Raw genomic sequence first — 108,407 nt, forward strand, 5'->3', positions numbered from 1 at the left:
GCAATCTTCGTTGGCCAACGAAGATATTTTACCACTTAAGCAATCGAGATTACCACGAGACCCAACAAACCCCCCTACAAACCACGATACCCTGCAAACACGCACCAACCAACATCACCAACGATACTGCGCATCGCACACTCCATCCTGTCTATCAACAGCTGACCTCCAATCTCCTACAGCCATTGACGCGTCCGCAGTTGTCCTCGATACCAACGACAGCTCCCAAAACCGACCCTTTCACGCACGGCGAGCGAATAGCATGGTTTGCTAACGAGCGGTAGCATAGCGGGTTGAACTTGATGTCTCCCACGCACTGGATACGCCGAAAGATGCGTCCGACACAGTAAAAGAGATAAAAGAGGAGGGTGGCATAAGAGAATGCGCCGTCCGGGAATCGAACCCGGGGCATCTCGTTGGCAACGAGATATTTTACCACTAAACAAACGGCGCTTACACGGACCAACAAACACCCCACAAACCACACAACCCTGCAACACGCACCACCAACATCACCAACGATACTGCGCATCGCACACTCCATCCTGTCTATCAACAGCTGACCTCCAATCTCTACAGCCATTGACGCGTCCGCAGTTGTCCTCGATACCAACGACAGCTTCCAAAACCGACCTTCCAAGCACGGCGAGCGAATTGCATGGTTTGCTAACGAGCGGTAGCATAGCGGGTTGAACTTGATGTCTACCACGCACTGGATACGCCGAAAGATGCGTCCGACACAGTAAAAGAGATAAAAGAGGAGGGTGGCATAAGAGAATGCGCCGTCCGGGAATCGAACCCGGGCATCTCGTTGGCAACGAGATATTTTACCACTAAACCAACGGCGCTTGCACGGACCAACAAACACCCCACCCACCACACCACCCCTGCCTGCAACACGCACCACCAACAATCGCCAAACGCACACTGCACATCACACACTCCCATCTCTGTTCTCATCCATACGACTCGAAACTCCGCATCTCTCAACGACCATCGTCAAGCCGCTCCGCCAGATTTGTTCCTCGCATATAGCACAGCACAGACTCCCCAAAAACGCAACTCTCCCACGCCAGCACACGCAGCACCAATTGCATGGTTTTAGACTCAAACACGACGCGTAGACCATATGACGCGTTGAAACTCGATGTCTCACTCACGCCACTCGATACGCCCGGAGATGCGTCCGACACAGTAAAAGAGATAAAAGAGGAGGGTGGCATAAGAGAATGCGCCGTCCGGGAATCGAACCCGGGGCATCTCGTTGGCAACGAGATATTTTACCACTAAACCAACGGCGCTTACACGGACCAACAAACACCCCACAAACCACACAACCCTGCAACACGCACCACCAACATCACCAACGACACTGCGTATCGCACACTCCATCCTGTCTATCAACAGCTGACCTCCGATCCCTACAGCCATTGACGCGTCCGCAGTTGTCCTCGATACCAACGACAGCTCTCAAAACCGACCTTTCACGCACGACGAGCAATTTGCATGGTTAGCTAACGAGCGGTAGCATAGCGCGTTGAACTTGATGTCTACCACGCACTGGATACGCCGAAAGATGCGTCCGACACAGTAAAAGAGATAAAAGAGGAGGGTGGCATAAGAGAATGCGCCGTCCGGGAATCAAACCCGGGGCATCTCGTTGGCAACGAGATATATTACCACTAAACCAACGGCGCTTGCACGGACCAACAAACACCCCACAAACCACACAACCCTGCAACACGCACCACCAACATCACCAACGATACTGCGCATCGCACACTCCATCCTGTCTATCAACAGCTGACCTCCAATCTCTACAGCCATTGACGCGTCCGCAGTTGTCCTCGATACCAACGACAGCTTCCAAAACCGACCTTTCACGCACGGCGAGCGAATTGCATGGTTTGCTAACGAGCGGTAGCATAGCGGGTTGAACTTGATGTCTACCACGCACTGGATACGCCGAAAGATGCGTCCGACACAGTAAAAGAGATAAAAGAGGAGGGTGGCATAAGAGAATGCGCCGTCCGGGAATCGAACCCGGGGCATCTCGTTGGCAACGAGATATTTTACCACTAAACCAACGGCGCTTACACGGACCAACAAACACCCCACAAACCACACAACCCTGCAACACGCACCACCAACATCACCAACGATACTGCGCATCGCACACTCCATCCTGTCTATCAACAGCTGACCTCCAATCTCTACAGCCATTGACGCGTCCGCAGTTGTCCTCGATACCAACGACAGCTTCCAAAACCGACCTTTCACGCACGACGAGCGAATAGCATGGTTTGCTAACGAGCGGTAGCATAGCGGGTTGAACTTGATGTCTACCACGCACTGGATACGCCGAAAGATGCGTCCGACACAGTAAAAGAGATAAAAAGAGGAGGGTGGCATAAGAGAATGCGCCGTCCGGGAATCGAACCCGGGGCATCTCGTTGGGCAACGAGATATTTTACCACTAAACCAAACGGCGCTTACACGGGACCAACAAACACCCCACAAACAACACAATCTCTTGCAACAGACACCACCAACATCACCAACGATACTGCGCATCGCACACTCCATCCTGTCTATCAACAGCTGACCTCCAATCTCTACAGCCATTGACGCGTCCGCAGTTGTCCTCGATACCAACGACAGCTCCCAAAACCGACCTTTCACGCACGGCGAGCGAATTGCATGGTTTGCTAACGAGCGGTAGCATAGCGGGTTGAACTTGATGTCTACCACGCACTGGATACGCCGAAAGATGCGTCCGACACAGTAAAAGAGATAAAAGAGGAGGGTGGCATAAGAGAATGCGCCGTCCGGGAATCGAACCCGGGCATCTCGTTGGCAACGAGATATTTTACCACTAAACCAACGGCGCTTGCACGGACCAACAAACACCCCACAAACCACACAACCCTGCAACACGCACCACCAACATCACCAACGATACTGCGCATCGCACACTCCATCCTGTCTATCAACAGCTGACCTCCAATCTCTACAGCCATTGACGCGTCCGCAGTTGTCCTCGATACCAACGACAGCTTCCAAAACCGACCTTCCAAGCACGGCGAGCGAATTGCATGGTTTGCTAACGAGCGGTAGCATAGCGGGTTGAACTTGATGTCTACCACGCACTGGATACGCCGAAAGATGCGTCCGACACAGTAAAAGAGATAAAAGAGGAGGGTGGCATAAGAGAATGCGCCGTCCGGGAATCGAACCCGGGGCATCTCGTTGGCAACGAGATATTTTACCACTAAACCAACGGCGCTTACACGGACCAACAAACACCCCACAAACCACACAACCCTGCAACACGCACCACCAACATCACCAACGACACTGCGCATCGCACACTCCATCCTGTCTATCAACAGCTGACCTCCGATCCCTACAGCCATTGACGCGTCCGCAGTTGTCCTCGATACCAACGACAGCTTCCAAAACCGACCTTCCAAGCACGGCGAGCGAATTGCATGGTTTGCTAACGAGCGGTAGCATAGCGGGTTGAGCTTGATGTCTACCACGCACTGGATACGCCGAAAGATGCGTCCGACACAGTAAAAGAGATAAAAGAGGAGGGTGGCATAAGAGAATGCGCCGTCCGGGAATCGAACCCGGGGCATCTCGTTGGCAACGAGATATTTTACCACTAAACCAACGGCGCTTGCACGGACCAACAAACACCCCACAAACCACACAACCCTGCAGCACGCACCACCAACATCACCAACGACACTGCGCATCGCACACTCCATCCTGTCTATCAACAGCTGACCTCCGATCCCTACAGCCATCGACGCGTCCCCAGCTGTCCTCGATACCAACGACAGCTTCCAAAACCGACCTTCCACGCACGACGAGCAATTTGCATGGTTAGCTAACGAGCGGTAGCATAGCGCGTTGAACTTGATGTCTACCACGCACTGGATACGCCGAAAGATGCGTCCGACACAGTAAAAGAGATAAAAGAGGAGGGTGGTATAAGAGAATGCGCCGTCCGGGAATCGAACCCGGGGCATCTCGTTGGCAACGAGATATTTTACCACTAAACCTCCTTCTCCTCGCGGCGTGGAGACTTAGAGGCTGTACGCTTCTTTGAGGGCTTGTCGGGCTTTCGGCTTTAGAGGCCTTAGCACGCGCAAGACCCTCGGCCAAGCGAGAGACGTTTGCGAGGGATTCGCTCTTCCTCATCGCCACCGGCTTTGGGAGTGCCCTTAGCCTTGACGGCCGGACTCTCAGAGCGCACATACGTTCTGGGACTGTTATCACCTTGATCACTAGCGAGCGACTGCACGCTGTCATCCTTGTGCTCACTGGGCACTGGGCTGTGCCCTCCCACAGAGCCCACAGGAGCATCGTGCGTGCTCTCGGACTCGGCATCGTCCTCACTGCCAGAGTTGAGCTCACGTTCCACGAACCGAGGGTTCGGACGATTGTCTGAGGCCGAGGGCGACGGACTGCGGCGCTTGCTTGCTCGCTTGCCCACAGCCGCGTCACCCGAGGAACCGATCGCCTCGGAGGCCACCTGAGTAGCCTCCTTGAGTGCCGAGCCTTTGCCGTGAGGCTTAGTGCTCTTGGCTTGCGCCTTACCGGCAGCAGCCTTGGAGCCTGTCTTAGCACCGCTCTTTGCAGTGCCACGAGGCATGGTAACGGTTGAATTGGAGACCTAGACGAAGAGCGCACAGGTTGCTGCTCGAAAACCATCGACTTGGCCGCGCTCGCGCGGCCAAGTCGATAATTTTCGACTTTGAGAATGAGAGTTTGTGACGAGCACCTCTTCATTCTGATTGGTCGGTAAACCGAACCTAAGTGGGGGAGGATGTAACGGGGTACGTAGCCCTAAGTGTACCCTGGTTACATGAAGTGTGACACTTCACACTTCAGGTGTATGACACGTCATACTCCGGGATATTTGGTACAAGGTACCAAGGTCGTTCAAAGTCAACCATTGGTCAAACGACATTGCATTTCTATAGGTAACTTTTCGTTTGTATAAAACCCAAACTTAATCTACCTATAAATATACTCAATTTACAATCTACCTTATTTAGGTCACTTCGCTCTCTTTAAATAACGAGGGGACCTGTGAACTGCCGTTCACTGAGAGTTTGTAAACTCTCGGAAGATAACTTCCTCTAGCGCAAGGTGCTGTGTGACCCCGTCACAGTCAGGAAAGAGGCTACTATTCGAGTGTTTTATAATTTCTTCCCGTCATGTATTACTGTATTATCTTTCCTTTACCGGTATTGATACCAAAGAACCAACCTAAACCGCGGAATACCGCCTTTATCTGGCCAACATTATTCAGGCTCGCGAATACAGTAGGGCCGTGTTTTCTGAAAGTGAAGACAAAAACTGCGTGCGTTTTGTAGACACATATATTACCTTCTAATGCTGCTGCTGGAGAATGAAGTCTCTGTTGATCGTGTTGTCGACTGTGGATGAAGCCACTGCACTGGGTCATTTACTGGTTGTGAGACTGATAAGATTTAAACTTGCGAATTAATGTTCTGATGTCAGCTTCTTGCGCTTAACGTCGCGCGGCTGTCAGGTTGTATGTACCATCTCGAAGTTGTGCAAACAAAGTACATACTGCGGCTGCGAGCTTCGCAGTGCGAAGCAGGCTTGCGAGAGCTGCAATTCACAACGTTATTTACAATGGAAAGTAATTTTAAGCTGCAAGGGGTAATAAACTGAAAGCACATAACGTTTGTACAAAATCGATACCAGTACCGGGACTGCAATTTATGATCTAAGACCTGGAAAATCTGAACCGGTAATACGGTAAGCTACCGTACCATCGGTAACACTTTGCGGGATGGTATGACCATCTGTTTCTCAAAAGTGGGTTGGAATTTGATTTCGTTGGGTAACGCGATCAAGTGCTTACATTTCGTGTTTGTATGGTGTACCCATTTTGGTGGCGATCCAGTGGGATTTTCACCGTGAATTGTCAAGGGCTGCGGTTGGCTTGTCGTCAACAAACGTCAGCAGCTCTCTCCCCTTTGCCTGCGCCAGCGTTGACCGCGACCTCACTTCCGCATTTCCTCAAGCGCCCACAGACCATCACTCTGTTCTCTTCCTACACCTAGTAACATGCGCGCCGCCCTGCAGCTATCCCGTCGTCTGCGCTCCCCCGCCACACGTACCATGCGCGCACACTCCACAGCCGCTGCGCCGGTGTCACTCGCCGCTTCCTGGGACCGTCCGTTCCCTTCCATCTTGGTGCGTTTTCGCATTACTTTCCTAGCAACTACTGTACAACATACTAACATGAGTGATGGTCCTTTATAGGTGTCCGCTGATGGCGTCTCGGCCCAAGGCTCATTCGCCGAGGCGCAGGCCAACTACCTCCAACCTGACATGGAGGTGGTGAAGGAACTGGATGCTCTGCTACACGAGAAGAAGATGGGTATCGTTGCGCATTTCTACATGGACCCGGAGCTACAGGGCATTCTGTCGTCGCTGTCGTGGCCTCACACGTTCATCGCCGACTCTCTGGCTATGGGCGAAGCTGCGGCTAAGATGGCCAAGAAGGGAATCCAGTCGGTGGCCGTGTTGGGAGTCGACTTCATGTCGGAGAGTGTGCGCGCAAATTTGGACTCGAACGACTTCGAGCACATCCCAGTGTATCGCCTGGCCGAGCAGAAGATTGGCTGCAGTCTGGCCGAGTCGGCTGAGAAGCAGGCATACCTCGCGTACCTGCAGAAGGCTGCCAAGACGCCAAACAGTCTGCACATTGTGTACATTAACACGTCACTGCGTAGCAAGGCCTTCGCTCACGATCTTGTGCCCACGATCACCTGCACGTCCTCGAACGTAGTGCAGACTGTGCTACAGGCTTTCGCACAAGTGCCGGATATCAACGTCTGGTACGGACCGGACACGTACATGGGCGAGAACCTGCAGCAGATGTTTGAGCACATTGCGCAGCTCCCGGACGAGAAGATTCGTCAAATCCACCCTCAGCACAACCGCAAGACAATTGCTGAGCTGCTCACGCGCTTCGACTACTTCAAGGAGGGGAACTGCGTTGTGCACCACATGTTTGGTGACAAGGTGACGCAGCGCGTCCGTGACGAGTACAGCCATGCTTACCACACGGCACACTTTGAAGTGCCTGGCGAGATGTTTACACTCGCGATGGAGGCCCAGAACGAGGGCCGCGGTGTTGTTGGCTCGACATCCAATATCCTGAACTTTATTAAAGCGAAGACGGCCGAGGCTGTTAAGAACCAGACGGGAGAGAAATTGAGCTTCGTGCTGGGCACGGAGGCGGGCATGATTACGGCTATCGTGCGTGGCGTGCAGGAGACACTAAACACACAGCAAGGAGGTGTCAAGCCCGCGGTGGAGATTATCTTCCCTGTGTCGGCGGATGCTATTGCTACAGAAGGGGACGAGTTGGTGCCTGGCGTTGCTGGCGGTGAGGGATGCTCGACTGCTGGTGGCTGCGCTACGTGTCCATTTATGAAGATGAACGACATCGACGCTCTGTTCCGTGTGGTTGAGGGCGTGTCAGCGAACGCCAATGGCTCCGATCCGCTGGCGAACTTCTACCCGCAAAAGTACAGTGAGCTTATCCAGGGCAAGACTGTCACAGATGTCGGCGTGAAACCCATTCTGCACATGAAAGCGTTGATGGAAGGACAAAAGTTGTCGGATGCATTGGTGCAGGATATTCAGACTCGGACACCGGGTGCCGGCTGCCCCGATTCCAAGTAACCGCGTAATCCAGCATTCTAAGGTGTCTCAATGAAATTTGTTTAGCTTTCAACGAAGTACTAAACTTTCGTGGTCCATTAGTATGATTACTGAACTTGCTGTACTGGAAGCTCGAGTGGCATCGAGGTACTTGTACCGGACACTACTGCTACTTAGTCAGCAGGTGTGATGCTGACTCGTCGGATCTATTTTTACACTCCGAAGGCAAGTCAATATGAAGGGGAAATTGTCAAACCTGGGTGCTATCCAAATAGCGTTTGCCAGATTGTGATCACCCTTGCCAGATCCTGGTACTCTGGTGAATTAGATTTTCGATCAAGCCATCTCTGACGATGGGGCGCGGAGATAGTTGGATGCGACTAGCCACTCAATATGACACAACCATAACGGAGTCGTGCTTGTCACTGTTAACTGTGTGGGGGAGCAGTAAACGCAGTAAACGCGTACAGTACTGCACACCCAAGTGCTCATTTGAAAAGCACTTTGCCCAGCGACTACTTCGTCGGCTCATCCGAACGGCTGAAAAGCCCGCGCTGCAACGACTCAAATGTACAGTACTGTAGTAAAGTAAACGCGAAGGTGCTCATTGAACATGTTCTTAGGGTTGGTAAGTGTGCAAGTAAAACAACCGAGGAGAAGTTGCTGGCGGCTCTACCTCTTAATTGCTCTTCTGTGTGTGTGTGTGGGGGGGGGGGGGGGTGCCGCCTCACTGATTATAACCCTCGTACGTGCGAGCACATGTAGCAACGACAGCGTGCGTACGTGAACATGAGCTGAATACAATTACTCCATTCTCAGCACAGTCAATATCATCAGTACTTTTACTATTGTGACGGGTGTCAAACACTGGGATTGATAGAAGAGTGTTTTTTTTGCCAGACTACTTTACAGTACCGGTATGTAAATGAGACCAGTATTACCGCTCCACTAAACTAACGGATGCGCCCGAATAAAAGCCCCCTACCGAATAGTGTCCTGTGGGGTGCTACATGCCTGCACTATTAAATACTGAATAGAGACCTTATAAAAACTACCAAATCTGCTATTACAAACTTGCTGACCATCCATTCTACAGAGAGAAACACTTTCCCGTCATTTCCAATAATGCCTCATCAAAGGCAGTCAGTTAGTAAGCAAGAGGTGATCAAGTGGATTAAAGATGCCGTTTCAAGGACCTACTGTACACGGAAATTAACGCTTGGAAAGAGTCAGACCGAGTCGAATACACTCGCTTTGGTAACCCACGTATGCCAAGTGCTGACACCGTTTGCGATTGGGGCCTCCGCGCGTGGCGAGACACGGATGAGGCAATAATCATGCGGAGCGTTGAAATAGCAGGCTTCTCGAGAGACCCCTCGTCGTGGTTTATATCCAAGCACGATGTGTAAGGCGCAAAATTTCGTGAAAAGTGGTCGAAGGAACCGCATATGAACGAAGACGTCGATCTGTTAAATCTTTCAGAGTTAGATGATGCGTTAGACGATATTAACCTGGTACACGAATCATTTCAGCAAGGAATAAAGTCCTTACCCGTTTAAAGGCCTCTCTGTCACTTTCGGGCGGCACTATTAAATATAGTCCGGACTCTAATAGGGCGCGTCCGCTAATACTCGAGTAATATTAGCGAGACGAGGATAAGCACTATTATTGTAGTAGTACTATACTACTGGACTATTGATGCTGTCGACCACCTAAAAATTTAGACGACGACTATCTAAATACTCCGGGCCAAGGAAGAAAAGGAATCAAAATGCAGACAATCTCTAAATGCTTGCCTACGACGTCTCGGATTCCAAATAAAAGACAAAATGACCCCTCGTTAGGGCAGCCGAAACGACTGGTGGTTGCAGTACAAGCCTCTAAAGCGGTCTTGTGAGACAAACCGTTCCAGCGTGTGACCAATTTCACGGGCGAACTTCAGTGTTATCGTCGAAAACTCTCACGACAAAGAAAAGTTAGATGGCGAAGATTATGCTGTCCAATCCTCAAATGCGCTGTCCAAAGGCAGCTAGTAATTAGATAGGAATAAGCTATTAGAGACTTTTCGCAATAGTCTTTGTCGCTACTTTGCCCGCACAAAACACTGGGCAAAGATAATGTGCAGCATCCACATTACGAGCTTTCGCAGATTTCAATATCTTAGACCAAAACCCTCCCAAATCTGTTCAAGATCTCCACTACCAATCACTTTTCATCCAGCATGGAGCTGCTCCTCCTGCTCCACGAACTCCTCGGCGGCGCAGTTACGGCTACGGAGGCAGCTCTGTTACTCAGCTTCGAACAGCCTGAGCGTCCGATCATCCCAGAAGTCAGGTTTTGCGTCACAACTCTATCGGGCGAGGACTGTAGGCAGCAGTTTCGTTTTGATGTCGCCGGCGTCATCCGCCTAACGGAGCTCTTCGCTCTTCCGGAGTTCGTGACACGGGCTCGCGCGATAAGGCGGACGCCACTGAGGCAGTGTGCATCTTGCTCCATCGCTTGACCTACCCCAAGCGCCATTACGACATGATTCACAGATTTGGGCGCTCCACAAGCGCCCTGTGCCGTATTTCCATGCACGTCGGTACGTGATGAGCAAGGACGCATGGGCAGTGAAATTGGTTGACTAACTCTTTTACAGTAATGTACTTGTATGATAGATACGAGGATACTATCTACTGCCATGAAGCAGTCGTGGCCGAGCGCATCCGTGCATTTGCAGATGCTGTGCACCGCACCGGGTCGCCTATGAAGAACGTTTTTGCGTTCATAGACGGCACCAAGAACCGCATTTGCCGGCCCTCGTCTCGCCGTGGGCGCGGAGCAAACCTTCAGAAGCAGGTGTACTCGGGCCACAAGCGCACTCATTGCCTCAACTACCAAGCAGTGGTCGCCCCCGATGGACTAACCCTGCATTTCTGGGGGCCGATCGAGGGTCGGCGGCATGACAGCACGCTGCTGCGTGAGAGCAAATTTATCGAGTATATGGAGGAGCGAGCCACCATATTAGATGGGTACGCTCTCTACGGGAATCCGGCTTATAAAATACGCAAGTTTCTAGTGTCAGATTTTCGAGAAACGGCGCCGACGGATGCCGAGCAGCTCTTCAACAAGCTCATGAGCTCTGTCCGAGAAGCTGTTGAATGGAAGTTTGGTAGCATGAAATCATTGTGGGCATTCATCGACTTTAACAAGTCTCTCCGTCTGCGACTGAGTCCCACTGGTAAGTATGTGCTTGTGAGCATGTTGCTCACAAACTGTCACTGCTGCTATAATGGAGGCAATCAAATTAGCGCCTTCTTCGGCTTGGCTCCACCCTCGCTAGATGCATACCTAGCTAAGTGAACGTCAAACCTCGCTAAATAAACGTCATTTGTGTATCCCTTTCAATCACCTTTATTTGCTTTAACAACTGCAAGCACAGCATCACCTTTCACGCTGACAAGGCGGAACATTTGCTCGTTTGCCTCTCGGCGGGATCAAGCTGCTTCATCGCGGTCTTCTTCTCGTTCTCGTCGGCGGCGTTCAGCTTCCAGCTCCCGCACCTCTTGTCTCTCCGCCAGCTCCTTCTCCTTGAGCGTGATCAGGAGATCCTTCAACTCCGTCTCCTTGCGCTTCTTGACGGGCGTGCTGTCGTCTCCGCTCTCTTTAAGCGACTCCATGGCAAGTCGACGCGCGACAAGCGACGTCTCCTCCTCGCGCTCGCGCTTTCGGAGCTCGGTCTCCTTCGCGGCGGCCGTCTTGGCTGCATGGTCGTCGAGCTTTGCCACCAGGTCGTCCAGCAGGATGACCTTTTCCGACTCGTCCTCGTCCACGCCCGACGCCTTCGCCGACTCCTCCGCTGCAGCACGGTGGGCCTCGACTAGCTTGTCGAAGCGCCCGCTGGCCGTCTTGCCACTCAGCTTGTTGCGTAAAAAATTCTCGTGCAACAAGCTTAGTGGAAAGGGCCTCCCACGCTGCCATGATGCCACCTCGCTGCCGGAGGAATGGGCGGCCCGCGTGGATTTGGCGCAGCAGAGCCATGTCTTCATCGTCTGTGAAGTTCTTGCGGCGCGGCGCTCCAGCCATGGTCCTTAACGAAGATCTGAAAGTGCTGCACTCGTGGCCACGAGTGGAATTGGTTGTGTGAACCACACGTGTTTGATGGAGAAAGCTGTCTCCACAATCGCGATTTTTGTGGACTCCAATCCTCACTACTGGCCCCACCGGACCGTCTCTCGACTGTTTTTGGCTTTGTGGGGATAATGTGCGGGTGGAGTGACTTGCAAAAAGTCTCTATTACTAGCCGCTCAGGAGCTAATGTAATAGCTACTGTAGTATTATTAGTTGTCATCGCTCGCACAGCTACTAACAGCTATAGTAGTTCAGTTTTAATCAGTATTTATTAGTACTACGATAATACCATTCGTCGAAACTACTGTCAATTCCTGCGTACGATCCAATCACTGATTGGCAACCAGATCGCTAAGTAGATCCACTTGTTGGAGCGGACTTGAAGTGTCGAGACCGTGCCGTTTACCCCAGTGAAATTTGCTCTAATGTAGGAGGTAGGACAAAAATCAGTGATTATGTGGCATACATAACGTCTTTTGTCCTAGCACGCCCGCGGTAGGATAAAAATGACTTTATTTTTTATGGGAGAATTCTCGAGGCCGAAATTGCTGTATGACTAGCCGTATGCCGCCGCTTTGCGGCGGGGGCGCATGTATGCTAATTACTGTGTTGCGCCTCCGATCCGCTTGCCACAGGCTCGCTGCACCACTTGCATGGTTAGCTGGTAAGTTGGGGATGAAGCGGGCCCTTCAGGCCAGCAAGGTTGCACCAGGTGCCGTCTTGGGCCGCCTCGCTGCGCTCGGCAGCAGATATATTTTTTGGCCAATGAAAGCCCGAAAAATCTGAGCGTTTTGCGTGACGGACGGACAACGTTACTGTAGTTGATGCTTAAAACTATCCGCTAGCCGCCGCTACGCGGCGGGGTGGAATTGTTTGTTGGATATGAGGTGACCGCAGCTTCAAGTACTTTGTGGTGTCGTGTGCTTTCAAGCTGACCTTGTACCTCGAGGCTTCGGTCACCCCCGAACGACGTTGTTTCCTGTATTTAAAAGACGATGTTTTTCGTAGTACCATGCGGCGATGTACGATATCGTGGATTCGTACGCTTCGGTTATCCCGTACCACTGATTGGCCTCCATGTTCTTCTTGGCTTCGTGGCACTCTCCTCACCCGTGGTTCATGCTGCTTAGTAGTTATTGTGCGCTCTCTCTTTTCGTTTCATGCTTATTCGTAGTACGGCTCTCTTTAGCGGCCGCTAACTATTCTGTGTTCTCAAACGTTTACGTGGGTTGCACAGGGTTTGGTGGTCCATAATCTTACGTGGCAATATCGTGAACGCATTGTGTACATATGTCACCCGTGTCATCGTTCTCTACCGTGGTATCGTGCTCCGCGGTGTGGATTGCGCTCTCTCGAAGTATTTTTTTCGTGGTTTCCTTTTTGATGCATCGCCCGTTCTATCACGCCCTACTGTAGTATTATCCTCAGTGGCCCGGTGTTTTTAGGCGATAGCTCCCGTTGCTGCGTGTTCTCCCAGTTTAGTGGTTGGACCACCGTCCATGCTATCGTGCTATCTTGTAGTATCGTTTTGGTCTGTCGTCCGTGCTATCGTGAGCTACCGTAATATCGTGCTCCATGGCTCGGCTCTACCCTAGTATCGTGCTTTAATGATCGGTGATCTACGGATTATGGTCTCCCGCGGCTTCATGTTTGGTCTGTCGACCGTGCTCCGTTGCTCTACCGTGGTGTTACGGAAGAATTTGTTTTCGTGTGCTCTACGTGCTCTACCGTGGCGTCGAACGTGCGTGCTCTTCCGTGGCCCATGCTTTTCGGCATGTGTAGTGTCATCAATTAGGCTCTCATCCGCTTCTGTAATTTCGTGTCCTTCCGTGGTTTTCATTACTGCGTTGTCTTCCGTGGTTTGTGCTTCGCATGAAGTTTCGTGGTCAACATTGGTTCATTCCTCTCTCATCGTCCGTGGTCTTCCGTATTTCATTTTGATACTTCTATCCCGTCGTGTACATAGTCTGGCTCAGTGTTCTTCCGCGTTTCGTGCTCTTGCTTAATCACGTGCCTTCGCGTTAATTCAATCACAAACCCTGTTTCAGTGCGTTTAATGCACGCTATGTATCGTGTTAGAAAGGGCACATGCTCTTAGGGTCGCACACTACGCGTGCATATACAAATGAAGGCGATAATTTTTACACGCTATGTATCGTGTTAGAAAGGGCACATGCTCTTAGGGTCGCACACTACGCGTGCATATACAAATGAAGGCGATAATTTTTACACGGCAGAGTGGGTGTATGGTTGTGTGGGGTGGGGTGGTGGGAAGTCACTATAGTCACATTTGATTTTTTCCAAATAATATTAGTAATAAATTGTGCATTTTTATCTAACGCAGATACAACACTGTCGTACTTATTAGTACTACTGCAAAAGATTGCAAATAAAATTTAAAAAAAGCTGTAAATAGAACTAAGCAAAATAATGCTAAGCAAACTATTATAAAAGTACTATGAAGTTTAAATACACCATATATTTGGCAATAAGTACTAAAAAGGACAAATTAAGACGAAATATGAGTCATCAGGGACCACAATTGTTTTCAGCAGTTGCTAAGACCAAATAGTACGTGAGTGCACATCAGCGCCGCCTGCTAATTATAACTAGCGCGCACACAGGCAGCCCTTTGCGTGTTGTGGTCCTCCGCTGCTATTTTATTTAACGGTGCATTTAAGTGCGGTAGTAGACCACATACAATGTGTACGTCACATAATGTCGATTTTAATCAATGGCGGGACCGTCTTCGATGTGCCCGGCAGCAAAAACCTTTTCGCCAATGAAAAGTCCCGATTTGATTTAGCGACTGACTGACGGACGGACAGACGCCGTTGTCGTGGTGAGGGGGGGGGGGTAAATACAGCAGCAACAGCTTGCATTTTCGGTAGTGAGCTCAAAATAAGCCCGGATTTTGTCATGTGAGCTAGGACAAAAATGAAATGATGCTATGATATTAAAAACACTTTGAAGCTACCACTACGTTCTTGGGGACGTAGTAGAGCACCAGGTTGGACATCCTTAGAATAGATGAAAGACACACCTTTGCCTTCAAGACCACAAAAGCTTGCTCGTCCCAGCAGTGTTGTCACGAGAGTGCATCAAACTTTTGATTCTTTATTTTGTCCTACGACAGACCTCACTGGGGCTAAGAATCAATTTCAGAGTTAAATTTACATCAAGCTTCCTACTCCTAGTGTATGCTAGTACCGGGTTGCTCTTAGCTCGCTACACCTGGTAGCACTTGGCAATCTGTCCAACGTCCAAGATTAAGATGAACGTCACATCAATGAGCGACGCGTCCAAGGTCCCCAGCACGCACCTGAAGCACGCCAGTCTCCCGTACCTGTCTGCGATCGAGTGGGAGGCGCTGCACCGCCTTGCGGCCGCGATTCAGACCTTGCTGACGGCCGCCACGGAAGAGCAACAACGCCTGGCCACCCAGGCGCTCATGGCACGTGAGCTCGCGGACCTTCGTCTGCGAGTGTCGACTCCTTCGCCGCCCAATAACAGAGCCGATATCGTCAAGCTCGATCTCTCCACTTACAGCGGTGAAGGAGACGATCGCCTTCACCTGAACAGGTGGTTCTTCGAAGTGGACATCGCCATCGAAGCTCGGCAGCTATCCACCAAGCTCGTGCGCACGCGCTTCCTGCTGTCCAAGTTGGCGGGTAAGGTGAAGGAACGGGCGCTTGGCAAGATCGTTACCGACGCTAGCTGCTTTCCAACCACGGCGTCCATGAAAGCCGACTTGCGACTCATGCTCGTGCCACCCCAAGACGAGCACGTCCAGCGGTCGGCTTTCCTCACGCTAACGCAGGGACACATGTCCATGATCGAGTACATCCAGCGCGCACGGCATCTCATCTCGTGCATCACAGCGTATCCTGTGAACATGGAAATGCAAGCCCAGGTCTTCATCTCGGGCATGAGCGCTGGATATCAGCGCTTCTACTTGACAAGGAAGACTCCGTCTACCTTGGAGGAGGTCTTCGCTGTCGCTCGGCGCGAAGCCTACAGTGTGACAACATCGCATGCATTCGCCTTCTCTCAGACCCCAGCGCCAGAACCGGAGCCGGAACTGATGGAGAGTGATGCCAGCCGACAGTATGACGACCGCCGTGGGGCAACATCACTCACTCCACGGTCACGGTCATCGACGCGCAGTTCGCGCCCAATGAAGTGTTTCTGCTGGAAAAATCTTGGTCATTGCAGGGCTGTGTGCCGCGCTCCAGCGCCCGTAGTGGCAAAACATCACGGTTTAGAACGACGTCGCCGCTGCTGGTCAAGCAAAACAACAGCGACGACCAGTAGGTGCGGGGTGCCCTACTGGCACTGAATGGAGCGATCGTTTTCTGGTGGCAAAACCTCCTCCTATCCCACCAGGGCTTCGTGCACAGCTTTTTGCCACCACCTCAGGCGGCGACTCGAGACTGATCGTGCTCAGTCTTTACGTTGATGGGGCGTTGCCCGAAAAAGACTTCGTTCGCGCCGAGTGTTTGTCGGAGTTACCGGCGGACGCGCGCGTACTTGAAGACCCGGGACACAATGATTGTGAAGTATGCAGACGGCAAACCGCGGCGGCTACAGCGGCTCTCAGTCGCCTTCTCGTACGAGTTCAACGGGCTCCAGGGCTCGGACGACTTTCTGGTGATCGAGCTGAGCAGTCCTTCGACTGCGTCTTCGGCATCCCATGGCTTGCTCGTCACCACCCCCACATCAACTGGTTCACCGTCCGCGCGACATTGACGTGAACGCTGTGTTGGCGTTCCTGAGTGGAATGCCCAGCCATTGGCCACATGTTGCAGTTATGGACCCGATTCCATAACCACTGCTGATTCCGGAGAGACGATGGCCTTTCGTGTGCAGCGTGTGAGCACGCTACTTGTGCCGGTCCTGAGCTGGAGCCTCGAGACAACTTGGACGTGGTCGAGCATGAGTTCCTACTACCTGATGAGCAGTGGCCGTCAAGAAACGACGTGGTTGAGTGTGGTCTCCCACCGGCGACTAAGCATGAGCTCCCGAAGATGAACATCCGTGGTTGAGGGCGGCTGCTCATTAGCGTTCGAGCGTGAATTCCCACGTGGGATAGAGCAAGAGCTCCTTGAAGAGGTTGATGCGGTTGAGTTGAAGAATCCGCATCCGAACGACACGATAGAGCGTGGGCGGTCATCGTCTGCCGCGGAGAGCGCTTTGCGACCGGTTTGCCGTCGTCGTCAACGCAAGCCGCGACGGCCTCGCACACCGTCCGAGTGTCCATCGGCGCCTGAGCCTGAAGTGATCCCAGTCTTAATAGGGGGCGGCGACGACAATGTCGCATGTGTGCGAGAAGTCGAGGTTACACTTCCTTCTCGAAACACCGCGTCAATTACGCAGCTTCCTGGGCTTTCGTGGAAATACTCCCTTCGTGACGTATAACGCGGAGGGTTTGAGGAAGTATGCATGATCGTCCCCGAATCCACTGACGCAGTGGGGACGATCGAGGCGGACGCGGAAGCTTCAGCGTCGGACGCTCAAACAAGCCCGAAGCCAGAGCGAAACGAAGCTCGGTATGCAGTTCAATCGTTGCCGGCGCTTTAGGCATTCGCCAGCCCCATCGCTCCACTCTTCCGCGAGTTCATCGAGTCTTCCCGGAGGCGATTCCCGCTGTAGTTTTTTTTTCCTGACCGTGGTGTTCGGCATGAGATCGACCTCGCGCCCGGTGCCAAGTATTGCGTGACACGGCAATGGCCGCTTCCACGAGACCAAACAGAAGCCATCGATGCTTTCTTTTAAGGCCGCCATCGAGCTGGACACGTCCGTGTTAGTTTGTCCCCACAACCCCGTCCGACATTCTACAGCGCGATTGACTTGATGGACGGCTTCTATCAAATCTTGATGCGCGAAGGTGACGTGTCGCTGACCGCAACGTTCTTCAAGTCATGGAGCTCGTTCTTGCCAATTGTCGAATTTGCGCTCAACAACGCCGAGCCCGCGTCTATGGGCCTCACCCCTTCTTCGTGATCTATGATCGACATCCCCGGTTTCAGCGTTTCTTAGTGTCGAGCACTCCATGGCTTCTACCAGCACCGGCGACTACATTGACGGCAGTAATAAGATCGCGGTTCCCGCCGCGGCTCGAGCCATGCCATCCAGCGTGAGCAATTCCGATAATGACGGACGTGACGCTATCTGTCATAAGCGTGCTCACGACGCTTCTTTGACGTTGTTTATTGGAGTAGCAGCTCATACAGCTGCGAAGGCTGCAGTGCACGGGATGTGCACGCATGATGCCACAAGGATAGCGTCTCCACCGACACCCGGCTTCTAAGCTCCAATTGTCCCCACGAGGGCGACACCAGCGCATACCACGATTTCCACACGAGAGAGACACACCGCTTCGAGTGCGGTCCCACGTACGATCACGGCCTGAACGACTAGGACGCTGATTCTGGGAGCCAGCGTCAACCTAGCTCTGGTAGTGTGCGGCAGGACGCGGTCGATCCCACCGCGTCTACGCCCGCCAGTTTTGAGCCGAACCAGGAGCCACAGTAGCGCAACGCTGTGGCTGCTCACGACTTTGCTTGGAGACGCGAGTGGCAGCTTGATATGTTCAAGATGCGATCGCGTCTGCTGTCGATCACCTTCCTTAGTGTCGAATTGGGGCACGAGCACGCTCGCGCCGCGACACATTGGACCATTTTAAAGTATCGAAGGTATTAGGCGATGCTTACACGCTACAACTCCCTACGGCTCTTCGACTACACCATATGTTCTACGTGGGACGATTGTGTCGATATTCCTCTGCCGCTATTCCCAGCGACGCTGGCTCCACGCGCCAGCGTCCCAACGATCCACACGGTGGCGTAGTCCGCATTCTCCTGGTCCGACTGGTCCACGCGTCGAAGATGGCGACTCAGAGACGGCGCGTTTGCGGCCTCTTCCCCTCGTAGACGTTCCACGCTTCCAGTGCGACGGTCCCGCTCGTCTTGTCGATCGTGCGGGTGACGAGCGCCATATCGTGGAGGCGATCCTCCAGTACGACGATGTTTGCGCTCTTCCACCCAGGGATCTCGCCGCTCATCACCGTGACGGATACGTCCCTCCCCATCGTCAATACCTCGTTTCTTGACTCGGCCTAATACCGGATAGTTGGGAGCCACGCGAGGTTCTTCTAGCCGACGTTCCGGACCTCGTGGAGGCGTATGAGACAAGCCTCGTGCCGGCGGTGACTGACGCTGATGGCGCGGCCATTCGCCGCTCCTAGCTTAAAACGGCCAATCACGTACTGGCGATCCAAGCCATACGAAAGCCGGCGTATATGAGCTGCCAGCTCGCTGAAAGACAGTCGTTCGTGAGCTGCCTCACGATCTATAATGATCCGGTAGAGCGCAGCCCCGCCTTCCTTGTCCAGCGCAGCCCATGCCCTGTCCAGGGACCTGATCGTCACAGTGCGGGTCACCGTGGCGAGCTTGCCCCGAGTCGCGCGGAGCCGCTCGAACAAGCAGCACATCTCGTCCGGCCTGCGCGCGTCCTCGATGGCTCTGCAGTCGTACGGCACCCACGTCTCCAGTGTATCTCCAAAAGTTGTGACGGCTTCGTCCCGCGCGCTCTCTCGCCTTGCCGCTCCAACATCGAATGCTTTGTGTCTCTCATCTACAGTGATGGGGGGGCCCTCGTCTCACACTGGCCGCCGTGACACCACGATGGCCAATCAGATCGTTGAGTAGATCTACTTGTTGGCGCCGTAATATTCAATCTCAGAGTTCAATTCACATCAAGCTAGTATGCTAGTAAGGGGTTGTTCTTAGCCCGTTACAGCTCTTGCTTCTATACTGTTCTGCGCTCTCGTGCATTGATCTCACATGTGTCTTAACGTAGTGTATTGAAGCTGTCATTTTGTATTAATAGAGTACCAGCTTGCAAATCCAGTTAACCAGAAAATCCGGATCTGGCAAGGGCTGGCAAATGCTATTTGGATAGTAGGGTTTGACAATTTCCCCAAGATGAAGACTCATTGGGAGCTGAGCGCGCATCAACACAACGCATCATAGAATTATAGATCAGTCGATGATACTGTTACAACTATAGGCTCGACTACCGGTAAGTGATTTTTACTTGATCACCGCGTATACCTGGTATCATTCAGGAGATCTGAAAAATACAAACAGTGCTGGTAGTACCAACTTGATACACGTTTCTTAACTCTTTCAGCTAACTCCATAATTGTTTTTACCGATACGTTTCTATTAATAATCATACCTAAAGTGTCGTAAGCTGTGAGCGTTTCATTATAACACCTGTGCTTTTCGGGGTTGACTACATACTGGTAGTATACCGGCGCAATGCATGCTACATCGAGGTGGTTACAGAAATTGAACAGCAAATCTAGATATGAACTTTGAGGGGTGTATATTACTTTAGAATTCATCCATTAGCAAACTTCATCTTAAAACGTTGTTTAACCTACTCACGCCTTCATCATGAAGCTCAAGCTGCCCTAACTCCTTGACTCCAATGTAGCTCCAACAAACTCTAAATCATCCAACATTCTCATTACACACTTCTCGGATATCCATGCACGACCGGTAAGATCTAAAAAAACTTTCGACATATTTATAATGATGCACTCAAACGTACTTAAGTACATGTATTGGAATAAGACTGTACTTGCTGTTATTACAACACAGGTGTTTGTATTGCCTTTACATTACTAGTATTAATATAAGTACATGTGTGTTCATAACAAGTAAAGATTCAATTTTTAGCATTTCCTTTTTTAGCCAAAGAATGAGGCCAACAACACTAAAGCACACGCCGGTCTTTCAAAGGCTGACTAACTGTAGATGCTAAATAAAGCTTGATTTTTATGAATACTTGCTCAGCAAACCTAGGTCAAAATTTTGCTTCAGTGACATCCATCCGCATTTTACTGGCGTTGCGTTTGGGGTCTTTCACTGCGGAAACCTCGCCGTTCGGGCGCTCGGTTGAGCACGTTTAGAGGACGACGGAGCTGCACTAAATAGTAGATATATCACGCTATATCAGGCCTCGGAAAAATAATTGCGGAAGTGCAATTATTGCTAAATGTATAATATAGTAAATATTATTGACCACCCTACAAACAAGTACACCGCTCACGCTAATTAGTCATACCCCGACTAATTGCAGTGTACAAATCGAAGCCTAAAATAATGAGATTTCAGATGCCCATTTTATTAAAACTAACGGTCTAAATTTTAAACCGAGCATACTGGAATATAGTGCTCGGTGAGATCTACTCAAAACTGGTAATTTTCTCTAGCTTTGATTGGATTTGCCGAATATTCCAATTTTGTGACATCACTAAAGTGCGAATGCGTAACAAATTGCGAACTACGACTATTTAGCGTGAACGGTGTATAATAATACACTTATTGCAATATAATAACTGCAGCCAGTCCCGGTTCACTTTTGCGCGACCGATTCAGCCAAAAACAATCGGTCCTTCCTGGCGGTTCCGCCGTCTCTATCAGTGTTTAACTCAAGTAAATGGCTAAACGAGCTCAACGCGTACTTTGCCGCCAATACTAGGAGCTACAGGTCACATATCATTTTCTAAACTACGACATTGGCGACAAACAAGGACTTCTGTGCATTTTTCTTCGATCTCCAAGACAAAGGAATCCATCGCTGCAAGATTTGCAGCGCTAGCTGCAAGCAGCTGCCCAGCACGGGCTTTTCCGGCCTCATGTCCCACCTGTCGAGCCGCCACGAGGACCTTCGTGCGCAACCCGCTGCGCAAATCCACGATACCGAGCACCCCCTTCAAGATTTTGGGTTCGTAGCTGAGGAAAACTATCATCGCTACCAGTGTCTCCGTGGGTGGTCGTGCGAGTCATGCCGCTTAGCAAGGTGGACAACGAGCTTACAAGGGTCATGTCCAAGTGACGGTCAACCAACTCAAAAGCTGTCAGGGCAGATATGATTACGGTAGCTACAAAGTTGGGTGTCGTGATCTTCGAAGCGATGGGCATCCTGTTCGGCACTAAGTACGACGACTGAACCCACGACGCCATGCATTTTGTTGATGTCATAGGGCTCTACGTGGTCGGCGGACGGCTCCAACGAACCCTTCTTGCCGCGTCCCCGATGAATGAAGGGAGCTAAGATGCCGATGCTCATATCATCCTCTTTTGAAACGTGTTTGTGGCTTATAACAATCCTGTCCACATGATTCTGTTTGTGTTGCCAGCAATCGTAGCACCAATCATAGCATTGCCAACAAACTCGGCATCCCATTGGCCAACCAGGTGGAACCAGGGCGCGTTACGTGGAGCAAGGGGCGTTCATGCCGTTGGTGGCACTGCCACATACTGTGAACGTCTCTTCTCGGTGTGCAAGATGGCCATCACGGAAAGGGATTCCCCGCAAGCCCAACCGCCGTGGTCCGCTTTCTATGCTACCAGAAGATGCAGAAGAAAGCCTCCGAGACTGGGAGCTTGGGAGACAGCAGGTCGAGCACCCTGTAAGCCGCCACGACCTTCTTGAGAAGGCGCAGCATGTGGCTCAGCTGGTGTGCGGTTTGTCGGTAGAGGAAGGCTGGCTGCGCCGCTATCTGGAGCGTCACTCGTCCCTCACATTAAGGACGTCACAGCCCCTCTCTAAGTGCCGTAACGAGGTGGTAGAGCGCATTCTTGCAGTGTTGTTCTCGTCCCTAGCTAAGGTCATGATAGAGCACACAATTGGGGCAGTGTGATTTTTATTGCTCCCTGTTGTATTGCCGTTTTTATTATGGAAGCCACGTGAAGGCAACACCGTATCTTACGAGACCTGCGCTACATATATGGCAATCTATTATCTTATTCGAGTAGCTGCCGAAAAGATGCAAACGCAAGAAGCCATTGTCCGCACTTAAATGTTTGCAAAACGCGGATTGTGCATTTAACCCTTTTAAGCTTAGCCCCAACATTTGTTGTCGTAGTAAAAAGACCAAAATTCATTTAGCAATGACGGCCTAGAAGCGAACAAAAATGGCTTAGGGCTTGTAAGGAGGGTGCAGTTTAAGTGTGAAATGTCTACCGTCAAATAGGAGATTTCGTTTGGCAGTATTGAACTCAAGCTAAATTGTGATTTTTGTCCTTTATTCCAGACAAAACACAGAAATGATATGCTACATTTGAGCATCCATACTCGTCCTGTTGGACAACGGTAGACATCATGATAAGCATACCCCGAATTGAAGTCGTAAAGGGCTTTATGTCCATGGAAGGAAGACCGTGTAGCTGATGGTATTGCTACCAAGCCAAGGCGCTAGCTTTTGGTCCTTTTTTTGTCCTTTTATTGTCATGTTGTTGGGATAAAAAGCGTAGCGAAAAACGGTACAGTGTCGATCTATTCTACTGTACCACGGTACCGGTACGTGTTTTTGAGCTACTTCAAAATGCTTCTCTGGCCTTGACTGAACTGCGACAAAAAAACTAACGGTTCTCAGCGCGGAGCATTTAAGCGCGGCGTGTTCACGCGCATCTAGCGCTCAAACAAAGAAAAAACTATGCCCGTGTGCGCTAAGCCCGGGTCTTTATTATGGTGTGCTTTGTGTCCGCCGCGGAGCTTGGACATTTATTTCTTTGGTAACATACTTAAGTACCGCCTAAATTAAAAAAAATCTAACGCCTGTTTAGTGTACAGTACATCGATAAGGCCAGCAATCATTTTCTCTATCCCTTTGTCACGCTGAGCATCTCATGATCTTCGGAAAAGGAAGTCGTTGCCTCAACTTCATCTGCTCAGCAGATTCTGCTGTATTGTGGTGCGCTTCAATCTGTACAGTACACCAACACTGAGTGTTGTTGCTGAACAACAACGCGTAGGTGTTGATGAGGTTGAACTCACCAACACCAACACGTTACTAAAGAAATTGAGAATCAACTGCAAGGTGTAAGCACGGAATGTAAAACGTTATCCAACCGCGTACCTGCAGCAACCATGGACCGTTATACCACTGCGGATAACGGTCCACCAAACGCTAAAAGCATACATAGGAGACCACCTAGTACGAGCTAGGAACGAGTCAATATATATCACTTTTACATTTCCATCGGTAGCGACACTACAAAGAATTCTTTAGCTGGATAGCAGCCAAGTTGGAAGACCCTGACGACGCGATGGTGCCAGTCCCCACCGGCGGGATGCCCATTGCCGTCTACCCGCCACTGCCACCGCTCACGGAGCACGACCTGCGACTGACACAGGAAACGACAACACGAACGGCAGTAATTCAAGGGAGTGAGACGAGGCGTCAAGTAGAAGCCCTGGCCCAGCACAGTGCTGCAGCTCACCAATGGAATGCTGAGCAGATTGGCCAGGTTCAACAACAGCAAGATCGACTTGCTGCACAAACTTCAGAGTATCTACAGGCGCAAAGTGATCAGCAGATGGCTTTGGCTGAGCAACAGGTAGAAATGCGCCGTCAAATGGACGAACATCGTAAATATCTGGAGGAACAGTTTAAGATTTTGAAGGCTGCGGAAGAGGCGGTTGGCCTACAAGGACAAAGACTTGAGACGTTAGCAGAGGCTGTTCAACCTCACTTGCAGACGAGATGGGGTGCATTCGCTCAAGGAGCAGTACCACCGGGTGACATACGACCTTCAGAGGAGCCCGCTGTCACTGTAGCAGCAGGATCGAACCTGCCTGTACCTCCTATATACAGAGGTAGCTCTAAAAAAGAAAAGAGAGACTTTATGGATAGTTACGCGATCTACACAAGACGAATTAGGGCGCTGAATCAAGGGACTCAAGCCAAATTCTTCGTGATGCCGCTGAGCGCGTGCATCGAGCAAAACACAATGGTGCGGATTTGTGGATTCGAACTCTTCAAGGATGAAAAGAATGTTACAGAAGCAGAATGGAGAGATTATTTTTTATCTGCTCGCATTCCAGACAATACTGCGTATAAAACGCTGGACAAAGAAGTGAAGTTTTTCTGCATGGACACAGAGTTGCAGGACGCAGAATCCCGATTATCTCGACTCATGGCAGAGTTTTATGACATTATTGATCGACTCAATATGGAAGATGTGGTGCAGACAGAACCAAAGAAGGTTGTGGGGTATCTAGTGGAGGCATTACGTCCACCGCCTTTTAAGTCTGCTGTAAAGGATCAGTTAAGTAGACAGTGCCACAAACCAACTAAAGCAAACCTCGCCATGTTCTTAACCTGGCTCCGACCGGAATTAGAGAGCTATATGAAGTTTGAGGCTCATATTTCGGCCCAGGCGCAGGTGAAAGGAGGTGCCAAGCCAGTCCAGCTGCAGAACCAGCCTAAGCGAGGATATGGAGTCTCCATTGGAGACCCTAAAGGAGGAAGTAGAGCCGGCGGTGGTTCTGATCGGCTGCAGAGCAAGGTTGCCAATAAACCGAAGAAGAAACTATCTGGTGATCGACCACCGAAAAAGTGCTTTAAGTGTGGGGACCCGACCCACGGCGTGTTCCAGTGCCGTGATGTAGCAAGTCCAGCAGAAGCAAAGGAGATTTACGAAACCAATACCGCGAAAGAAGGTGTTCAAGCCTGTGTTAGCTGTGGCTCAGCCTTCTACCAGTATCTCAAAGCTGACGGCTGCTATTCCATGTTGGGTTTAGGACGCAATAGAAATGAAATACCCAGATAGTGCAGCGGAGGTCTCTATGGTGACTACACGCTGTTGAAGCAACTAGCAGCACAGGGTTCGTGGATTGAACAGCAAGATGTGACGGGTGAAGTTGCAGTGACTGGAGTTAGCGAAAACCAGTGCCTGTTAAGAGCAAAGTGCAACTTGATCTAAAGTTTTCGACCCTAAAGAATCGTTAGTACTGCGTAATGTGATCTGTTGGGTAACAGAAAACAAATTACCACCAGGAGTTGGTAATCTACTATTGTCTCGATGGATTATGGAGCGATTAGGATATAGTCCGGAAAAACTACTCGCTGCAGCGCAACGAGTAAGCACTGAGTGGGATATGAGCGATGTAGATGACAGACCAACTAGTGGAATAGCTAGTGCTCTTGCATACTCAGAAAACAGTCAGACCGCTACTGTTACTGAAGAAGAACGTGCAATGGAGGATGATGAAGATCGAGCTTGTTTTCCTGAATTCACGAGTGATATTGATGCAGAACGACAAGAAATTCGGGCTCTTCTCTTTGAAAAAGTCGAGGAAGCTCGACAACAAGGTGCGACAGCTGAATTCTGCGACGAGCTGCAAGCTATACTCATGGAGTTCATCGATGTTTTTCGAATTATCATTGGTCGTGACCCTCCGGTGGATATGCCGCCAATGGAGGTAACTTTAAAACCTGGATCGATTCCAGTGAGGTGTAAAGCGAGGCGTTACTCGCCATTACACCGTGAATTTCTGAAGAAGCACATTAATGCCTTAGTCAGCGCCGGTTTGTGCTATCGGAACCCCCGCAGCAGGTGGTGTTCACCTCCCCACGTTGTTAGCAAACCCGAAGCTGGAAGCTATCGCATGACCGTAGATGTTCGTGGCCCAAATAGCTGTTTGGAGTCAGTTGTGTGGCCCATGCAGATACTGGAGGCAGCTTTCGAGCCGTTACGTGGCTCATCGCGATATTTCTCGCTTGATTTCTTCAAAGGATTTTGGCAGTTTGCGATGGCGTTGACGTGCCAAGAGATTTACTCTATCTTAACGGAAGAAGGGGTAATAACTCCAACCAGAGTGCTAATGGGAGGGACTAACAGCGTAGCCTACGTGCAGTCTACAGTTCAGCAAATGTTTGACGAAGTCTTTAACGATGGTTTAATAATTTGGATTGACGACTTGTTGGGATATGACGACAGTGATGAGGGATTGCTTGCATTACTAAAGAAAGTGCTGAGTATTTGTGCTACTAAAGGACTCAAGTTAAACCCCAAGAAATGCAAATTTTACCTGCGCGAAGCACTGTGGTGCGGTCGGGTTGTTTCGGGCGAGGGCGTTCGCCACGACCCAGCGCGAATCGCCGCCCTGGCCAACATTTCGCCACCAACAACGGGACAAGAGCTCCAGCAATTCATTTGTGCGCTAAATTGGATGCGGGCTTCGCTTCCAGCATTTAATAAGCTGATTGATCCATTAGTGAAGATGATGGAGAAAGTATACGAGAGGGCTGGTGGCCGCAAGAAGAACCAAGTAAGACATGTGTTGCTTCGTGCTGTTGGCTGGGGTGAGAGTGAAGATGCATGCTTAGACCGTTGCAAGGCGGCACTGCAAAATGCACTTCAATTAGCACATCCTGACCCTGAAAAGCGACTCACGGTGTACACAGATGCTAGTGAGGAACACTGGGGTGCGGCAATTACACAAATTCCTCGAGATCAGACAACTCGACCATTAAGTGAGCAGGAACATCAGCCACTAATGATGTTGAGTGGATCATTTTCTGGAGCAGCCAAGCGTTGGGCTATCGTCGAAAAGGAAGCTTATGCCATCGTTGAAACGTGTCGACGAGCCGACTATCTTCTCCACCGACATGATGGCTTTGCGCTGTTCACTGATCATAGAAATTTGCGCTTCATATTTGACCCGCATAGTGTTTCGAACTCTGTTCCCAAGTACACCGCTGACAAGTTGCATCGGTGGTCACTGTTGTTAATGAGCTACAAGTACGAGATCCACGATATTGCGGGTGAGGATAACGCATGGGCAGACTTACTTTCAAGATGGGGATCGACATTTAAGACTGTGTGTGCTATACGGCAAGTCCCGTTGCCTATCCCTCCGCAACTCGATGCCCAATTCGTGTGGCCTACCATTGGGGACATCGTGGTAGTGCAGCAAGCTGCGTCACCACCGGAAGAATTCACACAGTCGACTGATGACTTGTTGTGGCGAGATGAACACAGTCGAATCTGGATTCCCGATGAAGCTACAGATATGCAAATGCGTGTATGTGTGGTTGGACATTTCGGTATCGCAGGACACCGAGGCACCAAGGTGACATTGAAACAAATCAGTGACAAGTTTGTGTGGACAAATTTGGCGAAAGATATCGAGTTTTTTGTTGGACGCTGTTTGCACTGTGCAAGTACGCTCGGCCGCCCACCACAGCCTCGAGAGCTGGGTGAAGCAATGCACGCCGAGAAGCCGAACGAGTTAATCCATTGGGATTATTTGTTCATGGGAAAAAGTGACAGTGAACTGGAATACGTGTTGGTGATTAAAGATGATGCGTCGAAGTTTGTGTGGCTCATGCCCAGCAAGGCGGCTGACGCGGACACTACGTTTGCAGCTCTACTGGACTGGTTTGCGTCATTTGGAGTGTGTCGTACCTGGGTCAGTGACCAGGGCACACACTTTAAAAACACAGTCATCGAAGCATTTCAACATGCCCTTGGGGCACACCACCACTTCACTACTGCCAGGTGCCCTTGGGCTAACGGTACAGTTGAGGTGGTGATGCGGGAGACGCTACGGTGCTGCCGCGCATTGTTGTCAGAGTGGCGACTACAGCCCCGTGAATGGCCACGAGTGATTAAGATTGTTCAGTTAGTGCTGAACAACACGCCATCACCGGCACTGGGAGGTGTAGCCCCGGTGACCGCAATGACTGGGCTCCGCGAAATGGGTCCAAGTGACCATATTGCTGTACCAGGATCAGTTGAAATGGCTACACTGCAGGAGGTACAAGACGCCCAGCGTGAACATGTCGTACGACTGCAACACGCATTAGAACAGATGCACAAACGCAGCGCGAAGGTGAACGCAGCCGTTCGTGCTGCTGGACGTAAGGGTCGCGACAAAAAGCAAGGTACTGCTATGGCCCAGTTTGACGTGGGAGACTACGTTTTGTACGCCGATGTGTGGCAACACACGCGCAGTAAGTTGAGCGTGAACTGGTGTGGACCGGCACAGGTGGTTTCCACCGTGTCCAATTGGATTTTTGAAATTCAAAACCTTGTTACAGGCCAGCGCAAGGAGGCACACGCTAGCCGCCTAAAGTTTTACGCTGATGACTCGCTCAACGTCAGCGAGGACCTACTGCTACACATAGCACATAACAGTGAAGGGCACGTCGTAGACAAGTTACTTGAGGCGCGTTACAACCGCCAGGACAAACGTCACGAGCTTAAAGTTCACTGGCGTGGACTTGATACGATCGAAGATTCGTGGGAGCCAGCTGCCACACTGATGCAGGATGTGCCTGCAGCGGTTAAAGCTTTCGTTCAATCTCACGGAATGCTTCCAGCGGTTAAGGAGCTCAGAAAGGTGCTACGGATCAACTAGGCCGCACTTGCTACGATCCAGCAAAGCTGGCGCCTACAGCATCTTTACATTTGAAGCTTTTGGAGGGGGAAGTGTTGTTGCTGAACAACAACGCGTAGGTGTTGATGAGGTTGAACTCACCAACACCAACACGTTACTAAAGAAATTGAGAATCAACTGCAAGGTGTAAGCACGGAATGTGGAACGTTATCCAACCGCGTACCTGCAGCAACCATGGACCGTTATACCACTGCGGATAACGGTCCACCAAACTCCAAAAGCATACATAGGAGACCACCTAGTACGAGCTAGGAACGAGTCAATATATATCACTTTTACATTTCCATCGGTAGCGACACTACACTGAGTAACAAATTTTCTAGAGGACGTCAAACGAAATACACGTTTCTAAACGAAGTACAGTACTTCTCTGGCCCATTCCAAATACATATTTTGACTAATAGCTCTGGAACCAGAGAACCGGTGTGCGGCACGGATGTAACCGTCACGATTCGTTAACTTCGTGAATCATGAAATTTTCTGCATGCAAACTTCTACATGTACTTAAAACTTCTCTTCAACCAAGAATCGAACGAAAGAGTGTATCATTTGGCAAAATACCAGGAGGTGCTAGCTCAACGTCTACTGGTGGTGGCCAATACCTAGCTTTCGATCAAAGCTGAATATGAAGGTGAATATGACTCGGAGAATGTGCAACGAGACCGAATACCCAGAGCTAAATCTATCGAAGTTGAAGGCAAAGAAGCAAGGCGCCGTGCGTCACCGTGCCAAATTCGTATCGAAGAATAGCTATGCTATTCGCGGCTTTTGTTTTACCTACTTAAACAAAGTCTACTCGGTGAAATCGTACGCTGAAGCGAGTATGGGTGTGGCGGTGCAGTTGCCACTGGATCAAGATGTCAAGCGAGATAAAGAGACAGCCCCACCACTTTTTGTCTCAAAACGAGGACGCCCGCGGAAAAAGCGAATCAGTGCTGAGTCGACGTATCGGTGTTATTGCTGTTAGCGGGTTGTTCACAACTGATGAGCATGTTAATAAGAGCCGCATAATTGGTACTTATTAATAGCTTGAAATGCGGCGTAACTGTTTTTTTAATGTATTGCAACTTTTCATGATGACTCGATCGGTGTACCAGATTTTGCTGAAACACATGATGATCTGAGGCCGCATTTCCACCGTTTTGATCATTTTCCCCAAAAGGGTATCCTTATTCACACTTGAGCAAGTTGCCAATCGTCGGCCCCATCACAGGATACGTGTACCCCGTAAAGTGGATGAGACTTCCATTCGTTTCTTCTGACCAAAAAGAGAGTTGAAAACAGCGTTTGTACATGTAGAAGTCCCTATCCATACGTGTACAATACATGTACATGTACACTGTATTTCCTTGCTTACCTGTAGCTAAAGTATTTAGGAATAGTTGCGCATGGCAACTTGCCATGTCTAGAACTATCAATGTTAATATAATACATGAACAGTTCTAAAGTAACGCAAGCGCGTTGCTTCGTTTGTCCAGCTGTAGCGAAACAACAGCGATCTTGCTGATTTTGCTGAGACTGTGCACTTCAGCCAAGGCAAACTTCTCCATCATCAAGTGTTATCCGGCATGGCAACGCTTCAAATGCCATCGTACATGTACCGGTACGTGACAACAGCCAGGTTTGTTACATATTTATTAATACCGGTACCGGTACTACCGGCGGTAGAGGAGACTACAATAAAGCTTTTTGCTGTTAGCATATCTTCAAGATCCATGTATTATCTTGTGCGCACCAATTGGCCAGCTGGAGCCGTGGCAGACCTGGTCTGGTCTCAACAATTGAAGTTTCTATTGAATCTCGTAATCCAGCTGGAAGCATTCTGCCCAAACAGCAACAATAGATTAAACCGACAGGCTCATCCTTTACATCGCTGCTCTCTGATCGCTCCGGTTGTCCCAAAACATGAAGCCACGCGCTTCAGGGATAGATTGTTCACAATTCAATTTGCCTTCGCCGAAGCACGTCAACCGCCACCCGCTTCTCCGATCAAGATGCATACTCCTAGTGCTCTTCGTCTTGTGGTCCTCGCCGCGATGGCAGCCATGACCGCCCACGCTCAGCAGGCTGGCTCCAACAAGGCCGAGACCCACCCGCCGTTTACGACGCAGACCTGCACTAAGAGTGGCTGCACTGATGAGGACACGTCCATTGTGCTGGACGCCAACTGGCGCTGGTTGTACAAGGAGGGCACGTCGACGAACTGCTACACCGGAAACAAGTGGGACACGAGCATCTGTTCGGACCCCAAGACGTGCACGTCGAGCTGTGTCCTTGACGGTGCCGACTACACCGGCACGTACGGCGTCAACGTCGAGGGCGACAGCGTCAGCCTCAAGTTGGTCACCAAGGGTCCGTACAGTACCAATGTGGGATCGCGCTTGTACGTCCTGGAGTCCGACGAAAAGTACAAGGTCTACAAGCTACTGAACCAGGAGTTCACGTTCGACGTGGACATTTCGAAAGTTGACTGTGGTCTGAACAGTGCGCTGTACTTCGTTGACATGGAGGCCGACGGTGGCATGAAGCGTTTCCCCACCAACAAGGCTGGTGCCAAGTACGGCACGGGCTACTGCGATGCTCAGTGTCCTCAGGACCTTAAGTTTATCAGCGGTGAGGCCAACATCCTTAACTGGACCCCAAGCAAGACGGACCCCAACGCCGGTACGGGTAAGTACGGCTCGTGCTGTGCCGAGATGGACATTTGGGAGTCCAACAGTATCAGTAACGCGTACACGACGCACCCGTGCACGACAAAGATTGGCGGCTCTCACCGTTGCTCTACGGCCAAGGAGTGCGGTGTTGCTAAGAACCGCTACAACGGTGTTTGCGACAAGGACGGCTGCGACTTCAACCCGTACCGTATGGGCAACAAGACGTTCTTCGGACCCGGTTCGGACTTCGCCGTTGACACGACCAAGAAGATGACGGTGGTGACTCGTTTCATCACGGATGATAACACGGCCACCGGCACTTTGGTTGACGTCCAGCGTTTCTACGTCCAGGACGGTGTGACCCTCGAGATGCCTCGCTCCACTTTTCCGGCTGTCAAGACCATGAAGTCTCTGACGGACAATCAGTGCTCTGCTGCCAAGAAGCTTTTCGGTGACAAGGATGATCACAAGGCTAAGGGTGGACTCGCGCAGATGGGTGAGGCCATGAAGAGCGGTATGGTGCTGACCATGAGTCTGTGGACCGACCACGCTGCTCAGGTCTTGTGGCTTGACTCGGACTACCCCGTGACTGCCGATCCTAAGAAGCCTGGTGTCTCGCGCGGTACGTGTGCCAAGACGACGGGTGTCCCCAAGGAGGTCATTGCCGAGCAGGCCGATGCTACCGTTGCCTTCAGCAACATCCGTGTCGGTGACATTGGCTCGACGGTGAAGGGCGTGGGTGTCTCGAAGAATACTACTACCAAGAAGGCCGCCACCACCCCGGCTACTGAGACGGCCAATGAGGCTGACCCGGAGGAGGTTGGTGCCGACGCGGACCCGGAAGAGGTTGGCGCTGACGCGGACACTGAGGATGCTCCAAGCACGTCGACCAGCTCGTGCAAACGCCGACACTAGATGCCCATAGTTGATCAGTGAAAACAGTTTTTGTGCGTACTGTGTTTACCTAAGAGTTCAAGCAGCCTGCCTTCGGGAAGGTTGCGATATAACCCTTTAAATGGAAATGTTGTGTGAAAGTTCCTTTTTACAAAATACGGGTGTCAAGAGATCATTGGAAACCTACTGTACGAAATGTCATATTTGTATTTGAAGTATTTTTATTACACCATTGCAATATGGTTTATGCTGTCACTAGGGATGGGTTGCGAAAATAAAATCCGATCGATCGATTCGATCAAATCCGATCATGATCGATTGTGATCCGATTGGCTGATCTATCGATCACTTTCGTTCCGATCGGATTCAATCGGATCGGATCGACAAGTTCACAGCCTTGCGTAAAAAAGTTTTTAGGCCAATATATTTTTATTATACAAAATCTATCATCTTTGCTATAGACTCCTAGTTTTTGATACTCCTGCTGCAGGAGTCCTGCAGCAGGTGTATCAATAACAGGAGTCCTGCATCAATAACCGAAACCACAACTGTTAAGCAGGGACGAAGCAGCTGATCCCGTCGAGGCGTTGGAGTCCGCGTCGAATATCAGCATCGGTCCCGGCAGCGCCGATAGTATCGCTAGTTTAGGACGCAGGAGCAACCCGCGACGTGTTGTCTATGAGGGCAGCGAGATCGACAGCAGTGACGCACATAGAAACCGTGAGAGGCTTTGAAGCGCAGGAATTTGCCAAGACCACTGGAATGAACTGCTTATGAGACGAGGTGACGCTAGCGGGTTTTAATCGACAGCCGCAACCGCGCTGTCCATGTCATCGGGTGTTTGGCACAAAAGCACGTTGTCGCTGTCGGCCGAAACCATGTCCTTAGGTATGGACTTGCTGCCTGTAGAGCTTGCAGCTCCGCTCGTGTGTGTCATTCAGAGTCATGTGCCAAGACCACTCCTGTTCTTCTGATTAACATACCACTTGCCTTTCGGATGGCTTCTCAAGACGACGCTAACGCTGCTGGACATCTTTGAGCTGTGCTGGAATCTCCGGTGCAGCAATTGGCAAGCGTCACAAAGAGCACGAAGACCATCCTTGGCGCCTTTGGTGAACTGTTATCAGTATTGTCGACGCTCAACAGCCTCGCGCAGGCGACGCTGCCAATTATTCTGATGTGGATGGCCGACACCATTGGAGAACGTGCTATCGATTACATGACCAGGAACTAATGTTTCACTGGCAACCAAAGTGATAGAAGACAAACACAAAACAACATTTTTCAACCATATCTCCGCGAGAGATTAATGCGCGTTGCCTGGGCGATAGATTTTGATGGGATCAATGGTTCACTGTACTGAACTAGTCAGTGAACTAAAGATGAGCATGAACATCGCCTGATGTCTTGTTGAAATCCAGAAACGCTTGTAGCTCCGATATCGCTGTCACAGCATCATCTCCAAGCCTGGCACGACGAGAACTAATAGTTGCACCCGACGCAGAGAATGCCTCTTCACTTGGGACTGATGTTGCCATAATTGCCAAATAATCGCGCGCCATCATCTGAATCCGCGGAAATGAAGCGGCTTCATTCTTCATCCAGTTGCAAACAGCTCGACTTCCTGTCTTCAGGTTCATGGATCTGTCCTTGTGTTCCAACCACCGCTGTAGCTCCGACACGAACGACTCATTTGTGTTGCTGACCGGTTCGTGTAAATCCAAATGCTCATCAATGAGACCATATAATGCTTCTTCGTCATCGTCTTCTTCTTTCTCCTCCTGCGTTCTATCAGCCTCAGCGATGCCCACAGTTCGTTCGTATTTACTGCGATACACAGATTCATATTCGTTCTCAACAAGGCGCTTGGCCTGCTCGATATCACCGTCGATCATCACAATGTGTTCCTTAGCTCGAGGATCAAGAACGGCAGCAATCCTTGCCTCGCGAGTCTTCGCAACGGGAGGTACTCATCCAACTTTGTTTTAAAGGCACGTGCAAAGTCCCTAGTGTACCACGACTCGGCATTCTGCATTATCTTTGACGCATGCTTCGAGATCAAATGGAAGACAACAAGTGTTAGGGGTAATTTTTTCCAGACATCATAGTAGTTGCTGCTTTGATCGGCTTCAAGAACGCCGTAAACTCGGTCAAGTAACTCCACGTAGTTTCCGAAATGGGGGAGGCAAGACGATGTGTATGACCAATTGACAAGTCTCTGTATCCTTCATGGCGCTCGCGGATTCTACGCAGCAGTTCTTCGATCGCCTTTTGTAATGCACGAGCTGAAGTCAGCATAATCAAAGTGCTGTTCCATCTTGTGACGCAATCGAGTTCTGGAGAAACATACTTGATACTAACAGCGGCACACACTCCTCGCAAAGCTTCTAGCAAAGACGGTGAGTCCGATATCTTCTTCAAAATGTCGCGAATACTTCCAACGCTATCATCCATTAAGGGGCACGCTTTCATTCCTTCTCTCACAGCAAGTTGAAGCACATGAGCGAGACAACGAACTTGTATCACCTTCGGCTGAGAACTTCTGCCTTCCTCACCAGCTATATGTACCCCCGTCGTGGTAGAAGCCGCGGTTGTTTGTTCGTTGGTAAACACCTCGTCAGCAAGTGGCTCGTTAATTTTTCCTACCATGGTCCCATTGTTAGTCGCATTATCTGCAGTAATTGCCCACAGCTTCGAGATAAGAGATTCATCCATTGCCCTCAGTGTATCCATTAAATGATCGGCAAGCCGGACGCCACTATGAGGATACTCCACCCGTGTGAATCCAACCACTACGGACTTGATAGCCCATTCGTCATTGATCCAGTGTAACGTCACGACCATATACCCTTTTTGAGCCGCCGACGTCCACATGTCGGTTGTGGCAGACACACGACACGACGCAATTTCTTGGAGCATTGTGTGCCGCGCCAGTTCCTTTTCACATGTCCAGCGTTGTATGACCTTCTTGCGCACCGTTTTACGAGTTGGAGGCGTGTAATCGGCTTCAAGAATCTTACAAAATGATCGAAACTCTTTCTTTTCCACCAAATTAAACGGAAGTGAGTTCATCACGATCAAGTCCACAAGCTGATCATCGGCCGCAGCTTTGTCAAAAGTGCGCTGCTTTACAAAACGTTCAAAACCAAACGCAAGTAACTTCGTTTGCTTGGAATCCATTGCAGCCTCTGAAGCCTCGTCGTCTCCTCCGGAATATTCGTCACGATGGTACCGTTTAAGATGGCGGCGAAAAGTGGTGTGTGCAATTGATGACCATCGACAAGCTGAGTCTGTAGGGCACAGCAAGCAGGTATAGGAACCTTCATCGTTCTCACGAATGACAGACCAAATGTCGGAACGCTTGTGACTGTGAGATTGCCGATATCCACTCGATGAAGTGTTTGCGTTCGACGAAATGTTTGTGCTCGACTCGTCATGAGCGTCCATTGATTCTACTTATGTGGTATCTTGCCTACGTAGTAAAGCCAAAGTAGAGAAGTGAAGTCAGCTCATTACCGTTCGGCGTGCAACCTTAGTCTGTCCCACGGAGGTAGCTTCTCGACAGGAATTTGGTGCAGGTGCAACTACCGATTCGATCCAATCGGATCCGATCGGATCGAATCAACCCATACAAATTCCAAGTATAAAAACTTCAATCACACACAGATCATGGCGCAAAATTCCAACCTAAACGAAGGGAAGTTCGGTCCCAGAAGTGGCGAGCCAATGCCGTGATGTGCTGGTAGACACTGCCAGGGAGAGGTATCACACTTGGGCTTGAGCTTCGAGGAGCGGATAGTTCGGGCGGTGAAGTGGTAAGCGGTGGGGCGTACCACGACGGACAGCGCGGCAATGATCTTGAATCAAGTACATGTACAAGTCACCAATCAAGACTCTTGATGAGCGACTTGTACATGTTCGGCTCGCCATGGACAGCTTCACAACGGGACGTGGAAGTTCCCGGGCACTTCGATGAGCTGGGTGGTGCTCAACAACAAGCAGGCAGAAGTGCTGGTACGACGTGGCTACAGTGTTGCAGGCGTGTCGCCGACGCTGTTGGATATATGCTCATTAATTTTCCGCCGGAGTCTGCAGTGGGCTAGCCGCAGACGTAATCGGTGGCGTAGTTTTCGGATGTGTTCCGGGAGTCTCTTTTGCTGGTATTCCGCGATAAACGAGATGCTGCACTGAATATACGGAAGGTGCGTCTGCTGACGATTTCATGACGGCGTCCCGACGGGTAGCGTAGAGCCACACACAATAAAATTCGTCACTTTCCTCTGCCTTAGGCTCCTACGAAAAACACTTCCTAACAGAAAACTTCTTGCTAGGACTCCTGCTGCAGGAAAACTCATCCTGGAGACGAACAACACGTACGGTACGACAATATGACCTCAAATATTTAATGCAGAACGTCTTAATCGTTTCATAGAATCGTAAAGGTTTTAAATGTCATTGGGTAGACTCTTTACCTACAAGAACGTATTTCTTGTGAATTTCAACACAAGGGACTATATCATTTTTTGTGTTTCTGCTAGAATCTTATACATTTTTGATTGGATCCGATCGATCGATCAATCGGATTCAATCGAATAAGATCGAAACGAATTCAACCTCGATCGGATTAGTCAGACGAGACATATCGATTGATCCGATTCAATCCATTTCCCAAGCCTAGCTGTCACCATTTTGAGGAAATTGCTGTCAACCAGATCTTGGTACTGGTAGAAAAGTAACGGCGTTACCGCAACACAACGGCGACAAGACGACAGCTCTTACGGCAACACATCTGCCCCTTATGACACAGGAACAACATAAAAAATGTGTCAAAGCAACACAGCTCGGTAAATTGTTATCCGGGGTCTGATAGATTACCGTTATTGTCAAAGTTACCACTCCGCTGATTTACAAAATTTACATTGTAAGTGCTCATTCATCATTTATAAAAAAACTCGCAGTGACCAAGCCAACTTGGGCTCCATGAACGATTCAGCTAGCACCGACCGGACGCATTCAACTGGCGACGAGGTCCCCCGACGCAGTCCCCGCCACAAGGAGCGGATGTGCCAGGAGCTGCTACGGTCTCGACTACAGCAAATCGAGCTACTGGGGGAAAAGCTCGAGTGACTTTCCGAGTTTTCGCTAAAGCTGATGGATCTCCATGAGGAGATTGCTGCTATACTCGCACGCGAAAAGCAAGATACAATGCGTCTAGCAGCTGCAACCGGGGCTTCTGCTCACGACGTCGGATACGTTGTATCGTATGCTATGGCGTTTGAGGAGTGCTGCAGTATTTTGCTGGATCAGGCTTTGTAAACGAATTACAAAAGCGATAAAGGAGGCATAAGGAGATTTACGTAGCAAAGTTAAGACGACAAACGAATGCATATTATATTTTAAACGCTGAAAACAGTTCCTGACCAGTCGCTTCTACCGCTTTCGCTCGCTTATTTGATTTCGTAGTCACCTCTGGTTGCATCAAAATTATCCACATGATACGCAGTCGCATGATGGCGACATCGTCTTGTGTGACGGTTGCGTTAGCAAAAGCGGTGCCATCCTTGAGTACTGCATATGTTAGGGCGATACACAACACCCCGCATGAAGATCCATCTGGCTGTGTTGGCGCATTAAGCCACACGCCATTTTCGACGACAGGAAAATCAGTAGCTTGCATGGTCTCATGATGCCAGTTCCGTAAAAATTTAGCCATTGTGTCCTGGAAAATGGCTTCCATTGTTGCTAGAAATTCCGTCCCACACAAGGGTTCGTAATAGTACGGTGTGATGATGGGCGTTTCCTGCTGATAGGCCAGTCTAACAATGATGACGCCCCAGTGATTTCCATTTAGGTGAACTGGCAACACCACATAATGGAATGACGATATTCGTGTCTTCGGAGGGCTTGGGCATCCCATCGTCGGAGCGAACGAACTCAGTGCGTAGCAGTCACCAAGCGCACCGCAGATGCAGCGAATAGTAAAGTCAATCACGAGGTCGTTTAACATTCGAGTCCGGGCCAGGCTTCCCACTATATTGTCCACCCTGATAGAGCACGCAGCACTCGTAAGCCTAAACTCTGAGTTAAGGCAAGATCCGCGCAGAATATTTGCCGCTTCGTTCGCCAAATCTTTGTGTTTCACGCCCGCTTCGGAAGGGAATAATACTTCCGAATCAGTCTCTTTGTCAAACAACAGTGGCGTATCGAGCATCGTTTCCCACTTAGTTGATAGAAGCCATTCCACATCTGCGTACCATGCAGTGCATTTTGTACAAATGTTGTAGAACTCTTTCATTCGGTACACAGCCCCGCTAGACATACAATCCAAAGGGTGCAACACAAGAAATAACACAAAACGTGAGCAACACAAGAAATAACACAAAACGTGAGCAACACAAGAAACAACACAACCTGATGAGCAGCATTGCGAAGTACGAACCTGGTGAACTTCGGAGTTCCGCCCGAGAAGAAAGCTACGATCTCCTTAGTCGTTCCTTCCGAGTGCTCCGAGTCGGAATTATTGGCGAAATATTTGGGTTTGGATCGCTTGTTCTTCTCTTCTTGTATAACTGCACTCAGCTTTGTCACCAGGTGCTTGGGCACAACGAAGTTGTAGTCGAACTGTTCTGTTCGCACGTAGGTTTGTTGACTGCGCGCAGCCCGTGCGCCGATGAAGTCGTCCGTCATGGCAGTAGGGTAAGTTGCCAGAATTGATCGGACGTACTCGACGTCATTTGTATTGTTTGCCCACTCGAGTACTCGTGAAAGTACTGATGTGCTTTTGTCTGGAAGTGTAATAGCTGCTAGTCGTTGCGGCTTCGCCACCGCTTTTATTCGCGCCTGTTTCACCTTCTTTCGTTGATTGTGCCGGGGCTTAGCTTTGGGTAGCTGAAGTACTTCAATCTTGTCGTTTTTTCGCGCAGGTGGTTTTGAAACAGCCTTTGCCTTTGTTTGTACAATTTCCTTTGTCAGTAGCATTTTTTGCTTAGGCGGCGTAGACCCCGACTCAGACGAATCCAGTTTTGTCTCCCATGTTTGCGTCAAAGTTAGGAGCTTGGTGTTGCAGCTTGTGCTGGTTGATTGACGGCTTGTGGTGCTTGTTTTGGAATCCGACTTCACGAAATGTTGTCGCTCGTGGTCATGGGGGGGGCTGTAAATTGCCTCCCGCAACTAGTAGACCGTGTTCAGCTTGCTCCATGTCACGAATCATTGCCATTGTGTCGATGAGATCAGCTGGATCAATGTCAGATCCTGTATCACTCTCGTTAGCATCATTAAGAGCCGCAGTATCGTCCGTGCTATCGTCGGGCATCGCTGTCGCATCTGACGTGTATGTTGGTAGCTTTTGCATGCCATTGCGAACTATCTCTTTCCACGATTGCAGTGCTGGGTAGAATGCTGGACTGGTTAATCCGGCAAGGTACTCAATTACTGGCTCGAACGCAGCTTTTGCATAGCAGTACTTCTCTTCCGATGATAACACCACCACATTTGCCTGTTCACGTCGCCTCAGCTTAACATATACAACCCGCGGCTTTTTAGTCCGAGATCGCACTCCACTCCGCTCAACCCCACGCGGCGGTGGTACTTCCGATTTTCACACCTTGTGTTGCCGAAACATCGTCTTGTGTTGCTTTCTATACTTCTTGTGTTGTTTCGGTTTCTAGCTCTGTTTCGTAAACTTCACTGACGTCGGATGGCTGCGTAGCGCCGTCGTGGGAGATGCACTGACCCGCATCTTTCATCGCTGCCTGCACTGTCTGGAGCATACATACACCATCTGCAAATTCTCGATCCATATTCGCCATCGCCAGCATATCCCAGCGCTTAGGTATAGTTGATACTGGCAGACTCTCAAATTGATGAACATTGGCAGCGATGTACATCAAATGTTGACATGGTAGATTGTAGCTGCAGATGAACAGACACGAACATGACCACTGAAAGTCGTTGCATTGATGTGTATGCTCCCCCGTCCGCACTTCCCACTCACCAACATCAGAACCACGCTTAATGCATGTTGTCGCAGCACTGAATACCATAAAGTAGTCCCATTGCGTGCGTACGCTAGCCAGCATTGTGTCGCTCAGGTGCTTTGACACTAGAGAGAGAAATCCGGGAACGCCATCGGGCTGTCGCGACCTTGACGTATGCTTGTGCATAGCGGTAATGAGAGGGCTTGTTATGGTAGCCTGGTGAGATAGTAGTCCACTCACTGTTGAGTCAAGTCGGGGGCGCTTCCCCAGCAGAAGTTTTAGCTGGTTCCAGTTTGACTCGATCCTGTTCGTCGTCGTGTTACCGGCCGTGAATTAATTGCCCCTGACGTGGTCTGCCCACATTCCAACACAAGATTCCCAATTCGCCTCGAAATCTTTCTGCAGCGCTGGGCATTCTAGCTTACAAATTTGTCTGAACGTGGATACTTCTGAGTCAAATGTCGGTTGGTTTTACTGTTTTCAGCAACACAACCGGCAACATATTGTTAACAACACAACAAACAACACAAGCTAGCAACACAACAAACAACACAAGCTAGCAACACAACAAACAACACAGCACAAGCACGCACCAGTATATGAATTTCGCGAATGCCGACTCCAACCTTTCCCTCTCTGTCACCAAATTATACTCTTTCCGCTTACAAACCTTGCGCCAGTACGTTAGCGCATGAAACTGACAAAGTAAAACATCAGCGCCAGGAAATGCCTCCTTCAGCACTCGCCACTCAACGAAGTCCTTGTCGATGACGACGGTCTGGATTGATTGCCAGGACGGATTCTTGCGTTTGAAAAACTCAACAATGAGCTCCATCGTGACAGCTTTTTGGTCGAGGGCTAGAAAATCAATTACAGGCATTCCTCTGCCTGTAGCGGTTGTAACTACAAGACTCCCTGTAGCATATACACGAGTATGATATCAGACCTCACTTCAAGGATAATATAATTATCGACGTTACCCAGATGATATCCCAAATTATTGGTCCCATGTGTCCAGTCCATGACTAGCGTGTCACCCCACTGTGCAAAACACTTTTTCTGAATGCACGTTTGCATCGCAATCACACAAGTGATATCCATTTGGTCCTGAACTAATAGGACGTCATTACCGGCATTCCCGTCAGCAAAATAATCGAGAATAGTTTTAGTGCGCTCGAGGGTTGTCGTGCCCAATACTTGACGGAGCAGATTTCTCGTTTGTTGTGGTGTTAAAACCATATCTGGATATCATCAACAACAAAAAAAGGAGAGTGATTATAAATTAAGTTAGCAAAACTGAATAAAAAAATAGATACTGCTACAGCCAAATTCACCAGCGACACCCACCAAGCTGATTCGAAAGATATCGGTTGATATCAGAAGTGCTCGTTTTTATTTCTGTCAGAAGCCCAAGCTCCCTGCGCACCTGGGGTGGGACCGACAACGACCTGGCCCCGCGATAGGAATCGTAGATATTCTTGCTTGTCTTGGGATTGTGGGTGGAGATCTAAGCAAATAATAGTTGTTAAGAAACGTTAAAGAAAATGCATCATAATAGCCATACCTCCGAGTCCGGATCCACAGTCACCTTCCATTTAGCAACTCCTTTTTCGACAACGTTGACAGTTCTCGCCAAGAAACTTGCCATGCATCCCGTGTATCGCAAGTCACAATCACGCCGTCCATCACCACGAGCCGACTGTGTTGCGCCATGAGTGCACCACATTCGTTTAAAACTGTGAGAAAACCGCTCGGGAATGATAGTTGCCCTAGGGCGACTTGATTAAGCAACACAACAAGCAACACACACAAATAACATAGCAAACAACATAACAAAAATCAACAATGTTAGCAACAGCGCATGCTGTACATGTGCTAACAAAATACGGACCTGTTGCACTTGGCACGGGTTTCAGAGCTTCGAACGCGATAGTGCAGATAGTTTTCAGCCTCGTAACAGCGAAGGGTCTCTTGAAAAGTCTCCTAACTGTCAAACGTCCTCACTGGAAGTGGTGGCTTGACGTTTTCAACTGCCTGATGTGCCTTCATCATTTTTTCACGACTGTCGTACGTTTTTGTCCGGCGTCGCACAATTTTGCTCTTCGCCGACGCCGTGAAATGAGCCCCAGCTGATCCCAGGCTATATGTGCCAGGTTTTGATCGCTTTGGTGAGAAATCTTCGCTTTCGTTTATCTCAAAGGCACCATGGCAGGATTTGCGGCTGTACGGCACGGACAGCTGCTTCCGTTTGCGACTTTTTTCGATGGCATTGGTACGGGCGGCATCAACAAATGCCCGTGCATAGTCTTTAGTTTTGTAACCATTGAAAGCAACATTCAAAGCAACATAGTAAGCAACACAAGTAATGTATCAGCAACAAAAGAAATCGACCGGGATATACACCTGTATCGGCCAACGCGTTGTTATCACCCGGCTCCGCGGCGGTGGCTTTGGCGTCTGCAGCCACGGCCTTTTCGCGCGCAGCGTCATCCTTCACACTCGCCGCAACACTGGTGGCGTCGTCGTTCTCACCGGCAGCCACATCCTTCTCGCCCGCCGCAAAACTGGCGGCGTCGTCGTTCTCACCGGCAGCCACATCCTTCTCGCGCGCCGCAAAACTGGCGGCGTCGTCGTTCTCACCGGCAGCCACATCCTTCTCGCCCGTAGCGACGTCCTTCTCGCCCGCCGCAACGCTCTTCTCCCCGGAAGCGCTGTCGCTCTCGCCCGCCACAGCGCCCGTATCCTTCCCACCCGGTAACGTATCGACCTTGCGCGCATCATCGCAGGCTTCGTTCTCCAGGCCCTCCATGTCTGCATCCTCATTTGCGATATCCTCAACCGTAACCAGAGGGTCATCAACGTAGTCTTCGTCGCTACTGGAATCGTGTATAAATCCGCGTCCAGCAAGTAGGTAGTCGACATGCGGTCTTGCTCGTAGACAGCGCCCTATACATGATAGAACACAACGTTGTAGATTAGGACAACGTGCTGCAGGTTGCCTGTCACTATGTCCCTTGTGTTTTACCTGTGCTCTGCGCTTCTCGGCGCGCTTGCTGCTTCGGCATCTTGCTTTTCCCCCCTTCTTGGAAATGAAAGGTCTGTACAACTCGTACTTATTGAATCTCGTACTTAATAGACACTGTAAAAATTACATTTCCGCATTTGAAATTTTTAGCGTAATATAACTTGCAATAACTTACCCAGCAACACAAAACGCCATTGTGTTGTTCTAAAAGAGAAAGTCGGTACTCCGGTAGAAAAGTTGCCGAAGTTATGAGCGCTCGATCGCGCAAGTCCCCGTCTCAATCTCGAGCGAGGACGTTGTCCTACCAGCAGCGGCGAAGATCACCAACGCAACAGCCTCCACCGCTTAGCGCTAGGTCGCGAGATGCTTCGTCAAGCATACCGCGTGTTCCTGATGTTGTTCAGTCTTCATCTACTCCGCGCGCGTCAAGTATCAATACCTCCTACGCCATCTTTGGCTACAGAGTCCTCGCGACAGCCTTCGCGATTATTCCAGTTGACTGTCCAGCCAATTGTTTAGTCTACGGTCGCGCAAAGAGATAATTCTGGTGAGAAGCTCGACGACTTTGTTGCGAACGGAAACAAATTTCAGGACATCATTCGCCAACTGTGGGAGAAGTTTAATGACTGGATCAAGGCAGAAGCCGTCAAGAGAAATGGCAGATGGACCGCCGTATCTCCTTCTATAGCGGAATATGCATCGACGCCTTCATTCGAGACCTGCCTCCAGTACGCGAGAGTGTGGACAACATTGAGCGTGAAGCCTAGGCAAAACAAAATCGACTTTAATAATTATTTTCTCTGGATCATGAGTATCATCTAACAAGAATTTTCAAGCTTCAAGTTTTCATTAAAGAGTCAAGCTCAACTCTGTATACACGCAGTGGATACCGGTACACGCAACATTAACTCAGACCAGCTCCGCATATCTGTTGTGGCGGCGGGTAGAGGTGCTGGGAGCCGACGTTATCGTGGCCAGTGCGAGTCCTGCGCTTAACGTAGCCGACACGGACAGTCTGACGCTCAAGCTCATCGCACCAACATCGATTCTCGTGTATATATCGTGGACCGGATTTGCCTTCGCGATCGACACAGCCAAGTCGTTTACAGTGGCAACTCGTTTCATCACGTTGTGATAACCTCCATCACCAGAACTCTGTCTTGGCTGAAGAACACTGCGGCTCCGTGAGCGACTTCATGTCTTCGATACCCGACCACGTAGCGTGTATTTCGTAGGTGACACCATCTTGCACATAGATTAGCTCAAAGTTCCCGTCGCGGAGCCATCGTCGTGAGCAAATGTATGTGTCCCATTGTTTCCCGTGCCAGTTGTTTAGCGTGCCCTCCTTGTTTCCAATTGGCGTCCACTGGACGTCGTCCAGCACAAGGGACGTATCCTTGTTGCATCCACTACAATACTGCTCGTTCCGGCTGTATGTACGGTACAGCTCTGGGTCGTGAGCGACGGGGTGTGTCTCGGCCGTGTTGGAGCCAGCCAACGAAATAGTCGTAGAGATTGCCACCAGATAAAGATACCTTAAATTTTTTATTCTCGTGACTGGAGATATGGTCCATGAGGTTGGAAGAGGGCAAATTGGATTGTTAACCACGAGGAGGACTGGTCAACTTCAGTACATGAAAAAAGCACTCTGAAACTTTCCTCCAGTTCACTCTCTGATTGGTCAAATAAATTGCGAGCAAGCTGCCATATTTTTCTTACCAAGTCGAGACGATGGACGCGCCGATCGATGAGAACACCAAGCGCACAGTGCAGAAAATCCCGTTGCTGACGACGCGTGCCGGCCCGCGCGATGGCGAGTCCTGGACCAAGCGTCTCAAAGAGGAGTATCTCGCGTTGATTCAGTACGTCAAGATGAACAAGGAGGCGGACAATGACTGGTTCACCATCGAGAGTAACAAGTCTGGAACGCGCTGGACGGGCAAATGTTGGTCTTTCCACAACGGACTGCGCTACGAGTTCGACCTCGAATTCGAAATCCCAGCCACGTACCCGGTGGCCAATCTAGAGCTCTGTATCCCTGAACTCGAAGGCAAAACGTCCAAAATGTACCGAGGTGGCAAAATCTGCCTCACTATCCACTTCGCGCCGCTGTGGCAGAAAAATGTGCCCCGTTTCGGTGTCGCCCACGCCCTCGCTCTCGGCGTACGTATTATAAATGGGCTTGTTACTGATACTAAAGAGTACTGATTATAGCTGGATTGTTGTATTGTAGCTGGCTCCGTGGCTCGCTGCCGAGGTGCCGGACCTAGTCGAACGTGGCGTCATCACCCCCGTGTAAAGCCTAAGAAGTAGTTGCAGTGGGGCTACAGTATACATCTTCCGTTGGATTGTTACTCTTTATATGTTTTGCTGCTGTAGTCGTGCGGTGGCACGTAAATAATGCATTCTACACGGACGGCAGCTATCCGTCGACCCGCTGCAAAGCTCGCTTCTTTTAGCGAGCCAGCGCCTTTTTAGACTACTCGTCGATCTGTCTCGACGTAGTTGGTAGTCTCTTGGGGATATGATTATCTGGGATGTAGAGCGCCATTTATGGCAGCAACGAGAAGAGGCGGTGTGGAGACAGCAAGGTCGGGGACGGGACGGGAGCTGGAAGCATACACGCAGAAGACGACGTGATAATTGCTGGAATGTTGGGATGAGACCGTTGAGAGTCTCCATCGGGTGAGGCGCCATTATAGCTCATCTTGGTGTGGGCACAGCAGTATCCAGAGCGCTGTGCCCACTTGGGGCATCCAAAGTAGTCGCATCGTTTGCCACCACCGTGTGAGCGACACAGTCGGTTCTGGTGCGCGTTCTTGGTGCATCCACTGACGTTGCACTGGCGGCCACCGCCGTGTGACTTGCACAGTCCGCGGGTCTGGGCAAACTTGGAGCAACCTTCTTTCTTGCAGCGAGAGCCACCACCGTGCTCGGGACACTTTCCCCGGCTCAGTGCAGACTTGTTACAGCCCGAAATACTGCACACTTTGCCACTGTGGCGATTGCAGAAACCTGCAGAACGACGCAGGTTCGGACAGTCCGGATACTTGCAGCGCAATTGCTTCCTGTCGTTGCTTGACGACGTGGTGGTGGCCGAGAGTTTCTTCTTCTTGAGCGGAGGCATTGACAGCATGGGCAGAGGTGCAGGAGGGAGACAAGACGTCAGGAATGACACGGTGGATTTCTCAGGTCTGTTGCTACGCATGTCGATGTCCATGGACATATTGTCGTGAAAGAACGGGTGGGGAAGACGAGCGAACTCTTGCACGAATACACGCGGTGGCGACACAATTGCGTTGACAACGGATGCTGGAAGTGGAGACTGGTTAGGCAACGAGAAGCTGGTGCAACTTCGATTGGACAATGGCTGCAAGCGCGTGAAGTGGGGCGAGTTGTCGAAGCAGATTTGAGGGAACGAGACGTCGACTTGTTGATTGCTTCGCTTCGAGAAACCGGGCGTGGTAGCGGGATTGCTGTTGAAGAAGTTGTCTCCGAACGTCTTGGCTGGCGTTGGAGGCAGCTGTCGTGGTGACATGAACTCACCGTCGAGCAAGAGTTCACGTAGGATATCGCTCTCATCCGGGCATACAGTCGACGCACGTCGGTCTGTTTCAACGAAGCCATTTGCGAAGAACATCTTGGGGATACTGGTGGGTGAAAGGGGATTTGAGTTGAGTGGCCAGCTACGTGTTGAAGTTTGTCGACAAGATCACTTCAACAAACGTTTTAGGTGGAGTACAGCAAGCTGACGAGGCGTGACTGTGGGAAATGCTTCGCCGTAGGGACGGGAAGTCGAAAAGTGATTTCGAATCCGCAATCGTCGGGGTGGCCAAGGTCGGAGCGTAGAAATGTCAGTCGGTCACCTGCCAGTCACGGCAGCTGCTAGCACACGCGCAAAATGTAAAACGACCCAAAACGACCATTGGCCATAGCGTTGAGCCTTGATCAGACTGTTCCGAGAAGATCAGGAGCTGCCTGAGCCATGAACACTCGAGCGTCGAGCGCTGTCGTTTGCAGTTGGCAAGTTGCCGTTGACCGACTATTTATACCGTTGTCTTGTAGCGGATTCGTCCGTTATCACGTTTAATGTTGAGCAGTTAGCCGTTGAATATTTTGGAAAACGGATCCAAGGCGCCTTCATTCCAGCACATTCGATGCAAAACACGCAAACCGCAGCGAACTGATAAACCACGCACCTCCGGAGCGGTTTTCTGCATTGAAGCGGCCCCCACGGATCATCTGAGCGCCAAGCTGGAATCCAAAACCACCACGAACGGATCAGATCGGATCGACAATTCTGAACCGCCCACTCATTCAACACTCAAAAGATACTGGAGTGACGAGACGTTGACTTCTCACTTGAGTGCATTGCCTTTCAAAACTCGTCAACTCGTGCCATGGCGGCCTCACGAATCTTTCGCTGCTCGAATCAAACTTAGCTGTTCTAGCTTGATTGGGATCTTGCACACTGGACAGGAGGTGAAGCCATCCTTCTCCATCTACATGAACGTTTAATCACAAACATAATCAGTACACTCCCAGCTTCCACATCGCATTGATCGTCACTTACCTTTTTCCAGCAAGGATGACAGCAAATATGTCCGCACTGTGACGCATAGGCCTTGCGCGTTATATCGTAGCACACAAAGCACTGTGGGTCCTTTACGACAGCCGCAGTGGGAACGTGATCACGGTAAGTCTTTCTCTTCTTTTGTTGAAGTCGTTCGAAGAACGTCGACATATCTGTCGGCTGCGCTCGAGCCGAAGAACCTTGAGCTGAACTTCCTACCGACACCTCCAACCCGTGGTCTCGAGCTGCCTCAATAAAGCGGTCGCACATTACGCCGTTCAACACTTTCGGCATCAAGTCCAGAAGCTCTTTGCACGCCGGATCGCGCAGGAGATTGCATATTCCACTCAGAGCTGCTTCCACGTCTTCCCCCGCACGAAGCTGTCGAATGAAGCCATACAATTTCGGCACGTCAGGAGGCTGAAGTACGTTTCTTGCCACAGCAGGAAACTCGGCTGCAGACGTCTTGTCGTTGTCGTCATTTCCGCTCTCGTGTTTAGCTGCAAACTGCTGCTTCGCACTTTGCCACGATCGCGCATCGCCGTTACTAACAACAATAGCGCCATCAGCAGAGCCGACGCTATTCATCATCTTGGGTGCCGTAAACGGCCGTGCAATCGAAGACGTCACGTCCACCATAGCTGACTTCGATGTGGACATCAATAAAGACCCTAGTGAACGTTTTAGAGGCGCAGCTGGCCTTGGCATTGAAGCAGCTGGCAGAACGCGCTGCTCAATTTCTAATTTTGAGACAAGAAAAGTCAAAGCAGAATAATATCAGTCGCCATCCAACGTTCACACGCTAGAAAAATCAAAGCAGATATACCAGTGATGTCAGTCGAGTCGGGTGGATGCCGAAGAAGCAGGGGGTTTACATAGGTCTGGCCATCTCCGATCGCTGTTTGCGAGCTTTGTCTTGAGAGCTGCGACGAACTTAGCTGCTGGCTGATTTGCTCACTTTCGTTGTCCGACGATATCTTGGATGATTTTGACATTGCTCTTTTGGATAAGCCAATGGGTTTCGGCTGCTGCAGAATCTTCTTCGATGATTCTGGTACCGCTCTCGTCTTGTTGGTTTTGAAGAAGCGGGTCAAGCCGATATGCGCTTCACCTACAAAACATTTTAAGCTTCGTCAGCTCCTCATAACTGAAGAGAGTGTTACAGACACTCACCATATCCACGGCACGTGTGGCAGTAAGGCTGCAACCACTTTGATAAGCACTCCTGTTGCTGTTTCAAGGCAAATCTCTCGTCTAGCAGAATGATTGCTCCGTAGTCGTGACGGTGTCGAATGACTCGACCGATAGCTTGGTTCACTGCTCTGGATGCTTGTTGAATGTACCACGCGTTTCCTGTCAATTTCTTATGACAACACAGGGACAAATGCATTAGTGATAGCCCTAAATCTCCATATCCATGCCACCTTACCAGTTCACCCGGAGACACGACGGCTTCGTCCAAAATGCTCTTTTTCAGCATAATCTTCGGGTCTTTCGTCGGCGGAAAAGGCAAACCGGTGATGATCACCGCACGGCCTTTATCATTGGAAAAGTCAATGCCTTCACTCACCTAAGTTCATCGAACAACATCAGTGTTGTAAGATCGACAGACCGAAATTCACGCTTCATTTGGCGTTGGTACCTTTCCTCGACACACTGCAAAGAAAACTGCGCCCTTGGGATTGTCTGCGATAGCTTGGTGATATTCGTCAACCACCGCTTTAAAATCCGCTCGTCCTCTAGGCTCCACAAACGTTTGCTTTTGCTGAACAATACGGTCCCAAATGGATAAAGCTGACTGGCCCGTTGCAGGCCGTTGCCACTTGTCGATACTCTCTTCCAAAATGGAGTAAGAAGGGAAAAAGACCAGCAGGCCGTGCGGGACCAGGCGGGTAAAATTCACAATGGTGTTGCCCAGCTCCAGCAGGTACGTTTCTGTCGAGCGGAAATTGTAGCTGGAATTCAGTTTCTTGCCTGTGACGCCCGTGCCCACCACACCAACCCACACTTGGTCAGCATCGACCACGTGGTTGTTCTCTAACCGGACCGGGAAGTCAATGCCAAGTTCTTTGACAGTCGTATCCAGCGGAGAAAGTGTTCCACTATAATAAGGATACAACACGCAGTCAGCGCAATGGTCAGCTGACAGCACGAGCATAACGGCAATACTAACCTGGTTAAAATGACATTGTGGACATTGTTTGTGCAGATTTCACGAAAAGCCACTCCAGGGTGGAAGCACCAGTAGTTGAATACGCGGGTTGTTGTCGTCTTGTTTTTTCGTCCAGAATTGAACAGCCGCCCAGAATTTGAAGGTCTACGCAAAACTTCGAGGTTAGTAGGCTCTCCTCATTTATTTTTTTCCCAATTAGGCTCGCTGCATACCTTTCTCGAATCTCTTGAATGTGAACTCTATAGTTCTTCGCTGCCTACAACAGAGCAAGACTTGTAAGCCGCAAATAAACTTTTGCTGAAAAAAAAATCAAGCAGGAAACATACCTGTAGGTGCTGCTCCTTACTCCGGAAGATGGTACCCAAGAACGAAAGCATTGTATCGAGCTTCGATGCAGCTCGTTGTGAATCGTCTCCACCGTGCGCCACTTCAATAATTTCTTCAATCATGCTCAGGACGAGTGGGCACGTCTCAAAGTTCACGTTGAACTGCTCGAAGAACTCGAAAATATACTGTCCAGGCTAGAATAAAAAAAAGTGTAAGCAACCTGTGAATCCACACTTGGTCATTTGTTGCAATCCACATACCTTGGTAAAACCTCCATTCGTAGACAACGGGAAACTGCTGAGTCCTTTCTCAATTTCCATGAACAGAGCTCGCAACGTTTGGGATGACTAGATAAGCTCAATGTCAGCAATTATATGCTGGATATGCAACCCCACACAGTATGCGTACCTCCAAAGTCAAATTACTTCCCGCGTTCAGCTGAATGCTGTTAGTAGATAATCCTCTAATGAACGTGTCAACTTCTGAAATGCAGCCAGAGATGTCGTTCGATGAAAGAGCGTACGACGCAGCCTCGCTGGCGATCGATTCCTACAGATTCCGCATACGAGCGACTTGAACTACAATGTGCCAATAACACAAGAGCTGCCATCACTTTCGTACCACATTGTGCGCCTCATCAAATATTAAAATCGAGTTCTCGATGGAGATGCCGATTGACCGTCGTGCCATGGGGTCGATGAGGTAGTTGTATGGCACAAATACGATTTCTGCTTCAGGTAGCATGTTCCTAGTCAAGAAGAAAGGACAAATCTGCACCACACATCGTCGAATCCAGCTGTCAGCTAAGCTCTAAACTGATGAACATCTCAATACCCACAAAACACCTACAATCTTTTCCTTCATCGTCGTCACGAGCTCTTCAATATCCATGATCGGCTGTGCCTGTTTTTTCGACCGCTTTGCGTACGAATCAAAGCCCAACTTGTGCATGCACCTACAATAAATGCAGCACATTAGCATCCATCCCTTCCACAGTGCACCAAAGACAGCCATCTACCTCCTGTCTTTGCATGTAGATCGACACGCGAGGTTCTGCCTCGTGCCTCGGAGCTTGGACACCTTTTCGTTCACACAAAGATGTTCTCGAGATCCGAGCACTGCGACGTTGGGGCGGTAGGACGTGTTTTTGAGTTCCTGAACTACCTGTTTCAGCTGCGAGTGGGTCCTGGACGAGTAAATAATCCTTGGCAACTGCGGCGCATCGCTCTCTCCATCGCTGCCGTAGCCCTCGTAGGCTAGCGATGGGCCTGGACGCTTCGCCGGTGCCAATGTGTTAGTTCCTAACTTTTTCTGTAGCTCGCGACGCCAGGCCAGTGTTGCACACAGTAGACATAGCGTCTGCAGAAAATATAATGCAATAAAATAATTGTTAATAGGTGATATTCCGTTCTTGAGCTACTGGTGGTGGAGGACCTTGCCGGTGCCAGTCGGGCTCTCAAGGATGGCATTCTGCTTGGAGGTGAGTGCCAGCAGCACTTTCTCCATGTAAATCAGCTGCGAGTCATAGGGCGGAAACGGGAACTCCACGGGGATGCCGCAGATCTCAAGCTTCACCATGGCGACAACCAACACTCTTCGAATTCCGCGCTCAAAATGTTGCAGTTAAGTGCACCACGTCACTTTAAGCAAATCACAAAATGCGTTAGAGCTGGACTATTATTAAAATTTGACTAAATTTGATTGATCACTTCCACTTCAAGCAGCGTATCAAATGCCATCCTCGAAGCTTGTTGTGGCGCTGTACCGCTCGCTCCTGCGTAGCGCCAAGGTGCTCGATTGTCACGAGGCTTTCAAGGCTGTGCTGCCACGCGAGGTGGAATGGCGCAAAGGGGCTAAATGGCGTGATTTCTTTACCTCCAGCTCCTCCTGCGTCGAGGCCCTACGCATCGAGTTCCGAGAGGCTCGACCTAAGCACGAGCTGAGTGATGCGCTGGACGAGGCGCTGCAGCTCCATAAGACGATCTCACAGCGTGTACATCTACTATATCGTGACGAGGAGGGCCAACAGCTGCTTAAATTTGCCGAAGTGCCGCATCCCACGACGTTCGACGAGAAGTACGACTGGGAGAAGCGGCAGCTTTCGGAGGAGGACGCCAAGGCGCTCAATGGGGCGCTGGAGCTCATCCATAGCGCGTCACAACTTCTCACGAGCGAGGATCTTGACATGACGGACAAGACGAGGCTTGCGAAGGCCTACTACGTGGAGTCTATTAAGCTTTTCGAGACGGCAGACGCGCACGCGTATCTGGGCTGGCATTTGTACTTGGAAGGTGACGTAGAGCGAGCCGTGAGTGAGTGCCAACGTGCTATTCAAGTGGATTCATCATTTGGTAACCCGTTCAATGATCTGGGACTAATTCGAGTCGAGGAAGGCAAGAAAGATGAGGCGCTGGAGTTGTTTCAGAAAGCGAAGACAGCACCTCGCAATGACGTGAGGCACTATGCGTGTCAGAATCTTGCTGCGTTGCATTTGGAGGAGAATCGCGTCAAGTCGGCACTGCACGAATACATTGAAACGTTGTATTGGATGCGGCCGGATGAAGCCAAGAGGGGCATGATACGGAACACAGTCACCGACATAGGGGACGTACTGGTTGCGTTGCAGTCGAGTAAGACAACTGTAGAGTAACTTGCAGAATTGCAGAGCTGAGCTACGTTAAATCCAGCGAGTGTGGTACCAATTGTGCTGTTCTCAAGCACAGGTCTCGCCATGTAAATACAGAGCTCTTTCATCTGCAGTATCATAGTTCTTGCTGCCCCTGCTGCTGTCGTTGGAGCTTTCTGCGCCATTGCCGACCTGTGCGAACGGTGGCAGCTTGTAGCATATCGACCATTGCCCAAAATGAAGCACGATCTCCTTCTTCAAAAACTATCAAGACCTCGAAGCCCTCACTGTCATCCGATACGAAGATTTCCACTCGGCCCGCACAGCGCACTTCACTTGAGTCGGATATTGTACTAATTGATTTGTGCTGCTCCAGTCGACACATCAGCCAGTCCTGTCCTTCGTCCGTTTCGTCTTCATCTTCTTTCTGATCCTCCTGCTGCTTCATGGTATCCATCGATAGCTGAAGCTCCTCCTTGGTTCCGATAAATTCTCGAATTCTTTGAAGAACGTCGTGTATAGAAGCACAACCATTTGCTGCCCCGCAAAGTATAGATTATAACAAAATATTACGGAATCGATAACATACAAAACTAACCTTCTTCACGATTCATTGGCACCTGGAACCTGAGTTCCTGTCTTCGGTGCGCTTCTTTCCGCTTGCCCAGTACTTTTGCCTGTAAGTCGAAGCAATTCATCAGCAAAGTACGACATCTTGCAACACAACGACAACGTACAGAGGGGTCATCGATCACATCACTCGAAAATGTCCACGCGATTCCCCATCGCTTTGTTCGTCCCTGCAAAAATTCTGTCGTTCGAGTACTTTTCACCTGCGTCCCACGGAGCAAGGCAAGAAGCTTGCGCAGACTCGACTTCTTACCAACCATCGAGGTAAACCACACTATACGGTCCCGCAGCAGCTCACTTTCTGTGATCATACTTCCTATAAACGCAACTTCTCCACCGGGGAACACCATCTCGTTAGTGCTGCCCATACAGCTCGAATCTGGATTTGTGTCCGCTTCGTTCATATTGTCGAAGAAGGGAGGATTACACATGACAAAGTCAAACTTCCGCTCCGGTAGCTCGTCCTTCAATGGTTCCAGTAGCAACTTGTTTGTGTGCGTCCGCTTGACAGAGATCAGCGGCTCCAGTTGATTCCGAGCCACATTTTTTTTCGCGCATTGGTAGGAATCAGAGTCTATCTCGGTTGCGATAAACTTCCACTTGTTCATCGTTGCACCCAGCAACGCGTAAATGCAGTTGGCACCCGTCCCGACGTCAATACCAGATACAACCGTTTCGGTTAGGTTTTGATCAGTTTGCTGTAGTCCTTTACGGGTCAGTTGAATGAGTAGATCTTCGATCCAGTGGAGATAATTCAAGCGGTTTGGCAGCTAACAAAAGGAAATGTGAGCTGAGGCCTCGGTATTTGATACTGACAAAGCTACGTGTACACGTACTGGAGGACAGAGACGATTAATGGGGATATCCCAATGCAGCCCAAAGTCGTGCAGCAACAACGTCTTTGTCAGCTCCCTGGTCAACACGTAGTAGTGCAGTGATTTAACGCATGCTGCCAAATAAATGCGTCCTTTTAAGTACCTGGCGGCAAAAGGATCGTCCCATGCTAGACATGCTCGGCATTTGTCATCGTCTACGTTGCGCAGACTGTAGACAGCACAGTCACTCTCAGCTGAATACCTCGAATGTATCTGCTGGATTACTTACTACTGCTTGAACTCTGGATATTGCTGCCCCAGCGCATAGAAATCTGGGGGGTTGTCTTTGTATCGGTTCCTATCGTGAATAAACGCGCCTAGATGCGGAGTCGGTCGCCGGTGCTCGCCTCTCATTCGACTCAACTTGAGGTACCACACAATTGTTACGTAAAAACGTGCTTCGAGAAAAAAGTGTAGAACTCACACAGCGTACATTTTTTTATTTTTGGACGTACGATAAGTGGCCTTTCATGCCTCTACAGTTCGCCCCGTCTACTCTGTTACGCACCGAAGCGCCGAGCATCTGCTTTCTGCTGTCTTGATTGACTGCTACGAACTGAAGCTCGAGGAGCACCTGGACGTTTGGAGTTACCTTTCCTATCACTATCATGTCTGCGTCCAAACAGTAGCGTCGGCGTCGATGATGTCGGTGCAGCCGTTGACGGCGAAGAAGTAGCTTCATTCAGGGCCTGCTGTACGTGCTTGATAGCCACACTCGTGGCTTCCAAGTTATCGCGCATGGACGCCATGGCAGCTTCGCGAAGAACGGCGCTCACGTCTCCAGCAGACAAACCACTGGTGTGTTTGGCCATATGCCTGGCAAGAACGTCACGAGAACTGAGAATTGGGTCGGTAGAGTAATCTACAGGGACCTTCTCCAACGCTTGAGCGATAATTGCACACCTCGCATCTTCGTTCGGGAAGTCGACGTGAATGTGGACATCAAAACGTCTGCCAGCACCGCACAACTTAGTTAGGCACTCTTGGAACTGACAAACAAACAAAACCTCTTACCCGGGTCGAAGGATGGCTGGATCCAAGAGCTCCTTGTTCGTAGTAGAGGCCAAAATCACCACATGCTCTTTGAGAAAAGCCATGCGCGCTTCGTCGCTTGCCAGACTTCGCTGTAGTCTAGTCCGACTCGTGCTGAAGCCATCCATTTCAACAAGCAGCATGCTTAGCATTCGATCAAAAGTCTGCTCCGTACTCGTGTCAAAGCCTCGCAGCGGTGCAATACTCTCAATTTGATCAAAGTACAACACACATGGAGCTGCGTTTCTAGCGGTAGCGAAGAGTTCACGAAGCGCTTTCTCAGTGTCACCGACGACCTTCGTCAACAAATCACTGCACTGCACCGACACGAACGACGCGAGTCCACGACGGCGAACTTCTTCAGCAATTGCATTGGCAAGATGCGTTTTACCAGATCCTGGAGGACCCGTCAATAGCACACCTTTCGGCGGAGTTGTTCCAAATTGTAAGAATCGGCTACAGTCTTCAAGCGGCTCTATCAAGGAGACGCGAAGAGTTTGGATAGCGTCATCCATGCCAAATACACCCGAGAAAGCTGTCCCGCTGTGCTTTTGAATGGATGTGAACGTCGGTTGTTGCTGCTTTTGCGAGACGTGATGTGTCTGGAGAACGGACGGGTAGGTCACAGCAAGCGCCTGCTCAAAGTGTCGTGGACAGACCACTGCGTTTCCTTCCATCTCTGTTGCTGACGACTCATTCAGACAAACTTGAAGAGTCTTCTGGCAAAGACTCAAAAGGTCTGCTCCCACAAATCCACCCGTACTTTCACTTAATTGGCTCAGGAATTCATTGTCAGGTTCGTCGAGTTGCCATGTTTTCGTCATGATCCGGAGAATTTCAAGGCGTCCTGCTTGTGTTGGAGGCTCAATGTTTACAACTTGGTCCAGTCTTCCGTTCGAGAGTACTGCGGCATCCACATCTCCGGGACGGTTTGTGGTACTCAGCACGAATACCTGGTGCGACGATGCTTTAAGCTTCTCTAGAGATGACAGCAACGCGCCTAGTACACCGATCTCAAGTGCACTTTGTGAATCAGCAAGGGCACGTCGATTGCCAGCGATTGCTTCTATCCCGTCGATCAGCAAAATACTAGGCGCTTGCAGCGCCGCACTTTCAAAGATTTTGACGAGCTGCTTCTCCGACTGACCCACGTACGTCTGGAAAATATCCGCTGCATTCAGAAAAATCGTTTTTACCCCAAGACTTTTACAAATTGCATTCGCTAGCGCTGTCTTGCCGATACCAGGGAGTCCACTAACCAGAGCCCCCACACTCGGCTTCACCGTCCCATTCTCTCTTTGCTCAATATCAAGACGCAGTAACATCAGTTGCAATAACCTCCTCGCGTACTTCCCCACGCCTCCAAGCTCGCCTGTGATCTGCTTCACGTACAAATCCACCGGTCTAAATGCTGCAGTGTCAGGTCTTTCATCACCATTGAAACTCAGCTCCACTCTCGACGCACTAGAAACTGTTCCAAGCTGCTTGCAACATCCAGACCCCAAAGTTTCGATCTCTATATCTACAAACTTAACACCTTCTCTGCGGTTCAACCAGCTCACAGACGACCGCTTCTCACTCCATACAATGGCACCGTCCAACAGTCTACTGGCAATACGTTCCAACCCACGAAGCACTGCACTGGGAGGTCTCTTCCGCTCTAGAAAAACCACACGAACACTTGCAACCACACCACATCTGCATTTGCACTTGGCTACTCCAGTGTCCGCGCCATCGTCCGCTGCATATTCCACTTGCAGCATTGTATTTTGATCCTCCGACAGCTCTAGAGCCTCCAGCAGACCAAATGACGCCACTGATTCGCCCTCGTGGCGTCGGATCTGGGCGGTTGCATGACGCGACCCACTGGAAACTCGCACGTACCTATGGGTACAGTGCACTGTAGACGTGTAGAGGATGCAACGCTCGTCCCTCGTTACCCCGGCACCGCCATCCACGGCATTGACACACACCGTAGCCATCTCGCAAATGATTGTAGCGAGCATTGGCGTAACATTCTCTTTTTACCTTGATATTTGTAGTCTCCTATAAAATGTTTGTCATACGTGAATGTCGTTCCAATTTGTGCAACATCCCATTGCTCGAAGTGTATCACAAGCTCCAAGGAGCTACAAGAAAACCTTCCTCGATGGACGTGTGGTTTGTGACGACGCAGTATCCAAAGTATGGAGACCATCCTCCTTACGAGACCATAAACCACCCGGCTGTGTCCAGTCACAGCCGTCCATTCTCCATGCACGTGCCCAGCATCTACCTGGTCTGGGACTCCAAGCTAGGAGTAATAGCTTTGCGTCGAAGAGAGCGGCAGTTGGCCGTTAGTCGATGTGGTGTGGTGCTCGCAGGTGTATACTTTAGGATCGACCAGGCCGCTGCTTTACAGATCCCCGTGGCGCTCAAGATCATGGATCGGGCTCAAGTTCTGTTGCAGCGAGACGATGTGGAGAGCGAGATCCGCGTCATGGGGCAGCTCCAGATGGGCGGTCTCGACGCTCCATTGGCCAACGAGCACATGATCCGCTGGGAATACGCCAGCGATGTGTACAACCAATATGTAGCCACGGAGTACGTGGCCAATGGTAGCTTGCAGGCCTACGCGCATCGACAGGTGCATCAATTAATGTTCAGACACTTGCAAGAGTTCGCACAGGAGCACGGAACGGCTCCGACCAAGCTGGAGTGTATCTCCTATGTGTATCGAGGCTCTGGGCACGAGTGGATGCGCGAGGGTATTGGCATCTTCAAGGGAATTATACGGGCGTTGACGTATCTACACGCGCAGAATGTGGCACATTTGGATCTAGACGTGTACAATGTGGCAGTCGATGTACGGACGAGTCCGAGGATCATTGATCTGGGCAGCAGTCAGATCATGGACAATAGAGGCTTCGTGGGTGAAGGGTTTGTTAGCATCAAGTGTAAGCCGCTGTTTGTGGCACCAGAAGTGAGGTCGCATCAGAGGATGGCGCCGCCCAGACCAGGATTTAATGGCGCAGCGGCAGATATGTGGGCTGCAGGGGTGATTGTAAGTTGTTTTGGTGTTTATTGTGTGTAGTTTTTAAGCTTGACCTGACTGTGTTGTGGTTGTTGGTGCGACTAGTTGGTACAGTGCGTTGTGTGGGGCTTCCGTGGTGGACCGACGTATTTGCTGTCCAATACGAACTGGCGAAGAGAGGTGTTTAGCCATATTGACGCGACTTGCAGTCCCAAAACGTGTCATTTATGCTTGAATTTCATCTCCATCCCGCCACTGATCGGTGCCGTTATCCAGCAATTACTGCATGTGGACCCGAAACAGCGACCCTCGGCTTATGAAGTGGCAATGGCCTTGCAGGAGAACCGACAAGTGCAGCTGTTCCCCGTGCATCCCAGAGTAAAAAGATAGTGGACTGCGCGCAAGAAGAACGCAAATGTATTCCATCATACAGCCACAACGCTGATCATAAAAAGCAAAAATGGGGGGGGCTGCAGCTGTTGCTCACCAATAAATGCCGTGACTTCTACTGTGCCGGATACTGGCGGCACTGCCAAAACGGATCACAGTTGTGTTGACGAAGCAGTAGACGACGACGACGATGTGTACTGGTGCAAGACGTGCTGTTCTTGCAAGATCGACATCGTGAACGTGAAGTCCTCCTGGGGGATTGGCAAAAGTCGTGGGCAGAACAGTCAGTACTCATTCTGCTTTTCGCTACATTGAAGACGTAAGGAGCATGCAGCTTCGTACCGAGAATAATGTAAAGTCTCCATGTTCGTTTTCTTCGCCACTGGTATTGAAGATCTTCATGAGAGCTCGGCTATCAAGGTCTGGAAGTTTGGATCGCACCATAGTCGAAAAAGCTGTCGAGGAGTATCAAAAAAAAGATCAGTGAATGCAATAAGCAAAGCTGCTTCGGCCAACATACTAGTACCATCAAAATGCACAACACCAGTGGCTGAGACGATCTCCTTGAACAGCACCGACCATTCTTCTCGCACTCTTCAGCACAGCGTTAGTCAGTCTTAGAAAGAAGTAGGGCGAAGTAAGATGACTCACCTTAGTTGATATTGCATCCAGACTTTCATGATCGAGTCCAACACGTCGTCGAGAGGAAGCGCCGACAACATCGTGATCGAAGAGCGTGTCGCTGGACCCATAATGTCCCGACGCGAAGGCGTCGAAATACTCTGGAAAGAAAGCATGCGCTCACACTGCTCCTTGCTATCAAACAACCGACTAACCAAGGGATCGTCCACCAGTGTCTTCAGTGTAGACTGGGACACAGTGCACGAATTCAAGGACGCAGCTTCCAACTGCAGCGAAAGTTGTCCTCCTGGGATGAGATGCTGGAGAGCAAGAAGGAAGAAATCTAACGCGGTTTGAGGCAGCGGTCGCTCGCCTGGGATAGCGTTTAAGAATCTCCCGAACCACTTGATGCGCATCGCTTCCGGCACGTTGCCAATCCGTTTGGCAATAATCAACAAATTCACGAGTTTTCTCTTCGCCAGGGGCTTGAACCCCAGCTCGAGAGTGTACAGCTCCATCACAGAGTCGGCGAAGGATTGTCGCTTGCGGTTCATCGCGTCGTCGTGCTCATCCGCTGCAATCTTGGCTAAGTACAGTCGAGCAATTTCATTCATGATTTCAGCAGTCGATGATGCTTCTTCATTTAGAAGCTCGTCTTCGGATTTTGCTTCAATGGTTTGTGTATTCGTTGCAGTGACAGTGACTTCTTTCGCTGCTATCGCTCGGAGTGGCTCCAGAAGCTCCTCACACTCTCTACGAAGTTTTTCACGAGCTCTGAGCTTGCGTCGCCCTTGGTTGAGATTCTTGCTGGTTTGTACACCGATCTCGATCTTTTTCGTCCTTTTTAACTTGAAGACAGTGGGGTCGAAGTCTGGGTCATTGAAATCTGGCAAAATACTGCGATGATACACTAGGAAAGTCGTGAAAAGTGCCGGGTTTGTCTCCAGAGGTTCCTGTATCCGTGGAATCCAGACAGTTAGTGAAGTGCTTCCTATCCGTGTCAAGGGGGCTTTGACGTACAAGCAACAGGTCTGGATGCTCTGCGAATAATCGGGATACTAGCGCAGGTTTACGATGAGCAAGGTCGACGAAGAAGTCCGGATGCTTCTCCAGCGTATCGCCGAGGCACTGCGGCACTGTTGCAAACACGGCAGCCAGAACATTTGAGTCCTCCCGGACAATTTGAGGCAGAGTCTGTGGGTTCGTTTTGATCGCTGAGCTGACGATCTCCGGCGAAGAAGCGAGGACTTTCGTCAACGTCGAGTGACATGCTTGGAGTAAATCTACGAGAATCCGGTTGTTACGACGACAGACAAACCACTTCGACTTCTGTGCTACGAACCTGAGAGAATGTATGGTTTGGCTTTTATAACGGCAGCGATAGCGGAAGAGCGATTCATGAGGAGGTCGGCAAGTCCGCGAGGATGGTTGACCAAAAATTCCTCGAGGGCTGTCTAAAGATCATTCGAGATAGACGAGCAATCAGAGAGTGACGCTCGCAGTAAGTACAGACGCAAGACGTACGGTGTTCTCCTTGAATATATGGTTCAGCAGTGGTAGGAGGACATCGCCTCGCTGGGTGAGAACTTGCGAAATGCGATACAAATTTTGCTCCAAAACACGCACTACCAGGTTTTCAGAGCCCTTGCGTGGAGAAGAAGACATTGTTTGTGAGTTGACACTCAAGGCTTTCATCACTACACGTTACTCACCTGGAAGATGTGCGCTGTGAGATACGGTGATTGCCATAAGATGGCAGCGAATTCTTGAGGGTGACGATCGACAAGTCGCTGGAATAGAGTGGGATTGTTGTCACTAGGGGATCCTGCTAGTAAAGTGTCCATGTTATCAAGGGTAAACTTCTGTAGCTCGGCCAGATGTGACTGTGAGATCTCTTTCAACAAGCGGAAGGTGTCTGCTGGACTGATCTTTTCCATCAGAAACGAGAGAAACTCGCTTAAACTTCCAGGGGTTTCCGTGCCGAAATAATGGTTCAAAACCTCTTCGCATGCCACGCCTACCAGCGTCAACCGGTTACCACGGAGCAACAGCGCAAAAAGCTCTTTCCTGTCGTCGTCATTATCCAGCTGATTGAAGAGAGCCTCGATACGCGGTTGCAATGACATGTCGTTACTCTTGTCTTGCCGGTAGTGCAGAGATGTGCGACCTGTTGTTGACGGTTGAGGTGCTTGTTCTGAATTTGCCAGAATCTGTAAAGCTCTAAAAGCTTCAAAATAGAGGAGCCTGCGTTCACGAAAGAACTCGTTATCGTCGTGAGCAGGGTCTGCATTTGCCGGTGGTGCTCCGTCAGCAGAAGTTGTCACGTAAAGTCCGGACTCTATCACAGTAATGATGACATCTAACACGCGTCGATACTCGGGCAGTCGATCGGGGAGCTTCTTCAGACAATCCATAGCGATCACCACCGATATCTCGTCGGGATCGGACTTTGATACGAGCTTGCGACGCAGTAGGTCTACAGTAGAAAGTCGTCATCTGTTAGAAGAGGACAATGTTGAGAGCTGATAACGAGACGTACATGACTGCTCAATATGCTCATTGATGGATTTCCAGAGGCGCGAGATCTCGTCGGACGTTGCTTGATCTCCAATCGCCCAGTCATTGACCACGTCATGTAGGAGCTGGTCCTGCGAAGATGAAGATCTGCAGATACACCACTACACTCGTCAGTCGACAGCCAAAGTAATTTTCATTGCTACTAAACGTGGTACGTACGGATCCTGTTGCGCGAAAAAGTGGCGTAATAGAAAGCTTGTCTTTCGTTTGGTGTCCTCGTGCCTGCTGCCGTCGACACTTACGGCGGCGCCGTCTGAGATGATGCGTTGCATTTTATATCGGTTCAACGCCAACTGGTTGTTGCCTCGGATTCGATGCAGCACTTCCACGTCCAAGTGATGAGTATAGGCCAGTAAGCACGCTTTAATTTCAACATGCTCCCGTGCGCGGGGGTTGATCGGGAATAAGAACTGCGGCTCTGCATCCTTCACTGGTGACGAGTCATTAGCCAGTCTGTCGCGTAGCACCGGGGAAGTTGCTGGACGCGCACATAATGTCCCATTCATATTGTCGTCAGGAGTTGCAAGTCGAGCTCTTGCGCTTTTGCATTGAAGTGGGGGCGTTACTATCGGGCGAGAGCCTGCAGATGCAGTTTTCATAGGACTGGCGGGTGTTTTCTGTCGTGGAGACAGCACTGAGTCAGGCGACTTTCCTCCAGCTTGCGGACGGATGGGTTGTGCTGCAATAATCCGGCGCTGACGAGGAGAGTGATTTCCCAGTAAAGGGTCATTGCCTCTCACAACGCGATAGTTTTCATTCGGAAGCAGTAGATGGGGAATGTTGGGGCCCTGGTCACCATTTGCAACGCGTGTTGGAGCTGCCATACCACTCGGCGACAGGAACAGAAGTGCGTAAACGTAGGAGGCAGCCAGACCTACATGCAAGAGACTATTCCATATTTAGCTGTCCGCAAAACGCAATTGTTGAGTTGTAAATGATCCGTTCAATTCGCAAATCTAGCGCCAATAGCGCCACCAGGATGGCTTTCTCTCAAGTGGTCTGCGCCATCGGCCATGTTCTCGACCAATTGCTGGACTATTGCGTTGCAAATCGCCTCCTAGTTGTTCATGAACAAAACCAAACATGAAAAGAATCAGTCGCACTAGGAGACCAACAAATAACCCGCATCCAAGCAAATACCTGAACGATGATACTTCTGGATGGAACCGGACAGTCAACCTCATCTTCTGCTGGCGCAGCAATGGACTACCAAAGACACAAAACACATAAGATGTTACTTCGCGCACCTAGCTACCATCTCAGTGAAACGGAAAACACACCAAATCACACCCTGTGCCCAGCGGCGAGCAGCTATCTCCGACGATGGCCATCACACTGCACCCAGATTTCCGAAACAAGACAGGTAGCGGAAGCAGCTCCGATGTTTGTCCGCTATGTGATACGATGATGACCTAGAATGACCGTTCTTAACCATGTAAGCAAGCCGCACCCAGAGACATCTGGGCAGAGTACGAACTCGTACGTACCACGTCTCCGTGTTTCAGGCCGCCAAGTTCTCCATGCACCCATTCTCCTCCATGGATCCACTGCATCACAGTGAGAAGTCAGCAGCGTATTCCCACCTAGTAACAATGAAAAGACAATTGATACCTGACTGCTTATGGAAATGGAGGACAACGTGGATGCCAGACGCTGTGCGACGGCCCCCGACTTGCCCATTCCCGTGACGAACACGCGTCTTTGCTGGTCGTGACACTGCAGAACACGCGAGACGCATCGCTCCAAGTTGTGTGCAACATCCGAGTCGCTTGCCAGAGACTGGAACAGGTTCTGCAAGTCCACGGCAATAAAGTAAGTACACATACTTCCAACAACGCTTGTTGCTAATACATTCACCTGTAGAGCAGATACGTCGCTTGCTACGGAGCGCAAGTACGCGCAGCCCACGATAGAATCCTTCACAGAAGCGTAACAATTATTGTGAGAAATTGTAACATTTATTGCTTCTGATGCGAAGCCGACCTTGGCACTTGAATGGGAAGTCGATGACGATAATGGACGCCCACGGATAGCGTTAGAAAGAGTTGTATGAGCAATAGATGCTGCCAAAATGGTTGAACAGCGCCTAGCGAAGAGCTTAGCGCCGCAGAGCGCAGCATGATTGTCCACTGGATAAAATTGCCGTTTGATTGGTTGAAAATTAGAAGTAAGCTTCACACTTTAACATGAACATGGTGGCAAATGCGTGCGAGCTGCAGCAGCGGGAGCACGCGATTCTCGAGGGTCGACGCCAGCAGCAGCTTAACGAACGTCGCGCACGTCGCAATGAGCGGAAGGGCGGTCAGTCGAACCGGACACTAATGCCACCGACGACTCTGTCAGATATTGAGGCCATCACTGCTCGACCTGGTACGAAACAACTGCGGCGTTGTCACTTATTGTGATGATACCGGTACTGCAGTCTAATGCTGCTGTGGGTGCTGTGCTCAGGGTTTTTACGCGAGCAGCTAAAGCTGGCGAATTTGACCCCGCTTCGACGATGGCATCTCCAGCTAAAGCTGTTGGCCGCGGAGGACGCAAAGACGCATCGTATTGTATCCGTAGCAGATGGGAACGATGACGCGGAGACTGCAATGCAGTCGCTGGAAAATGTGCTCTCACGGGGCCAGCGCTGCTACGACATCGTGTATCGAGAAGGAGCGCGTGTGATGGACGCTCGAGAGAGACTGCTGGAAGATTGTGCACCCATTAACGTTCGAGAGGTGCTGAGTTTCTCCACTCGCCACGAAAGCTTCATCTGTCGCATCACATGCGTGCACGACGGCATGGGGATAAAGTTCAGCTCGACTCTGTACATGGAGAACCTGCAACCTGAGCTAGAACAGCTACTGACTGAAGAGAGAAGCGTAAGCGCTGCAATTTTCTTAATCTGGAACTCACTCACAGTATTAGCAACATAGAGAAAAGAGCCACAGCGATCGCGTTAATGAGAGGACAGTCATGTCTCCACATGTATATTCCCATTATTGTTTCGCACCACCGCAATGTCAAGCTACTAATCCGCTTAAGCAGTCAGAAGGCAGGCGCCACCAGCAGCCTTGATCTTCTTCTCCGCCTCAGCCGAGAAGTACTTGGCCTTAACGATGACGGGCACCTCCGGAAGGCGGCCCTTGCCGAGCACCTTGAAGTAGCCGGCCTTGGTCACGTCAATGACAGGGGCCTTGCCGTCCTTAGCCTTCTCGGCCTGCTCCTTGGTCTTCTCCGACACCAGAGTCCACAGACGCTCCACGTTCACCGTGGGGCAGTGCGTGCGGTTACGGAGCAGGTGGAAGTGGCGCATACCGACCTTACCGAAGTAACCAGGGTGGAACTTGTCCATAAGGATACGGTGGTGGTGCTGGCCACCGGCGTTACCGCGACCACCCGGGTGCTTGCGGTGCTTGCCGATACGACCGTGGCCGGCGCTCACGTGTCCGCGTTTCTTGCGGTTCTTGGAAAAACGGGACGGCTACGCAGGCACAAGCACACATAACACACGGCCTGTCAATTCCCACGTCCGTAATTCATAGGGAGGCTGCAAGAACTGGGGAGAGAGAGAAACGTCGCTGCTGAGGTTCCTATTAACAGCTCTGTCCTGTATCCATGTTCCCTGTATGGTCCTGTTGTTCTGTCCTCTCTCTCTCCTGCTCTAGTTCGCATGACTAAAAAGCGTTGGGCCTTACCATATTGACTTGGTGATAAGCGAATGCGAATGGGGAAAGGTGCAGCTAAATGCAACGAGCTTGCATCGAATGGTTGGCTCATTGGCCACCCGGACCCAGGCATACAAATCATAAGAAAGCTTTGGATTGATACAATTATTCAGTCGCTCTTACTGAAGGCAAGTGAGCGTTACAAATGGCAAGTTAATTAACCGGTTCGGTCTGGTTTTCCGTTTTATTTCCAAGCACAATAATTATTATAATTTGAAAGTTGAAGTGCTCTCAATCGTCAGCACGATCTGCTGATCATGGCGTCGGAGAGCTCAAGCACAGCAGTTCCCGACGTGCAATCTCGAGAATCGGATGCTACGGGTCTTGTCGATTTGAATGATATAACTGGCACCGCTGGAAACGCGTCGGGCGAGTCGCTGTGGGTCCGCAAATGGGACGACACTAACAACCAGCTCTACTACTTCAATTTGCGCACGCAGGAGAACACATGGGAAGCACCAAAATCATACAAGGCAGTTCTGACGTCTGAGCCTCTAAGAATGGACACACAGAGAGCAGAGGAGGCTGTTGAAGACCCACCACAGGATGAGGTTAAGCACAGCGACGCCACTGTGACGATCCAGAGCTTGTATCGCGGCCGCAAGGACCGCATGAGAGTCAAAGAGGCGCGGAAGTGGACAGAGCAATTCGATCCCACCACAGGGCATAAATATTTCTACAACAGTGAGACAGGCGAGTCGCAATGGGAGAAACCCGTCGATTTTTTTACTGGACTTAAAGACGAGCGAAGCGCTCGAGCCGTCAAGATCCAGAGTGTATTTCGTGCGAAGAAAGATCGAGATCGCGTAAAGCAGCTTGCAGATGAAGAGGAAGAAGAGGAGCAACTAGAGCAACAGCTACGAGAAGAACGTGAAGCTGTTGCCGCAGCAGAAGAGAAGCTGGCAGCTCTGGCTGCTGAGTCGAGCTCTCGAGCGCAATGGTGCGAGTACTTTGACCCTCGATCGGGCAGATATTACTACCGACACTCTGTCAGCAATACGATCACGTGGGAGAAGCCAGAGGAGTATGTGTCCTCCTGGGTGGAAGGCAGTAAGCGAGATCTTGCTGCTTTGTCCATCCAGTGTGCAGCTCGGAAGCGAATCGCAGCCAATGAGGTCGCAGCCAAGCGAAATAAATTACGTGCACTTACAGACCCGGGTACAATGCAGCTTAAACTGGGAGAACTGAAGCAGGTGTCGGTTGAAATCCAAGCAGAGATCGAGGCTCGAGCGCTTGTGTCCAGGGAGGAAGAACAACAGTTCCCGCACTTATCTAGCTTGATAACGGATCTGGAAAGAGTCCTTTGAGAGTATCAAGAGCCACGTCGTATCGCTGGAAAACAGAGCAGAGGATATCTTGCTAGCAGAATGTCTAGCCGCTCGTATTGTTCACGCTGAGCGCTTCCATAAAGCACTGAGTGAGATGCGCAGCGAGTGTCTAGCACTCCTGCGCAGTATCTTGCTGATGAACAGCTACTTTGTGGACCTGGACGTTGCGAGGATAAATGCTGCCTTCCGGGCATTCACGAACTGGAAATCGCACGAAGTGTGTGCGTTGAAAGACTCTCGTCTGCTGGAATTCGTGCAAGGGACTGACGTTTGCGAGCTTCTTGAACACGTTGACGCTCTTCTCCATCGAGCAATGGGACCAACAGATTTCACCAATGGAGCGACGTCTGCAGCAGGCAAAAGGTACGAGGATTGGCATCCCTTGGTTGCTGCTGCTCTCGCTGGTGTTCGTGAGATGGAGGAAAGCTTGGTGCAGAAAATACAGATGCTTCGTGGATACCGAGCTGCTGAAGTGAGGAAGAGGGAGATTTCGCACATGGCTGAAGAGGACTTACTTGCCTCACGCCTAGTACACATACAGCGACGCCACAAGAACGAAGGAAAGGACCATGCAGCAATGCTAATCAAATGTCAGGAATGCTGGAAGAAGGGCTTGAACCAGCGAGATGAAGACTTGCAGACTACTGGCGTTGAGAACATTAACAAGATGCGGAGACGTAACGAGCCTGGAACCCTTCACATTGCGCCGACAAGCGATTCTGACCCAGACAACAATTCTAAGCTGTCAATATGGGAAGCCACCAAGGAAGGATTATCTGTCGAGGTCGTGAGTGTACTGCTTTCGGAGGAAAGAGAAAAGGCTCGTCGACTTGGCTACAATTTTGTGGTGAAGACAACTCGCTCCGATCACGGCGAAACTCTTATTCAGATTGCATGCTGGTGGGGTCACGAGGTACGTGGCACGATGGCATAACCGACACTGTGTAGTCTAACCTTTTGCGGCCATTGCAGCACCTGATGAGATTCTTTTTGGGAGAAGGCGCTAAAGTTGACTGTGTCGATTGCACGTCCAATCGCTTTTCGCTGCTACACGATGCAGCTCGACGAGGTCATTCGAATATCGTACGTGGCTGCTTTCTAAGGTTTTTTAGGTCAATGCATTTATGTTAATTAGCTGCTAGATTCGAATTCTGCTTGAACATGGGCTTTTGTGCAACGTGACAGACAGTGCAGGAGACACACCGCTCCATTGGTACGGGGAGGCGTCAGGTTCCGAAATTGAGCTCTGGTCGCTAACTTCTGAGCTTCCTCGCTGACTCAGGGCAGCACGCAAGAACAATTTCAGTGCTGTGCTCACACTGTTAGGGGTATATTCGCCCGAACGAGACAAGGCACGCGCTGATGAGATTATTAGGACTGTTCGCCAGAAGAATCTTCGTGGCAAAACTGCAGCATCCATCGCGAAAGGGGAACGCGTGCGTAGTGCATTAAAATCAGCAGAGGAGGGGCGTCTTCCTCCACTGCGTCGTCCTCGCACGGGTTATTGAAGATCTGCAACTGTAGGATGTCTACGTTCCATAACAAAAGTCGGTCAGAGAGAACGACGCAGTCCGAAGAAGAGTTAGATGGTCGGCTCACTTATATTTTTACTTTATGCAGTTTACGCCGGTAGCACCTCTGTTGGTCGGCTCTCAATATTGACGAGATCCCGCTGTAACGTATCGGCTATTTTGAAGGTCTTGTGATAATTCGGTCAGTGCTGGGGCAGTCAAAGAGTCCTGTACTTACTGTCACAAGGCCATTATGCTCTCGATTTCACCACCGGAAAGAGTAGAACAGCTCATGTAAGTGCATGCATGCTTTTGAGGTATTTATCCAAGCTCACGGCTCTCAAAGACTAACCTCGATCGTTTTAGATCTGTTTTCTCTCAACGCCTTCAGCCTTTAGCACTTCAACGATTAAGCGTGGCCGGTGGGGTTATTGTCTCGCCCCTAGCTTTCGAGCAGCTAATTTGCTGATATGTCAATGCTTGCAATCTACTAGAAATCCTCCAAGATGCTTCTGCATTGGCAGTCATGCAAGAAGAGATTCCAACTATGGCCAACTTTTACGTCATGAAGCAGCAGCAACCCTGTTTCGGACGTATGCTCAAATTCCTTCATGTGCATGAGCCTACTGGTTACGAAAGGGACGAGGAGCACAAGCGCTCTGCTGTGCGCTATCTTGCGCTTCGAACGATGCTCCAGCAGTGTAGCGACATCAAGGTTTGTGGCCCTGACATGTGGTAATCTCTTCCTGTTCTTTTAACGCCGGGATTGCATTTAGGTCTCCACGATCCAGGAAGCTTGCATCAGTAAGATGCTTCACTGGTTTGAGGAAACGGAGGCAAGTTCTGCTGTGTATTTTGAGTCAAACGGAGGTCAAAACTAAGTTTCCGCTGTGCGTGAACAGGTTTCAGCGACTGCATCGACACCGATTTTGCCTCCTCGGATGGTACCATGGATCATGTGAATTGATAGTTCGAAGTCGACCGTTCCTCTGACTTAACTCTTGTTCTTCGGTACACATAGTCCCCAAAGAAGCCTTGCTTCCCTCCACCTACAGCTTTGGATAAATGTCCCAGTGAATCCAGCTTCCTTCCCGGTAGAACGACCATCTCAAATACACCCGTAGCTGCCAAGCTTGAGGTATGTTATCTGCGTGCGACGATTCCAAAGAAGCAGTTCTGACTGAATGCCGCAGAAATACAGAATGCCCGACTTGCGAGCCTCCCATATTCGGCGAATAGCTGAATTACGATCGAGAGGAGCCGATATGTCGGACAAGGTGAGCTCAAACGACACTGATTGCTACGTCGAGAACTCCCAAGTGTATGACACATTTTTATATTCTCTACTTGTAGAACTTGCCAGCTGAGGAAGACAACAATCGCGCTCACCGCAGACGACAAGGATTCGACGAGATGCACAAGAAAGAAGACGAAAAGCGCATGGTCGAAGCCACATTCAAGATGTATCACCCCGAAACAGACGCAGAGGTACGCTGGCTCTGGATGTTAATGTTGTCAAAAGTTGTGGTTAATTTAACTTGTTTTCTTAGCGAGAAATGAATTTGTTGTGGATACGACGTCGACAAGAAGACGATATGAAGCGCAAAAAGGACGAAGAAGTCCAACAGGCTGTCCAAAAATGGGCAATGGATCGGAGTCGAGACGAGTCGGAGAATCTGAGGAAGCGGGAGTCGACCAAGTTGGCTGCAGGACTCGGTCATATACTGCAGGAAGGAGTCGACCAAGAGAAGCCATTCGCGCGACAAAGCTCAAGTTATCATTTACACGTTGACTTAGCTGGAAAAGCGGCGCTCGCCAACCAGTCAACGGCTGTATCTTCAACAAGATTCGCTACGAAAAACGCGAAGGATTCGACGCCACAAGATGCTTTCTCCACTCACAAACAGGACCAGACGAGAAAGAAGCAGCCAGCTCAAATCGTCATCAAGGGCAAGAAAACGTCGACGTCGTCAGGTGGCGGTATGCACTTCCGGAATCAACTGCCGCCAAACTACGTGCCTCCTGGACTACTCGCAGCGTCGTCGGTGCCTAAATCCAAGCAAGAGATCTCAGCAAACAATGTGAACACGAGGCCTTCCAGCAGTAAAGAATGTTCTCGTGCGCTCAGTCGCTTGGAGCGACGAGCTTCTGCGCTTTCGGATGACTCGTCAAGCTCAAGCGAAGAAGACGAAGAGGAGGAGCCAGCAACGGATGAGAGAGCGAAAAGGAAGAGAACAAGTGAAGATGGTCGTCACCAGATGAAACTTCAGAGTTACCACGTGCCGTACTACTACGACACTAGCTCAGACCATTCCACGACTGCGATAAACTCAGGTTTACAACAGGTACGGCTTGCTTGTGTAGTGTGATCATCGACTATGTACTGAGCCATCCTTTGAGTGTCGACAGTCGCATCCTCGAGGTACAATTCCAGTTCAATCGCTGCCAGCAGATCCAGAGCTCCGTTGTCTTCAAGAGGCCAGTGCGATGCGTCGAGTCTTCGCACTTCCACCCGACAAGGTACACCGAGTGCACTCGTCTCTCATGCTGCTTTCAACTCTAACGTCGTTGCTCTGAATTATACAGATAATGAATGCAGAGCGCGAGGTTTCGTCATCACGGAAACCAAACAAACCCCGTGGTGACTTAAAGTCTGCGAAAGGGAAGCGAACTCCCAACAGCAGTCGAAACGGTGTCATTCTCCCTCGAACAGCACCGAGTTGTACTTCTCTCGAGGCTCATTTCACCGCGTCTACAAGTGACCTCCGTAATACTCAGATGGAAGAGCTAGAGAAGATCCGCCGCTTGTTCGAAGAGAACAACTTGACCTTCTCGTCTGAAGCGCTGGAGCGAGGTCTACTCGTCCCTGAAGACCGCCCTCTTCGCGAAAGCCTCAACAATTTACCTTTCCCAGGCTCACGTCTGCTGGACAACCCACTCAACCGATCGAAAGCAGCTAAACCCAAGAAGAAACCGGCCGGCTCTAAGAAGAAGAAGAAGAAAACCAAAAAGGGCAAGAAAAGCTCCAAGGCGCCTAAAAGCTCACGTCGAACAGCTAAATGATAGAATAAAATGTAGCCATCTCAAGTCTCTTCCTTTAATCCCAATCTGTTGACCACTGAAACCCCTCAAAGTCGTTCCACAGCGATCTTTTCCCTCAGTTTAGTCAATAATGGAGCTGGAGGCCGAGAACGTGAAGCTAAAGGAGACGCTACAAGCGCTGCAGGCGCGCTACGACCGCTTAGATGCCACCACTACCAAGAAAATTCAAGATCTGACGGACGAGATCGAGCTGCTGGCCGAAGCCAATCGTCTACTCTTCGAGAAGCAGGCGCAGAATCCTCCGACGTCCTCCAAAGACGCTCCGAGTCTTCTCCAGGTGCCTGACGAGCTGCTACTACCTGGTCCATCGCTGACAATCCGCCCACTAGTGACATTGGATAATGTTCACTCCTTTGGGAACTTGTTGAGTGTCAGTGCACACGCCACGAGGCCCGAGATCGTCATCACAGGAGGAGCCGACAAATGCGTGTGTGTACACGACTGGAAATCAGGCCAGAAGCTCTGCGTGGTGGAGACCAGCGCTCCAGTGCTGGCTCTAGCGTTTAACCCTAAGAGTGAGCTAGCAGACTACTTTCTAGCTGCAGGGATGGACGCGAAACATGCACTTTATAGACTAGAACACCACGAAGAGCAGTGGAGTGTGCGCTTGGTGTGCGAGCTCCACGATCATAGCCGACATGGAGCATTCAAGCTTGCGTGGAGTGCAAATGGACTGCTCTTTGCTACAGGATCAAGTGACAAGTCGCTGAATATTTACAAGTGCTCGCAGTTAAATGGAGACGGTGAACAGGTGGAGAAGTTCAAGTCGTTCTACTTTAACGGAACAGTGGAAGCGATAGCGTTTACTCCGTCGGAGTCAGAGAACAATGAGCTACTGGTGGTTGCAGTGAGAGATGACTGCTACGTGCACTACGTCGACTGCTCTACGTTCGAGAAGGAGAGGTGAGAAGAGCGAGTAGAGAGGAGCCTACTACTATGCGTTCTGACTTTGGTGTGTTTGTGATAGAATTAACATGAATCCGGACGGCATCGAGCACGTGTCCTACACGATCATGGACCTGAGTCTGTCCCCAAGTGGCAAATATCTGCTGGCATCCACGGATTCCAACCGCAACTTTATCTTCTCGGTAAGTAATTTACCACTGATTAGATACTTGCTTGGGACCTTATTTTTCATCATCACTATAATGCAGATCAAGCGGAATGTGGCCTTGAGGAGCTTCTATGGACACAAGGCTGGACCTTATAGTCAGCCGCGTGCTGTGTGGCATCCATCCGAGAAGTACGTCATCTCCAACAACGAAGAAAACGGCACCGTCTTTGTGTGGTCCATCGCTTCGGAACAAGTCGTGGAGTCATTTGACGCGCACGACGCGTTGGTGCGAGACCTCGTGTGTCCGACGCCTCTATCGCCCTCAGGCTCCCCGATGCTGGTTACGGTATCGTACGACAAGCGGATGAAGATCTGGGAATCGCCTCTTGCGAAGACAAGTGCCGAGATTATGTAGAACATGTTTTAGAAAAAGGTGGGGGGTGTTTATGAGGCGTTAAGCTGGGCGAATACGTCTTTGAGATCGCGGATTTCCTGCAGAGTGGCGACGGTTGTGGCCTCCCAGCGGTCCAACTTGGCTTGAATAACACTGATCATGCTCTCTTTCCCTTGTAGTTCGTCTTTGAGGGAGTCCGCATCCACGTTTTGTTCCAATGGCGAGTGGATCTGTGACCGAGATGCTGATCCAGAGTTTCGATTACTGGCTATACTCCCAGCTAGCGCACGCCCTCCTCCAGTACTCGCAGCGGTTGTCGGCTTGGACGGACTTGAACCTCTGGCTGAACCGCCACCACTCGACTGTGAAGACGAGTTGTCTGCAGATTGTTTTGCAGGGCGTGCGCGTCCGTAGTCCACCTCAGGTTCTACCACATGAAAAGGTATTGAGCAGTGAGTATTTGTACAGGAAGACAGGATTAAGTGAGTAGTCTAACTCACCTTTCTTGTTCCTCGGAGCTGCGCCGTCCGCACTTTTCTTGCTGACATTATCAGCTCGACAACTCTTGTTGTGAATGGCGAGTCGACCTTCAGCGAAAGTTCGTCCGCAGAAATCGCACTTCTCCATGCCGTGGACGTTGTACGCTTCTTGTGCAGCTTGGTTGAGAGCCTCGAGTTCCTGCCGGCTCATTCCTTTGCTAGTGTCCTCGCCGCCTTGGCCGAGTTTAGGAGGAGTCTTCGGGATTGGTCGACGCTCATTCTTGGGTTTTTGCTCTTCCTGCTGGACCCAAAGTTTCTTGCACTGCTTCAAGTGGATCTCAAAGGACGACAACCCATACTGACGACCACAGACATGACACACACGCGTGACCGGCCCAGGTTTTAAATCTACGAACCAGAATTAGCAACTACAACTTTTAAAGAACGAAATCCTCAGCTCGTACCCATGAGGTATGGAGACGACGAGAGAATAAGGCGAAGTGAAGTGTCCGGCGCGTAGTGGCGTCCGTTAGCAACCGTTTTCCTTGTGGTTACACCTAAACTAGTGGGTAGTCCCAAATATCCTCGTCGTCTGCTTCCTCGATGGTGATTTTTGTGTTAGTGGACCGTTCAACAAGGTTTTGGTGGCGAGTATCGACCTCAAAGCACCACAAGATCCGTTTTAATGGCGCGTACTGCTCCTTTGCGGCGTAGTGACGAAGTGTCGAAAGCCCCGCTGCATCCTTTTCGTCCGAGAATATTGCGGCCTTTTCCACGATCTGTTCTTCGCGAAGTTGTCGGAGCTCACTTTCACTAAATCTCTCCAGTTTGTTGACAAAGTTTGTGCGCTGGGTCTCGTTTAGTGCAGGGAATCCAGTAAAGCGCTTAGGATTCTACAATTCAATGAACACGTAGAAATACATTAGATATAAAAGGACAAGTCGAATTGAAGAGGGAGCTCACCGTTCGCACAGCGTTGAGCAGCACATTCACAGCTAGAAACTCTTGAGTCTTGCTCGCATATCTCTCGTATCTTGAAGTAGGATTCACGATAACCTCAGTGAGCGTGTGGTTGGTCGATATACACTTGACAAGGTTTCGATATCCCTGCGACCGCACGTCTGGGTTATCCGTGATACTGGCACAAATACAACGTCCGTTGTTAGTCCTCGAGTTCTTTGTCAGTCGATAGATCTACAAAATTGACCTTACTCGATCGTTCGGAGTGTGCTGTTAAACTTGCGTAACATTGAAGCTACTTCTTGCAAGCCTTCGCAGCTGATCTGGCAGTCCGATAAGCTGAAGATGATGAAAAGATCAAACACGGGTTAGCCTTCTTTTACATCCAGTATGATAGTGCTAGGACTAGAAAACCCACTTTAATGATAATAGTGTGGCATTTTTCTTGAGTGCGGTGGATACATCACTAGCGCCAGCATCTTTAAGAGGATTTTGTGCGAGTGTTAGTGACACGATCGTGCAGTTCACTTTCAGCATTTCGGCAATAAAAACTGAGCTCTGATAGTCCAAATTGTTGCCGACCAAACTAACGAGCAGCACATCAAGAGAAGCGTCAGCATTTAGTCACGACTAAGGAAAATTCATGCTGCATACCTGAGTTCACGGAGTGTGTGGACTCGCCACAGTGCGTTGCACAGCGATTCAACTCCAGATAAACGCTTTTCATTGGTGCTGTTGTACACCATTCTGTTTCGACTTAGATCGAGCTTCTCCAGTGCAGGAAAGTCTTGAATGGCATTAGCAAAGGCCACCAGGCCGTCTGACCTCAGATTTGCACCACTGAGACTACACATTAAATAAAAAAAGAGCGGTAAGTGCACTTTAACGATGCGCAGTGACTAAGCACACTCACTGAAGCTCCTGGAGATGTCGACACTTTTTTAGACACTCGAAAATGGAAGTAATCCCATGGAAAATGTTCGCTTTTGGCCCAGTCAGTGAGTTACCAGACAAATCCAATTTCTGAATCTGCTTGCGCTCTCGTTCCACTAATACTCCAATTGCTGCGGCGTCCAAGTGGCTAAAGTTATGTCCAGAGAGAATCACATGTCCACTTTGTGTTGCCTGAAGCCGGATTGCCTCGACTGGAATCGGGTTATCGGAGAAGTGCAGCGTCTGTAAGGTTTTATTCGTGGCCTGTGCGATGTTAATCGCTGCTTGACCCCCAAGTGGTGTTCCTGATAGCTTTAGAGCTACCAGTTTGCATGTCTTTGATCGCAAATACGGTACTAAAAGATCTACGAAGTCATCGAAAAGGATAAATCCTGAGAGATCCAGCACCTTCTTGCCGCCATTGGCGATGTCTCGCACACGTTGAACTATTTCTTCTCCCTCTGAACTTTTGAAATTCCCTTTTCGATGCAGCACTTTCACCTCAAAGAGTAGACGTTGGTATGGATCCGTAATCGAGCGTCGAGTCTCTTCTTCCAGCAGCACATCCAAGTCCAAAGGCACATCGGATTTCTTCCGTCGAAGACCTTCAGCCGCACGAGGATCTACCGACTCAACATGCCGCAACAACTCACACCCGGGGGTTCCTCGAATCTTCACCTTCGCCGGCACTTCCATATAGAAACTCTATGCTATATTTGGGCGGTACTGCAACTCTACCTTAAACTCTAACCTACTTAATTATGCGGTAATTTACGCTGAAAGCGTAAACTATCGTGCTTACGCCAATACAAAAATCAAGTAAAGAGAAACCGGATCCTGTTGGAGGCGAAGCGACACATGTACATTATCAATGAGGACCCTGCAGAATTTGGTACTCGTTCTCATTCCTCTCCTGTTTCTCTTGGCGCCTACGCACTCCACTGAGCCCATTCCGCAAGCTGCTGATGCCGATACAGTCGTAAACGCCGACACCTCCAAGAGCATCCGACTGGACGCCAACTTACTCATTCCCGACGGCGGAGAGCTGCTACTCAACATCCAAGTGCCTCATGAGCCAATTCAGATCCGGCCCAAGGGACCTGCAAAGGTCTTGCGAGTATTTTCCGATCATGTCGACGGGAAATGTGGAGAGGGCGAAGCTATCAACATTTTTGTAAAATATACCAGCTCCGTGAAACTTTCGGGTTCCGGCTCCCCTTCCATAATTCTCAAGACGGGATGCCACGCTACTTCGTGCTATGTCAAGGAAATTCAGCGACTGAGGTGTATGGCGACCAAGGGGAAATTTGCAGTAGGATTTGGAAGCCAGAAAGTGGGGAATATCCCCTGGGACGCCTCAACGAAAGTGTTCGCTGAGTATTTGCAGAGAATGAATCGCATCAACAAAGTGAGCGTCAAATACAGCATCGACGAGGATCGAGCGTGTACGTTCTTCGGGAACAATATTACGATAACATTCGAGTCCATGAATATTGCAGGAACGGATGGAGATTTGATAGAAATGACGGGAGATGCCACTAACGCAGTGGGGGACGGTGCCGTGCTGGGTCATGTCATGTATCCGCCCTCTGTGACGTCCACAGCGTGGGAGATACGGAAAGGTGTACTTGTACCGGACCGGAAAGCGCTTTTTGTAGCGCAAACAGCTCCGGATACGCTCAAGTTCGGGTATACGATACAGAAAGGAGATAACACGACGAGACTGGAGTATGCTAACAGTGATTCGCTTGCGCTATCGCTTCGAGCGAATGGTGGTGTGAGGATTGTAAATGACGATGGCACAAACACAATTGCTAATACTATCCTGCCACCTCCGGGTTTTGCAGGCGATTGGGAACGAGGAATTGGCACAAGTTTGTCGAAAAGTAGCGCACTGGAGATCGACGTGACGCCTCCATACGTGGAAATAGTGACTTCTCCTCACGAAGATGGAACTTTTGGCATTGGAGAGGAGATTTTAGTTCATGTTCATTTCTCCCAGCCGATCGTGGTGACTGGTTTGCCTACTGTTGTTCTGGAGACGGGTGCAGTGGATCGAATTATTCCGTTTAGTCAAGTGCTAGCAGGAAACATTGCAGAGTTCAAGTACATTGTTCAGTCCATGGATACATCGCCAGATCTCACGTATACGGGTACGACGGCGTTGCAGCTAAACGGTGGATCGATTAAAAGGAGGTCAACGACACCCACTACTAACGCTGTGTTGAAGCTTCCTTTTAACGGAGAAACGGGAAGCCTGTCAGTCAATAAAAACATGGTCATCGACACTACAAGACCAAAGATTCTGAGCGTCACGACAGCCGCAAAAGACGGATTATACACGGCTGGAGATGTGATCCCAGTGATCGTCACCTTCGACATGCCTGTTGTAGTGACTGGATCGCCTCACTTACTGCTAAGCACAAGCTCCGTTGACCTGTTTCCTGGTCAGTTCGTGCTGGAGGCGCCGACGTTTACGTCTAACGAGACCGTCGTCTTTCCCTCGTATTCTCTTGGACTCTCAGCACAGTCAAGCAAGGGACTCCAATTCAAAGTTGAAGGCCAGATTTTGACCGTCGATTCGGTTCTTAAAGATGAAGTGACAATGGTGGAAACATACACAGGGACGAAGGTTGTACCAGCTGCTCTGTCACTAAGAGCCAATGTGCCGATCTACACTCCAGGCTTCCGACCCGCCAAGTACTCGAGTGGAAGTGGAATGAAGACGCTTACGTTCGTGTACACAGTTCAAATTGGAGACGTATCAGCTCGTCTAGCTTACATCTCCACCACGGCTTTGCAGCTAGGATCCGGATCTATTAGGCGACTATCTACATCGCCATTTACGAACGCTGTTCTAACTCTAGCTACGCCCGGAACCACTGGAAGTCTTAGCGCCAGTGCAGCTCTCGTCATTAATACTGATGCTCCCCATGTCACTCAAGTGAAGCCAATCACGCGCGACGGAGTGTACAAAGCTGGCGATGAAATCTATTTCGAAGTGGTTTTTAACTTACCTGTCGTGGTTTCCCCCGTACCCTCTCTTTTGACCAATATCGCCACCGCAGGAGTCGAACGACTGGCGGTTTATTCGGGTGGAAGTGGCACAACGTCGCTGAAATTCAAGTTTGACTGTCTGAAAGATGACCAAGCGACGGTATTAGATGTCAAAAATGTAAACTCTTTACGAGCAGCTTATGGTTCGAGTTTGGGTTGGATTCGACGGAAAGCTGCAGCTCCCATGCTACCTGCAATACTGGATCTACCTGGAGCAGGACTCTCATCGAAGGGTATTTCAGTCAACCAAGGCTGTGAAGTGGTGGCGGATGTTTCTACTTCCCACGAAGAAGGAACGTTTGGAGCTGGCGAATCGATTGATCTCTTAGTAAAATATTCTGCCTCTGTGAGTGTCGATACCACAGGTGGCATACCAACATTGGTAACTTCCACTGGGAAGCATGCAGTGTATCAGTCTGGAACAGGAACCAAGACTTTGGTATTCAACTATGTTGTCCAACACTCAGATATTTCGGGTCAATTTTTGTATCCGGATATATATTCTCTCAGAACCAATGGTGCGGTTATCAAAGGTGTGGTCAGCTCTGCACTCTCGTCGACCCTCTTACCGCTATCGCAGCTGAGTCAACTCAAGATTAAGGACAATTTATTTATCCAAACTTCGCCCCCAGTTGTGACGGAAGTATCGACACGATTCCAAGACCAAGTGATCACTGTTGGAGACTCAATTATCGTCTTTGTGAACTTCAATTACCCAATCTATGTACCTCCGCTATCGGTGGGCGCTGGAGCTCCAACGTTGCTGTTGAACCTTGGAATGGGCGACGGTATCGCATCTTCTTACGTTGCAGCTGAGGACGACGCAGTTTATTTCTCGTTCACAGTAGCAGCTAGCCAATCCGCCAGTAAACTCTCGTATTTCGGCAGAACTGCACTTAAATGTTCAGGTGGGGACGGTTTAAACAAAGATTCAGGACAGAACGCTGGACCGCCGACTGCTGTTTTATTCGGAGACGTTTTCGTTGCGAGTTGGGCTGAAATGTCGTCAAGCATGAATACTCGACAGCTTCGCGTGAAATCCTTCGACTTGCAGCAACTTCCGCCGCTTTCGAGCTTTGAAGACGGCGGCGAAGTGTCGTCTGTTGTGAATTTTGCCTCCACAATGGACGCAAGTGCTCCAGAACTGGTGATATTCGCGTCAAAACTCTATTTAGTCTGGGTCGAAGCCAGCAGTGCTACCAGTAATCCGACCCAGATCCGCGTGGCTACTCTTTCCAGTCGCTCCAGTCTGAACTCACCTGCCCAGTGGACGTTTGTTGACGCTAAACCTGCTTCGAACTTGGGCATCAACAAGGTTCCCACTGCGCATGCTGCAGGTCCTCATGTGGTGGTGCACAATTCAAAGATGTACGTTGCGTGGCATGAGAATCCATCGGGTGTTACTCAGATCCGAGTAGCAGTCTTTTCAGGGATAGACACAGCTCCAGAGTGGACGTTTATTGATGGAAACCAGAACGCTCGTGGACTGAATTACGCCGCTACTCAACCAGCCCAGAATGTGCACTTGTGCTCGTGTGGATCGAAGGGAAGCACAACCAAAACTCTTTATGCTGCTTGGTCAGAAACATCAACGTTATCCGGTACAGCACAAATCCGCGTTGCGGTCCAAACAGGAACGGATTCTGCTCCTAATTGGAGATTTGTCGATGGGAATACAGCGACTGGACTCAATATTAACACGCAAAAGATCGCGACCTCGCCGTCGATTCAGTGTATTGGAGACTCTAGCGTCGTTCTTGGCTGGCAAGAAGCCACGGGCATTTCTGGGTCAGTGCTTTTTATCAAAAAATTTAACGGAGATTTTACGACACCACAGTGGACGCGACTGGATGGCGGAAATGGTTTGAACTTTGATGCGACTCAACCGGCTCAAAACCTTAAACTGTCAGTGCAATTGCTAGGAGCAACTGAGATTTTGTTTGCGACTTGGGACGAAATGGATAGTACTGGTACTGCTACACAGATTCGAGTAGCGAAGCTTCTTCTGACAGGCACAGCTTACTGGAAATTTGTGGATGGAGGAACGAAAGTCTCGGTCATAAACGGCGACGTCTCTCATGTGGCTACGCGTCCCACTCTGGCTTTTAAACAATCTCAAGGTACTGTCATCACAGTCTGGTTAGAGACGCATTCAAGCGGTAAAACCCACGCTAGAGGCAGTGTCCTGGAGGCTTCGGTGAAGGAGTGGCAGTCGATGAGCCAAGGCTGCATTCTTCGCGAGTCCACGACTTCAGTGACGTCTGCCAACTTGGTTCTTCCAGAGCTGAATTCCCCAGGATCTCTGGATTTTGGCCACTCGATTCGAGTTGAAACATCCAAGCCAGCAGTTCAAAGCGTGTCTCTAGCTGGAGATATCTACTCCTCTATCACATCGGTTAATACTGTTCAGACTATTGACGTTTTTAACGTCGCAAGAATCAAACAAGGAGACTACGAACTTATCTACGGGGATACAAAGACCTCATGTATAAGTTGGAACGCACCAGCTACAGGAGCCGGATCGATTCAGTCTGCTCTGGAGTCGATTACAGGATTGGCCCTAAAAGTCTCCGTAGCGCAAGATACTGCCGCGTTCCACGACGGATATCGCTACACAATTACATTTATTTTTCCGACAATGGGTATTCTACCGCTTCAAGTGAAATCAATTCCTGGTGTGCAGTGTCAAAAGCTCACGTGTGATCCTCCATCGACTCGCTATTCGTGCGATCTCGGCCTTATCCAACCGAGCCAAAACTCGGACATTCGGACTGCAGCAGGCGTCGTCGATGCCGTGGTACGATTCTCCTTTCCCGTGGTTGTACCCACCGGAAACCTGAAGTTAAGTATCGATACTGGAGCAACAGTTCGTGACGCTATCTACACAACACGAAGCGCCTTGCAGGAGTTTGATGTCGGTGTGAACATGGCTAGCTCCTTGCTTGGTGGAGGATTCCGCTTGTCCTATGGTGACTTTAGTACGGGTGTGGGTGTGGGCCCGATCTATACAACGAAATGTATTGAACTCCTGACAAATGATGACGACGAAGTGCAAGAGCTGCTGTCCAAGTTGAGAGAGATCGCTGTGCTTAACACCATTGGAGTCCGCTCGATTTCTAGACGTAAACTACGCAGCGGATATCGCTACGCTATCGAATTTCGCAATAGTGGGGACATGTTAGACTTGGTCTCAGCAGATTCGTCAACGTGTCCTCGAATCGCTGCCAGTACACAAACGATCGATATCACAGCAGATTCCGAAATTTTATCTGGAGAAATAAAAATCCAGCTCGGAGATACCATAAGTGGATGTATACCCTGGAACATCCGAGCAAAGGGTCCATCGAGCTCAATGGAGGCTTTTCTGAAGCATCTGGAGAGCGACCGAGTCATTCCCGTGCAAATTGTGAAAGATCCGTCCGCTTATATACACGGTATCAGATTTTACGCTAGATTCTCGAATCTGGTGGACGCTCGTAGCCCACTTTTAGCGCTCACCGATGCTGGATGCGCGGCATTTACATGTAAACTGGTGGGTGGAGCAACCGGTGCCTGTACCGGTCTTTCTGTAAGGTCAAACGCGGATTTTGAGGTAACTCGTGCGAAATCTGAAGCCATTTCGCTCCGCTATCTGGTTCAGTCGAGCGATGAAGCTACGACCCTTACGTACAAGAGTACGACTTCTTTAACGGGAGCGATTCTGCGGTCATCGATGAATCCGGTGCTAGCTGCATCGCTAACTCTCCCACCGCCAACTGCACTTGTGGCACAGGATGGGGTGACTTCTATGGCAGTTGTGAGATCGGATAAAATCCCCGTGGTTGATCGCGTTTATTCGCCTACTATTGATGATATATATACTGCTGGAGACGTGATCGTCGTGCTGGTGGAGTTCTCTGACAAGGTTTTAGTGGAGGGCAAACCAATTCTTGAGCTGGACTCGAAAGGTGAAGCTCTTTACACGTCTGGAAGTGGGACGGACGTGCTGAAATTCTACTACGAAGTTCAGCCGGGAGAAGCGTCGACTGACTTAAACTACGCGTCGGTATCTGCTCTACGAACGTTTACTGTTCCAAAGTCAAAGATGAAGTGTGCGTTGTGTTCTGGCTCTGGCATCGACGCTGACACGACACTCCCAATGTTGGCGAGTGCAAGCCTGGCAGGGAACAACGCGTTGGTTGTCGATACGACCATACCAATTGTCACTTTAATTACCTCGAGTCGTGCAGATACAGCGATAGGGGATGTTGGATACGGCCCAGGCGATGTCGTGGATATCATCGCGACATTCTCGACAGATGTATCTGTAATAGGAACCCCATCTTTATCGCTAAATTCTGGTGGAACAGCAAAGTTTACGTATGCGGGGTATCGTCAGCTACTTGACATTGGGGTAAACGCTGTCGCTCCTGTAACATCGGGACAATTTGCCATCGCTTACGACGATGAAGTATCGGGCTGTATTGCTTTCAATGATGCAAGCAGCTCCGCAGAAACGTCGCTAAAATCTCGTTTACTCGAGCTCAAATCCATTGCTCGGATTGGGATATTGTCTGTGACTATGGCCAAGAAGAAGAACGGGAACCGGTTCGAGATTCTCTTCGACTCTACGAAGGTTGTCGACGTTCCTCTCTCCATTGAGCTGACAGTATCCGACATGTGTGACCCTCTTCAACCATCGTCTACTGCACAGGAAGCTCTGGTCTCTAGAGCCACGGACAAGCAGCTTGTGTTCCACTATACCGTTGGCGTTGGGGATACCGCTGCAGTCCTCAACGTCGTTAGCACCTCAATCTCTCTCAATTTCGGTGACGCGTCTATCCTACGTCAATCTGGATCTCCCGTGATTGTAGCAAATGTTCCGACGTCACCGCAGAATTTGGCTCAGACTAAAACCCTCAAAGTTGACGGAACTCCGGCTACAATTTCCGATATTGTTTCGGACTCAGCGGCAGGGACATACGGCGTTGGGTTTCCTGCTGTGGCCAGTCCGTTGTCTATAGCTCCAGGAGAGATTCTCTTCCATCTCGTTTTCACTCGTCCGGTTGCTGTAACTGGGACCCCAACAGTGGAGTTAGCGACGGGATCTTTGCGTCCAAGTGGAGAATTTATTCCAAATCGATTCGCCAGATTTGTCAGTCAACCTCAACCGAACCAAGTGGCTTTCCTCTACCATATTCAAGTCGATGACTACAGCGCAAACCTCGCATTCCCAAATGTTAACGTACTCAGTGGAGCGACTATCTATTGCTTATCGTCAACGATGTCTGTTCGTGCGTCACTAATTCTCCCGAAACTAACAATTAGCAGCGGGATTATCATAATTGACGCGTATTCCGTCCCTGCGGCGGTAAAACTCGCTTCTTCCCATGACGACGGAGAATACGGGGCGGGAGAGTTGATCGAAATCCAAGTGAGTTTCTCCAAGGAGATCGTTCTACTGTCAGGCCTCAATCGGAACCAAGACTGGCACGCTCGGTACCCCGTGGCGCTGGAATTCAAGAGGAATATCTACATAATGTGGACGGAACGCGACGATATGCACGCTCCCACGAAGAGTTTTCTATATCTGCGCGTGTTTTCCAGTGATACGTTGAACGTTGTGCCCACCACTTCAGTCTCCGCGATTAACCGTGTGCCCAATACGTTTATTGAGAAAGTGGCGATGACGGTCTGGAAGCAGAATCTTTATGCGGCTTGGGACGAAGGAGGTTTGCTCTACTGTGCCTTATTTGAGGGAATTCCCTCGACGAACCCGTGGACGTTGATCCCGAACATGGGGATCAACAAGAACATGGCCATGGCTGCTAGTGACCCCGTACTACTCGCTTACAACCTCGAACTTGTCGTGATATGGAGAGAAAAGTCCCTTCCTGTTGGTAGTAGCACCTTAACTGGACAGATCCGAGTGGCTGTTCTTAACTACGACGTTGACGCTCCGCTGTGGATTTTCCATGATGGCAACCAGATCGACTCGGGGCTCAATAAGAACAAACGTATGGATGCAAGTGACCCCACTGCAGTAGTTTACCGCGGGAGAATGTATGTTTCCTGGACTGAAATGAATGACGACGGAGCGTACGAGATCGTGATTGCAAGACGGAATATCCAAACTCGGGATTTCTCGACGTGGACGTATCTGGATGCGCTGCCTTCTACCTTCCCCACATATAGTTTTCTGTCCGCTTACAAACCGCAGTTTGCTGTACGACGGAAAGGGATCGAGGACATGGCGCTGCTGATCTCGTGGTATCGAGATACGGTGACTAGCAACGTGTCGGAAGTCATCACTGGTCAAGTGCTGGACGTGGACTGGGAAGCCTCAGCTACTGGTAGTATCCCTCGAACAATCAACGCAGCGGAGGAGAAGACGACAGTGGATAAGGCGAATCCGAACTCGATCGAACAAAAATTTGTCACTTGTGGAGACAAAATCTACTCGTCGTGGCTAGATCTGGAGGGAAAGAGCGCAGATGCCGCTTATGTTTTAAAACTGGCCACTCTTCCGTCTGGAGTTGATGTTTACAAGGGGTGGACTCAAGCTGGGAACCAAAGTAACTTGAACCACAACCCAAAACGTGACGCCATCGACTCATTCCTCGTGTGTTCTACCCCTTCGAATAATAACCCGCAGCCAGGCCTCGTGTGGACTGAGTATGATGGTTACTCTATCAAACTGCGCTTCCGTCACTATGCGGTTGTGCCTAGAACTCCTGGAACGACGAGTAGTACCTTCGGTGAGACGGTAGCTGGAGCCCCCGTACTTATGTTAGCGACTCAGTCTAATCCAATCGGCTTTGCTGCGTGTATCGACAAGAGCGGGCTTACAACCACAATGCTATCATTCACGTACGTGGTGCAGCCAGGAGAGTCCTCACCGCAGTTAGAGATCCTGGGCCAAGATGCTCTAAAACTCAACGGCGCTGTGATCCGAGATATCTCGGGAAAAGATCCCGATTTCACGCTTTTCCCGGATTCAGCGAATTTGCGAAGCTTGAGTTACAATAGCAAACTGGCGATCAATACGACGCCGCCTACGGTGCTTAGTGTGACGTCCAAGAATCCCTCGGGGGAATACGGAGTTGGGCAAGTTCTCGAGATTCAAGTCACGTTTTCCTCTCCTGTTGTGGTGATCAAAGGAGATCCCGCGAGTCCTCCAACTCTATCACTTCGTTCCGATGAACTTCATTTACTCACGAGTTCTCAAGGAGTGGCGACGTATACTGGAGGATCTGGTTCAAGTGTCCTCACGTTTGAGTACACCACCAATCAACAGGATTACTGTGAACAGCTCGACTATTTGGATACAGCTTCGTTAGCGCTCAATGGAAGTACGTGGGCTATCAAACGGAATGCGACGCGTCCTACGACGAGTGCTGCTCTCACCCTCCCACCTGTAAAGACAGCCAATTCCCTCAGTGGAAGCCGTGCCATTGTGATTAAACCTACACAGCCTAGTGTCGTTCAAGTGACTTCTTCGACTCCCGACGGCACGTACTATCCTGGAGATATTATTCTTGTTGATGTAGTTTTCTCGTTACCTGTCGTAGTATTTGGATTTCCGGTTTTACTGCTGGAAACTGGTGGCAATACCCCAACACGAGCTTTTCTGGTTTCTGGCAACGGTACTGCGAAGCTTTCGTTTGAGTACAAAGTTAGAATCGGAGACAATAGTACTCGATTGGATGTGGTAGACGACCGAGTGGGAGACGATCGGGCTTACTTCGTGCTGTCGCTACAGCTGGCAGGATACTCAGAGATCAAAAGAGCTTCGACCAACCCGTTTACGAGTGCAGTGACCGCGTTGCCTGCTCCTGGTCTGACAGGATCCTTGTCGTTTAGCAAGAATATCATTGTGGATTCGACTCCGCCGACTGTTATGGGAATCCAATCTCCAGTCATTGACGGGACCTACGACATCGGAGAACAGATCGACATTTTGCTTACTTTTTCGCGTCCAGTGGTCGTTACGGGAATTCCCGAAGTTATTCTCAACGTTCCGTCCGAATACAGTCGCACTGCAGTTTACATTGACGGATCAGACACGAACATCCTTCGGTTCTCGTATTTCCCGAAACGAGGAGACAATTCCCGAAATTTGGCTTTGGATATTTTGGACGACAACTCTCTTATTCTCCGTCCACTCCTTCGGGGTAAGGAGTTGTTACAGAACCCCGCAGAAATCCTGTGTCGCTCTTTGAACCCAGTACTGCTCGCCGACATTAAGCTGCCTGTTCCTGGAGTTGCTGTTCGTTCTGACGCCGTCTTGAGTCTCGTTGGAAATGATCGCAAGATATTCGTTAGAACGGATGGATTTCGGGTTAAAGCAATCCAGTCCGATGTACCGAGTGGGATTTACTCTCCTGGTCAGAGAATCGTCCTCTCGGTAGTCTTTACAGGCCCCACGGCTGTCCAAGGAAGTCCTCGCTTGAAGCTAAACTCTAATACTGCAGCATATGCAGCTTATAGTGGTGGAACAGGGACGTCTAAGCTTCGATTTGAGTACATTGTGACGACTGGAGATAGCTGTACAGAGCTGGAAGCTGCCTCTCGAAGCGCGTTGGAACTTAATGGGGGCGTAATTTCTGACACTGAAGGGATCTACGTGCCCTTACGTCTTGGAATTCCTGCTCAACCTGGAAGTTTATCGGCCGATTACAGAATTAAAGTCACTTCGACGCGTCCATTGGTCCAGCGTGTCTACTGCAAGGACGGTGATGGCAGCTATGGCGTCGGGGATACTTTACATATCGCAGTTGTTTTTACTCGAAAAGTTACTTTTTCGAATCCTCCACCGTCGCTCTTACTTCGATTTGATGCGGGAACTCGTGCTGCGATGTACCTTTTAGGAGATAAAACGGATACGCTCGAGTTTACGATGCAAATTTCAAGTGGGGACTCCTCTTCTCGGTTAGATTATGCGAGTATAAATGCTCTAACAGGTATAATCCTTGCGTTATCTACCACGCCGATGACTGCAGCGAACTTGGAGCTTCCGATTCCTGGGAATGCTGGAAGTTTGGCGAGTTCTACAGCAATTAACGTAGTTTCAACACCTCCGAGTGTTTTAGACGTTCGAGCTGTTACCCGTGATGGGAACTATGGACTTTATGACACTCTTCGCCTCCAGATACGCTTCTCGTTTCCGGTTTATGTTAGCTCTGCGGCTTCACAGCTCTGTGCGATAGCTCTTGCAGTTGGAGACGTTGAACGTCGAAAAGCGGTTTACATTGGCGGATCTACCACAACGAAGCTGGAATTTGAGTACGTCGTTCAGATCGGGGACCATTCGTCTCGTCTGGACTATATTGGAGCAAATAGTCTGCAGTGTACCGCTCTTCAGCTCACAGCGGTACCATCTCTGCAAGCCTCAAACACGTTGCCATTACCAGGTGCAGTGGCAAGTCTCAGCTTCAATTCCGCACTCCGAATCGATGCGTCATCCCCGCGAATCACCTCAGTGTCGTCTGGAACAGCGAACGGAGTTTACGGCGCAGGACAAGCGATCGACATTGCGATGGCCTTTTCCGAAGCTGTTCTGGTTCCAATGGGAGCTACACCGCGTTTACGACTCGCAGTTGCCTCGAATATACCAGTTGATGCATTGCTTGAGAGCACGAAAGAGCCGTACGCAAGGTATACAGGAGGATCGGGAACGAATGTCTTGACATTCACGTATTCGGTTCGAGAAGGGGACATGACGTTACCATTGGAATACGCGGGGATGGACGCTCTCTCGATGACGTCTCCGAGTGCTCAACTCACTGCAGGTGACAAGAAATACCGATACGCATCGATGCGACTGCCTGTGCCGGGTGCAACAGGAAGTCTCAGTAATAATCGTGACATTCATATTGATACACTGGAGCCTCCACGGGTGCTAAGTGTAGGGAGCTCCATGGACGATGGGATTTATACAGCGGGAGATACACTCACGATCTCAGTGACGTTCTCAACACCAGTGACTGTAAGTGGTCCACCGCCAACATTGCTGTTAAATACGGGGAATCTAGACACGTCAGATGCAGACAAGAAGGCCGTGTACGTCTTGGGATCCGGTTCTTCAGTGCTATTATTCGACTATAAGGTTCAGATCGGGGACCGTGCTGATCGATTAGAGTACAAACCTTGTCCTCTTTCTGAACGAGGTGCCTATATTCAACGCAAATGGAGTAAATTGGTGCGTTGTTCTACTACAGCCAACGCACTGCAGCTTGGAGGAAGTGGGAGCAGTATCAAGCGGTCATCAACTGTCCCAGTTACGGACGCTGTACTGGATCTTCCCGAAGTGAGCGACTGGGCAGAGCTACGTGTTGCCACGGCAAGTGATGGTTTCGTGTGTGTCACGCAGATGGAGCCAAGTACTGGTACCGAGAAGAACACTTTACGATTATTGAAGAATGAATTCAGTACTTCGCATCAAAAATCTGCTATCAATATCTACAGCAACGGAGTTCCAAGCCACGATACAGTTTTAGACGAGAAGATCAAGGAGAAAAAGTATTTTATCGAGCTCCAACGATTCCCGACGCTGCAGAGTCAAACTCTCAATCTGTCGCGAGTGTCTGATGCGTTCAGTGGCGTATTTTTCAACGGAATTTTATTCAGAAGCAGCAACAAAAGTGCCAACAGCACAGACGAATGTGGCGGAGCTGTCGACGCGGACGGTCACTACTTCTACGTGAACCTACCAATGTGTTATCTCGCAGCAATTCACGAGCCTCGTGACGCTGTAGGAAGCATTACAGGTCTGAGAACTCGACCTCCGTCTGTGATTGTTGCGTACGCACTGGATGGTTTCCCCATCTACGGCTACTACGATGAAAACGGAGAGCTTCCCAGTGACCTGGACGAGTGCCACGGCCGTATTCGACGCGACGGACAGTACGCTTACCACTTGGTACCGCCTGAAACCTCCGCTTCCCCGTTTATGCCTTGTCTTAAAGGCATCGGGTCTCAGTCTCCCCTCTCAGTCTTCCGGTACCCATCCGATATCTCTGCCGTGGAAGGTTTGTCACTCTCTGAGTTAGCCAGATTCAACAGCTTTGTGATCGACGATAACCCTGAAGTCTACCACGCTGGTACATGGCTCAACCCTGAAGGACTGTCGGTGGTATACACGTCAACCACGGTAATTGTCCGTAGCAGTGGTGTTCCTTCGGAAAGCTACGGATCGTTCCCGAACGCCTACAATCGCTTCAGTGTATACAAACAAGACTACGTTTTCCAGTTTCCACGACATCCTGCAATTGCTGGAGCTACGACGTCGTTACCGAGGGATACACCGATCGGCGTTATGGTAAACGGAGTCCCTTTTTTCGCTGCCTACTCCGACGTTTACGGTGGAGCTGTGGTAGATACCAGTAACCCGGCGTATAGTTTGCTAGATAAATGCAACGGACTAGTCGATTCGGGAGGTGACTACAGATACTACGCAAGTCCGGACTGTCTTCTACATGAACTCGGCGATAAAGCTGGACAGCCGTCGCCGTTGATAGGCTTCGCGTTTGACGGCTTCCCCTTGTACGGACCATATGGGGAGAATGGGCAGACGCCGAGTGATCTTGACGCTTGCAATGGACGAGTAGGCGACGACGGCACGTACCGTTATCATGTGACTTTGACAGCGCCTTATTTGCTAGGGTGTTTTCGAGGCACCCCTGCTTTAGACCCGAAGGATCTGGACGCTGCGAGTGATTTGTACAGAAGTCTCAGCTACGCTCATGCGCTGAGAATCAACACGGATCGACCTCAAGTGACTCACGTGTTCACTAATAAACGACCAGGTGTGTACGTCACGGGTGAGAGCGTCGATGTGGTTGTCGAATGGTCCACACCCGTTCAGGTGCTAGGAATCCCGTCACTTTCGATCCAGAATTCATCACGTGTTGCCACGTACGACTCGTCAAGAAGCTCCAGGACGCAGACGGTTTTCCTCTACGTGGTAAGAAGTGACGACGTGAATCTCGAGGATTTCTCGTACGATGCTCATGCAGCCATTCAACTGAACGGAGGGCGAATCGCTCGATTCGCAGCAGCTCCAGTTCTGGATGCGGATCTCAGTCTCATTCCTAGTGATCTGGACGATGTCGACCTCATCCGCAGCCAATCATCCGGCTTGTCGTCGAAGTTTCAGCTAGTACGCGACGTTCGAGTGGAGCTTCGTGGGTTGTACCATCCTAGAGCTCAAGACCTTCGTGCTCGTCTCTTTCATGGTAACCGCGAGAGTATCATCTTTGACGGCTGCTGTACGCCACGCGATGCCTTTGGTGAACCCGAAATGCCGAATGTGTTAATCAACCGAGCTCAACTTGCGTCTGAGCCACGGAATCCAACTAGTGGCGTTGGTTGGGACTACAGCTTTAGCGATTTCAACGGCGTGAAGAACTTGGCTCTTGGTGGCGGCGCTACAGCGTTACAGAGCTCTACAAGCGGCACTTGTGGACCCATGAATGCCATCGATGGGAAGATTCGAGGCGTGGCTGTATCAACGCAAACAGTGGCGAGAACCTTACCTGCAAACGAAGCGAATGAGTCTTCGTGGTGGGAGTTGCGCTTATTAGACGTTGCCACGGTCGGCACGATACGTATCTGGATAGCAGATAGCGACCCGAGCGTTCCAGTCGATGTTTTCACGTTGAGAGTGGACTCGAACGATGGAATTTCTACCGTGACTGGAGATTTCACGTTAATCTTTATTACACACGATACAGAGCTAGAAACGAAGTCTATAGGTCACAACGCAGTGGCGATGATTGCAGACGAGAAAGCTCGTATCACTGCGTCAGGTGTCGGACGCGGAGAGTCGATTCAAGCAAAATTAATGGCTTTAGGAAGCGCCATACCTCGTTTATTGATTACACGGGAGCCCCGGGATGCCGCGTCGTCACGGAATGGAGCTTTCACGTGGCATATTACGTTCCTAGATAACCCACAAGGAGCTCTAGCGGTTGGCGTTAACGACGTCTGTGGTGGGGAAGGGATAGTCCGGATCGGTGCCCCACTTTCCATTGACGATGATAGTGATCCTATTGTGTACCGGAAGGGAGAACCGTCCAAGCCTAGCGCCAGTACGTCGGTGCGAGACACGGAACAGCCCATGTTTCCGTTCTGGGTCTTGTTGTCCGACAGCTCGGCTGTAATGGACGTTGAGAGTTTCGCGGATGCCTACGCTCGAGCCATTTTTTCTTATCGCGTCGACGAAAGACAGGCGAATCGTAGCGTTATTTCAGTAATGCCTCCGCTCGGCACCAAGGCGCAATACGTGCGACTCGTAGCCGAACTGCCCCGTGGAGTTTTGTCGATAGCGGAAGTTGAAGTGTTCACGGAACAGAGTCACGTTTTGTCGCAGTACGCCGGCGGAACCCCCGTTCGAACGGCGTATCATCCAGGTGGTAAAATGTGGTCCCCTGAAGAGCCTTTCCGCTATACTTTTAGTGGTATGCCAAGTGAAGGTGCATGGACTCTGGCGGTTGAGGATACGGCAGTTAATGGGAGCAGCCTGACCCCACCAAGACCGAATACCACTGCAGGCGGCATCTCCGACTGGGTGCTTTTTATCACAAACCAAGCAGGAGAAACGGTGTCTTACTTCATGGATTTCCAGGCTCAACTCCACGCTCTACCGCGACATGGGACGCTGTACGTCGGTCTGGACGAGACAGAACGCGACCACCTCGATATCGATGGCAATGGGCTACTGGATTCCATTGAGGCAGACACGTATCTCCGCCGATATTCCCCCAATGGTTATACTGAGCTATCCTCGAATAATCGAGAGCGCGAACTCAAAGAATTCATGCTAAGCTATCAGGAATATGGAGCGGTGCAAGCTCTGCGCGACCCCAGTGAGCGTCAGCTGCGTCTTCCGTCTTCGGTTTGTAGCGCAGAATGCCTAGCAGCTATTAAGCTCGACCCGTACTTCTACGTGGGTCTTGAAGGCGACAGAGCGTTGAAGTTACTGAGAGTGGTTGGCGATCGAATGGTCAAGTACGTCCCGGACGCTGGTTTCCGTGGGTTGGATGCGTTCACGTTCTCCGTCGCCGTCACAGGACAGGAATCGCTTGTATTGGGGACGATCCAATTGGCTGTAAAAGAATGCGAGGATCCCGAGTGCCGCATGTCCAGCTTCCTGCTGCATCGTAAGACGCGGTAATGACGAAGGTGGCGGTAGATGGATGAGGTCGTGAACTTCAAATAATGCCCAGTTGAGTTCGATTATAGTACGGGTGTTTGTAAGGAACGACTGAGGACTTTTCCAGCTCAGTGATAGCATCGCAAGCATTGAAGTAGCAAGAGCCGCAGACTTTAGGGGAAGAATCGATTTGAAGTCTGTAAGTAATACCGAGTGACTTAAAAATGTCGGATCGAAAAATTAATGAAGCATGTGTGATGTTCTCATCTCTCAGAGCACCTTGACTAACTGGAGCTCATTCAGCAATTTGCCGAGCCAAAGAATTTCCAATTGACCTGTAGCTAAGCAAGCTATTTATTTACCCGACCCAACCACCACCATGAAGATTACTTGCGTCATCGCGCTAGCCGCAGCGGTTGTTGCTTCGATCACTGGGCCTGCAGATGCATCGTGGGGCTTGACGATGCAAGAGAAGAGCAACCATGTGCAGTTTGGGCGTCGGCTTGGCGCTGGCAGTCTTCGCGGATCTGAAGAGCAGCAGAACTCACCCACGCAAACGGGGGCCAGTCAGACCCAGGAGAGTAGCAGCTCGGGCAAGAGCAAGGAAGTGGGCGAGAAAAAGGATGATGACAAGCAGAAGGATGGCAGCGATGATGATGACAAGCAAAAGGATGGCGGTGATGATGATGACAAGAAGAAGGATGGCGATGATGATGATGACAAGAAGAAGGATGGCGATGATGACAAGCAGAAGGACAGTGGTGACGATGATATGACAACGATAAAAAAGACCGAAAGGAGGAGAAGAGTGAAGATGATGGCAACACTGACGAAGATGAAAAGCAGGACGACGGGAACACTGAAGAAGATGAAAAGAAAGACGATGATGGAAAGCAGGGGGGAGATGGCGATAAGGGCGATGACAAGGGCGACGACAAGGACAGTGACAAGGGCAACGACAAAGGCAACGACAAGGGCGACGATAAGGGTAACGATAAGGGATGTGAAAAGCAGGAAGGCGACGAGAGCAAGAAGAGCGAGGAGAAGCAAGGAGAAAGTGGCAAAAAGAAGGAGGGTGGCCAAAACAAGGGCAGTGACGAGAAGCAGAGCGGTGGAGGGCAAGATCAGCCTCAGCAACAGGCGTAATTGCGTGTTAGTGGAAGCCTTGAGAAGCAGTTGGGGTACTAATTGTAGTGATTGTTTGACGACGACAAGCAAATGCAAAGGAACATTTGTGCTGTTAAGTTCTTGTTCCTCTTCTGTGGTCCACCTCGCCACATAGTCTCCGAGCTTGAGCAAACGTGCCAGTTACGAGATTAGCTCAGCCGTAGGACAATATAAAGGACCAAAAGTTTGGTGTAAGCTTACTGTTGCGACAACGCTGTTGAAAAAACAAGCTTTTGGTGTCTTTCTTCTATCCTACTGTACTAGAGAATTGAAATGCTCGAAAACTATTTAGGCTTGCTCCCAAATAGCAATTTGAGCGAGGTTTAATTCTAATTCTTTACAGAAGCAGAATAAAACCTCGCTGAAAAACAAGTCCACCACCAATTTGGCTTTCAAATTGGTGTTAGACTTGTTTTTCACGACGTAGCTTTTTTCGATTGAGCTTCCAAAAATAGGCAGATTAAATGAAATAGCTATTTTTTTTTAGCGAAATCAGTAAAGCTATAACTGACTAGATTAGGAATGTGCTTTGGGTGAATTGACTTCTGCTATTAGTTAAAAATCCATTTTATCATATCGTAGATGCCATAAATGCAAAAAAGGTCCGGTAGACTGCCAATGCGTTAATTTTTTAATGAAAAGATCAACTATAAAGTTAATGTGTGGCTACTTTACCGTATTCCTTATGTGATTGGCGACAGTCAAATTCTTGAGGTGGTCCAGCCTTTCTGCCAGCATAAAAGATACCTGCATAAAAAAAACTATATAACATGCTAAAATTATATTGGTCGCCAAGCACATAAAGCGCGACGACACGAAATTTAAATCAATTTGATTGGCTGCTGGATTTGTCGCTAATGACCGAGCGTCGCCAATCACATAAGGAATACGGTAGCTAAAAAAAATAGAGTAGTCACACACTATTGATCTTTTTAAAAAGCAACCAAATTTTGTAATAAAACAAGTTGTTGTCATTTCCTGATAGAATAATTATTCTCGGTGATCTACCTGCGTATATTAGTAAGCCTCGAGTCATGGATTCGAAGCAATGATTTATGATCCGTTCATTTGAAAATGTATGCGTAACTTTGAGGAGCACACACCAAAGAAGTTCATGAGGCTACATCGCTCGCCGCATGGCGAAAACTAAGCGCTGAACGAGGGCTTCAGCTTCGCTCGACGAGAGTCAAGCGAACCTATGGCAAGACAATTAAGTATCTTTCGCCGTTGAATTTTAAGCAATATCAAGTGCCAGCACCGCAGCTCATGTAGGTAGTATAGGGATTAATTCGAAGTCTCATTGGTGTGCTCTACTTAATTTTAGCGCATACTGTTTTAAATGAATAGCCTTATAGAATTGACTTTTCGAATGGTGAATTCACCGATATTTTTCAAATCTAACAGAGAAGGCCAACGACTGACTACGAACTGTAGTTCCAGATCTTTTATACGGTACCTTTTCCTGTGTATGTTAAAAATATTACCTATCCATGGATACAGCCCAAATGTCTGCATACAGCCAGGATTGTAGCCTTCGTGGTACCTCGATTGATACACCTATCGATGTAACAAGCTACGTCTGCGCCTTAGATTGCATAGCTCAATTCCTACAACTTCTACCTTATATTCCTCACATGCGAGTCATTTGATGGTACACGTATCACGTAATGTCGAGCACGCCGTACTCAGTTCAATGCTTGTGGCTGCAAAGACTGTTCAACGACCAGCCAAGACTGTACTCGCAGCCACGACGGCAACGCTGACTCTATAGCAGAATTTGACATTTTTCGCAGTCACGACGGCATCGCTGACCCAATAACAGTGACAAATTGAACTCGGTACGTCAACGGTCGATCACGTCTGTTGTCGCCACTCTTCTTTTTCTTTTAGATATTTAAATTTCGCAGCATAACTGGCCAGCTACAATCGCCTAAAATCACACACTTTCTGCCTTCTCCTCCGCTCGTGCGCCAGTCAGCCAAAGATACCTGTCACGATTGTGGCGTAAATAATATGCGGCTTGAGGGCCACGATTTGAAACCATGTAAGTCTGCACAATTCTAGATCTGGATTGAGGTTCCACATCATCATTATAGGCATTCCTACCTTTGATTCTAGCTTATGAAAAGGAATACCACCTACATTCACTGAGTGAAGTATCTCTTGTTCGAAACAATTGCCAATACGGTCGTCTAGTACTGAATATGAAGCCACATTTCCCGCTCGTGTCCCAATAGACAAATGACCACCGCTACATTGATACTGTGTACGATCGCGTTCGTGGTCGTGAGGATCGTACGGTTATTGAGTGCTCGTCGGCAGCAGCTTCGGGAATGTTAATATCCCCGTCCATCATGTCCGTGGTCCGGTCTATGCCTCCTGATATAAATGGTCACAGCCAGCGCCATGACGCGCTGCACTACGTTGTACGTCTTGAACGAGGTGGTCACGCTCTTCGCCACGCCCAACGCTTTCTGGACGTACGTAATGAAACAGCCCAAACACACATTCGTCTGGCACACGCTGGAAATTTCCTCATTTAGCGCAGCACTCACCTTGCGCAGCAGGTGCTTCGTGTATCTTCTGCCCGGCGTCACTGTCGCCAATACTGGTAGCAGCCGATTTTGCAGTGTAGTCGTGAGCCCGGCCCCGGCCAACGCCACCCCGTGCAGCGTCACCACGTTGGTCTCGCTCACGAACACTGCCGGCGCCACGTTGTCCGTCTTGGCCGGGGTGGTCACGCTCTCCGCCCCTTACAACGCTCAGTGGGCAAACAGAGAGCCTCAACGAATCGTTAGTCGTGAACTGCAGAGTAAGAATTGAGATATTGCTTGAGCTCTGCACAAGCCACATGTCATTGACAGACAGCTTCGACTGATCTTGATTCGAGCCGCACTTGACCGCAGTGACCCCACCAAGAAGGAAGTATCCACATTTCGTTCCTTGTGGGCTACCTCCCTCATCCGAGCAGAACAAGCGGCATTGTGATTCGAAGCCACGCCTCCATCGTGGTCTGCATCACCCTTAGCGACAGCACCACTACATAGTAGCTTTACACCGCTTGGCGTCGCTCAATTGACCCCCACGTATGTGGTCGACGCAACTTCCAGATGCTATGATAGGATCAACAACGCGAAGCACGCGTCCACGGGGTTCACGCCACTCTACTTGAATGACTTCCGCCACCCCAGAGTGCCTCTCACCCTTGGAGGAGACGCTGCATCCTCTTTTCGAAGTGGGGGAGATGATCGGAAAGCTCTTATCTCAGATGTGAGACCAGTTTCGCTACGGAAACAAGTAAGTTCGTTGTGGGCTCCAAGCTGAGTGTGATCAGCAGGGCCGCGATGCAATGGCAGTGGCCCAGGACAGACAGACGAAGTACTCTAACAAACATGAAAGAGGAATCTTAACTGTGTTTCAAGTGGGAATTTAGTGTTATTAGACACAAGAAACCTATCACTAGACACTGTCAACTCTGTCGGCAGCAACAAGTTGAAGCATTGCTTCATTAGACCGTCCGCGGTTCTGACCAGCCATGGTGCGTTGTACACCATTGACCTGGCTAAGTCAATGACGAGGCACCCGATGTTCTACGTTGGACGTCTTGAGCGGTACTATGATCCGCAGGGGGTTGCTAACTCGCAGACCCACCTTGGCCCAACTCCTCGAAGCGAGGTCCGACCACAGTCGTCGACGAGCAGGCATTAAAGGATCACGCTGAACAGCAAGGCTGCGGTCGAGACCGTACACCGGAGGGGTCCCGTACAAACGGGCCCCAGAGCCATACGCCGAGCTCGCCAGGTACGTCGAGTACGCACCATACGCGAACGGCTGGGAGGGCTCCGGACGTTGCAACATAACCTTAACACGCAGAATCATTTGGAAGGCCTCGTCAAGATCGGACGAAGAGGCCCGGCGGTCCACCCGCTGATGCAGGGTCGAGACCTCCGTCTCCAACTGGCCCGGGCGACCCGCAAGACGAGCGAGCACGTCCTTATTCCCAGTCTGGGCGGTAGCATCACCGCCAGTCCCAAGACTAAGGTCAATCTCAAGCACGAGGACGCATTGACGGAGGCGACCAGCCTCAGGGTATTGTGTCGGACCCACAGGCGGAGCACTCGGAAAGAAGTAGCGCTCCGGAGGTGCCTGGCTCTCGTTCTCATACGAGGACACCTCCGCCCTTGCTTGACCGGAGCGGAGAAGTCCATTATCACATGGAGCGAATTCTCCAGGAGTGGCAGCTTCGCGTATAGTGCCAGCTCCTCGTGAAGTAAAGGGGTTAGGCCCACTCCGAGAACTCGTGTGAGCCGATTGAATGGCTTTGAAAAGACTGCCCGAAGGCTGTCGCAATCTGGGAACAGAAGCGATGGCAGCTTCGTACGCAGTTCGGGGCCTCTTGCCCGAACGGGGTACGGACATTGACGACATTCCGTACCCGCGCTCATCGTGAACGTCAGAGGCGGTGCGTTTCAGAAGGCCTTTTGGCAGCATGCGCATGCTGACCAAGTGGGCGAACCGGACACGAAGATCAAGTTGGTCCAGAATGCGTGACAGCAGCTGAACTTCATGGAGTTCCCGAAACTCCGAGGGTGAGTACTTGAGAAATTCAAGCCACGCCCAGAACATACTCTCACACGAGTTCCAGTTCGGACAGTTCTCGAAAGAAGCCCAGGGGTAGACCCAAAGAGTGTAGAAACCACCCCGGTTCTCGAACTTCTGACGACAAGTCGTCACATCCTTAACCCCTCCGCTACCAACGTCGTAACTTACGACTTTGTGAAGGGCGAAAGTCGTAAGTTACGACGTAGAATAAGGCTTAAACAGCAAATGGCTCGAAAAAAAACGTACACCATAATTAAAGCAAGTTAAAATCTACGAGAACAAATATAAGCTGGGAGAGGTCAAATCTGGACTGGATAAAGAAAAGATGTGTGTGCTGCAGATCGCTATCATGTGATGAGTCCTCAGCTCAGCTCAGGTCAGTGGCTGGTGGCCATTCCAGAATTAGCCAGCATGGCAAGAATCCGGTAAGCGCGGCTACCCGAGAAACAGCGGTCGCCGACGCTGTGCGGGCCGTTGACTTCACGCACCTTTGGCGGCAGCTCCGGGCAGCGGGCTGGACGTCTAATCGTTCTTCAGGGCTTTTAAACAAGTGGAGGTACTCTTCGCCCAGCGGTCAGTCTTTCATTGGTACGTCTAGAATCATTTATTTCATCGGGCAGTATCACTACTAATGCTTACGCAGGTGAATGTGATGTAGTAGCCCTTAAGTTATTAGTAAGTCCGTAATGTGAAGATTGTCCTTGTCGAACGTCCACAGAGGTTCCGCATTGTCGTCATCGATCGATTTTATACATCGGTAGCGCTGGCTATCCAGCTTCTCACAATGAGCATCTACGTATTGGAAACGATACAGATCGACCGTGTGGGGTATGATAAGCGCATTGTCGAACATCACAAGACTCGTCCTTGTCGGATTGAGCGTGGAACATTCTCTTTCTCGCGTGCTATTGCGGTTCCCACCATGCTTGCTTGCCAATGGTGGGACCGCAAGCCCGTACACTACCTAGCCACGGGCCCGGTAATGGCTGAAGATACTATTCACCGTAATATCAAAGGAGTGGGATCGTCTACAATCAAATGTCCAAAGCTTGTAAGCGATAACCAGCGCTGGATGGGCGGAGTTGATGTGCACGATCAGCTCCGCCTCCAGTCATCCTCGATCCAGACAGCGTTTCGGTTCGCGAAATACTGTAAGTCGCTGTTTATGGGCTTCTTAGACTTGGCGTTAGTAAACGCCTACATAACCTACAAGCAGACGTGCATGATCAAACGGCGCGTTCCAAAGGATCGCGGAGACTGGTATCTTACACTTCACAAACAACTACTTCAACTGAATCCCGAAGACCTCGCCGAGCCCGTAGCCCAAACGCCCTCCCCAGCATCGCGCTCGCGAAAGCGCCGTCGGCAAGAAGGTCACGCTCATCTCCAGTTTGATGACTGGGTGACGGTGTCGGGTATTCAAAAGCGCCGCCAAAGAGCATGCAAGGTTTGTGCGCTTCGCAGAGGCGAACGCAAGAAGTCGTTCCAGACTACTTATTATTGCGAAGACTTCTCTCAGCTCGATGCAAAGTGCTTCCTTTGCCCAAAGGCACGTCGTAGCTACGCTGGTTTGCCCAAGACTTGTTACCAAATCTGGCATGAAGATTTTGAGAGTGGGGCTTCAATTCCTGAAAGTCTGGGCAGGCGCATTGCGATCCGTCGTGTAGGTAAGGTTGACTCTAGAAATCCCACTCGCCGTGAGCTTCTCGTCACCTTAAGCAATGAAGCTGATTCTAAGCGTCTACACGCCGGCGAAGTAGAAGAAACGGAAGCGACAGTATAAGATAACTTGAAGAGTGCACGTATTTTGCGTTCCGATCAGCTTGCACATCATCAGCTGTTGCTACATAAATTGGCTTTCTAGTTCACAAAGTCGTAAGTTATGGGGCTTGAGACCGCCAGTGTACTTGGTAAGTCGTAACACTGACGACTTCGAATCCGGAATCCCCCGAAAACTTATACACCCATCCCTATGAATCCTGACGTGGATAGGGCACGTCCATAGTAAAATCAATACATAAATGAAGTCGTAAGTTACGACGTAATATAGGCGGTTCATGCAGGGGGTTTCTAGTAATGGAGGGGTTAAGAGGGATTCGGGGCGGCGCGAGAAGCATGCACCAGGTTGCCTGCCAGTCTTGACGAACAACATCTCTTTCTGGATGAGGACACGTTCGTAAACGCCCTTAGAAGTGTGGCCGCCGATGAGTTCACGGGGAACGACGAAAGTCGCCAGAAAGAGGTCAGCCCCGGAGCTCTCCTCGGCAGGCTAATAACCTCTTGAGTGGATGACAGCTCCCTGGCTGGCAAGTGTCGCCCCCCCACGCATGCGCTGGACAGCTTGGAAGTCCTCCTGCTGGTCGAGGTCGTTCATGACCTTCGGGGCTCATAGTTAGCACCCTTCTCTTTCTCCTGGTCCTCTTCATCCGAGGAACCGAAGAGGTTCCGATAGGAGTAACCAATCTCCTTCTCCTTGCGGAGTGGAGACTTTGAAGCCGTGCGCTTCCTAGAAGGCTTGACGTCTTTGGCTATGGCCTTGACAGCCTTAGTAGTCACAAGGCCCTCGGCGAGCGAGATAATTTTGAGCTCACTACAGATGAAACAAGCATGACCGCATGAGTTCGCTCATCGACTAACCAGGCTGTCCTCCAGTACGATTCGTAAGCGAGAGTAGAAATATCTCAAAGTCATCTGCGCGATGCGTATCGTATGGACAGAAAATGTTGCTGGCTCTCATGAAAGAAATGATGCTGGATTTCTTCAGCGATCTGACATCCTCAGCACTGTCTTTGAAATCATTATCGTGTAAGGCTCCAAGAAAGTCATCGCTCAAAATATCTCTGCAATTCTGGTAAAGATAAGTCACGTAGCAACTTTTGCCGCGCGCTTACATCGCCGCCGTCTTCTTGAGCAGTGAGCTCGCGTCTCAAGAACGGCAAGAACGCCTGCTCAGAGGGTGGCTCGCCATCGATTGCCCATGTTGGGCCGCTTTGGCCTCGACGCTTAGTCGGGAACGCCAAGAAGATTTCATAGATGAACGGCAAGAAGATTTCAGCGAGCAGATTTTAGGGACCTGTACGAGGGTTTGACAAGCAGCATCATGTGATTTCCACTATTAGACGGAGCCTCCGTCCGCTTCCAACGGCAGCTGTGGAGCGCTCGCGCTCGTGGCGATAGACAATATACTACGTAGTACATGAAGTGGTCTTATTAAAGTTTAAGGCGTGTCCTTCCGACCGAACACAACTGCCGTATCCATCCACACACATTGTTTGCTTTACACTAAATCTACATTGGTCTGGATTGTTTTTTGGTATTTCTATTTCTTAAAAAGCTTAAATCGGTAATGACGGGACAATCCCCTTTGCTTTAGAGCGTCTTCACTACGATATTAGAGATAGAGATGGAGGCAGCAGATCAATCTCCATCTCTGGTTTGCCCGCCACAGAAAATTCTCTAGCTAAATTTCAACCAATCGAATAGGTGCAACACCAGTCGGAAATTGCCAGTCATGCCAACGTATCCAAAGAGGGCTGCTCCGCGCGCTGAAGCAGGTCCCCACGGCGGTGAAGCGTTGTCGCCATTGGTATGTACGTTTGAAGCAGCTCTGGAAGAAATATCGGTGATGTCAAGCCTCGAGAGTCAGCTCTAGGGTGTTGATAGTGCCGGCGACGCGCATGCCACTTTTGTGTCTCTCGCCCAGACTTCGACGGCGCGCCACCGGCAACGCCAATACCCCCTTCGGCATTTAGCACCTCAATGGACGACGCAGCCCTTGTACCTGCCTCCCTGCAGTCGAAGAGATGCAAGAAGCGAGCGAAGAAGGCTGCTTCCGACGCACCACCACAGCCAGTATTCGCATGGACGTCGAAGGTAGCGGAAACCTTATTACTTGTGCGTTTTGTGACGATGAAACATCGTTTTCAGGGCACTAGGAGCTCGAAACAGCTCGCTGCTGTGTGGAGCACGATATCCTCCAGTCGACCCTAAAACGTAGAGCGCTGCAGCCACTTTCTTGTTGTAGAAGAATCGCTTGGAATTGACTGCAGTGCCAAAAATATTCTGCCGGTGAAGCAAACTAGTGATACGCATTTTTTTTTGGTGCATCGAGGGTTGGCTTTAAACGAACTCTCACAACTGGCGGACGGAATCATGGGCTCGAAGTCCAGGACTGTCACGGTGCGTATCTGCTTTTTGGGTCTTGGTGGTGCGGGATCACAAGTTGCAGAAAGCAAGACAGCCGTCTGAGAATGTGAAACCTATCTCTATCCGTCTCTAACCCTCTCTACCTCATGTAACTAGAAAGGAGACGAGGTAAGCTCTCCAGTTGTGTTGTTGTTACTGCTACAGTTTTGACCAATCATCTATTAGGAAAAGTTTACTCGTTGATTGATCTCCAGTATCGTAGTGAACACGCTCTTACACTGCTGCCAACTTGGATTGGCAAAGGTGTAGTACTTTCACTGGAAAAATCATCAATAAACACTGTACTGTATTGGCTGCACTACATGTACACCGTTTACCCTACTTAGCCACGACTATTTACCGTATACAATACGGCTTTTTCTCTGATCTCACGCTATTTGGATTGTAGTTTCTGAAAACGTCACAACAGTATAATAGTCTCTATTTTAAAGCGAATGGCTCGCCTGTCGTTTCGCAATTCAAGTTTTTACATGCTAATAGAACCAGTGGGATTTTTACTTACGGTGCACGATAATTTGGTCGTACAGCTCTGTAGCAGCACTGTACTTCAAGCTCTGCCCAAAAATTGAAATCCTATACCCTCGCAAATGCGGTCATACTACCTTCATCCTTTTTCAGCCAGAAAAGATGTGGTACTTTTGATTTGCAAGAATTTATAGCCTATGCTTACTTGATACTGTACATGTATCGTTTGGAGCTTAGAAGTTCCACCTTTTTCAGTTTCTGGGCGGAGTCTGTACTACCGGTACTGTATTGTGGTCCTAGTGCAGCAGGATACTTTGCGGAGCGGTATTCGACGACAACGCGACTTTTGCCTCACTGTATCCATACAAGATGCTCGTGCATACTGTGCTGAAGTGCAGTGTATTAAAAGAGTGTTCACGGGACGCGACAGGTAATCATCAAGAGTGAACTTCGCACCCGTCACCTCGCGACGAAGATGCATTCTAAAGCGAAGCGCTTGGAAAACAATACGAAGTCTTATATGCACATGTACCGATGTCGTTAAGGGCAAGGCATCGTTTGGCACATCTTGCAAATGCACTTTGGAAGGTACCTAGTTCTCATAACTCTTGTAGCGACTCCTTACTACTGTAGAGTTACCACCACGGTACTAGAAGTATACTTTTTCAAATAAAACATGCATTATACATGTATTTCACATGTACTGTGAAGTACATACAGTACATCATGTGTAGGCCGCAAGTCTGGTTGTTGCTGTGCACGATGAAGCTGGTGCCACACAGTGAGAAAAATTGACGGAAAAGCAGAAGACGGACCAAGAGGTTAGTAAGATGCTGCTTCCACAATAATCTTGTAGCCATTCGTGGTTTTGTTAAACAATAAATATATATATATCGCTTTCCCTTTACTACTTGTGCTTTTCGTCTTCTTCTTCTTATGTGTTAATGCGTTTCTTCATCTCCGACAAGATTGACAATAACGCTTATGGTGATACTTCGCATCATTTTTTTAAAATACGGCTATTTATTCTTAGCGATAAGGGCGCCCAAGGCTTTAGGGCGCCCTAACGCTTGCAGTTAAGGGCGCCCAAGTGGCTTATTAAAATAAAGGTGCTCCAAGCCTGTCGTGTTGTTGTAGCTAAGGGTGCACTAACGCCATTCAAATCTCTGCCAGAGAGTTCGAGTAACCTTCGTAGAGCCTTTACATGCAATTGTGGTGCAATGCGGCCATCCAATTCAGATTAGCTCGCGTGAACTGTTCACACGAACACTCTACAGTACGGAGCGTGTGTCATTGCAATAAATCTATTAGATGGCGAGGACAGCGCGTTTTTTCGATGGCAATAGTTTAAAACGCAGCGTGTCCTCGTGTCTGCACCTCTGTGGTATTAATACCTTTCAATGGAGGCTCGTATTTTATCTCAAATACAAAGCATGCAGCATTCAACTCAATCTTGGACTCTTTAATGATGCTGCACAATGCAACGATACACAGACAGAAAAGACGACCTCATCTCCTGATTCACTGAGGAGTCCTGATTCAGGACTTCTGAATACGAAGTACCGGTATTTGTACTAACGGTATCTCCGAGGATGTCATGTAGTTCAGCTACAGAATCGCCTGTGGAGGTCCACTAAAGTCTCTCAAAAAACAAAAAGCCTTCGTGTAAATTAACTATTAAACTGCCGATATCAGGAATTACTTCATTATTTAGTGAGCATCGTCTAAATTAATCCTTTCAGCCCTTAAAACGTCACGTTTTTACCTCAGATCTTTGTGTGTACCGAGTAACCTTAGTTATGAATTACTCTTTGTTATCAATTACACTTCAATGTGGCCAATCAGAAGCCGCCAAACGCTGAGTGGGAAAAGAAAGCCGTGCATCCTTAGTTATCAATTACACGGCTTGACAACCAGTAATTTGCGTACATTATCTAGTACTGGTCTCACTTCTCAAAGCCGCAGATGAGCCCAACGCAACGAAAACGCCCAAAGGGGAGGCCTCGCCTACCTGGTGGCAAGGGCCGCCAAGTACCAACGAACACCATTACGGCGTACACTGCTTCTCACAAGCTGAGGGTACTAGAGTATCTAGACAAGAACGGTAGTATTGCGTCCGCAATTCACACGTTCTACCCTGTGAACACAAACACAAACAATGTAAAAAATACCTGTTTTCTCTGCGATTTGTTGTTTGGTGTCATCCACAATGTATTGACGGAATTACGAATGTGTTTAAACGACGTTTATCCCTCTCTGATCTAAGTAAGGTTCTCTTCCTGCATACCCCCACGGCCTCGCTGTAATGGGAACACGATTTGTAACGGGAACGCGATTTGTAACGGGAACACGATTTGTAACGGGAACGCAATTTGTAACGGGAGCGGTTTTTAAAACGGGAACGGTTTTTATAACCGGTACTATACTGGTACTTACTGACTATCTCCTCTGCCTATCCCAATCGTGTACCTTTTGTGCGAGGGCCCTCGTTAGTTTCTCCCTTTCTCCCCCTCCCCATCAAAATCCGTGCAAGATTAGCACGCAACCTCAACGAAATCTACAGGTTTTGTACAATGTACAGTATGTCAAATTCAACATCCGCCCAGCTCACTAAGAAGAACAGGCCCCCCACCGAAATCACAGCTAAATATGAAAACTTCCTACCTATTATAGTGAGCTGCGTTTTAAAATTAGCTGGAGTTACCCTACGATAGGTATCGCAGTGGCCTGCGGTAGTTGCACACGACGGCTTGTACGAAGAGACTTGTCACGCACGAGGGAGCTGAGGTAGAGGGAGCCAATGTAAAGGTTGCGCCTGACTTCGGACACGCTCCAGGAAGAAAAATTCCTGCGCAACATTCACATCAACGCGACGAGCTCCTCTACCCCCTTTCTGAACAAAGCCGGTGTGCTGTTCGTAAAGGATATGGTTGACAGAGGAAGCAGGTGTCCCACAGGTACACGCGCTTCGGACAAGGAGGTTTCAAGGTCATTCAGCAATTTGCCGAGCCAAGCAAACGACATTTGCTAATTGGGAGCCTACTTCCAATACTATCCGACACCTTTCAAGCTTCAAGCAAGTATGCAGATCTCCCGCATCATTGCGCACATTGCGCTAGCTGCGGCGATTGTCGCCTCGACGACGTCGCCTACTGACGCCGCCTGGGGATGGATGACCGACAGCACCAACGATGTGAAGACCGACAACACGTAGAGAGTCTGCACCTCGAACGTAACCTGGGTGCTGGTGGCGGCTTCGGTGATTCGCAGGGCGGAGAAAACACGCGCGAGCCCAGGGCCAACCAGGACGTATATCTACAGTGTTTCAGAAACACCCCCAGGCCAGGGCGAGAAAAAACCAGGGCGAAGAGGGCCAGACACGAGACCGAGAAGGAGGAGGGAGACCACGAGCAGAAGGAGAAGAAGGACGAGAAGGATGATAAGGAGAAGAAGGAGAAGAAGGACGAGAAGGATGAAAAGGACAAGAAGGAGGACGACGACCACAAGCAAAAGGAGGACGACGACCACAAGCAAAATGAGGACGACGATCACAAGCAAAAGGAGGACGACGATCACAAGCAAAAGGAGGACGACGACCACAAGCAAAAGGAGGACGACGACCACAAGCAAAAGGAGGACGACGACGACAAGCAGAAGGAGGACGACGACCACAAGCAAAATGAGGACGACGACCACAAGCAAAAGGAGGACGACGACCACAAGCAAAATGAGGACGACGATCACAAGCAAAAGGAGGACGACGACCACAAGCAAAAGGAGGACGACGACCACAAGCAGAAGGAGGACGACGACGACAAGCAAAAGGAGGACGACGACCACAAGCAAAATGAGGACGACGATCACAAGCAAAAGGAGGACGACGACCACAAGCAAAATGAGGACGACGATCACAAGCCAAAGGAGGACGACGACCACAAGCAAAAGGAGGACGACGACCACAAGCAGAAGGAGGACGACGATCACAAGCAAAATGAGGATGGTAACCATGAGCAAAACGAGGATGGTAACCATCAACAAAATGAGGATGGTAACCACGAGCAGAACGACGGCTCCAATAACACCCCCTACCCAGGATACCCCCAGCCAGGATACTCCCAACCAGGATACCCCGGAAGTCCCGACGCAGAACGAGCCAACTCCGACCCCCGAGACTCCAGTACAGGAGGTCCCCCCTTCGCCCGAGGTTCCTACGCAGGAGCAGCCGACGCCGACACCGACCACTCCGGAGATCCCGACGCAGGAGGTCCCCCCTTCGCCTGAGGTTCCTACGCAGGAGCAGCCGACGCCGACGCCGACCACTCCGGAGATCCCGACGCAGGAGGTCCCCCCTTCGCCTGAGGTTCCTACGCAGGAGCAGCCGACGCCGACACCGACCACTCCGGAGATCCCGACGCAGGAGGTCCCCCCTTCGCCTGAGGTTCCTACGCAGGAGCAGCCGACGCCGACACCGACCACTCCGGAGATCCCGACGCAGGAGGTCCCCCCTTCGCCTGAGGTTCCTACGCAGGAGCAGCCGACGCCGACGCCGATCACTCCGAAGATCCCGACGCAGGAGGTCCCCCCTTCGCCTGAGGTACCTACGCAGGAGCAGCCGACGCCGACACCGACCACTCTCGGAGATATCGAAACACGAGAGCCCCCCTTCTCGCTGAGATTTTCTATACAGGAGCAAGCGACACCGACACCTCACCACTCTCCTAGATATCGATGCATGAGAGGCCCCCCCCTCGCCTGTGGAGTTCCTACCCCAGGAACCAGGCCCACGCCGAAACCCCAACCCCTCCCCGAGAAACCC

The 108,407-nt window shown here is 50.0% G+C and overlaps 20 protein-coding genes, 1 non-coding gene and 1 pseudogene across 22 annotated transcripts; 12 read left to right on the top strand and 10 right to left on the bottom strand.

Moving 5' to 3' along the window:
- Positions 1-1,626: 1,626 nt before the first annotated feature.
- PITG_26634 lies at positions 1,627-1,697 on the bottom strand. Its single transcript has one exon. It is a non-coding gene; the product is annotated as a tRNA-Gly (tRNA).
- A 2,310-nt stretch (positions 1,698-4,007) lies between these two features.
- On the bottom strand, positions 4,008-4,078 carry PITG_26640 (annotated as a pseudogene). The gene has a single exon. The product of its transcript is annotated as a tRNA-OTHER (tRNA).
- A 1,987-nt stretch (positions 4,079-6,065) lies between these two features.
- PITG_06783 (quinolinate synthetase A protein, putative) lies at positions 6,066-7,795 on the top strand (the record flags this gene model as incomplete). The annotated part of the gene is made up of 2 exons (XM_002904728.1): positions 6,066-6,243; positions 6,313-7,795. 2 exons carry the CDS (start codon positions 6,115-6,117, stop codon positions 7,741-7,743), a joined length of 1,560 nt encoding a protein of 519 aa, XP_002904774.1.
- A 3,406-nt stretch (positions 7,796-11,201) lies between these two features.
- On the bottom strand, positions 11,202-11,753 carry PITG_06785 (uncharacterized protein; the record flags this gene model as incomplete). Its single annotated transcript, XM_002904729.1, has 1 exon — positions 11,202-11,753. The coding sequence occupies one exon, from the start codon at positions 11,751-11,753 to the stop codon at positions 11,202-11,204; it is 552 nt and encodes a 183-aa protein (XP_002904775.1).
- A 19,341-nt stretch (positions 11,754-31,094) lies between these two features.
- On the top strand, positions 31,095-32,669 carry PITG_06788 (exoglucanase 1 precursor; the record flags this gene model as incomplete). The annotated part of the gene is made up of 1 exon (XM_002904730.1): positions 31,095-32,669. One exon carries the CDS (start codon positions 31,095-31,097, stop codon positions 32,667-32,669), a length of 1,575 nt encoding a protein of 524 aa, XP_002904776.1.
- A 12,711-nt stretch (positions 32,670-45,380) lies between these two features.
- On the top strand, positions 45,381-45,948 carry PITG_06790 (Ufm1-conjugating enzyme 1; the record flags this gene model as incomplete). Its single annotated transcript, XM_002904731.1, has 2 exons — positions 45,381-45,812; positions 45,883-45,948. The coding sequence occupies 2 exons, from the start codon at positions 45,381-45,383 to the stop codon at positions 45,946-45,948; spliced, it is 498 nt and encodes a 165-aa protein (XP_002904777.1).
- A 27-nt stretch (positions 45,949-45,975) lies between these two features.
- PITG_06791 (uncharacterized protein) lies at positions 45,976-47,417 on the bottom strand (the record flags this gene model as incomplete). The annotated part of the gene is made up of 1 exon (XM_002904732.1): positions 45,976-47,417. One exon carries the CDS (start codon positions 47,287-47,289, stop codon positions 46,201-46,203), a length of 1,089 nt encoding a protein of 362 aa, XP_002904778.1.
- A 641-nt stretch (positions 47,418-48,058) lies between these two features.
- On the bottom strand, positions 48,059-52,300 carry PITG_06792 (uncharacterized protein; the record flags this gene model as incomplete). Its single annotated transcript, XM_002904733.1, has 15 exons — positions 48,059-48,151; positions 48,223-48,917; positions 49,049-49,333; positions 49,396-49,585; positions 49,652-49,792; positions 49,865-50,324; positions 50,396-50,539; positions 50,608-50,651; positions 50,722-50,916; positions 50,979-51,026; positions 51,131-51,271; positions 51,344-51,493; positions 51,572-51,677; positions 51,741-52,081; positions 52,157-52,300. The coding sequence occupies 15 exons, from the start codon at positions 52,298-52,300 to the stop codon at positions 48,059-48,061; spliced, it is 3,177 nt and encodes a 1,058-aa protein (XP_002904779.1).
- A 154-nt stretch (positions 52,301-52,454) lies between these two features.
- PITG_06793 (uncharacterized protein) lies at positions 52,455-53,372 on the top strand (the record flags this gene model as incomplete). The annotated part of the gene is made up of 1 exon (XM_002904734.1): positions 52,455-53,372. The coding sequence occupies one exon, from the start codon at positions 52,455-52,457 to the stop codon at positions 53,370-53,372; it is 918 nt and encodes a 305-aa protein (XP_002904780.1).
- A 112-nt stretch (positions 53,373-53,484) lies between these two features.
- PITG_06794 (putative methyltransferase METT10D) lies at positions 53,485-55,207 on the bottom strand (the record flags this gene model as incomplete). Its single annotated transcript, XM_002904735.1, has 6 exons — positions 53,485-53,885; positions 53,947-54,025; positions 54,086-54,748; positions 54,815-54,890; positions 54,957-55,022; positions 55,083-55,207. 6 exons carry the CDS (start codon positions 55,205-55,207, stop codon positions 53,485-53,487), a joined length of 1,410 nt encoding a protein of 469 aa, XP_002904781.1.
- A 98-nt stretch (positions 55,208-55,305) lies between these two features.
- PITG_06795 (cell division cycle protein 48) lies at positions 55,306-57,589 on the bottom strand (the record flags this gene model as incomplete). Its single annotated transcript, XM_002904736.1, has 4 exons — positions 55,306-55,804; positions 55,868-57,157; positions 57,236-57,535; positions 57,582-57,589. The coding sequence occupies 4 exons, from the start codon at positions 57,587-57,589 to the stop codon at positions 55,354-55,356; spliced, it is 2,049 nt and encodes a 682-aa protein (XP_002904782.1).
- Positions 57,590-58,014: 425 nt separating this feature from the next.
- Positions 58,015-59,308, top strand: PITG_06796 (uncharacterized protein; the record flags this gene model as incomplete). Its single annotated transcript, XM_002904737.1, has 1 exon — positions 58,015-59,308. One exon carries the CDS (start codon positions 58,140-58,142, stop codon positions 58,956-58,958), a length of 819 nt encoding a protein of 272 aa, XP_002904783.1.
- A 627-nt stretch (positions 59,309-59,935) lies between these two features.
- On the bottom strand, positions 59,936-62,758 carry PITG_06797 (uncharacterized protein; the record flags this gene model as incomplete). The annotated part of the gene is made up of 8 exons (XM_002904738.1): positions 59,936-60,862; positions 60,930-61,192; positions 61,252-61,363; positions 61,434-61,553; positions 61,622-62,170; positions 62,234-62,385; positions 62,449-62,573; positions 62,646-62,758. The coding sequence occupies 8 exons, from the start codon at positions 62,756-62,758 to the stop codon at positions 59,936-59,938; spliced, it is 2,361 nt and encodes a 786-aa protein (XP_002904784.1).
- A 1,914-nt stretch (positions 62,759-64,672) lies between these two features.
- Positions 64,673-64,913, top strand: PITG_06798 (uncharacterized protein; the record flags this gene model as incomplete). The annotated part of the gene is made up of 2 exons (XM_002904739.1): positions 64,673-64,856; positions 64,909-64,913. The coding sequence occupies 2 exons, from the start codon at positions 64,673-64,675 to the stop codon at positions 64,911-64,913; spliced, it is 189 nt and encodes a 62-aa protein (XP_002904785.1).
- Positions 64,914-65,424: 511 nt separating this feature from the next.
- PITG_06799 (ribosomal protein L27) lies at positions 65,425-66,209 on the bottom strand (the record flags this gene model as incomplete). The annotated part of the gene is made up of 2 exons (XM_002904740.1): positions 65,425-65,955; positions 66,170-66,209. 2 exons carry the CDS (start codon positions 66,170-66,172, stop codon positions 65,512-65,514), a joined length of 447 nt encoding a protein of 148 aa, XP_002904786.1.
- A 247-nt stretch (positions 66,210-66,456) lies between these two features.
- On the top strand, positions 66,457-68,853 carry PITG_06800 (uncharacterized protein; the record flags this gene model as incomplete). Its single annotated transcript, XM_002904741.1, has 5 exons — positions 66,457-67,457; positions 67,510-68,440; positions 68,500-68,610; positions 68,670-68,757; positions 68,810-68,853. The coding sequence occupies 5 exons, from the start codon at positions 66,457-66,459 to the stop codon at positions 68,851-68,853; spliced, it is 2,175 nt and encodes a 724-aa protein (XP_002904787.1).
- Positions 68,854-70,240: 1,387 nt separating this feature from the next.
- On the top strand, positions 70,241-71,091 carry PITG_06801 (uncharacterized protein; the record flags this gene model as incomplete). Its single annotated transcript, XM_002904742.1, has 4 exons — positions 70,241-70,315; positions 70,452-70,526; positions 70,589-70,870; positions 70,957-71,091. 4 exons carry the CDS (start codon positions 70,241-70,243, stop codon positions 71,089-71,091), a joined length of 567 nt encoding a protein of 188 aa, XP_002904788.1.
- Positions 71,092-72,210: 1,119 nt separating this feature from the next.
- Positions 72,211-73,609, top strand: PITG_06802 (uncharacterized protein; the record flags this gene model as incomplete). Its single annotated transcript, XM_002904743.1, has 3 exons — positions 72,211-73,043; positions 73,108-73,228; positions 73,295-73,609. 3 exons carry the CDS (start codon positions 72,211-72,213, stop codon positions 73,607-73,609), a joined length of 1,269 nt encoding a protein of 422 aa, XP_002904789.1.
- Positions 73,610-73,868: 259 nt separating this feature from the next.
- On the bottom strand, positions 73,869-76,656 carry PITG_06803 (uncharacterized protein; the record flags this gene model as incomplete). The annotated part of the gene is made up of 8 exons (XM_002904744.1): positions 73,869-73,927; positions 74,089-74,475; positions 74,532-74,659; positions 74,764-74,960; positions 75,031-75,205; positions 75,280-75,366; positions 75,682-75,873; positions 75,941-76,656. The coding sequence occupies 8 exons, from the start codon at positions 76,654-76,656 to the stop codon at positions 73,869-73,871; spliced, it is 1,941 nt and encodes a 646-aa protein (XP_002904790.1).
- A 175-nt stretch (positions 76,657-76,831) lies between these two features.
- PITG_06804 (uncharacterized protein) lies at positions 76,832-93,172 on the top strand (the record flags this gene model as incomplete). The annotated part of the gene is made up of 3 exons (XM_002904745.1): positions 76,832-81,107; positions 81,162-91,645; positions 92,114-93,172. The coding sequence occupies 3 exons, from the start codon at positions 76,832-76,834 to the stop codon at positions 93,170-93,172; spliced, it is 15,819 nt and encodes a 5,272-aa protein (XP_002904791.1).
- Positions 93,173-93,530: 358 nt separating this feature from the next.
- On the top strand, positions 93,531-94,433 carry PITG_22808 (uncharacterized protein; the record flags this gene model as incomplete). The annotated part of the gene is made up of 1 exon (XM_002904746.1): positions 93,531-94,433. One exon carries the CDS (start codon positions 93,531-93,533, stop codon positions 94,431-94,433), a length of 903 nt encoding a protein of 300 aa, XP_002904792.1.
- Positions 94,434-106,759: 12,326 nt separating this feature from the next.
- PITG_06805 (carbohydrate-binding protein, putative) lies at positions 106,760-107,872 on the top strand (the record flags this gene model as incomplete). Its single annotated transcript, XM_002904747.1, has 1 exon — positions 106,760-107,872. One exon carries the CDS (start codon positions 106,760-106,762, stop codon positions 107,870-107,872), a length of 1,113 nt encoding a protein of 370 aa, XP_002904793.1.
- Positions 107,873-108,407: the final 535 nt, after the last annotated feature.

The sequence above is a fragment of the Phytophthora infestans genome, genomic scaffold (genome assembly GCF_000142945.1).
Source record: "Phytophthora infestans T30-4 supercont1.10 genomic scaffold, whole genome shotgun sequence".
NCBI classification, from domain to species: domain Eukaryota; phylum Oomycota; class Peronosporomycetes; order Peronosporales; family Peronosporaceae; genus Phytophthora; species Phytophthora infestans.